The following is a 144,179-nucleotide window of genomic DNA, read 5'->3' as shown; positions in this document are numbered from 1 at the left end:
TGTACTGTGATTTCAGGAGCTCTGAAAAAAAAAAAGACCCATAGCCTTAAAATTTTATAAAATCCTGTTTCATAACTAAATGAAGTAAAAATTATAAAATACTAAATAGTGAACAATGTATAGATAAAAAAATTAAGGACAATGCCTACCCTAATTTGAAATAAAGGACAAATGGCCAACATCAGAGTCTTTCCTTTGAGCTAAAAGAAGCAGGCAAGCAGCAGGACCCTAAGGGCTAAAAGGGGGTGGTGAGCAGAGGTGGACAGACACAGAGAAGGGGGGCAGAGTCTGTAACAATTTTGCCAACCCTATAGCACTTACCTCTCTGAAAAGGCACTGTTCCACATTGTAGTCTGGTTATTGGCTGAAGAGGGGTGTTCTCTGTTTTACCCAGTCCCACTAGATCTTCACTGATCTCTGCTGGGGAGATGTGGCTTATTCCTCATCCAAACTTGTGACCATAAGACATAACTGGTCCTATGCGGCCATTAGGGTTGAGGTTGAGAAACAGAGCACACAAATGGACAAAGGCCAGGCTATAGAGAAAAAGAGTTCTGACCCACCACCCTGACCAAACCACCTGGGAAACCCCCAATAAACAATCACCACCCCAGGAAGACAGCCTGCTCTTAGTCAGACTTGAAGGAGGTCAGACTGCTATCTCTAACAACAATCCAGGAAGCCAAAAAACGATTCCTAAAGAATCAGCCCCAAATGGCCAGGGCTTGATTAAAAATTGACAGATTCTCTAATTTTGTCTCTGCTCCCAACTCGGGACCAACCAGAGAAAGCCGAACACGTGCCCTTAGCCAATCACATAGGATTCCTGCCTTCTGATTAGTCTGTCTACAGCTTCCCCATGCTCACAGCTTCCAATCACCGCCTGCCTGAAGCCTTCCCTTTCTTCCCACTATTAAACCTCCCCATTCGTCTACTTGTCTTCCAGGCTCTGCAAAAAAGCAAGTGGAGGTGGCTGGCTTCCTGTGACAGCAAACTCTGATAAACAGCCTTTGCTTGTTCTCCTTTGGGCGGTCTTCACCCATTTCCACAAGAAACTGCACCCACCACCCATGCTTCTGAATATTTGCTCCACATCTTAAAAGATGCTTCCTTTATCAGCTTCTCTGCCTTCATGCCAGGCCCCTGCCAGTCCTCTAGCCCCAGATTTCTGGATCCCCTATGGGTCACCTCATTCCATGGGAAGAGACAGGAGCAATGAGTCAAAATTATTTATCTACCTTTCTTCCACTGCCTTCTTCTGAGCATGACTCTTGCACTGTTTTGGAGGTGCCAAAGCTAAGGCAGAGGGAAACAGAGAAAGCCCCCTTTCCTTTTGGGAGTCACTTTACTCAGACAAATTTTTTTTGTTTGTTTGTTTTTTAGATTTTATTTATTTGACTCAGACTAATGTTTTTAAATCTGCCCCCCTCCCACCTGGTTAGGTGAGAAGAGTAAAGGGTGGATGAATATTCTGGTTCCTGACTTCCTTGCTTTCCTTTTGTCTCCTGCTTCCTCCTCAAACCCTTCTGGGCTACAGGGGTTGGGTTGTAGGCTCCTTTCCTCTCAGTAAGTTTTACTGTCATTCTACCCTAGGGGGAGTCCTTCATAACCCCATATTGTCTACACTAGGAATCAAAGTCCCATTGAGTCCTGTAGACTTGGTTCTCCATATTTGTGAGGAAGACATTTAGAAAATCTTATCTCCTCCAACACATTTTGGTTTTCAAGCCTATCTTTTTACTTCAAAATGCCATTTTGAGTGTTAGAGGCTGAATATTTACTTTCTTTCCCTTAACTTTCTTTGCATTCTTCTTCTTCTTCTTCTTTTTTTTTTTTAAAGATTTTATTTATTTATTTGACAGACACAGATCACAGGTAGGCAGAGACGCAGGCAGAGAGAGAGGAGGAAGCAGGCTCCCCGCTGAGCAGAGAGCCGGACATGGGGCTCGATCCCAGGACCCTGGGATCATGACCTGAGCTGAAGGCAGAGGCTTTAACCCACTGAGCCACCCAGGCGCCCCTCTTTGCATTCTTCTATAACCTTCCTAGTGCTCTCATATAAATACCACATCCACATACACCAGGTATGACTCTATCAGCTGGTAAATATTAAAATGCTTCCACAATGGTAGCCGACTAACTGCTGCCTTAACCCCCTGAAATGTGCTCCACACAGGCCTTTCCCTCAGGAGGAGGGGCAAAGGTAGGAGAGGGCACAGCAGGTGCCACCAGGGCTCTTCTTTCTGAATGCCTCCTCTGGATTGTTATGATTGGCTGATGCCATCTGTTGTGACTGGTTGATGCCTGGAGTGTTGTGATTGGCTGATGGCTGGTCTATTGTGATTGGCTGCTGCCTGATCTGTTCTGTTTGGCTGGTACATGCACTACTACTTTAGTGAATGAAATTTCATCCCTACCCTATTTTCCTATCTCACGCTGACTAGAAGGGAAGGTAAGACACTCAGGACTGTAAACGGGAAAGCAACTGAATATTTTTAAAAGATTTATTTATTTATTTATTAGAGAGGGAGAGGGAAAGAGGAAGGAGGGGCAGAGGGAGAGGGAGGGAGAGAAGCAGACGCCCCATGGAGCGAGAAACCGGCAAAGGTTAGATCCCACGTCCCTGAGATCATGACCTGAGCCAAAATCAAGAGTCGGAGGCTCAACCCACTGAGCCACCCAGGCGCCTCACAAATGAGTATTTTTAAAACAACTATCTGCTCTGCAAACCGATCTCCATTTCAAGCTCCAAATCAAACTTCCCTTGAGGCGATGTGAGCAGGGAGTGTGCCTTACTCTGCACTGCAGTTTAAGACCTACCTTCTCTCTTGGCCACTGACCAGTAGGATAACTTTGTCCCAGTTATTTACCTGCCTGAACTCGAGGGTTCTGATCTGTAGAGCAGAGCTAATGACCTGTACAGAGAGTGGTGTGAGGAGTGAACTAGCTAACGTATAAAATACTTGGCATAGATACAGAGAGGGTAGCTATTATGGGCATTTTCTAAATACTAATTTCTTCCAAATTTTTGAATTTTAACAGAATTCTATAAAGCTCTGATGTAGGCCACATGAGAATAACATCAGCTTTATGCATCTGGGTTTACCAGAAAGAGATACACTGAGTACCTGTGGTATTAAAATTTCATGGGGTCAGGGTAATGATCAGGACAAAAAAAGTCTAAAAAGGACCTTACAGGTGAAGGGGTGCTGGTGAAAGGCTGAGGAAGCAGTCAGCTCCTAGAATCTGAGTCCATCAGCAGGCTAGATCCCCAGGTCAGATAAGACGACAGCTGGCATCCAGAAGGTCTGTGCAGGCCAAGTCAAAGAAGTAGGCTGGTTAGGACATGCTCTTATCGTCACTGGCCACTGGACGTCCATGTACTGGGGCAGGGAACAGATTCCTGTTGTTTTATTTCCCTTGCTCCAAACTCCACATCTTAGGATCTCCCTTCCTACCAAGACTCACTGAATGGTGGATTCCTCACAGGTGTTTAGATGGCGGGCAGGTAAATGTGACAGTGCCCACGCACGGGGGCTGTCAACACTCTGCTTTCCATCTGTGCTTGAGTCTGGGCATGGTATGAGCTTTTTAACATATGCTCTTTGGTTCGGGTTCCCATCTGCCCTAGCGCACTGTTACTCTGGCTATTGTTTACCCATTTTTACAGTTTTAGGCAAGTATATTTTTATTCATTAACTAATTTTTTTTTTTTTTGAGAGAGAGTGTGCACTGGGAGGGAGAGGGGCAGAAGGAGAAGGAGAGAGAGAATCTTAAGCATGTTCCACACCCAAAAGGAAGCCCAATGTGGAGATCCATCTCCAGATCCTGAAATCTTGACCTGCGCTGAAATCAAGAGTCAGACGCATAATGAACGGAGTCAGCCAGGTGACCCTGGGCAAGTGTATTTTTAATCTTCTAATCTTCGACTCATCTTCCTTAGACAAATGGAGGTGCCATCTGTCTTGCATGTTTTCCCATGCTCTCCGGGGGGATGGGTCCTAGCATACTAAGAGTTTCTAACATCTGACCAGTCTGTAGAATTTGCTTGACTCTTCTTTCTTACTCAATTTTCTCATTATTCTCGGGGCCTCTCTTCATCAGCTGTGCCCAGTTCCCCTAGATGGGAAGACTGATTTTTTTTTTCACTCAGATTTGGATGGGGTAGGGAACTGGGGGCAGGGAAGGCAGAGGTCAGCTGGATGGCTCTGGAAAAGCTCTCATAGCCACCACTATCAGGATTGCCTGGCATGCTTCTTGGAGAGACTACTTTGTCTTGTCTTCCATAATTAGTGCAGTCATATATTTTGTACAAGGCTTCACTGTTTAGAATGTCACATGCATTTTCTGATTTGACAGTAAAGACACTCTGATGAGACCCTTATTATGATATCTATTTTCTAACAGGTTATGCATATCAGGAAATATATACCATCAGGATATTGACAAGGAGACAGGACAAATACAATCTTGTTGCATGTAGACTGCACATAGAGGCTAATCAGGAGTCTCTGATTTCAGCGTCTCAGATAACTGGGTATCTCTGTGCTTCATAAGTTGAATGTTCTGTGGCTACAGAGCTACTCTAGATATATCCCCCCTCTATTCTTGGCTAACTGACTTTAACACAGTATTACTTATATTCATTAAGGTCTTGAAACAGAAGTGCCTCTGTCCACCCAGGCAGACCAATCTATCCTCTTTGAACTACCACTGAGCTGTATATGGCCTCACTCCTGGCTTACTCAGTCTGTGTCTGGTGCTGGGCTAAGCAGCCTTATGTGGAAGATATCACTGACCCTTCACAACAACCCTCTGACATAGGTACTATTATCCCAACTATAGAGATGAGGAAACTGAGGCTGTAAATAACTTAAGATCACACAGCTAAGAAAGAAGTGGCAGAGCTGGAATGCAAATCTCCGTCTGTCTGACTCCTGCCTCTGAGTTCATCTTTGTGTCACGCTGGCTCTTTGTTTATAAGTTGAATTCTCCCAACGGCCTCTAAGTTCTTGAGAACAAGGGCCATGACTTCCATATTTTGCACCTAAGAACAGTGTCTGGAACATATTAGGTCCTCAATAAATACCCGCCGAATGGCTGTGTGGATAAATGGATGCACATGTTCTGGAGCAATCCCGAAAACTTAATTTTCAGGTATCCAGTGAATGTCATTGCTAGACATGCCCAATGGGCTCAACAATACATTGGCTCAGAACTGTGAACCTTCCTCTCATTTCCTGAGAAGAGGCTATTTTATTCAGCTTGGGTGTGGCTGTTTCCCTGTCAATGTCTTGTGCTTTTTTCCTGTTGAAGAAGGGCAAATGAACTAGCAACCTATATCATGAGGACTTTATGAAAAAAATTAGAGGATCATAAGAAAAAAAAGTTCTAAATGAATTACAGGGATTTAAAATGTGTATCACATATGGGTTGATTTGTAGAAAAGAAGCTTTTCGTTTTTTTTTTCTTGCAAGGCATTATAATCATAGTAATCACAGATATTTGAAATGATGAATGAATAACTAAAAACCAGAATGAATATAATTTTTCCCCAAAGATTTCATTTTTATTTATTTATTTACTTGGAGATTTTATTTATTTATTTGTCAGAGAGAGAGAGAGCAGAAGCAGGGGGAGAGGCAGGCAGAGGGAGAAGTAGGCTCCCAGCAGAGCAAGGAGCCCAATGTGGGACTCCATCCCAGGACCCTGGGATCATGACCTGAGCATAAGGCAGGCCCTTAACCGACTAAGCTACCTAGTTGTCCCTTTATTTTTATTTTTTTGAGAGAGAGAGAGAGAGAGAAAGCAGGAGAAGGGGAAGAAGCTGACAGGGAGAGAGACGATCTAAAGTAGACCACGCTGAGTATGGGGCCCCATGTGGGTGGGGCTTGATCTTATGACCCTGAGATCATGACCTGAGCCAAATCAAGAGTCAGACTCTAAACTTACTGAACCACCTAGGCACCCTGAGTATCTCATGTTTTGTATTTTTTAAAACTTGTCTTCATTTCAGTTTGTCTTTTAAAATAAGGTGGTTTCAGTTGTTTTAGTTTTGCTCGAATGAGCCAACTTCAGAGAAAAATAAAGGGTTTTCTCTTTTTAATGGTTCACCTATTTGAAACTCCTGTCTCATGGTGCCATCAACTCCCAGAACCTATAAGGGCTGTCACTATTTAATTATCTGAATGATCAGTTGGATTTTTGTCTTCAAGTGTTGCACCTTCTTGAAGGAAAAAAAAAAAAAAGATAAGAAGAGGTCCATAAGATACAGAAATGAAAGATAAATCCTGAATGAATTTATGATACAATTCCATCTCAGGCAAATCATGGAAAAACTCAGTCTTTAGCTACTGTATGGACTTTCTTCCACTGTTGTCTCCGTGAAATTATCTTCTCTGTTTCCAGAGAAGGTGACTACTTTGCAAATAGGGTTTTGGGAGAATTATTTCCAGCCAACTTTCAGGCTAACAAAGGCAATGGAAAGGCCCAGACTTAAAAACATCAGCGGCATAGCTTGGAGCCAGATTTATGGGGATCTTCTCAGCCTCCCTCACCCTCCTAGTGAGAGGTTAAACATTCTGATCACACCCGCAGAGATTCTGGTTTAGGTTTACGCATGTGTGATCTGGGAATCAAGTTTTTAAAAGCCTCCAGGTGATTGCAATACAGAGCCAAGATCAAGAGTCATATAAAAGAATGATATTCATGATCATCCAGAATGATTGCTGATGAAGAAACACTGAAGTGAGTTGTCACTGACTTAGCTACAGAGGAGCAACCTATGGAATGAGAACCAAGTGAAACCTCTGTCCCAACCCACTAGTTGGTGGTTTTCTAGATCCTGCTGCTTAAAGCGTGGATTGGACCGGCAGGATCACCGTCACCTGGGAGTTTGCTAGAAATGCACGATCTCAGCCCCCACCCCAGACCTACTGAGCCAGTCTGTGTTTCAACCAAATCCCCAAATGATTCATCTGCACAGAGAGGCTTGAGAAGCCTGACTTAGGTAGCCACAGGGTGGAGCAGAATAACTACAGCTGGGAAATACCTTCTTGAGGCCTCAGAAAGAGGCCAAGTTCTGCTTTTGCTTCTAACTCTTTTAGCTGGCATTGCCTCATGACTGTTGATTCTCAGAGCTTAGAAATTCTCCTGACCACAGGGACGTCCCCTGAATGGTGCTTTTCCTGACACTTATCTTACTTTCCTGAGAAAGGGGGTTACAGACATGTTTGGTAGTGGTGGTGTTTGGTGTGATCAGGCTTACGCTTATCATGCTTTATGTCTAACTATATGTTATACAGTTATATAACTATTTATATAACTATTCTCTACCCACTGACACTGTAACTAGGCAATCTGAGAACAAATAGGGAAGAATATATGTGGACAATGCACCCTCTCAAGAGGCAGTACACAATGGAAATGGATGGTATTTATGAATCACACTCCTGGAGGAAGTGGCTAATGGTAGAACAGGGAGGGGTAATGATAAAGCTGGGAACTCTGTCACTTGTCAGCCCTGCAACTTTCTGAGCCTCCGTTTTCCCATCTACAAACTGGAGGTAATACAATATGGCCATCCTCAAAGGACTGTTTTGAGAATCCAAGGGGGAAAATATATTTGAAAAATTCTGTAAACTGAAAGAGCCTCACATGAATCAGAAGTTGTTCGGCTGTTGTCAAAAACCCAAACTGTTTGGAAGACATCAGTTAGGGAGGACAATTCTGTCCTCCTGAAATGGGGCCTGCGGCCTCCTCAGATTTTTGAACTTGGATCTGACCCACTGTGAAAATTCCCATGTCCTTAAAAAATATGACCACAACAAAAACAGACACATAGACCAATGGAACAGAATAGAGAGCCCAGATATGGATCCTCAACTCTATGGTCAAATAATCTTCGACAAAGCAGGAAAAAAGACAGTCTCTTCAATAAATGCTATTGGGAACACTGGACAACTATTTACAGAAGAATGAAACTCGACCATTTGCTTACAGCATATACAAAGATAAACTCTAAATGGATGAAAGACCTCAATGTGAGATAGGAATCCATCAAAATCCTAGAGGAGAACATAGACAGTAACCTCTTTGACATCTGCCACAGCAACTTCTTTCAAGACAGGTCTCCAAAGGCAAGGGAAACAGAAGTGAAAATTAACTTTTAGGACTTCATCAAGATAAAAAACTTCTGCACAGCAAAAGAAACAGTCAACAAAATAAAGAGGCAACCCACAGAATGGGAGAAGGTGTTTCCAAATGACGGCTGGTAACCAAGATCTATAAAGAACTTCTCAAACTCAACACCCAAAAAAACAAATAATCAAGTCAAAAAATGGACAGAAAACATGAACAGACACTTCTTCAAGGATGACATATAAATAGCTAACCGATAAATGAAAAAATGTTCATCATCATTAGCCATCAGGGAAATGCAAATCAAAACCACATTGATTTATTAAAAAAAATTATAAAAAAAAACCCCACATTGAGCTACCACCTTACACCAGTTAGAATGGGAGAAGTTGACAAGGTAAAAAACGACAAATGTTATAGAGGATGTGGAGAAGGGGGAACCCTTTTACACTGTTGGTGGGAATGCAAGTTGGTGCAGCCACTTCGGAAAACAGCATGGAGGTTCTTCGAAAAATTAAAAATAGAGCTACCCTAGGACCCAGCAATTGCAGTGCTGGGTATTTACCCCAAAGATACAGACGTAGTGAGAAGAAGGGCCACATATACTGCAATGTTCATAGCAGTAATGTCCACAATAGCCAAACTGTGGAAGGAGTTGAGATGCCTTTCAACAGACAGATAGGTAAAGAAGATGTGGTCCATATATACCATGGAATATTACTCAGCCATCAGAAAGGATGAATACCCAGCTTTTGCATCAACATGGATGGGACTGGAGGAGATTATGCTAAGTGAAATAAGTCAAGCAGAGAAAGTCAATGGTTTCACTTATTTGGGGAACATAAGGAATAGCATGGAGGACATTAGGAGAAGAAAGGAAAAATGAAGGGGGGGGCTTGGGGGGTGGAGATGAACCTTGAGAGACTATAGACTCTGGGAATCAAACTGAGGGTTTTAGAGGGGAGGGAGGTGGGGGGATGGGTGAGCCTGGTGATGGTATTAAGGAAGGCATGGATTGCATGGAGCACTGGGTGTTGTAACCAAACAATGATTCATGGAACAGTATATTATCTTTAAACCTAATATTAACATGCATTTCTCTCCCTCCTTTTTTTTTCCTTTGCTGTACACTTTTAGGAATGTATGTCTGGGGTCAAGGGGATTAAACATTTTTAAGATTTTTAATATATATTGTAAAATTTCCAATGAGAAGGGGCTAGAAAGTGTTTTTTTTACCACGATGAGAAATATTTTCATCCCATGAAAAACAGTGTATTGCACTTGTGTGTGAAAGGCAAAAGTGAGACTTTTAAATGATAATTTTCATTGCATTTCTTTGATTATTAAGTTTACATTTTTCATATGTAAATTGTATGTATTTTTCTGTTGTCAATTCTTACCTTTAAGTATTTTTTGATTAAAATATTTTGACATATACATAATTTTATTTGGCTTACCAGAGCTCTGTTCCCAAAAGGTGAAAATTTTAAGCCAAGAGGAGTAGGAAGCATGACCCCTCCTACTCTGACAGAGACTTGAACTGCTTATAAAATTAGTCACTTGCTCTGCTCCTTATAGAGGTGACACCCAAGAATAAAACCAATATTCTCACACATGATAATATTCCTCATTTTAACACCGACTGATAACTCTAACTTGTTCCATTTTAAAAATTAGATGAATTCTAATTAATAAAAAAATCTAATCCAGACCCTCAACTAATTGATAAATGGTAGAGGATGTGTGTGGATCTACATGATACAATCCAACATTCTATAATTTTAACATGCATTTACTCATGTAATGTCTTCATTCTGGTGTAGAATTTGCTAATAACAGTATTATAAAAATAAGTATATGGGATTATCTTAATATTAGCAATAAAAATCTATTATTGTTATATGTGTAGAGTTGATATAGTTTGTAAAATTTATACACCTAATATTTATCAAGATGTTTATATTGATAACACATTTCTTATCCGTTTGCATTATGTCATCTAAAGCCAAAAGTTGCTAATGCCAAAAGAAGGGAATGGTAAATATTTCAAGCTTGCTCTATCTTTTTATAGTGATCTTTACGGAAAACCATTCTCACACTTCTTGGGGCTCAGCAGCGAGGAGGTAGCAGAAGCAGAGTGCAGAGAAGGGATCAGGTGTGAAGTTTTTCCCGGAAGGTACTGGCATGAACAGCCAGAGGGGTCACAATGGGTCATCACTCAAACTGGCACTGAGAACCATTGAGACATTTCAAGGCTTCGTTCCAGAATGTTGTTTCCTCCTAAATATTCCTCCTATGATTCAAAGAAGTGTGATATCCTTCATCCATGTGGGCTTTCCATGGATTACTAACAGCAAGATGGCCCACGATATAATCAATCAAGCTTCTCCATCAGAATCGACTCCATATTACAACAGTCATCATAATAAATGACAATAATTCGTGAATTGTAATAAAAGAAATTGGTACTTTCAAAGAAGTTATAAAACTTGTAAAAAGTTTTAGAAATAATATATGCCTACACTGCATTTAATTTTACATCAATATTGATTCTAAGACACACCATCAATTCAAAAGGGGAGTAGGGCAGGAGAGAAAAAAACTCTCAATTACATGTAGAAATTGATTAAAGGCAAAATTGATTAAAAGCAATATTGATTAAGGCAAACTGATTTATTAGATGCTAAAATGTTAAAAAAAATGTATGTCTTAAAATTGAGTACCAAGTAGGCTTTAACTGTGATGAATCATTGCTTAACTTACATCTGGTTTTCTTTACCAAGATTTAGTGGAAATCTCACCCTGAGTCGTTTTAGAAGGGCCAAGATCTTTTGGGAGCTCTGTGGCCCTTTGACTTTAGTACGATGGGGCTTCAGAGCCGTTTTGAAATAAAAGCCTCGGATCCTCAGTTCCAACTGGGTTGCTACCTACGACTTGAGCCCCATTGTATGCGACACTGTGAGATGGAGGCAGGGGCTCTCTTCAGGGGCTGTCATTGTTCTGTCCTCATTTAAAAAAATTAAGAGCTAATATTTACTGAGCACTTATCATATGACCCACACAAGCGTCCTTCTATCTAATCCTCCCAGTAAACCAATGAGTTAGGACTTCTTATATCTGAATAAATGAAGCTCAGAGAGGTTAATTAAATCACTGGAATATGTTCTACAAGGTCACAGGCAAAAGCATATAAATCAGCTCTTTCTTCTCCAGGTATCTTGGTAGTCTCGGTGATGTTCCTGTGTTCCTTGGTTCTCTGCTGATACTGCCAGTTTCTGAAGGCAATCAAGACTCATTCCACTTCTCAATACTAGGCAACCAATGCCTGTCTTCTCATAACATTAGGTACTCCAAAGTCATGTTAATTAAAATTAATCCAGAAATTCCAGTTTCCATAATGATAATGAGTCTTATTTCATAATTAAACTGAGGATGTTATTGGGACAATTCACTCTTCCCAGGTAGAAAAAAAGCTACTCTTTTAAAACACTGACTTCCACACATTTGGTCTCATTTCCCCCAGGATATGGTACATCTATCTGTTGGAGGGCCCTGGATCGAGCCTATCTTCTGGGAAGGGAAGATGCATTGCCTTAGATTTCTAGAGATTGATTTTTTCCCCCTTACCTCCTAGGTCAGTTGACAAGGAAACAGCTAGATCAATTATAGTTTAACACCAAATTACCCTCATTATATTAAGAGAATAAAGTTACGTGAGTTCGTGTCGATGAAAGAGCGGATGTATTGTGAGTAAACGCTTGTGGACATTGTCTGGCCCCAGTGCCAGGAGGAAGGAGTGGATCACGTATCCACCGGACCCACATGAATGCGGAAAGAAGTCGTCCTCACAGGAGCATGATAAATCAGCACCAAACCATAAGGGTGAGCGCTGGACTTGGCTTCTCACCTGTAAGTAATAGCGCTGTGGTGATGAAGGCTGAGGACAGAATTTAACAATAGAAGGCTTTGTTATCAGCTATTTTCATAACGATCTGGATTTCTGCCTTTAAGGCAATATGATCATGTTAGAGTGATTTTTCACTCATGATCATTTTTTGTTTGCTGCTTATTTTACTTAAGTGAATAAATTAACCTTGGTAAATTACTTAAGGAAACTCTGTTTCCTTAGGAAATTACTCGAAACCCCATTTCCTCTAAAAAGCAAATCCAGAGATTCAGATTTTATATCAAAATTTATAAACATAAGGGACTGACTTATTATCTACACTTTGAGCTGAGTCTAATATTGCCAAGGTATGAGATTATGTATGGCTAGTTAGGATAAAGTAACTCAGCACCATAGAACACGTGGCATTCACAGACTTTGGAACACGGGGCAGCACAAAGGGACATATTTTTCTCTTTGTTGTTGTTTTGATAGTATTCAATTAACTGAACAGTTCTATAAATAGAGGAAAGTGGCAGCAGTTTAGGACACACAATAGGGATGAACATAGGAATAGGAACCATAAGGGATAGGTGCCCATTAGGGACACATTCGCTGTCCTGTGTGTCTTTCACCAAATATTCATGAAAGTCTGGGATCCCAAGTACACATCTAACAGTCATCGTCATATGGTTCAGGGACAACGAGGAGATGTCCTGGAGAAATAATTGTCTGCAAAAAATTCCCAACACCTAAGTATAAATTAAATATAATCCTGACTAAGCATTCCCTGTCATTAATCATTGCACAACGTCACACCCATGACCTCTGGGCTGCATTAAACTCCAGGAGACATTCCTGGCTCTGTTCTAAAGGCCTTGCCCCTGGGCCAGGAGTCTGTGGGAAAGCAGCAGCTTCTGCCCAGAGGACAGGGGCAGGCCTGGTGTTCACCCCTCAACCCCTTCAAGCCCCAGGAAGTGAGAAGTTGACCCGTGCTCCGGATCCAAAGATGCCAAAGTCCCTGAACTAGTTCGTTATGTGTTCTCCTTGCTCTCCCTTTACAAGGAGCCCACAGACACTTCAGAGAGATTTCTCTCTGACAGTGAGACTCCAGCATGCTATATGAACCAGAATCGGAAGAATCCCCAAATAATATTCCACCCACGGTTTCAGTTTGCAAAGTGTTTGCAGACCACTCTCGGGGACATTCAAGAATCTATCATCATTACACATTGTGACAAGGTCATAACATTAACATCTGGGACAAAATGGTGCTAACGTCCCAGCCCAGGAGTATCTGAGCTCAAGTGCCCTGAGTGATTTCATGTTCTCTTTTCTTTGTCACCTGCTGAAGGAAACAGTTAATGAAAAACAAAATAAAACTAAAAGTTATTCCCCAGTCAGAGGTGTTGACTTGGGTTCCTACTTGTCCATGCTTCTGGCTCTGGGTTATCACGTAATAACACAGTCTACTGACAGAAAATCGAATCAGTCGTGACTCGAACTCAAGACCTGATTTTCGGTTCTTGTCTAAACTCAGGCTCTGGCTGTGTTGTCCTGACCCAGGGTGCGCAGTATTCCTTTTGTGTGCTCTGTTCTCTTAGGCTGGCTTTGATGTTTGGCTGCCGCTCCACCTGACAGGGAGCTAGGCCAGGTTTTCACTGGGTTCCTCTCCACAGCTGGTTTAGGAGAAGCACAAGTTCATCACATGTAGTTCAGGACGCTTGGTCCAGGTTTAAAACCATTACCCTGTGTGCTCCTGCAGATGCTGCTGGAGACTGCCTTATTGTCCCCTCACCCCCTGACCAATGAGGGCTGGCAATTGACTAGGAAAGTGGTCGGGGGTCCCAGGACCAAGGACTGGACTGGATTGTCCTCAGCAAAGGGCATGGGTTCTCAGAAACTCAGGAGTGAGCAAAGCAGGGAAACTTTACAAATATGCTAAGCCCCAAGTAGCTGAGACTCAGAAGGGGCATCCCCAGCAAGACGGGCCAGAGACGGTCCTGGAGCAATGTTACAGAGCCGGTAGGTAAGACCAGACAACGGCAAGAGCCAGTTTTAGGAGTAAAATTGGAAATGCATGTGAAGTGTTGCAGGAAAACTTCTTGCCTATTAGTACTTACTAAATGGTAGCAGTGAGGTAAATGGTTAAAGGATTAAGAGTTCTAGAGTGTTCCTTGACCTGCATCCCTGTGATCTGATGAAAACCTTATTGATTTTTCCTGCCTGTTTTCCATGTTAGGACATGAGTATCGCCATTACTAACAGACGTTTTAGGGTCAGATTGCCTGGATTTGAATTTCAGCCAAATTTCATTTGCCAGCTGCCTTGCCTTGGGCCTGAGTCTCCCTTTCCTGGGGTAATAGAACCCACCTTATCAGGTTGTTGTGAAGATTCACTGAGACAAATCTTTATCACAAGTCTTTATCACAGTGACAGCCATTATTTTGGATATTTCTTATTGTCTCTTCTATTCTTGGATTCACCCTGGCAATCTTTCCTCTTTTATATTAGTGAAATGATGTATGGGGAATATTTGGCATACTTCTACATAAATGTCAGCAGCCACAACACTGATGATGATGACGACGGTTAACTATAGAAGTGGCGTGCCTTACACACTGTTAGGAGAAAGCAGAGATTGGAAACCAGGTCTCTGAAATTCCAGACTAAAGAAGGTTCCTCTCAAACATGGTATCAAAATACCATCTACTTTTGCTCCACAAAGGTAATTTCTCTTCATATTAATTTTAGATACTACCTAAAAGCCATTCTCAAGGGAACCTTTGTGCACTTTTGGTAGGATTGCAAATTGGTAAAGCTACTACAGAAAACACCGTGGAAGTTCTTCAAAATGAAAAATAAGACTACCATAGATCTAGGAATTCCACTTGCGGGAATGTATCTGAAGGAAACAAAATCACCATGTCCAAGAGCTATCTATCTACACCCCCGTGTTCATGGCAGCATTATTTACAAGAGCCAAGACATGGAAACAGCCTAAATATCCATGGACAGATGAATGGATAAAGAATATATATATTATATATTTTATGTATATATGCACATTATTTCTATATAATATATATAATGGAATATTATTCAACCATGCAAAAGAAGGAAATGCTGCTATTTGTTAACAACACAGATCAAGCCTGAAGGCATTATGCTAAGGGAAATAAGCCAGACAGTTGAAAAAAGACAAATACTGTATTATCTCTCTCACATGTGGAATCTAAAGCAAACAAACTCTTAGAAAAAAGAGATCAGATTTGTGACTATCAGAGGCAGGGCATGGTGCATGGAGGGATTGGATGAAGGTGGTCAGAAGGTACCAGTTGTAAGATAAATAGGGACTGTGGATATATGTACAACATGATCACTATAGTTAACAGACATATAGCATACATAAAGTTGTAGGGAGAGTAAATCCTAAGGGTCCTAAATAGAAGGAAAACAATATTTTTCTTTTTTAAGGGGGTGTGATATCTATTTGAGATAACGGATGTTAATTAAATTTATTATAATCTTTCCACTGTGTATGTAAGTCAAACCATTATGCTATACCCCTTAAACTTATATGGTGTGTATGTCAATTACAGCTTAATAAAACGGGGGGTGGGGCGGTGATAGGGGAAAGAAGCAATTCTGAAAGGCTTTTGCTTGACCTCTGAAGCCCCAAAAGACCACAGTGAGAACCCTCAAGAGACACTTTTGACTCCATTTCAGGAATATTCCCTCACATATGTATAAAATATAATGTAATGTATCATATTATATCATATCATATCACATAATATCATATCATAATGTAATCATATAATATATCTGGTATTTCCTTAAATGTATATATAATAATATATTATTATAATAATATAAATTCATATAAACTATATATTTTCACATAATTTATAATTAATATAAACATAATTTATACTATTATAAACATATAATAATATATATTAAATATATAATAATACACTGTTATATATAATAATATATAACTATGATTATTGTATTTATCAATGTATAGGGTGGGGAGCCATGGAGCTAGAGAAAAGGATAAGCACTAACTCTTTGATGGCCCACATTTTGGATTTTTTCTCTGAGTTTAAACACAGCTGGTATGATTGCACTTGAAGATCTGGGTAAGTGTAGGATTTAGAATTCTACATATTTTAATACCTCATCAGGTAAGAAATTATTTAGATTCCCAAATTTCTAGACTCCTTGCTAATATCAAGGAGGCCTCCAAACGTTTAGGCTGTCAGATAGAGCTGGGCATATTTACCGTCAAGAGCAGATTCAACAAGTTCCAAGTTAACAAAAGCCTAATGGTTAAGGTAACACTGACAGAGAAACCTAGAAAAAATAACCATAGAATTTGTTGTAAAAAAAAAAAAAAGAAAGAAAGAAAGAAAGAAAGAAAAAAGGACAACTTTTGAGAGTGAAAAGGGAAATTTTAGTAAATATGCTTGTGATATAGCATTTGAAAATCATCAGCATAATTCACCATCAAAGAGAAACCATATGGTCATCTCAATAAATGCAGGAGAGGCATTTGACATAATTTAGCATCTATGTATGATTAAAACTCTCATGAGGGACGCCGGGGTGGCTCAGTGGATTGGGCCTCTGCCTTCAGGTCATGATCTCAGGTTCCTGGGATTGAGCCCCGCCTGGGGCTCTCTGCTCAGCAGGGAGCCTGCTTCCCCTCTCTCTCTGCCTGCTCTCTGCCTATTTGTGATCTCCCTCTCTCTCTGTCAAATAAATAAATAAAACCTTAAAACAAAACAAAAAACAACAAAAAAACCTCTCACAAGTCAAGAATAGAAAGGAAACTTCCTCCATCTTTTAAAGGATATAATTAAGTATACCAATGACATCATTCTTAATGATGAAATATTGAGTATTTTCTAAGATCAAAAACAAGACAAGAGGTCTGCTATCAGTATTTTTATTGTTTTGTGTTAGAGATCCTAACTAACACAATGAAGGAAGAAAAGATATAAAAGTTTGGGGCGCCTGGGTGGCTCAGTGGGTTAAAGCCTCTGCCTTCGGCTCAGGTCGTGATCCCAGGGTCCTGGGATTGAGTCCCGCATCGGGCTCTCTGCTTGGCAGGGAGCCTGCTTCCTCCTCTCTCACTGCCTGCCTCTCTGCCTAGTTGTGATTTCTCTCTGTCAAATAAATAAAATAAATTAAAAAAAAAAGAAAGAAAAGAAATAAAAGGAATAAAAATTGGGGGTTCCTGGTGGCTCAGTCAGTTAAGCATTTGACTCTTGATTTCAGCACAGGTCACGATCTCAGGGTTGTAAGATAAGCCCTGAGTTGGGCTCTGTACTCAGAGTGGAGTTGGCTTTTTCCCTTTCCCTCTGCTCCTCCTCTGTCTCCCTCTGTCTCTAATAAATAAATAAAATATTTTTAAAAAGGCATAACATTGGAAAACAAAAATAAAATAATTATGGATAACATAATTATGTATGTATAAAATTCTAAGGAATCGATAAAACAACTACTTAGTGAATTTAGTCAGTGCGATGGTTATTATTAAGTCAATTGGACTGAACCAAGGGCTGCCCATACATTGGGTTAAAGGTTATTCAGGGTGTATCTGTGAGGATGTTTCTAGATGAGATTAACATTTGAATTGGCAGTCTGTCCTAAAGCAGACTACCCTCCACAATATGGGTAAACCTCATGCAATCCCTTGAAGTCCTGAATAGAACAAGAAGGTAGAGTAAGACTCTCTCAGAGGTATGACATCCTTTCTTGCCTGCCTTTGGACTTGGATTCAGACTGAGACTTACACCACTGACTCTCCTGATTTTTAGACTTCCAGACTCATATGGAAACTATGTCTCCAGTTTTCCCATTGGAGGTCCTAGGATTTTTCTGCCTCTATAACCACATAAACCAATTCCTTATAATAAATCTCTCTCTCTATACCCCTGGTTCTTTTTTTTTTGGAAAGCCCAGACTAATATAGTTAAGATTGAGGAATACAGATGAATATAAAAAAATTGTTTGTATTTCTAAGTAACGATAGCAACAACTAGAAAATAACATAAAACAATTCCATTTATAATAACACCAAAACAACAATAAAAAATACATAGGAATAAAAAAATACATAGGAATAAATTTAACACAAGATACATTGCTATATTGAAAATTATAAAATGCTGCTTAAAAAATTAGATAAGACCTAATAAAGGAAGAAATAATCAGATGATGGTTTGGAATATTGTTGGGATGTCAATTCTTCCCAAGTTGATCTAAGACTGATCTCAAGTTCAAAGTTCCAGAGAGATTTTTTTTTTTTGGTAGAATTGATGTTTTTTTTTTTTTTTAAGATTGTTTATTTATTTATTTGACAGACAAAGATCACAAGTAGGCAGAGAAGCAGGCAGAGAGAGAGGAGGAAGCAGGCTCCCCGCTGAGCAGAGAGCCAGATTCAGAGCTTGATCCCAGGACCCTGACCTGAGCCGAACGCAGAGGCTTTAACCCACTGAGCCACCCAGGCACCCCTGATAAGTTTATTTTTAAATGCATGTGGGGATGAAAAGGACCTAAAAGAGCCAAAACTATTGTGAACATAAAGGACAAATTAGAAGATTCATACTATCTGACTTCAGTACTTACTATAACACTTGTTTTATATAAATAGTGGTTTTATACAGTAATCAAAAGAATAATATATTGGCATAAGGATAGATAAACAAATGAGAGGGACAGAATACAAATGCAGAAGTATACTCACATTTTTTGGATGAATTGATTTTTTTAAAACTGTGATTAAATATATATAACATCAAATTTACCATTTTAACTGTTTTTAAGTGCACAATTATACAGCATTAAGTACATTCACATTGTGCAACCATATCCACCATTCATCTCTAGAACTTTCTCATTTTTCAGACTGAAACCCTGGATCCATTAAACACTAATTCCCCATTACATACCTGTTACATCTTATATAAAAATTAGCACAATATAAATCACAGATTTAAATGCAGAACATAGAACTGTAAGTTGTTGTTTTTGTTTGTTTGTTTGTTTTGTTTTTTAAGGAAGACAGAAGAAAATCATCAGAACCTAGGGTACTTAAAAGTTCTTAGACGTGACACCAAATGCAAGATCCATACCAGAAAAAAATGATAAACTGCTATTCATCAATATTAAAACGGTTAGCATGGTGAAAGATACCATTAAGAGGGTGCAAATAAAAGCTACAAGCCAGGAGAAAAATGTTTTCAAATCAAGAAGGATAGAAAAGTGTCAAATAAGCCCATGAAAAGACGTTTAAGATCACTAGCCACCAGGTGTATCTGGTCACTCTCCACATCTATTAGAACAGGTAAAATAAAAATAGTGACAGTATCAAACGGCGGAGATGTGAAGACACGGAATTTCTCCCACACTGCTAGTGGGGATGTTGAATGGGTGCAGTCACTTTGGAAATCAATTTGACTGTTTCTTTAAAAATTAAACATACCATTTACCATTCAACCCAGCAATCACACTCTGGTTATTTTTCCAGGCTCCATGGACACATCTGTCCACACAAAAATCAGCACAGGGATGTAGATAGTGGCTTTATCTTTATGGTCAACACCTAGAAACAACCCAAGGTCCTTCTGTAGGTTAAACTGTGGTACATCGGTAGCATGGAATATTGCTGAGGGTGACCTACTGTTGTGCATAACAACTTGGATGGATTTCAAGGACGTCATGCGGAGTGAAAAAATCCAATTTCAAAAGGTCATATACTGTGTGATCTGATTTATACAGTGTTTCAACATGAAAAATGTATCAGCCTGGTGAACAAATGGCCAAGGGTTAGGAATGGGGGCAGCGATGGGTGTGACTGTAAAAGGTAGCGTTGGGGGAGGATCTCTGCAGTGTTGCAGTCATTCTCTATCTGGAATGCGATGGTGGCCAGGGCAATCTACGCTTGTGATCAAGCGACATAAAACTCCACATGCTCACTGTGGCAATGTCTGTGTCCTGTTTTGATATCACATGATGGCTATACAGGATGGGAGAAATGGGGCAGGGGAGCTCTCTGTATTGTCTTTGCAACTTCTTGTGAGTTTCTACCTCAAAAAACAAACAAACAAACAAACAAACAAACAAACGAACAAACCACCAAACCACTCTGCTTCTGGAAAGACAATAAGAAAATAAAAATTCAAGTCACAGACTGGAAGATAATATGTTCAGTACATTAATATCTCATAAGGAACGAAACAAGAAAATGTAACAGAACCAGAAGAGACCCCAAATTGCTAAGGAAATGATGAAAAAGAAAAACAAAACTCGGGGCATCATGTTACCTGATTTCAAGCTTTATTACAAAGCTATGGTCATCAAGACAGCATGGTACTGGCACAAAAACAGACACATAAACCAGTTAAGTAGAGAGCCCAGATATGGACCCATAGTTCTATGGTCAACTAATCTTCGACAAAGCAGGAAAAAATATACAGTAGAAAAAAGACAGTCTCTTCCATAAATGGTGCTGGGAAAATTGGACAGCTATGTGTAGAAGAATGAAACTCGACCATTCCCTTACACCATACACAAAGATAAACTCGAAATGGGTAAAGACCTCAACGTGAGGCAGGAATCCATCAGAATCATAGAGGAGAACATAGGCAGTAACCTCTTCGATATCAGCCACAACAATTTCTTTCAAGATATGTCTCCAAAGGCAAAGGAAACAAAAGCGAAAATGAATTTTGGGGACTTCATCAAGATCAAAAGCTTCTGCACAGCAAAGGAAACAGTCAACAAATCAAAGAGGCAACCCATGGAATGGGAGAAGATATTCGCAAATGATAGTACAGATAAAAGGCTGATATCCAGGATCTATAAAGAACTTCTCAAACTCAACACACACAAAACAGATCATCATGTCAAAAAATGGGCAGAAGACATGAACAGACACTTATCTAAAGAAGACATACAAACGGCTAACAGATACATGAAAAAAGGTTCATTATCACTGGCCATCAGGGAGATTCAAATCAAAACCACATTAAGATACCACCTTACACCAGTTAGAATGGCCAAAATTAGCAAGACAGGAAACAACGTGTGTTGAAGAGGATGTGGAGAAAGGGGAACCCTCTTACACTGTTGGTGAGAATGCAAGTTGGTGCAGCCACTTTGGAAAACATCGTGGAGATTCCTTAAGAAATTAAAAATAGAGCTACCTGGGGCACCTGGGTGGCTCAGTGGGTTGAGCCTTCGGCTCAGGTCATGATCTCAGGGTCCTGGGATCGAGCCCCGTGTCGGGCTCTCTGCTCAGCAGGGAGCCTGCTTCCCCCTGTCTCTCTGCCTACTTATGATCTCTCTCTCTCTCTCTCTGTAGCAAATGAATGAAATCTTAAAAAAAAAAAATAGAGCTACCCTACGACCCTGCAATTGCACTACTGGGTATTTACCCCAAAGATACAGATGTAGTGAAAAGAAGGGCCATCTGTACCCCAATGTTCATAGCAGCAATGGCCATGGTCGCCAAACTGTGGAAAGAGCCAAGATGCCATTCAACAGATGAATGAATAAAGAAGGTATGGTCCATATACACAATGGAGTATTATGCCTCCATCAGAAAGGATGAATACCCAACTTCTGTATCAGCATGGATGGGACTGGAGAAAATTATGCTGAGTGAAATAAGTCAAGCAGAGAGAGTCAATTATCATTTGGTTTCACTTACTTGTGGAGCATAAGGAATAACATGGAGGACATTGGGAGAAGGAGAGGAGAAGTGAGTTGGGGAAAATCAGAGGAGGAGACAAACCATGAGAGACTATGGACTCTGAGAAACAAACTGAGGGTTTTGGAGGGGAAAGGATGGGAGCTGGATGAGCCTGGCGGTTGCTAGTAAGGAGGGCATGTATTGCATGGAGCATTGGGTGTGGTTCATGAACAATGAATCTTGGTACACTGAAAAAAATAAAAATAAAAAAAAGAGTATGTAACAGACTTCTAATAATAATAATAAAGACAAACAATTCAATTAAAAATGGGTAAAAGCTTAAATACATGTTGTTTATATTTATTTTTTAAAGATTTATTTATTTATTTGGGGGGAGGGAAGAGAGAGAGGAAGAGAGAGTTGTAAGTGGACTCCTCACTGAGTGCAGAGCCTGATTCGGGGCTCGATCTCAGTACCCTGAGCTTGTGACCTGAGCTGAAACCGAGTCAGACACTCAACCAACTATACCACCTAGATGCCCCAAATACATATTTGTTTAAAGAAGATGGGTAAATGGTTAGCAAGCACATCATTAGTTATTAGGAAAATGCAAGTTAAAGCTATAATGAGATGCTGCTTCTCATACACGAGGATGACGGAATTTAAAAACCGAGCATGCCAAATACTGGCCAAGATGTGGTTCAAGTGTAACTCGTATATTGCTGGTAAGTGTACAAAATGAGCCAGGAAAAAGGTTTGACAGCTTTGAAAAAAACATTAAGCCTACATTTGCCCTGTGATCCACTCTTAGGTATATCCCCCAGAAATAAAAGACATGCCTTCAAAAAGACTGTACGGGAATGTTTACATCAGCTTTGCACATAATTTCCCCAAGCTGGAAACAACACACATGTCCATCCACAATGAAGTATACTCAGTAGTAAAAAAGAACAAACACCAACAATACGGCTAAATCTCAAAAACATTATGTTGGGTGAAATAAGCCAAACACAGAAGAGTACAAGCTGTATGATTCCCTTTCCACAAAGCTCGTTTTTATTCTAAGATATGGAAAAAGTAATCTGTGCTGATAGAGATCAGAGCAGCCGTTGCTTGTGTACGTGTGTGGGGGAAGGTTCAGCTGGACCAAAGCATGAGGGAAATTTCTGGGATCATAGTAATGTTCTGTATCCTGACTGGGTTGTGCTTACACAGATGGATACATTTGTCAAAACCTACGGACTTGGAACATACGAGTTGTATTTTTACCGCATGCAAATTTTAACTTAAAAAAGATATGGGATCAACGCCTAGACCTGGGTAGTCCCAGAGAAACTGAGATGTATGGTCCGTCACGAAGTCTGGAGGCTTCCAGAAGAGACTGGCAAAGTGACAAGAGAGTCTCCATTTTCTAGGAGAAGGAAGGAAAAAATGAGCTGGTCATTGAGCAGAAACGAGCCTCCTTCCCAGATCCGCAGGGATCAAAGAGGGACAGTAATCGAAAGACCATTCTGAAGCAGGACATGCTCATGATGCAGACCTGCACTGACTTTTGGGTCTGCCCTGGATGCTATTTTCTTGGCTGTCATTGCAAAAAGCAGAGGTCTGTGATTGCTGGACCCTCTGAGAGTGGGAAAGAGCACTGGGAGGACAGTTTTTCTTTGCAGTATTGGCACCGGGGCTGATTTTCTGGATCAGAGGCTTTATTTAGAGAAGGAGCTCATCTATAATCTGAAGCATCTTGTACGCTACCCTTTTCTCTCCTGGGAGTCTGCCTTTAAGGACTCTATTTGCAAAGTTAGATCTCTGCCCTGAGAATTTTTTTGAAAAAGAGCTTCTGAATCCATGACTTCTTTGACCCACCTTCCCCCCTTGATTACCTAATCTCTAAGGCTGCATTTCACCTCTGTCGTCAATTAGAAGATCCTTGGAGCTGAGCTGAGAGAATGGAGTCTCCCAACAGCCTCAAACCTGTTCACATGTGCAAAGGGTGGGAACTCCCAATTGTAAGTCCTCATTCCAGCTTCCATCCCTATGAAGAAGGACTGGAACTGGGAAGTTACCCATGTTTGAACACTGCATGGAAGGAAAAAGACAAAAGCAGTAAGCTCCACTGCATCAGAACTTGATCCCTTCTAAGAAGTCTTCCTTGTTTTTTATACTTTTAATAATCCAAAGAGGCGCTCCCTCCTGATTTCCTTGTCAAGGCAAAAAAACACCCTCCGAGCGACTCAAGCTGGAAACCTGGGAGCTCTAAGGACCTGTCACTCCTCCTTGCCTCCCTGCAGAGTGATGGCTTCTAGGTCGTGCAGATCAGATACTACCTCTCCTGGGCTCTGAGCCCCACCCTCTCCCAGCAACGGGGACCTTGTTCAGATGTTGATTCTCAACCCCTGCAGGTGACCTGGCTTCCTGCCTCTAGTCCCACCTCTGGGCAGCATAGCCCTTGTATTCATGTGCAGTCACTTTATGTAACCTACTGCTCAGCTCAGTGCGCCCTCACTCAAAAATCTTTAGCAGTTTACGTTCAAGTACAAACTCTTGATTCAGAATCTGCTTTCCAGCTTCTTCGCTGATTCATCTCCCATGTGCTCAGTGGCCTGACTACTGTCATGCTTTTCAACTCGGGGCCTTTCTTAATAATACTCCTCCTTTTGGGGGTACCTTTATTATCTATTCACTTTATCCTTCAATACTCCTTCTTCTAAGAAGTAGCCTCCAGGGGCGCCTGGGTGCTCAGCTGGTTAAGTGTCTGACTCTTGGTTTTGGCTGATTTTGGCTCACGCCATGAGCTCATGCATAATGATCTCATCGGTTGTGAGATGGAGCCCCGCCTCAGGCTCCACGCTCAGTGAGGCTTGTGCTCGAAGATTCTCTCCCTCTGCCCTTCCTCCCACCCTGTGTTTTCTCTCTCTCTCTAAACAAATAAATAAGACTTAAAAAAAAAAAAAGAAGTAGCCTCCAACTGGATGTATTCTCTTTCTCCCCTAAGCTGCCTCAGCATGGTAAAACAAAACAAAACAAACAAAAACCAAAAAAAAAAAAAAAAGAACAAAACAACAACAAAATTCTTGCAGTTCTGACCTCTGTCTTATGTTACAGTGAAACACTATTTGCCCTATTCCCATCGTTAGGTTCTGAACTCCCGGAAGGACAAAGCCACATTTTACTTATCTTTGTAATAAGCCTTTCTATATATTATCTATAACTTAGCACATAGTGGTTATTAAATTAATATTTGTTGACTTGAACTCAATTCTCATTTTTTTAAAAGATTTATTTGAGAGAGAGAAAGAGAGCATGGGAGGGGAAAGGGCAGAAGGAGAGAAAGAGAGAATCCTCAAACTGACTTCCCGATGAGTGCGGATCCCGATGTGGGGCTCTTATCCCAGGACTCTGAGATCATGACCTGAGCCAAAATCAAGAGTTGGCCTCCCAACCCATTGAGCCATGCAGGCATCCCTCAATTCCCACTATTTAAAAACTATTCATGCTATTTGAGGTTAGAATTTGCTACTACAGTTTGGCCCAAACCGAGATTTTAAAAAGTGTTGACTGTCATCTTTCAAAAAGTTGAGCTCTCTCTTTGGCTTGCATGCCACATTTAAAATAAGGAGAAAGGCCAGGAGGCAAGACTGGTGTTCTTTAACACTCCTTGAACCACTGCACGCTTGTCATGGCCTCAGCTGAAGAGATACCATATTTCCTTAGAGAACAGCACATGGAAACTAAGAGAACTGTGGACCTTGGGAATTGTCAGGGAAGCAGAATGAGGAATGCCCCGAGAGGTCTGAAGGCTGCTGCCCAGGAGCACGAGGGAAGAAGGTTCTGTAAGATGGCTCTGGAGTTGGGTCTGAAATCTGTGCTCTCATGACCGCACTCAGCCATTTTGCAGTCATGACCATTGTTTTTTCTATGAACTTTTTATAAAATATTATTCTTGTTCTGTGTTAACATTTGGTAAGTTGTTCTTGCCAATGTCAGTCTGTCTAGGCTTTATTGAGGGAACCAAGGAAAGGACATTTTTATCTAAGCTTGTACTGGGGTTTAAAGGAAAAAGAGGGTTTTATAATAGTAAGAGTAATTGAAATTCTTAAGGGAAAGATAAACTTATAGCAGGAGGGGTAGGGCATGTGAGGCTGGTTTTCCACCTCTCTCTTTTACTTGGAGATCTCCTTCTGGAATTCTCTGATGCAACCATGAAGTGTTTCATTAATGTTTTAAAGAAGAGAGCCAGTCCCCGTCCAAGATGCTCAATAAATATCCAGTGATTGATTGCTGATAAATGCCCCTGACTATTCCAAATGGATTAGCTCTGCTTGAAGTGACAGCCATATGGAACTTCCATCCAAGATGACTACTGGTCCTTCTGCAGCCCAGAAATGCCCTGAAATCACATTAGTTCTTTTTGTTTTGATGAACCATGGGCTTCCAACATCTTTGAAGCTCAAGCCCTGGCCTCTTTGATGAAACATTAGACGCTCTGTCATGACAGGTCTCTAAATCTGAGGAGAAAGCCTGCATTACTTTTCATGTGTCCACAGGCCTCCAAGGACACATCCTTAGGCTATCCACAATTTTCATCCAGTTTTCCTTCTCGGCTGGCTTCCTCTCCTTTCATTGTGAAGAACAGCATCTGAGGGAGAAGAGCATTCAAGCAAAAATGTTCACTGGGGACGCCAAAGACCCTGGAACTTGATTTTGTCCTCGTCAGGGAACTCGGTCTCAGGAGAGAGAAGGAAGAGAAGAACTTGGGCCTGAGAAGCCACCTCTCCTCTCTCTTTTTGGACAGTGCTTAGCTTTTTTGGCTTCAGGAGTCAGGTCTGGTTTCTAACGGGGACAGTGGTACTGGGGCAACTTGTTTTTAACACAAGGGTATCTTGCTTCCTTGGGAAGAAGTGAGGAGACATCACCTTCCACTGGGTTTGTAGTCCCTGATTTCAGATTTAATGAACTTTTTGAACTAAACAGAATTTTAGTTTATTTATTAAATTTATTTTATAAACTTTAAAAAAAAGAAGATTTTGTTTATTTGAGAGAGTGAGAGAGAGCACACAAGTGTGTAGTAGTGGGGGAGGGGCAGAGGAAGCCCGAGAGAGACAATCCCCAGCAGACTCTACACCAAGTGTGGAGCCCAACTCAGGGCTTGATCCCACACCCTGAGATCATGACCCGAGCTGAAACCAAGAGTTGGACGCTTAACCGACTGAGCCACCCAGACGCCCCTATTTGGTCAACATTTTTAAAAATAAAACTTGAAATCCTGTCATGCGGAGATAGATCCTATATATGCATATCAGGTAAATCTGTCTCCATATTTTCCCCAAGCAAATATTACACACATTTTGGAAAAGTAGATTTACATGAATTGCTCTGCCATTTCTTTTTGCAACATTACCTTGCGTAGTTCTTCTCTGTCAGTAAGTTTAGGTACACCCAAACATCTGTAACAACTTCATGTATTTGACCTTAGGGATGTTTTATACCACGTATGTGTCATTGTTTCAGTATTGGATATGAACAAAGTTGCAGTCATTAATGATAATTATTTTGCCTAATTTTATGTTTCAATTAGAACTCAAATTTCCTTAGGTGCAATATGTATTAATAGTTATTATTCATATCAACTGTTACTAGTTATTACATTAAAGAAAAATTTAAACTGAAACAACAACACTGTTTATAATAATATAAATATGTTAAATGTTATAATTAATATTCATATTTGGGGCAAAAAGATCCGGCTTTGACCTAAAACATTTCTGTATTACATATTGCTTAGAGAAAACTTGCCACACATGAATTTAGGCAGAGTTGGACTCTAACGCTTACTCTAGGGTCGGAGCAATTCCCACACATCTGCACAATTAATACCTCTCACTCTTGCTTTCCTGTTTTTATTTCTGAGCCCATGGAATCTTTGGAGTGCAACCTTGAGACAAATGTGGACATCAAGCTGAATAGGGTTGCCCTTTCTCCAGTTTCCACAAGCGTTTTACTCCCTCTCTGTGTTTTGTGATGTTTAATTGGAAATCTGAGGTGTTCCAGAAAAGCATCCCATCATGTACGCAGCGTCTTCCCACAAGTCTCGCTGCCAACACTTCCCAAGGCTCATTTGCCAGATAGACAACCTTCCCCACTGTATGTTGACCCTGTCGTGGCCCAGCTCTCACAATTTCTCCAGCAGGGGAGCAACTCCATGGTCAGTCTGTCCCAGGAGCCCCAGGATTACAGTGGACAAAAATACCACCAACCTAGAAATACATATACCCATTTGGGTTGATTTGAATGGAATTGGCTACATCTTGATACACCATTCGAATAGACTTATTCCCTTTACACAGAGTTACAGACTTCTGGAGCAAGACACAGCTGCAAAGGTGGTCAGCTCCCTCATCTTGCAGTGCGAGAAACTGGAGCCTAAATGGCCAATATTTGCCGCCACATTTGGCACCTTTGGGCCAGAACCTTGCCCAGAATTTCAGGTTCTTGGCTTCTGATCTCACTGCTTCACACTGCTAGGGAAAAAAAAAAGATCAGGAACTCCTCTTCCATTAGAGAGAGAGCAGGATGACTCCTCTATCCACTGCCCCAATTTGTCTGGGTCAGAAGAACCCGGGGACTAGAAATGCAAAGGGAAGAGAGACTTCAGATTTTTTTTTAAAAGGCAGAAATGAGAGGAGATGAGTTTTTAAATATCAGAGAGAAGAGTGAACTCTTAGTGTTCAAACCAAGACATCTAACATCATTGCTGTGACTTTTCTTCCAACTGTCTCATAAATCTGCCTAAAGCTTTTGTGACCATAAGAACGACCTCAGTTTGGGGGACTCTGGCCTAGGATCCAAGATTTTGAAGATTTGTTCCAGGAGTTGCCCTTTGACTTTGTTTAATCCTTGGGAATTCCCTTAACCTTCCTGTGACCTGATCCTCTCTGCAAAGGCAGATAATATTACTTGCCATAGTACAATGCCTTTTAAAAAAAAAATCTATGAGATTCCCAGGCAGGAGCTATGTTTTTGTCTAGAGGGAAAAATGATAGTTTGCCCTTTCAGCAACATCTAGATGATTATCTGAGATCAACCATGTAATTAAGTTTATTTTTGCATGTGTTTAGTACTTTTCAGTTGAACAAAATGTAATTTACCCCAAGAATGTTTTACCTTTAGCCTCATTTTATCTTAAGACATTATAGATCGTGTCTTACAGGAAAAACTGCCCTTGGAGAAGGATATTTGAAATTATAGACAAAGTTAGCCGTCCCCTTTGCATACAGTTCTGACATGTTCTTGGAATATCTCCTCTGTGTGCGTATGACAGAAGGTACAACACGTCTTTCTGGCTACTGCTATGTAGTCGCTTGAGCAAGTCTAGGAAACATTAGCTTATTTACAAGTCAGTGTGTCACTGCTGATGCCTTCAGTTTCTACACCTCAATTCTGGTCATGCCAGCGAGTGTTTTGCTTGAATTTCTAACTGCCTTCTGGGTCCCCTCTGAGTATTCCACAGCCAACAGCGTCTCAAAATGTCCTGAGTCGGGCTCAGTATTCTCTTCCCCTTCCCTCATAAGAGGTGGCCCTCTGCCCCAGTTGTTCATCCAAGCTTGATATTCATTCTAGAACATTTCCTTTCTCTCATTTGGCATTTTCCATCAGTCAGAAAGTCTGATTAATGTATCTGAAGCCTTTCTCTTCTTCTTATGCTCAGGCCCTAATCACCTCCCATTGGAACCACTGTTAATTACTGGTCCAACAAATATTTGGTAAGAACATACTGTAGGCCAGGCACTGTTCTAGGAACCAGGGATACAATCAACAAATAAAATGTACAAAGATCCCTGGCCCTGACAAGTTTACATGTTAGCGGAGGGAGGGAGAAGGCTAACAATAAGAACACAATAAATGGGTAAATTACATAGCCAGTAAAAAAAATAGTAATTCCAATGGAAAAAGGTACAGACAGAGTGTCGGGAGGGGGGGAATGGGGGGAGGCTGTCATTTGCCATTTTGAACAGGGTGATTGGAGTAAGAATCTTTGAGAACGTAACATTTGAGCAAAGACATGAAGGGGGCAAACCATGCAGTTACCGGGGGAGAAACATCCCAGCACAAGGGGAAAGAGCCTAACCTGGGAGAGTGGCTGGGGAGTTCAAGAGGGAGCCAGAGGTCAGCACAACCGGGGTTGAGGAAGGGAGGGGAGGCGGTCAGAAATTAGGTCAGAGTTCATGACACTCACTTCAGCTTTCTCAGACCGGAATCAGTAGTCATCACTAGGATTTGAGCAGAGGAATGATGTCATCAGATCCATATTTTAGAAGGATCATTATGGCTGCCCCACTGAGAGCAGACTTAGGGAAATCAGGAGAGAGAAGGAGACCAGGCAGGAAGCTGCGGCCATTATGCAGGTGAGAGATGCTGGTGGCCGGGACAGGTTGTAGCAGTGGGGGTGGTGAGAAGGAAAGGCAGATCCTGGAAATATTCTGAAAGTCAAGCCAGTGGAATTTCTGGAAGGACTACAAGGACTGCTCGGTTGTGATGAGAGGGGGAGTGGGGTCAGGAATAAGGAGAAAGTCAACCTGAGTGTTGGACCTGCTCCTAGTTCTCCGTGCCCGGAACCCCTCCTCGAAATCCATCCTCCTGCCAGAGCAAGCTTCCCAAACTGCAAACCTGACCCTGTCCCTCCTCCCTGAAAACCTTTAGCAGCTCTCTGGACCTACATCACCTTCATTTATTATAGGAAGCCTTTTGTGATATGGCCCTGTCTTTATTCTCCAACTTCATTTCCTATGGCCCTACCTTAGAGCAATTCCAAACCGCCCACAGGAACCTGAACGCAACTTGTTAAATCGTGATTCTGAGTCTTAGGGTGTTTCATGTTGTCTTACTCTCCTCCTAAAACCTCCTTCCCCACTGATCTGCCTGATTGGTGGGAATTCAATTTTCAGTCATACCTCAGGTATCATCTCTTCTAGAAGGCGGGCTGAGTATACCCGTGGTTTCCGTGGACGCCTCCCCATAACGATCATCCCATCGTGCTGAGCCATCTGTGTCTTGTAACTGAACATAAGCTACTCTCTTCCCCTCCGCCAATATTTAGCACATTACCAGGCACAGAAAGTCGTACTGGTCCCAGAAGCCTTTGCTGCTCTGATGGCAAAGCTCAGAGACTGGGTTTGCCTAAATCTAAATTAAGCCCAATTTCTCCCCAGTCCCTCTGTCTCCACTAGAAACCAAGAGGTCAGATGAAGTGAGGACGTCATGTAGCTAATGACTCCTGCCTCCACTCAGGTCCTGTCTACATCACCTCAGCCTACCTGGGCTCCAAGCACCCTGGATATTCCATAGTGAGTCACACACATTTTATAGTATCCGCTCCCGAATGCAAAACAAAAACAAAAACAAAAAAACCAAACCACAAAAGGCATTTTCTCTCAGCGGTCCTGGAGACCGGCCTATGCCAGGAGAAGGCAGTGGTGATCCCAGTCCAAGGCGGGCAGCAAAGGGACACCCCATCATGGCGGACGTAGGTCCAGGTTGCCTTTGTGGACAAAGCCTAGGCGAGGCAGATGGGGCCATTTTGTAAGCTTTCTATTCAAAGAAAATCAGGAACAGGATAAAAAGAGGTTTTGGACACATGCTAAATGGAACAGAGCAGATGTAGGAAGCATCAAGCTGGGCCTTTTGGGAGGGGAAAAATGAAATGAGAACCCAAACAAGGCATCCCCCCACAGTGAAATAAAGACGCCCATGCAGCATTACCCTGTCTGCCCGGCTCTCACAGCAGGGGTTCCGGGATTCCAGCCAGGTGCACAAGGCCACGGCCTGGGCAGCTGAACGGTGCCAAGACCATTTGCCGGAAGACAATGGTGCCTCAGCCCGTTACCCAGACAGTCCAGCCAATGTGCCTGGGAGAGCAGAGCCCTAGAGCGGCTACATCAGTAGCAGCCTGGCAACTCCACGTAATTCGGAGGGACGGACGGGCAGGGGGAGGGGGAGGGGAGGTGTTGGCAAGGGCAGTGGGTTTGGGGCTTTAAAGAATCTCAAATGCCCCGTGACTCTCAAAGTCTTTGCTAAATTACCCTTTATTAGCTTTGTTAAGCCTCAGCGGCCTGGAATTGTCTCCTCGAAACTCAGCCATCTGTTCCCCTCCTGTCTATAATTCTGACCACACGCACAAAAAAAAAAGTTTAATTTTGGCAAAGGAGACTGCTTCCCTTTAAAAAAAAAAAAAAAAGGATGGGAACTGGAGAGGGGGAAATGAATGATGAGGACTGGTAGTTTCAGACGAGGTGACAGGAAAAGGTGGGTATTTCTGAAACAGAACCCCACAACGTGCTGTTAAGTTCTTGGTGACTTGAGTCAGGAAAATTAGCACCTTAGTCAGAACACTGTGGAACAATAAATAAACATGTATTAAGCCACATTAAAATGTAAGGGGCTGAGCTAGACACTGTGAAGGAGGATGGGGGAAGAGTTCCTGCAGTCAAAAAAGACAGGAGGGAAAATTTAAATCACAACTTAAGGGAAAACTCAGCTCAGGAAATGTTGGGAGACAGACGGATGGTACAGGCTAGAAGTTCCATAGTCCTTGGGGAGAGGGTTCAAGTGCTGTGAGCTGAAACGTTTCAGCGAAGGGAAAAGGAATTTAAGGAGGTGGAAAATTCCAACAGAATTATCAAGTTTATCTTCCTTCCTAAACAGACATCCTTTCCACAGTGTATAACTTCTTCTCAAATCTTTTCCATAGCAAGTATCCATTACCTCACAAATTGAGCCCTTGTATTTATTTATTTTTCTCCTCAACAGAGACCTGAGATCTGGCTTTCTTTAACTTCCTTTGTCTTTGTTTTCCTTTCCAGACCAAAGAAAATTTCACCCAACCCCTCTTCAGACCTGAAGACAACCACCAACAGCTCTGGGATCCTCTCCTCTGCAGACCAACCGTTCATCCCTCTTCCCCACACCGCCCACTGGCCATTCTAGTCAGGGAACGGTCCAAGCCAAAGGCGGGGCCCAGCCCTGAGTCTGGCATCCTGGGTGTATTCCAGTCAACCATCCCGTAAATTTACATTGTCATTCTCTGAACATGATTCACGATTGATAACAGCCCAATGTTGCCTTGGGTTTCAGCCACCACATGGCATTGTAAGTAAGTAGCAAATGTGTGATCAGCCAAAAAACCCTTTTGTCTTTTCCACCTAAATTTGCTGCTAAGCCAGGAGTCCCCCTTTCAGCTGGATGCCAAGGATGGATGACTGGGTGATTCTGATGAGGGGAGAAGATCAGGTAAAGGCTGTTTGCGGAACACTGAATTACTTGCTCCCTGCTATCAAAATGGACTTTGACGCTGTAGTAATTGAAACGGACTCATACCAGCACGAATACAGCCAAACAGAACAGAAAAAGAGAACCATGGAAATTAAGTATTGGTTAAAGATTTCCTTTCAAATAAGTGAGGTAGGTATGGACTTTTCAATATGTGGTATTAGAAAACCATTTTTCTGAAACGATTCAATGCATTCCTATCTGTCATTATATATCCAAACTACTTTCCGATATTAATACCAAGATATTATAGTATATAAATATAAATACCAGTATATAAATATACAGTATATAAATATAAATACAGTAATATTATGTATATATGTGTGTGTGTGTGAAAAAAGATAGCTTTTTAATTATGGGGGAAATAAAATTCTATACATAACTTTGTGTTGTCTCTTACTGTCTCATTATAACCTTGCATCTGGGAGAAAAACCTGAGGAAGACACTGGAAGACACACAACGTAACAATAATTGAACGTGTCTAGTCGTAGGTAATAAACACCAAATTTGAGTTAACATTCAACTCTCCAGCCTGGACCTACTGTGGGCTGCTGGAGCCTGGCCTGAACGGGTCTCCTCTGGTCTTCCTGCCTGCAGATGGGCTTCCCACCGGCCGCGTGCACCAGCTTGCCAGCTAGGACCTGAGCAGGAAGAGGGTAAGGGTTACTGGAAAGTTCTTGCTCAAGTGGTGCTGCTCTTACAGGGCTCAGCCTCTGCACCTACAGATCCTTCAAACTGACTCTCTCATGAGCCATTTTGCCCTCTGGCCACGGAGAACACATTTCACGCTCTCAAAACAACCCTATCGGAGCGACTCTCACTCATCTCTTTCAGATGGGACTCACAGCAATAAATTACTCTCTCCAACAAACCCTCCTTACATGTTTCTTCTGATGTCCCTCTTGACCTTTTCATACCTCTGATCTGTGGGAATAGCTCTTGGGTGAGAAGCTCAAGACTTGTATAACCAGTTCTCAGAAATTTCCTTTAAAAAACAGATGGTTCTTCGTCTCACAACTAATTTTGGTATTGAATACTTTCCTCAGAGCCTTGCCTAAGTATTTCAAATTAACGTGTTTCTATACTAGTTGATCTAATGTAACTTTTTGTCTCAAACTGATGGCTCCGATTCTATGACTCACTGGAGACCCCACTGGGAAAACTGGTTTATTAATCTTAATGAGAAAGTATGAAAAATCACAGGGCCAGCCAGGATTTTGGAAAGAATCATCTGTTTAGCTTGTTTTCGGTGACTGGCCTCCAAAATGGCCCCGAGTGACCCCTTCGTCCTGGTATGCACACCTTATGTATTGTGCTACTGTATCCACGCCTTGTCAGGGTCAGTCTGAGTGACCAACAATATAGAGCATGATGGAATGTTACATCCTAGATTAGGTCATAAGATACTTTGGCTTCTGTCTTTCTTGTTTTCTTCCTCATGTAGACATTCCCTCTGGGGGAAGCCATGTTGTAAGCAGCCCCACAGGGCCCCACATAGGAAGGGAACTGAAGACTTCTGGCCAACAGCTGTGGGCATGAACTTGGAAGTGGATCCTCCAGCCCCTGTTAAGCCTTCGAAGACTGCAGCTTTAGCATATTGCTTGACTAAAACTTACTAAGACGTCCCAACCAGAACCACCCAGCTCAGAATCTTGACCTTCAAACACTATGAAATACAATGTTTATTGTTTTACACTGCTGATTTAAAAAAAAAAAACAAAAACATCTCCTTTTACCCCTCCTGAGATGTTAAGCTGCTAGGTTTTAGAGTAATTTGTTAGGCAACAAATATTTAGATATTTAGATAATTAAATACTGTCTAAACAGTTGGACTAACAGTTTTTTACACTTGCAAAACATTTTCACACAGATATTACATCTACCAACACAACTAAATTCTTCTTTGTATTCTAAGTCAATCATAAAAATAAAATGCAACTTGGAGAATTCGTTTTGTCAAAATATTTATATTGGGATTTTGTTTTTAAAACAAGCAGGCTAATTAGGTATAACTAAAATATTATTTAATCCATAAAGTTTAATTTTCAAATGTTCAGAAATATTTGTATTGTATAAAAATATGTATCTATAAAGTCGGAGCTTAGATTCAGACAGAACTAAGAGAGGTTGTCTGAATTATCAGGCTTGTTCTGGACAACTCGGCACACGAACAGCCGCACACCCATCACAGTGTTTCTTTTTTTTTTTTTTTTAAGATTTTATTTATTCATTTGACAGAGAGAGAGATCACAAATAGGCAGAGAGGCAGGCAGAGAGAGAGGAGGAAGCAGGCTCCTTGCGGAGCAGAGAGCCCGATGTGGGGCTCGATCCCAGGACCCTGAGATCATGACCTGAGCTGAAGGCCGAAGGCAGCGGCTTAATCCACTGAGCCACCCAGGCGCCCCCATCACAGTGTTTCTTGTTTAACAATCTCTAGAAAAGGAAAGGGGACAGGGTGAGGAGTTGTTATGGGGAAAACAAGCAACATTTTGCCATCTTTCTGGTAGTAAAATCCTTCATAAGTAACTAAATTGTTTCATGTTCAAAATGCTCTTTGCTCTTCTTATTTTCATTATGTTCTGCAGGTAAGTGAGGTGAACAACCATTTAACATCTGGAGAAGCGAGGCAGGGACTAGAGGAAGGGCCTTTCAGGAGATGGTGTAGTGAATATGGGAAGGGAGAAAGTTGACTCACCTAGGTCTCACCCCATGGACAATGGGTTGGTTTTGTTCTGGGCACAGGGGCCTGAGAACTCGATAATGTATTTGACTCTCCACAGTTATAAACAAGTTTCATATTTTATCAATACTAAAGCAGATGGAAATACCAGCCTTAAAAAATGTGTGAGGGGGTGGGACCTGAATTTAGAATGCATTATTTCATCAGTAGCGAAGAGAAAAATACTCGGTATTACATAGGAAACCTAATGTGGCTCCTTAGACCAAAAACTGTTCCAGAAGCAATCCCTGGGTTAGGTAGAAGGACATATACAAAAGCTCCCTTGCCACTTTCTAATTCTGAGACTGCTCATTCTGTTCCTTCTACCTAGAACACTCTTCCATACCCCTGCTAGCTTATGTGCTCGCCTGGTCTCTCTATGAACATCCTTCCTCCAGGACGTGTCCCCCGCTGTCTAGACTGGGCTATCGGCTCCTCCCAGGTGTTCTGTCGTGTGGACTTTTCCATAGTCAGGGAAATTATTATGCTAAATTAGACACTGATTATTTTTCTTTTTGTGGAACTCTATTACTAGGTCAGGGACCAAGTCTACATTGCTCATTACTGCACAGCAGGGGCCTAAGCCTGTGCCTGGCACATAGTGGGTCTTCAGTAAATATTTGTTCAAAAGTAACTAGTTTCCAGGAAATACCATCAGGGCAAGTGAGCCCCCATATGTGGTGTGTGAAATCACCTTGTTGCCTCCATATAAACTATCTGGCAAGCTGTTCCAGAATTCATGGAACAGAAAGGCCGATGACCGAATTATAATGCTAAACTATGTGGTACAGGGAATCAATTTAAAATGCAGTGAGAAGCAAGGGGAAAGAGGAGAGTTGGATAGTTAGGATAAAGCGTAGGAGTGGACCATAAAGAGTTGGAGAATTAGGATAAAGCGTAGGAGTGGACCACACTACCTGAAACCTGGGTCACACAACAGATGAAGGTTCTCTTTTTCTCCCTCCCTCCCTCACACCCTTCCTCCCTCCTTCCCTCCTCCTTTCCCCCTGTCCATTCGCCACCTCCTCCTTTTCTGCCATAGCAGCTTTCCCTGCTGACCAGAGGTGAGGTTTGAGGCAAAGGGACGCCCAGGTAGACAGTATGTGGGACCACCTCACACTGGCTATATCCGGCAGTTGCTGGACGAGGACTCCTGACCGCCGCTGGAACTCGGCATGATCTCCTGAGCAGTCATGGCTTTTGCCTGAGTATTCTGGGTGGCAGGTAGACAGATGGAGCCAGAAGGGGTGTCTCCGATGACTGGGCACTTCAAGGCCTCATGAGTTTTGACTGCCTGCTGGGCCTCCTGTACATCCAGAGGTTCGTGAGTACCAGTGCCCCTTGGGCCTTCCATCCCTTACCATCCAAGTGCAGCACACACGTGCTCACCTCTATCCGTGCCCACCTATCTCGCAGAAATTTATTCTCTCACATTTCTGAAGGCCAGAAGTCTGAAATCCAGGTCTCAGCAGGGTTGGTTCCTTTTGTCGTCTCCGGTCCGTGCCTGCCTCCCGGCTTCTGGTGGTTGCTGGCAATCCTGGGTGATCCTTGGCTTGTAGGCACATTAATCTCTGCCTCTGTCTTCACGAGGCCTTCTTATCTGGACACCAGCCATTGGATTTCGGGCCCATCCTAATCTAGAGTGACCTTACTGTGACTCATTGTATCTGCAAATACCCTATTTCCAAAAAGGTCCCATTCACAGGTACCCGGGTGAACGTGAATTTTGGGGGTGGGCCCCTTTCAGTGTAGTGTAATACCTAACAGATCTTATGGGTTTCATCCATCCTATTTGTATGCTTACCTTGCACAGCAGAATGGAATGTACTCGAATACTGTAAAAAATACACCTTCTACCTGGAAGCAAATCTGCTATACGTGGTGGTTCTGCTTCCTTCACTTGAAGGTGTCTCTTGGCTGCTGACAGCAAAGGAAACGAGCTCAGGGCTCTCTCTTCGTCTCCGAGAGCAGTTCCCACAGCAGGTGTGGATGTGGGGCTGCGGGCTCACTGACACGAGGGTAAGCCTGCGCTCTCCCCAGGGGGCTGCCTCCGGTGCGGGGGGGGGGGGCGGCTGTGCCTGCAGATCTCACTGCAGTGAGGGGCACGGGCCTGCTGTTGGGGAGCCCAGCTGCGGTTCTGCTTCCCAGAGCTCACCGCATCTCTACGACAGGCCAGGGCCCTCAGTGCCGAGCTGCTCCTGGTCAGGATCTGAGCGGGGGCTCTAGATCTCTCGAGGGAAGCAGAGCAAATTTTCTCTATGTGGTGTCTTGCCTTCGGAAAATAAATACTGCCCAGCATTTGTCAGAGTCTACTAAAATTAGAAGAGAGAAAAGGGCTTATTTCTCAGTGTCTAAAAGTGGGGCTATTTATATACACAGAAGATATGAAATTACATGTGATAATCATGATTTGTAGAAGCCTGTCGTAGGACAGCACTCCTTCCTATGACCCCACCGTGCAAGGTACATACCTCCCGAGTAGCATTTCTTGTGTTCACCGCAGAGACTATGAACTCTGTGGGGTTGGGTAGAATTTTTACTTCTCTTTACTTGGCACATTGCCTGGTATTATTTGCAGACTGTCAGGAAATGTTTGTTGAATAACTGACCAGTTGAATTACTTGGTGAGTCTTTCATACTTATAAATGAAGCTATCTGATCATCCACATGATTTAACCAAGTGAGGGACTTCTGTTCTCATTTAGGTTCAGTAACGTTAAGCGTTCGTTTTTGTGCTCTCGCATCTAGTGATGGATGAAGTCTTGCTTCACTGATTTTCTACATTTTCTACATAACCTCTGGGTGACCCTAAATGAGACCTCACCTATCTGGTACTTTATCTGGTCAAAATTCCTTGCATGGTTATCATTCCTAGCTCTCTTGACTCACAGGTGGCTTAATTGATAGAGTGGGGATTTAATCCCTGAACTCAAACTCTCCAGATTCCTAATCATTTGACTTTGCTGGGCCTGACTTCCTTCCAGGTCCCAGGTCCAAGCTTCTGTAACCATTCCTTGCCCTCAGCAGCCCATGGGAGAGTTTCACAGACTCCCTGCCAGATACAGGGGTCTTCAGCTCTGGGGAGGGCCTATGTACATTGGTGGACGTGCTGTCACTTGAGGCTCAGCAGAGGAGAGCTGGAAGCTAACAGAGCCTCTGCTGAGATCTCAACGTATGGCCGCAGAGTCTTCTCATCTGGATGCAGCGCCCACTCTTTCAGCCATGTTGAGAGATCATTATGGGGAGAAATGCAAAACCCATTAAATTCCCATAGAGCTGCCAGAGTGTAATTTGAAGCCAGGCCCAGCGTATCAGTGAGAGGGGAATACCTAATGGCAGAAAGTCAAAGGAAAGGCAGGCCAACGACGGCATCATCTCCTGAGGATGAAATGTAGGCCATCGGCTTCAAAAACCCTGCAGGCTGCCTGAGTGCAGGGGCAGATGGGGTCAGCTTCTTCCTTGGGTGAAATTTCTACCTGGTCAAAATGAGACCCGCTGGGAAGAGAATTTGCACTTTTGGTCAGGGGTGTCCCTACGGTCACCGCCGTAGGTACCGCCAGAGGTAAGGAGAGGGCACGCTATAGGCAGCACAGCTCAGTCGTCCGGGTCCAGTTCATCCTGAGCGTTCCCCAGGCCCACATGTTTGATGTGCCTTCTCTCGCTCAGTGCCTCCAGTGATGCCAAGATCATCAGAATTTTTCTGATGAAGAAACCGAGACTTCCAGAAGATCTTAAGATCGTACAGCTCCTAAGCAGCAGAGTGGAGATGGAAAGCCACCCCGAGAACCAGGCAGGGGGCTGCAGGAGATGGTTCGTCCCCGCTCCAGCGGACATGGCCTCAGCGCCAGTGACTGACTGGCTTTACGTCCATAACTTCTGAAGCGACTCTTCAACCTTACTTCTGGTTCTTCCAACGGGGAGACTGGCATCCTCACATCTTGTTTTTGCCCCCACACAAATATTTATTATTGAATCTGTGCAAGTATATGTTCAAAGAGCTAAAGGCATGACACTCATAAAAATATAGAATCAACACGTGCCAAAAATGCGCTCGACTGAGAGAGCTAGCACGAAAGCAAAGTTGGTTCCAAAAGCATTTGGAAGAACTAGATATTTTTAGGCATTTGGGAGGAAAAAAGGAACGAAAATTCATGGAGTAGGTATAAAACTAGTTAATGCCCCATGGAACCATAAAATCATGACCCCGATGTCATCTTCTAGACCTATCTGTAAGGTAGATATTTACTAGGATCTATTTCCATATATCATGGAACCTACAGTAGTGGCCGATTCTGATCAAACAGTTAAGGGCAAAACCAAATGCAAATAAATTTCGTTCGATCGGTGGATGCCCAAAGTTTGGTGAACATTAGAATCATTTGGGGGAGATTTTGTAAATCTTGATGCCCAAGGTCATACCTGCATCATTTCACCTTACTGTGAACAATTACCACAAACACAATGGCTTAAGGCAACATGACTTTATTCTTTTACAATTCTGGAAGTCAGAAGCCTCCCGTGGGTTTCCAGGGCGGTGCTCCTTCTGGAGGCTCCAGGCAGAGTCTACTCTCTGCCCGCTCCAGGTTCTAGAGACCATTAGTCCTGCTTGTCTTGTGGCTCCTTCCTCCGCCTTCAAAGCCCAGAGCGGAGAATCTCCTTCCTCCTCTCACCGCTGCTTCTGTTTGCTCCAGTCTGATCCTCCTGCCTCCCTTTGTCAGGGCATTGTGAGGACACTGAGCTCACCTGGATAGTCCAGGATCCTCTCCCCAACTCAGATCCCTCACTTAATCACACCTACAAAATCTCTTCTATCACGTAGAGTGACACATTCACAGGATCTGAGGATTGGATGGTGGGTGTCTTTGGGTGCAGACATTATTCAGTTCATCACATCACCCCCTATCATTAAAGCCGGGTGCCTGGGAGTAGGAGCGAGGCATCTGTAGTTTTGAAGACCGACAGATATCTCCAATGTGAAACCAAGTTTAAAAACCACTGCCCTAAATAAGTATATAATCCTTCGGGTGACCCTGTTAAAACAATGCTCTGATATGACATCGAGAGGACATGGTCTCGGTGTTGCTTTATTTCCAAGTTTGCAGTCATTTTTCTTAGCAAACGAACAAACATATCAAATAATTCTCAAATTAAAAAGCCCCACTTTGGTTAACATCTGCAGTCGTTTTTTTTATTTGTTGGACCTCGGACTAGATGCTCCTCCCACCGACAGTGTAAGCTTGGCAAGCTGCTGTTGCCTTTCACCCTTCTGCAAAATGGAGCAAATGTAACTCATTTCTGTCAATGGTGGTGACAGCGGAGGAAGGTGTAAGCTAAGTGATTGAAATGCCATCTGTAAATCCGACGGCACACATGCCCGTGGTCGGCTGCTGGAGGACGAGCTGGTGTCAGGTTTCCACAGCCAAGAATCACGCTCGGTAGACCACAAAAGGCTGAGGCTTGTAAATGCTGTTCAAATAACTAAAATGAAAATAACACACATGCTCCCACACCCACCTTCTATCCTTCAATTACGTCTAATGGCTGAAAGCAAACAGAGGGGAGCTGTGAAAGCAGTTAGTGGCCGCACATACCTGGGAACCTTGGTGTAGCTCCAAAAACAGAGAATGTCTTGCAGTAAACCTATCATCGGTATGAGTTTACTGCATTTCACCCAGTGCTGATCTCGGAGCCTCAGGGTAAACTTTTCACAAGAACGAGAAACTGGTGCTGATTTTCAACACAAACACCAAAGTTCATTACAGTAGCTCTTGTCTTTTAATTGAAACAGGAGGATATTACTGAGGTTTGCAGCACGCTGCGGGACATACCCAGAGGCCCTGAAAGGTTTGAAGAATGCCCCTCGGGCTTGCAGAATGGGAAGATAAGACTCTTGAGGCCTGCCACAGAGGCATTTTGGAAAAAAGGAATTCTAAAATAAGATTCCTAGATTAGATACAAAACTGGTTAATGGCCTGCATGCAGACAATGAAATCATGACCTTGAGATCATCTCTGCCAAATAGAAATCTGTGAAATACCATGGGACATTCCCACTTCGTATAACATTCCCAGGTGACATCCCCATTTTGGACTCTGTTCTGTTGATGTGGGCAGATCCTGCTCTCTTTCGCTATGACTCAACCTGGCTGGCAAACTTCACCAGTCCCCTGCCATGAGACCAGACAGATAATCACCACTTGAATGAGCCATGGATCAGGTTTCCTAGGGCAGGCACTGGTTTTTAGATCTCCTTCAGACAGTAGAAGCGATTTTTCAAATGAAATCATAGGCCAATAAATCTGTGACAAAATGGAGAAGCTGTTACGTTAACAGTTGTTACCACTGTGCTTCTCAGAAAAGGACACACAGTGATCCCAATTATCCGCCCATTGCATATTTTTCAATCCACCTACATGCTAAAATACGTGTGTACCTAGAAAATCAATACTTGTAGTACTTTTGCCGTCATTCAGAGCCATCTGCAGAGCAGTGAAAAAAAATTAAGTTATTGGAGGTATGTGTTCCCAGCCGAGGCTGATCAAGGCAATGCTCTGCCTTTTTCTTTGGGCTCTCAAATGGTCAACAAATTGTCCCTTTAGGTGTCTATTTAGTGACACACTTTTTTTTTTTGGTGCTTTTCTTGGTGATTTTGCTTTACAGTAACCCCAAGCATAGTGCCAGAGTGCTATGTATTGTCCTTAGCCCAAGAAGGCTGTGGTATGTCTCGCAGAGAAAGTGTGGGGGTTACATACATTTCATTCAGGCTCCGGTTAGGGTGCCTGGGTTCATTAGTTCATGAATGAATTAGTTCATGGCCATGGGTTCATTAGTTCATGAATCACTAATGAATCGACGGAATCTCTGAAAGAATGTGTCTTTAAAGAAAACTGCATGTAAAACAAAGTTACGTACTGACTGGTTGAAGAAATGTGACCAGAGGCTTGTAAGAACCGGACCCGTACTTATCCATGGAGGAGCGGCTCAGCATTCATTCCCTAATGCAGAGCGCCCGGGGCTGTTACAGAACATAACCAGCCCCTGCGGACAGCAAGAATCAACTGTCTTTGGAAGAGTATCTGGATGACAGCTTCAGTTAGGCAGGGATGCTCCAGGGGCCGAGGTAGACATGTGCTCTTTCAGGATGGAGTAGATGAAGGAAGGAAGAGAGGAACGGAGAAGAGCCATCAGTAGGGACACTCTGCAGCTCTGTTTCAGTGAAAGGCCAAGAGAGCAGAGCCCAGCTACTGGGAGCCTGAAATGAGGTTAGGAGCACGTACTGTAGACTTCTCAGGTGTCTTGCCATGTTGGGTGTGCTGTGACTCTCTCCTTGTGACACCCAGCTCTTTCTTAAAGTCTTCTGTGCCTGCGTGTCCTTCTCATGTCTCGGGTTTTTGGGTCTCGTTTTACTCTTTTCCCCCAAAGAAATCAGGCAGTTTCCTGTCTTTGGCAAAGTGAGGCAGAACCTTGTAAGGACGCAGGATGTCGCTCAGCAGAGAGGACCGTGACATTGGAAGACATCTTGGGGAGGATGCTGCAAAAGTGAAGTCTTGGGGATTGAGTTGGCAATTTTAGCTGACTTGCAAACGGCGGGGAGAGCCCGAGGGACCCCCGGGACACTCCTGGAGCTGCTCCGTTAGGGGCAAGCCAGGATGCAGAGCCTTGTCCAAATGCACTCGCCCCTGGCAACCAGATTAACTCGGCAGCACAGAGCATGCCAAGGCGGGACCCGAAATCGAACAAACAAGCACAGTTCTTCCTTGGATGTGTGCCTGGTACATTCCCTGACTATGCCCCTAGGAAGCATCACCCGGGATTGAGCGTAACCTGTCTGCTCTTAGTCCGCTTTTCACCGGGATCACAGGATTATGCCCAGAGCATGGCCTGGGGCTGGAAAGGCTCGGCGCTCCCTATGGATAAACGCAGCTGTGTTTGATAGTGGCGGAGCCCAAACCCTCACTTGTCTTCATGCTTCCCTGTGGAATTCGCCTCGTAATCAGGCTCGCCACTGACCTGGCTTCTTTCCTGGAGGATGGAGCTTTTAATCAAATGAAACCAGCCTCTTGAACATTTCGGCAAACTTGAGCAGGCAGTGATTTCCCCTGACTCCACGCACGTGCCAGAAATGCTCTTGCCACTTAAACCCTCGCATTTCTCGGCAGTGGGCTGAGGGGAGGAAGCGTGGATGAACAGAACTTGCCCCAGTAGACGGAGGGTCCTCTGGCCCCTCCAGAGTTGGGAGGCAGGGGCAGGGGGAGAGAAACAGGAAGGGGTGGCTGCTGGCTGTGGTTCCTACTTGTCCAAAGCTAAGGATTTGCTGAGCAGACCTGAGTCTTTCCTCCTGGCTCACCTGGTCTCTCTGCTTCTCCTCTGGGCTCTGGGATCCAATGACTCAGCACCTTCTTGCTCTGTTTGCTGAGCCCAGAGTGCATGCCTGCTGTTTATGCCCACATCCTAAGCATCATCTCGTTCTTTCCCTTACCAATTCTGTCAAGGCCAAGACCTAGTTTCCCCTGTTGGGCTTCTGGGTAGACAAATCAAGAGATTATAAAGCTCCGTGACAAGGAAGACTTGCTACGCCTAAATGTGTTGGATGTAGGCAGGAACAGAAAAGAGGATTATTATTCCAAATGTGGTGGGAAGATGCCAGGGTCTGCGGGAAAGGCTTCTACGGATTTTTAGGGAAGTGTAGCATCTGTGTCTTTTGATAATAGGAACTGTACAGACAGTATAGTCCACGATTAGGTCAGTTCTGTAAGACAGCCATTAGGCCGCCTGTTCCACTCAGAGGGCTGTGTAATTCAGGCAGAATCATCTGACCCGTAGACCTGAATAAACACGGACTGGAAGTGACCCAGAGTCTTAAGATAGATACGTAGTCTAGTTAAAAGGTTTTACAGTAAAATGTAGATGTCTCTCTCATGTCTCTTCCTTTCCACCCCAGCCCCATCCGATGGGGTGCCTGTGTGGGCGTGGAAGGAGGGCCTCCTACGGCCCGGGTGGCCCGGTGACAGGTGAAATCACCTCCTCATCTGGAGGGAAACAGTGGGCTGGGAGCCCAGGCTCAGTGCGGCTACAGGCAGGGAGCCCATCACCTTGCGGCTGAGGAGACTCGGTTTTCATGGATGTCAGATTCTACCTGGTTGAGTGGGTACTGGACAAGGTAGATGAAAGCACCCATGGGATTCTTTACTGTTTTCTGTCAAACACACTTTGGTTTTCATCAAAGCCTCTTATCTAACAAAGACTCATTAAGCACAAACTATGGCCAAGCACTGTATGGTCCAGAGTGGCATGTCTTCCACGGATCAGGCTCGCTCACTTGCTCGGCTGCCTGTGTGTGGACAGCGGCAGGTTCGTTGAGCAGTGTGGTGGTCTTCGGTATCTTGGTCTGAGGCAAAGGGATGTCTTCTGGGACTTGGTCAGGACACCCAGAACTATTCCCTGACAGGGAAAAGTAACTTCTTCTCTGCCCACGTCTGTCAGGGAGGCAGACCTCCCTTCGATGTTAGGTCACTTTTCATCACCGTTGCTTGACCTAATGCAATTTCTAGTCTCCCTGCTGCCCATTTCCAAAGCAGCCGATGAAGCACTGTTAGATTGTTCTTCCTTAAATATGGCTGGGATCATCATCCTTTTCCTGCTCCAAAAGCTCCAAATAGTTCCCACTGCCTACAGAGAGCACTAAGCACTAAGCACACTGCTTAGCCTGTCACTAGAATTCCCCACAATATGGCCAGAGCCTACTGTTTTTCCAAACGCATCTCCTCCTTTTCTCCTAAATGCACCTTCCTTGTCAGTCGGTTTTCCGTAGGATGCCTCACACACCCTTCTCCCTGTGCCTTGGCTTATAAATGGTTCCTCCAGTCCTGGGATGCCTCCCACACTCCCCTCTCTCCATAAAAATCCTCCTCACTCTTCAAGAATCTGTTCTTTCTCCAAGTAATTCTTAAATCATTCAGCCCAGAGTGACATCTTTCATTGTTTTGAACTTACTGAGTCAATTATATGCATTCATTTGGTGTTCCTGGTTCTTTCCAAACTTCTCCCACCAATAGGAGACTGGTGAGTGGGTGCTGGCAACTGCAGGTAGGGCCATGGCAATGGAATATTCTCTGAACCACCCCCCCCCTTTCCCCTTTGTAAAGGGCAGGCACGGTCTGGAGTAGGAAGCAGAGGAGGGATAGAAATGTTCTCAAGTAAAAGAATACCTAGCATTTACTGTAAGATAGGGTTTCCTAAATGGGCAAGGCTGTGATATTTAGCAATGGAATTCTTCTGTTTTCTGTCAACTACACATTGTTTTTGTTTGTTTGTTTTTTGTTTTTGTTTTTTTTTTTTTTTAAAGCTGTAAAGCTGGTGCCATGTCTTTGTCTCAGCCCCCTTGGGAACATGCGTCTGCCCTGTGTTCCGGTCATGAACCTTGCTGAACATTACATGCATATTTACACAGGTGCCCCAGCACGGTCTCATCTTTACGGCACGGCCAGTCAAGATCTGGACACCGTGTTGTGGAACATGAGCCAAACTGGCTCCTCGCTCCAGACTCAGGCCCACGGCCTTGACTTCATCAATGCATTAGCTAACATAAATGAGCAAGGCAGTCACAGAGCACTGCGGAACTGATGCAGCATAAAGCCTTTATGGGTTGTGAAGGGAGATTCTGTCCTTCCTAGCACCACAGCATGAGAAAGCTTTTTGAACTGACTTCAGAAAATCTGTAAGAGTCCTTTGATTATAAGTGTTTGGATGCCTGCTGTCTGATCCTTCATTAACTCTTGATATGACTGGGAAAAGCACTTTGTTCTTGGTGACGGTTTCCTCATCATTAAATTAAAGGTTATTATTTTTTTTTTTTTAATTTAAGTCTTTTGGGTCTCCTCAAGCTCTAGAATCCTATGTACCTGAATCAACTTTGTGTCCAAGTCTGAACTAAATGACTCCTTAAGACATCTTCCAACACTGTGACCCATGAGACTTGTCGTAATTGTTCCTGCAGAAAGAACATGAATTTGTGGAAATCATTTTTCATTTTTCTGTGCTTAAAGCTTTATGCTTGCTTGGCTATTTAATCTGCAATTGCATGTAATAGTTTTTCAAAACTGCTGGCTCTCTTGATATCAGTCAAGATTCTTGACTGTAAGCAACAGAAATCAAGTCTGCTTAACTTAATATGAAAAAGAATCCATCGGAAGATTCTTCGAGATTTCATAGATTCGGCTCTATGAACTGAGGACCAGGATGACAAAAAGGGCATGTAATGGAGAAGGTGACTCCGTTTTCCATGTTTGACCACTGCCAGCTTTTAGGTCCCCACCCTGCTTCCCTACATCTGGGCAACCCAGTTAAGAAGACCCGTGGATGTTCCATGTTTCTGTTGGCAGCCAAGAATCTCAATTAGTGCAACCTCAGCCTCTGGCCCAGTGCAGAGCCCCAACCCAGCTCCACCCCCTTCCCACCTCAAAGCCCCAAGCTCTAGGAGTAAGCTTTCCCTTCCCCGGAATCCCAGCTTATTGTGAATACTACATACATTGTGTTCATATTCACTGATGCGTGTACTGGGTCATCTCTTTTGACATACAAAGAAATTCCGGGGTGGGAGATTATGCTCACCTCCCATAGATTGATTGACACGGGGGAGCTGGACAAATGGACCAGAATCCAGGATAAGCCCCAGGACTCCAGCTGAGCACAGGTGGCTGCCTCTGCCAACTCTTGATGCTCCACAGACTCCAGGAATAAGTTACAAACTGACCATGAGTCTTGGTGTCATGTCCCTAAGATTCAAAACTCTGGGGGAGAGAATTATATTGTCTGAGCCTAGGCACATGCCATTGGCTGCCTGGAACAGGAGGGACTCTTTTCCTTCCTAGTTACGGGCAAACAGATTTCAAGCTTCTGAGCAGGAGACATGGTAAAATGAAATGGAATAACTTCCCAATTCAAAACTCAAAGATGGAAATTCTTTGGTTTTGAGACTGAACAGGTCTTTATAAATAAATTTGAAAAACTTGCAGCATTCATGTATTTACAAACCAATTTTTAAAACATTGAGATAAAATTCATATAACATAAAATTCACCATTTGAACTATTTTAAAGCATGTAACTCAGTGTGTGTGTGTGTGTGTGTTTTAGTACATTCACAATGTTGTGCAACTGTTGGCATCATCTAATCCCAGAATATTTTTTTCACTTGGAAAAGAAATCCTTTGCTCATGAAGCAGTCACTCCCCGTTCCCCCCTCCTTCCATCCCTCGCATCCTCCCAACATGAGGCAACCACTCATCTGTTTTCTGTCTGCAGGTTTGCCTATTCTGGGCAACTGGCAATTGAAACCTTCGTATCAACGGGATCATGTAGTATGTGACTTTTTGTGTCTGGCTTCTCTCACCTTGCACAAAATTTTCCAAAGTTCAACCCTCCTGCAGCTTGCACCAGTATTTCATTCCTTTTTATGGCTGAATAATATCCCATCGTATGAATATGTCACACCTTGTTGATTCATTCATCAGTTAACCAGCATTTGGGTGGTTTCCACTTTTTGGCTATTATAAATAGTGTTGCTATGACTATTTCTGTACAAGTTGTTATGTGAACATAGGTCTTCAGTCCTCTTGAGTAGATATACTTAGGAGGGGGTATTTCTGTGTTTTATGGTCACTTCATGTTTAATTTTTTGAGGAGCTACCAAAGTTATCCGAAGTGACTGCATCATTTTATTTTCTGCCAACATTAGTGTGAGGTTTCTGATTTCTCCACATCCTCACCACTACCTGTTACTGTCCATGGTTTGATTATAGTCGTCATAGTGGGTAAAATGGTACCTCATTGTGGCTTTGATTTGCGTTTCCTTCATGGCCCAATGCTGTTGAGCATCTTGTCATGTGCTTTTTGGCCATTTGTACATCTTCTTTGGAGAAATGACTATTCAAGTCCTTTGCCCATTTTTAAATTGTTGTCTTTTTATTGCTGAGTGGTAGTAATTCTTTAAATAGTCTTATAAATATCCTTTTCAGACAAATGACTTGCAAATATAGTCTCCCTTTCTGTAGACTGTCTTTTCACATTCTCGATATCCTCTGAAGCATAACAGTTTTTAATTTTGACGAAGCACAATGTATCTATTGTTTCTTTTGCCATTTTTGCTCTCAGTGTATTATCTAATTGTAGGATCTCGATCATGAACTCCTATGTTCTCAGAATACAGACACTAACACGTTCTAAGAGGCTAACCTACCTGATCTTGGTAACCTACCTAACCTACTTGATCTAGGATGCAAATAAAGAGGTGATTGCCTTGTTCCTGTTCCACATCATCTAATATATTTTGAATAACTTTAAGTTGTTGAAGAAAACATTATATATTAGAGCACTTTATCAAAAGAAACTTCCTTTGTGAAATAAAACATAAACTTCTGTTTTGGAAAATTTCATCCACAATCATGACTCAAACAAAATTATTTTCATTTCTTTGTGTTTCCTTATAATCTTTGGCCACAAGTATACATATTTTTATAAATTATAATCATCTCATGTGTATTTTCCTTCTGTTTTTTAGACTTGGTGTTATGAGAGGCACCTAGGTGGCTCAGTCAGTTGAGTGTCTACGTTTGAACACTTTCCATGCTTAACACCTTTAGTTTTCTTATATGCCTTATTAAAAACAGAGTATTAAAAATGTTTTCCTATTAAACTAATATTTGTTGAATGTAGGAAAGCATGAAAAAGAGAAGTCATCCATAACCCCACCGGTCAGACAGAACCAAGTTAAATATCTCAGGAAACTGGAGTCTCCTTCCATCTATACTTTGAATCCTTTTTTTCCCCTACAGCATGATTGGCCCATATCTTTTTTTTTTTTTAAAAGATTTTATTTATTTCTTTGACAGACAGAGATCACTAGTAGGCAGAGAGGCAGGCAGAGAGAGAGAGAGAGAGGAGGAAGCAGGTTCCCTGCCGAGCAGAGAGCCCGATGTGGGGCTCGATCCCAGGATCTTGGGATCATGACCTGAGCCGAAGGCAGAGGCTTTAACCCACTGAGCCACCCAGGTGCCTGTGCCCATATCTTAAATAAGGTATGTTAATTTCACAGTGGTTTTTTTAAATTTAGCTCCAAAATTACTATGACAAAATGAGAGTAGGGTGGGTACCCAAATATGAATGTCTAGCAAGGACTGGGCCAGAGTTCGCAGTGCCACCCACAGCATCTGAGTCAAGCTGTACAAGTCTCAGAGTGTGACAGCGGATTGTCCTGACTGGGAAAGCCCAAACTGCTGACAGCCTTGATAATGACATGCTTCCATGTGTCTCATGTCTGTATTCTGAGCCCCTGAGGATAAACTGAGATAGCACCATCTGTAGCTTAGCAGAATGTCCAGTTTTTCTGTCAATGGTTTACATTTTTTTTTAACATTGACTTATTTTTCACCAGTTGCAAGTAGGTTAACGAGTGACTTAACATTTGGAGTTTGCCATTAAGTGTCTTTCATTTGATGACTAAATATTTCTGTAGATAACGGTTGCAGTGAAGTCAAAAGATGATTAATACTTTAAAGGTTTAATCAGTGTTGATAGCAATTTGACATATAGTTGACGCCTACGGTTGTGTTAAATTTTATAAACCTATCCCAGTCTTCATTTCATGATTGTTCAATCTAACTACACCCCCCCCCCCCCCAAATAATTTACAAGGGCCAGAGTTGCCTTGACATTTGAGGAACATCTCTCATGAACATTCCTCTATCTCCTGGTGGTAGTGTTCCTCTCTCAGTGGCCATGGTATAAATTCAAGGTCTAAAGTCATATTCTATGAAGTATTTCTCTAGGTTTTGGGGAAAGCCTCACTCTTTCTGGACATCCATGTATTTCAGGGTTTTCTTTCACAGTTATACTCATGCTCCTTTTTCCATTTATTCCCAGCATTTTGGCTCCAGTTGGAGACGGAATTCACGTTGGAGTCAGCATTTCTCACCTCTGGAGGTAAATGAGGTAGGTATTCCTAATATCCTTTACAACCACTGAGCTGGTATTTCTTAGGCAATGCCCTGAGAGGCTGCATAGAGATTTCAAGTTGCTTATGTAGCTCCCCAGTTGTCTAAAGCTTTGAGATAGTCAAAGATCCTTAACAAGTACCATGTGCTCAAAACTCCCACCATCTTCTGCAGCTCATAGGGGTCATTTTTAATTGGTGTCTTTACCAGCTATATTTCTATTTTGCAAACCCTGAAGTAGTTTGGGCTGATTCCATATCACCACTTAACATTTCCAGTGGTAGAGGAGTTCACAGGTTTACCATTACCAGCTTGGGCAAGGCTCCAGCTGCTGCCCACTAATGCTTAGTTTAGATAACCTTTGAAGTCCCATCATCCCTGGGAAGCTATGAATCAGTGCTGACTTCTAGTAATACTGTGGAAACTGCATGCCAATAATCTTTAGATACTATCTCAACCTTCACGATGCTGACTCATAAATTTAATAATTGTTTTAATTTATAAGAGCAAAAAACGTACACTGAAAAGATAATCATGTCGACCTAGGAAAGCCTAGCTTAGCCATCTCCAAGACCCAGCTTCCTCATCAGAAATCAGAGACACCACTAAACTCTTCCCACGTTTGTTGGGAACATCAAATGAGACAAAGCACGGAAGGCTCTTGGGGTAGTGTTGGTTTCCCCTTTCCCCTCCCTCTAGCTGCAGGAGTGTTTGTTTTAGAAGGAGAATTTGGTCACCAAAAGATTTCATTCACTTCTTCTTTGCCTAGCTGGAGCCAACTTTGCTATACTCCTCCAAGAGTTGGCATCCCCCCATTTCCCATCTCACCCAGAGCTACAAGAAGAGTGCAGATACTTTTTTACTTAGGGTACATTCTGACTGTGTGGCAGGGGGCCAGCCAAACTGTCATACAATGAAAGGAACAAGCCAAATTATTCTCAGTTGAGTTCAGAGCAAATATGGTTGCAGTGGGAGTCTGCAAATAGAGACAGGAAATGGTAATGTAATGGAAAACATATTTGCATAAATCCTTGTGATTTCCCGAATCTCTATGTGAGTGGAGAAAACACATGTATTCTGTTGAGAAGATCCCTGGTGCTATCTAGAGCCCCTTTCCCCCTTCCTCTGCTCTTGAACAAAACTAAAAAATTTCATTATGCCTTTGTCTCCAAAGGCCTGTGGAGACAACTGGGAAGAGACACTGGTGCTTTTAGTTACATGCAGGAAGGAGCCTGGATTAGCTTGGAAACTCCAACGGTGCCAACTGTGTAGGCAAGGCCTTGGAAGGCCTCTGGGCCTTCTGAGAGAAGGAATGAAACTGCCAGTGCTTTTGCTTGGCATAGGGTTTCCTTTCTGCGTTTTGGCAAGGACTACTAAGGCCCTTTAGCCTTTGGCTTCATAGGGGCAACTGAGGCCTTAACTGCTTCTCATTTCCCACAAATCCAACCTGCCTGACTTGGTGAAGGAGCCCCACACCAGCAGGCCCTTGACCTTAAAATCACCACGCTCACTCTGCTTTCACGCAACTGATGATCTTCTCCAGGGATCGGCGAACTACGGCCCCTGGGTCCAATATCACCCGCCACCTGGTTTGGAAACCAAACTCTGTTGGAACACTGCCACACCCAACTGTACAGGGCTGCTTTTCTCTAACAGGAGCAGAGTTGAGTACTCTAGGGCTACAAAGCCTGAAGTAATTAGGATCTGGCCCTTTATTTTTATTTTTCTAAAGATTTGAGAGAGAGAGAGAGGAAGAGCACGAGAGAGGGAACACAAGCAGGGGGAGCAGGAGAGGAAGAAGCAGGTTTCCTGCCGGGGAGGAAGCCCGATGCAGGACTCAGTCCCAGGACCCCAGGATCATGACTTGAGCCGAAGGCAGAGGCTTAACGACTGAGCCACTCAGGTGTCCCACAATCTGGCCCTTTAAAAAAATGTGCCAACCCATGCTCTGCTCACACCAACCTGCCCGCCTTTCCCTTTAGAGACGGAGCTTTCCAGACTCTGCCCCTTGCTAGGTCTCTTTCGGAAAGGTTTCCCCAAGTCTGTCCACTTGGGGAAGAGTGGGAGAGAGGAAGTCTCTCTCTTCCTTTTTTTCAGGCTCCCTGCAGGCGTTAGTTGCCCCAGGAAGGTCTCTGGGAAACTCAGGTTGAGCTAATCCCTCTCAAGGGATAAGGACTGCGAATGATTAGCTCCTTGTTCTTGGGGCTGTGTGCGGCCTGATGGCGGCCAGGCACTCGGTCATGTCTGCTGGATTCGTGCAGCTGCTGTGCACTGCTACATCACGCTGCCCGCAAGAGCACGAGAGCAGCTGCCAAGGGGGCAGGGACAGTCTGCTGAGAATCTTGACGGCAAATGCACGGGGGCTTCGCTACCGCATAACCTGCTGTGAGGCAAAACCAACATTCAGGCCTGCCTCGCTCGCACGCAAGGGAACTGAGTCAGCTGCCTCTCATAAGCCACATTCTGATCCTCGTTCTAATTGTCACGACCTCTCAACAAGAACCTCATGGGCTCCATGACAGCTCCAGGGCCGACTGACAGAAGTGTGCCATGTTCCGCCTGCCCGACACCAAAGGCAATTCTTCTCTCTTGGGCTTCTCCAGAATAGCTCTGATTCTGAGATCCTATGAGAGGCGGTCTGCCCTAACCTCTGTCTTCAGATTCCCGCAAAGGGGCCTTCTATTTTGGGTTGTATTGCTAGGAATACGGCTACTGAGGAAAACTGATTTCATCAGGTAAATGTCTAGGTAAGGATTTCTCAGTGTAAACGACGAGCATTTGTATATAAACATACACAAGCACAATTTCCCAGTTAGAAAACTTGCCCTTAGCCGAGTTGTACTTCCCACCACACTGTACAATTGCAAAGATTAGTTTCAGCTTTGTTTCAAAAGCTAGTTAAGAGTCTAGAAAAGGACAATAAAAAGGACAAAAATTCCTGGGTTAATATAGAAAATGATCTTGGAAGAAGTTAGATATAGTGATTCACTTTGTGATTAAATCGTGATCCAATCCTGATTATACCTTGGAATTCTTGCATTATGACTAATTCAAAATCTGCTTTTGGAGGAGCTGTATTATTTGATATGAACTAAGGTCTTGTCTTAGCAAGAAGGTGAATGCTTTCACTCCAGGTTAAAATGACTCCAGCAGGCAAGGCTTGGTTTCTCTGGTGCTGCTAATTGCCAACTATGCAGGCATTAAATGTCTGTAACGTGGCCTAACCCTGCCCTTTTGTTCCCTTCTGCTTGCTCGTTTTCTTTCTTTCTTTCCTTTTTTTTTTTGCCATTTCAGATACAGTGAGTGCTAAAACTAGAAGAAAATGTATATTTTGTCGAATCCAATGCTATCATGTCACAGATGAAGGAAACAAGATAGAGAGGTAAGGTGACTTATTGGAGGTGCCCAGTATATTTCAGGGTTCAGACTTGGACCCAAATGCCTTGCCTCCTAAAATGGTATCCTGTTTATGTCATTATGGTCCTGCCAAAAGGTGGATAGGAGAGCTCACGAACATGAAAATGACATCAATCAGAAGAACTGGTCTGAAGCAATAGGAAAATATGTGATTGCCTAGGAGATAAATTAATTCCTTGACAGTACCTCCTGATGACCTCAAAGATGAAAGAGAGTTGGAAAAAATGTGGATTTCAATTATCCATGAAGACTAGTGTATAGTGGGTTAGTGTAAATGTGTCCCTTAACATTTGCTAGTGCTGAGTAAGCAGCCACCATCTCTGAAATGAAAGGCATTCCATAAAAAAGCATGACCACTGATAATTAAGATAATAGGACATTTTTATGTACTGACTTTAAGTTCAAGGGCTTCTGAACCATTTCAAGAAATGAAAGAAGCCAGCCTAATTTGCCCTATTGTATTTCTTAATACAGCAGAGGATCAGAAGAATCCACTGACTTTCATCACTGCTCATGCTTTTCTTAAGTAGTACAATGATTTTAAAAATTGTTAACGATAAACATTCTTATTAGAATTTCACAAAAAGAAGCACTCTTAACAGGATTCTCCTCCAACATCTTGCAACTCTGCAAAATCATGTCATTTTCTAAAAACTCTGATCGTCTATACCCTGGTTCTTAATATATCATATTTGAACTTGACTAGTCATTGTCATTGGTGGATAATCCATTGAACCCAGCATGACAGGAGGTAATGGGGACACACTAGCAGGGATACATATGGCTTGGGGGTTGAATTTTTATCCATTGTTGAATAACCTTTGGCTTATTCAACCAGCAAAACGCTATATATTTCATTGACAGTGGTCCTTTTTTCTTCTTGCAATGCTGTGGTGCATTTTCAGTGTAATTTATAACAAAGAAATGTGCAGATAATGGCTCACACAAACTTCATAATAGTTAAATCATGGCAATAAAACTTGACCAACTGAAAGGTCAGAAGTTCGTCTTGACTATTACAACAAAAGGTGCTTTTGGCCCAGAATAAAGTTCCCTTAATTAATATTCCCTTGGGTTTCAGCATACTTAACATTTCAGAGTGTACCTGAGCATGGGGCAAAATCTCTTTTTCATCTGTTCTCTTCATTCCTAATTATTAGAGAGTTCTAATACTTTGTTTCAAAGTCACATAAGTTATTGGTCATTGATTGGTTGCAAGGGCCATGACCTACAGACAGTCCTACACAAAATATTTACACTAATTTCTAGTTTGGTATTTTATGATTCGTGTGATTTTGAATAGGTCATTTTACCCACCTGAATCTCTTAATCAAAAAGTGAGAGGGTTAGGTTAGGTTATCTCTAAATTTCCAACTAGTTGTCACAATCTCAAAGAGTATTCACTAATGTGCTTTATGTTTCTATTATAATTCTAAAATATGGGTAAATTATTAAGAGGATTTGTGTGTGTGTGTGTGTGTGTGTGTGTGTAGAGGGGAGATGAGGGGGAATAAAATTCATTGCAGAAATATAAAGCAAAATGAATGATACAATCCATGTTGGAGATCTGAAGTTGGGAAAGAATAACATAGAATTTTCTGTGTGGGTCAGTGATTGAAGAGATATTTGGAGATGTCTGAGAAAGGCTTAAAGCTTTAGGTGGCTGTCCTTAGCTAAAGTCCCGTCCCAGACTCCATTTTCTTTTTTCCCCTTTTCTGTTTTTCTCCCAAGTTTGGAAAGATGAAAGGGTGTGAGAGGAAGTAAAGGGGTGGTAACAAGTTGGGGGCCAGAGAGGTCACAGTGAAGCATGGTGGGAGGTCACCCTCCCCCCCCCCCACCCCCAAGGTGTATGCAACACAGAAAGGCAAATACCACAGTGGAAAGGTCCTGGCCCTCTGAGCTATTTCAGGACATTGGCAGTGGACCCATAAGAAGGGTGGTCTGGTTTCCACAAATTCCACACAACAGACAATCTTGTATAAATATTCCATGTGGTTCCTGTCTGTATAAGAGTCACAGTGTTGATGACAGAATTGAGTGTTTCCCCCAATATAGGCAGGTGAGGAAGAGAGAGTTTTAAGATTCTTTGTCCTTTATCACACAGAAGCCTCACCTAATCCCTCTCGCATGCCCCCCTCCAACATCCAAACCAGCTGAAAAAACATATCCTCTCTTCTATACAACCTACCCAAACAACACAAAACATGGCCAAGACCGTGGCCAAGAAGAGACTATCCCAGGACCCTCTTTGTCCCCACTTGGGAATCCAACACAATCTCACAGCAAGATGTGAGGTATCTTTCCCCTTCTAGGTCCCACTGACTTCCACTGGGATTCCTGGTTAACATGCTCATTTTAATAAATGTCATTAAACAAACAATCTAAACTAGACCCATGTATTTTTACCTACAGCCAGTACGAAATGCAGGATGACGCCTGCCTCTGATTTATCTCAAAAAAAGAAAACCAGGAAAATTTGGTTAAATTTGTGGCAGAATGATTTTGATTGGACAGGAAAAAGAACTTCCTGTATGAAAGAGTAATTAGAAACTGAAATAGCTCACTGAAGCCCTGTCAGTCCTTTTTCTTTCCCTGGAGATGATTAAGCAAAGACTCATCCACCCACTTCTTTGCCTGGAAACAAGTCATTCTGCCGGAATCTACGGGTTAGCACCCATGTTTCTGGGCCCACAGCTCTCCCCACAGTGGGAGCTGTGCTTGACCATTGTGCAGAAACACAGAACCACACACTGGGGGTTGTCTTTCATTAAAAAAAGGAGGGAATAAAAGAGTGGGATATGAGAGATACTTTTTTTTCCCTCTGGAGTCTTGCTTAGCTTAGAAAGACTCTTAGAGTCTTGCTGAGCAACACCATATTTATTTGTATTAACTGATCAGTTGACAAAATAATCTGCAGGAGATAAGGCATGGGAAACAAAAGCAACACAGAATATGAAATGGTTCCTCCCTACCTTCAAGAATTTTGTAAAACGAAACCAATAGTAAAAAGCAGTATATGTGTGGAGCAAAGGATTAGATCTAAACTGAAGGAAAGGGCTTTACAGATGGAGGGGGGAGGAAAGGAGGGAGGTGGTGAGGAGGAAACATTCCGTCACACCTCTTAGGGCATCCTTCAGGAGGACCATACCATAGACATGGTACCTCACCCCACCCCCAACATCTTTGCTTGCTTTTGGCTCTGGTGGGAGGGAAATGCTTAGTTTTTCATACAGGAAAAATACAGCTAAGTTGTTTGCATCTTTAGATCCAAAATATATGGGCAACTTTTTGTCTCTGTCCCTCTGTCTCTCTTTCTCCAAATCAGAAAAATTGGAGCTGACAGTTTTATGAATTTCCTGGGCTCCTTAAGGGCCATGCGCTAACAAGAATTCCAGTGAAGCTGATGGTCAGAGTAGTAACAGTTGGTAGATGAGCTTCAACGAATCAGAACACTTTGGGAAGGGCATTGTCAGTCAGGATGGAAGCCAGTCATGAGCACACTTGGTTGTGAATAAACCTTGAACTTTTGATCCTGGGTCTTCACTGTGATGAGAATGCAACTGGTCCTGCTTTTCTCAAATACCTAGGTCTGCACTGCATATGTTATTGAACTGAACACTGATTCCCCCCATCAGAGATGTATGCCAATCAGAAATTTGGTTGTGAATTTCCATTACCTTGATGCCCTCTCCCATTGTCATGGGTTTCCAGGCTTCAGGAAAGTTGACTTAGGAGGTTTTTTAATAAGGCCTTCCATTTTATTTACCACACACAAAAAAAATAATCTGACTCCATCTGAGCCCATTTGACAAACGCCCCCCAAGGGTGTGTATAAATGAACTCACTTATATTCATACAGGATGTTCTGGCCATTTGGTATATTCAGATTCTCCCTTGCAAAGAGGGCCTCATCCCTTTGCACTACCTCTTCTTAGTGTAAGGCCCCCGAGTGAACTGCACAGAAGTGTAGAACTTGTTTGCCAAACATTTCCATGGTGCCAGACAGGCTGCGTGAACATGGAGTGTAGTGGTCCGTTTTGTTCTGCAGTGATTTTCTCTGTCTGGACCTGGCTGGCTGCCGGAAGGAGAGTCCAAGAAGGTCGCTTGTCTTTTTTATAACTACAACCAATGGGGAACGTTTGAGACAGCCCTTGTCATTTGGTTGCCTTGAACAGTGAACATCACACCATTGACTGATGGTCTTTGTCTTTGTGTCTCTCTTTCTGTAGGATAATTTCTAAGTGCAGGCTTAGCAGTAACCATAATGCATCTCTTCTCTTTATCAGTACACTTGCCAGAAGAGAAAGGCAATTTGTGCCTTCCACATCACAGACATAAACAACCTACAACTGATTTCATTTATGATCTGGGTTAAGTGGAAAGTCTTACGATATTGTTGATTTAATAACTTTGCTGTGCTTTGCAAACTCAGTCAACCACAGCTAATTCCTACCCAAGAGAACAGTTTCCCTAAAGTACCCGTTGATATGCATACACTATATACATAATTTGACTCTGTTCAATTGAATATAATATATGCATACATTCATTTGTGCCAATCTAATCTCCATGTGGCTTTTAAAGTCTGACCTTGCCATTCACTCTTTGTGTTAAATTATAGTCATACTTATTCTTTTGGGTATTGGAGCTAAGGACTGTGACTTTTCTATTATGAGGCTGCAAGAAGGAGGTATTTGATAATAGAAAACAGAATCATACCCTTAAAGTTCACTGTGATAACAAAATCCAAAACAATACCCTAAAAGGTCAAAGCAATTTCTATTTTGCAGACTTAAAATAACAACTATTTAAACTTTACAAACGTTAGCTAACAGACAAAGGCAGCCCTAAAACAACATAAAAGAAGTTATGTAAAATTTCCATTACATTTTACAGATTGTCTTTAACTTTAAATGGAGTTAAAGGGTACACTTCTTTAGTATTAGATACCTACTAACAAGACGCCATTGTACTTACAAAAATGTGTACTGTGATTTGTTTATAAAAGCATTGATGAGAACTTTAAAGTGTATTGGATGATTCCTGGTTTTAGAAGCTTCATGTCCTCTAGGAAGTGTCCTTTCTTGTATCTCACTAGGACTTTTCACAAGGGGTCACAAAGAATATTGTAACAATATCTGTTGACAAATATGGCCCGTGTCTAATATTCCATTGAGAAGGTAAACTAGTTACTTTTCCAAAGGTACTTGGAATGGCAGAGCTAGAAGGAGTGAGATTTTTCACTATACAGTTTAAGAGCCTGGATGGGCTGACTTATTTCCAAACAGATTTGTTTCTATTGTTATGATGACTTTAGTACTGTTTTTCACAAAAAAAATTTTTTTTAAAACAACAAAACCAAAGAGCTTCATTTCTATTTTGTGTCATCCACTCCATTCTATTGCCATGCCTTTTCCTGACAAATGCTCTGCATGATGTGAAGAGAAGGACTAAGAAGCTTCTATTTTTTTCCGTGTGTGTGTGTGTGTGTGTGTGTGTGTGTGTGTAGGGTGGCCTCATTTGTCCCCAACACTTCATTCTGTGTTCTTCCAAATCTGCTACTGAACTTGTAGAGCTAGAACAGATTTTACAAAGAAGAGGCTACCTTACAGTCAAAACTTATGATCTTTATATCATTCATGAAAAATATTGCCAGACTTCAAGTAAGACTATGGTTATTTGGTCATGGTGGACAATAGCAACCTTTAACTGCAAACACACGTGTGAAGATATGAGTCTAGATCATGAGGAGGAACAGTGAAGACCGGCAGTTTCCCTTACTTCCCACCACTTCTTATGGCTCAGTTTGTGCAGGAAGACTGGCTGGGATGTTGAAGAGGATTTTTGAGTGGAGTAATTGGCCTTCCTAAACGTTCCAGAATTTTCTTAAAATTTACATAAACTGTTATTCCAGCAGTAGAATAGGAGTGCACATGACACTTCACAATATAATGGAGAGAAAGTACTATGCCACTTTTTGGTTCAAATTTTGTAAAAAAAATTACCATAATGATCTACAGGTTATAGTATGAATTTATACAACTTTGCTAGTAAATAGGTATAAATGTTCATGCATTAAATAAAACATATTTTAGTAAAGAATAAGGTTGACTTAGAGCAGTCCATTGTGAGATAATGAGAATCTGAACTGAGGACAAAGCAGGAGATAATGACGGGATGTTGTAAAGGAATCTCCTGGACTTGGCAACGGAGAGGCCTTTGCAGGGAAGAAGGAAGAAGGAGGGAAGACTATAAAGTGAGTACTGAGTTTTAAAGTCCATGTGACTTCAAGAAAACCCCAGAGTTCATGTAGTTTTGTGAGGAAAATCTATGAGTATGGTTTAGACGTATTGAATTTGGCATAATGGGATGAAGGGAAAACCCTGATAGGTGGGGAGAATTGCACACCAAAACTGGCACCAGATATTTATTAGATATGAAGGACTGATAGGTCATTTCTTGATGGAACTGAACTCTGAGGACATCAGGGCATGGAGTACACCTACATCAAACCCTCAGTGGAGGACAGACACCACATGGCACCTGCTCCATACCCACAGACACAGACACACACAGACACACAGACAGACAGACAGACAGACACACACACACACAGTTTTGTTCCAAATTCTAAAGAGCTATTATATTCACTATGCTTGGTTCTGCCTATCTCTATTCATGACAGCATGGGACAGTACTTGATGACATTCCTGGCAATTTAAGAATTCCTGATGGCTTCCATGAGGCCATTAGAAGTCATCCCACTGCCCCCTGTAACCTCCAGTTCCTTCCACCTTCTAGAAAGTCTTTGAAGCTTCCTCTGCCTGGTTTATTTTTAGGTTCCCGTACTGGTATCCACTGATGCCTGAACTTGACTAAATTCCATTTTCAAAGGCCCTGCATTGTAGACATTGACCTGTTCATAGCGGGGAGTCATGCGGCTGTCTGCTCCAGGCCAGCCCCTCTGAATTCAGCACTGAGACGGAAGGCCTGGGGAAGGGTCTCTGGGGGAAGGGGTGGCACTTGCCGCCCTTGATGGGGATGACAAATCTGTACTGGTAGCACTTAGAGTGATCTGTAATTAGTCTGACATATGCAAGAATGTCCTCCCCTGACCAGACTGTGTCTGTGAAATCATAGAGCTCTAAGGTCAAAGAGAGCTCAGGAAGCACATTCTAGCTGGTACAGCATTGTAAGGCAGAAGGCAGTGCCAGGCGTCTGTGACCAGCAGATCTGAGGTGGAAAAGGGCTTCAGAATAGCTCTGGGAACCCTTAAAGCCCACAAAGAAGCTTCTTCTTCTTTTTAAAAAAAAAATCTAGTCAAATTGCAAAGATTTCTAAACAATGCGTCTTCTTTTGTAACATCTCAATAGTCACATGAATATATCAGATATGATATCCTCCAGGCTGGAGGACATTTGCCTCATTATTTTTTTAAAAAATGCCATGTAGGCTGAATATTTCCTCTTCTTTGCTATTATCAGCACATGGGAATTTAAACTTTCTCCCTGTCCCTCATTTAACAAATGATAATGTGTATCAGGAGTAAAAGAGATGAATAAGTACAGAGTCTCAAAGAATAGTTTTAAGGACTCTTACTGTGTTTATCAACAAAGAGAGACTGTTTCTTTATACCTTGATGTGGGCAGTACATTTCCATTGGGGTCCAAAGAAACAGGGAGTTTTTTAAAATATAAAATACAACTGGAGGTATTCCTCTTCCCTTCCCTTTCCTTCCATTCTTGAATGATTTTGTCCCAAAGCCATTAAGTTATGTGTCAATGCAGAGGGACAAGAGGAGCAAGTAGCTCAGAATGCCGTGTCAAAGCTCAACTAGAGAAAAAGGTCACCCGATACTGAGATGGAGACGAATCAGGGTGAGGAGGGCAGTCAGGTGGGGATGGACGGCCCGGCATCAGAAGTTAAAGCACAAGAAGGGGGAGAAGGGTGTCCCCAAGGGCAAAGAGAACCTGGAATAGTGTGTCAGGGCCCAAGGATGGAGAGGAAGCCACCAGCAGTTATGGGAGAGGATTTGGTAGCAGTGATGGAAATCATGTACATACAGGGAGGTTGATCATATATATACATATTAAGAATAATGGAAGTCCATTTTCTCACTGCTGGAGAAGGGCAATACAAATATAGAAAGAAAAACAAAATGAACCTTGGGGTATTGTATTTGAATGAGAGTGATCAAGATGAGCTTACAGTTTTCAACATATAAGACAGATGTAGAAATAAACATAGAGGGAATTGTATGTGTATATATGTATGCTTCCTAGTTCTGTCCACCAGGATGACCTGAGAACATGATACCCCAATGGCAACAAGCACCCCTAGTACCCAAAACTTGGCTTCTATTTTTCACTAAATAAGCAAGAGCTGATCCCAAGACCAAGAGAGGACAAATAAAAATTTAGTCTGAAATACCTTGTGCCAGAAAGCAAGGAAATGTTCAAACAGTAACTGCACATTAGAAGGACACAGAAGCCAGCTTGAATTGGCTCCCACAGGCCACATCAGAGATTATTTGAACATTAAAATAAATAGTGATATAACAGGTTATAACAAATTGAATAAAGAAACAATGAGCTCCTGCTGATATAAATAAATAAATGAATACTTTGAGAATCTAAAGAGGAACAGAATATTTACATAGTTTCAAAGTACTTCCCTCTCCCAACACTAAGTACAAAGGGGAGGAGAGTTACTTTCCTGTGGAGAACCTGGAAGATCCAACAGAATAAATGTCATTAGGAGCAGGACAAATTGAAAGTGTGTCCTACCTGATAGGATGAAACGAGATTACTTCTGTAATATTCCTGCCAAAGATGCATCACAGGAATCTCATCATGAGGAAATCTCACACAAACTAAAACTGAAGGAGAGTCCACCAAATAATGGCATGTAATCCAAGTGTCAAGGTCATGAAAATCAAGGAGAGACTGTAGGAAACAAAGAAGTAGGGCAACTAAAGGGCTGGTGTGATTCGGAATTACAGTTAATTGCTTATATATCCTTCTCTTCAGCCAGACCAGAGCTCTTGGTAGCAAGTACCATCTCATTCAGATTTACTTATCGCTTATTCAATAAATACTTTGCACTAACTAGAGCTCAATAAAAGTTCAGTGAACAGAATATGAGTGAAATCACCACCACCACCATCACCAACAAAAAAGAAATTAGGATAAAAAGATGCTTAAAATTAAGGAACCAATTAAACTAAGGCGCAGGCCTGAGGAGTTGGAGGTGGGGTGCATTTGCTGGCCGGGACAATTCACCTCAGGGAAGTCTTCCAGAGGACCTGGGCCCTAGGTCTGTGCAACCCCCTCCATCTCTTAGTCTTGTGTAAGTTTGTAGGGAGTCTTGCGGCAGTGTTTCTTCAGGTACCAACTTCTTTCCTTAGGGCGGAAGTTTAACACATTTAAACACTGTGTTTTTCTCCATTGTCTAACAGAACAATTGAGCCAAGTCTAATCCTAACAGAATGAATGTGCCATATGGGGCAACCTTGACATAAACAAGCACGACCTACAAAGTATAATTTGTGAAACAGGTGATTTCCATGTCGCTCTGACTTTCAGGCTCCAGGAAGAATGACCCCAGATTACCCACTGATGCCTGAGACACCTTTGACAAGACCAATGGCCATTTTGTTCTACAGTTAAAATGCATCTCCCGGTGGGGGCATATATTCATAGAGTGAAATTCACACTAAAATAACTTCAAGGGAGAATCCATGCTATTGTCTACAAAAGAATGCTGGGCTTGATAGAGCTGTGGGTTTTATTTATTTATTTATTTAAGATTTTATTTATTTACTTGTCAGAGAGAGAGAGCGTGCGCACAAGCAGGGGGAGCAGCAGGCAGAGGGAGAAAGAGGCTCTCTGCTGAGCAAGGAACCGATATGGGACTTGATCCCAGGACCCTGGGATCATGACCTGAGGAGAAGGAAGATGCTTAACTGATGGAGCCACCCAAAGTTGGAAGAGTTTTAAAAACGATGGAAGACCACGTTTTCCTCATAGACAGTTCAACATACCATACTTTAGAACATCAGAATCTTTTAAAACAACCACCCTAACCATGCAACAATTGGAGAATGGCTAGTATTATGGATTTTATGGGGGAATAGAGAATGAATTTTATATATATATATATATATATATGTATATACATATATATATTTTTTTAAAGATTTTATTTATTTGACAGAGACACAATGAGAGAGGGAACATGAGCAGGGGGAGTGGGAGAGGGAGGAACAGGTTTTCCGCCGAGCAGGGAGCCCGATGTGGGGCTGGATCCCAGGACCCCTGGGATCATGACCTGAGCCAAAGGCAGATGCTTAATGACGGAGCCACCCATGGACCTGGATAATAATATATTTTGAGGCCAAGCCCCCAGGGTGGAGATATGAGCAGAAGGGAGCTGTTGAGCAAGCTGCCTGGGACAGGACCGGGAGGGGAACAGGAGCAACTATCTAATGGAAAGCCCCGCCCAGATCCAGGGAGCTGCGGAAGGAAGGGCCCAGCAATGCAAAAGACCCTCTTTAGAGCTTCCAGGCCAGTAAGAGAAGCTTCAGGCTTCTGACAGTTAAGTGGGAACTCTAGCTCCCTTCACTTCCCTCTCGTTCCAATCCCAAAGGAGTCACACAGGGAATGAGCTTACGACCAGGGGAAAGAGGGTGAGGTTTTGCTTTGAAATAAAGATTGAAGTGTTAAATAATATATTGTGCTAGACACTCTAATGTCTGAATCGTGCTTAAATTGGTTCTTTCTTTTCTCTTCCTTCCTTCCTCTTTTTTTTTTTTTTTTTTTCCCTCTTAGGAGTGACCAGAAGAGGCAAAGAGCTGCCCATGTGTGCCTACAGAGTCAGGATAGGGACCCACAATAAATAGAAGATGTGAAGTAAAACATAATGAAGCTGTTTTTGTAATCACACTTCATGAATCCTACTTGTTCAATTATGGATTGACCGTTAAAAAACAGAAGCAGGCAAGAGGCAAGAACCCTGGCACACTGGTGTTAATAATACATGTTTGAATAATGAATGAATCAATGATTTATGCTTCTTGACTCATTGAAACTCATTGAAAAATTCATTACTGGGGAAGGAAAATAAACTACAGACTCCAAGGATGAGCTATGAATGCATGAGAAAACTGGTTTATGATTCAGAGAAGTTTGAGTGGATTTTAAACTCTTTCCAGTAATTTTATACCCATGGGTCCTCTACTGGGTGAGTAATCGCAAAGGAATATAATTTTTGAAGGAAAAAAAAAGAATGCCCAGGGAATTTTTGATGTTAAGCATCCTACTTTTGCAAGGCCAGGACTAGGGAGAGCAAGACAAAGGTGCGGGGAGTAAACTTTAAAGAGGTTTCATTCTCAAGGTGACCTTGCACTTGCACAACCCTGAGTGACAGAGAATCAGAGTCCCTAACAAGGAGGCCGACTCTGGGGGGGGGGGGGGCTCAGGGGTCATGGAGACAGGACGAAGAGAGGCTAACCCAAGGTCATGAGAAGCAGAATCCGTAAAAACCAAAGGTCTGAAAGAAATCAAAACAACGAAGTGAAATGAAGGTTGAGGCAAAGTGTAGAAGGTTCGGCCAGAGGAACCTAATCTGCTGTCACTTGGAAGGGGTGAGCAAGCGTGTGGGGAATGCGAGACAAGCCAGAAAGAGTAGGGCCCTGTGGAAACACAAGGAAGGGAGAAAGAGAAGAGCAAAGAGGGCTCTGCTTTGGCCCAGGGTCATGCCCTGAGCAGCACTGAGACACCAGGCACTTCTCTTTCTGGAGGGGGTGACATTGCCCAGCAGCTAAGACATGCAGCAATGGGACAAAAGAAAGCAAACAGACTCACTCAGGCCTTTATTTTCTCATCTGTAGCCTGCAAATATCTTCCTTACACGGCTGTTAGAACGACAAAGGGTTATTGTTTCCAGCTTCTCCTTTTTCTGAGGATCCCATCCTGTGGGACAATGTGGGTCAGGAGAATGTTTCTGTCCTTCTAATATTTTCATCTATTATAGTTGCAGGAGGTCGCAGATCTCAGACATAGGAATGAGCTATGTGGGTGGGCGTGCATGTGTGTGTGGGGGTGTGAACGTGTGCACACGTGCGCACACACTCAGCCATTTTAAACTCACCTTCTGATGCTAGTGTCTCTGTGTCTCCAGAACGTGCTCTCTTCCCTGTCTCTCTCCCCTCAAAAAAACTGTGGGGAGCTTCAGCACAGGAACTCCCTCTGCTCCCAGCACCTACCACGAAGCAGGATACAAAGAAAATGCTTATTAAACCCCCATAGAATAAGTGAACAGAAGAAACCTAGTGTCTAGAAAGACCCATTTGAAAGCCTAAGAGTCAAAACCTGAGGATTTCCCTTGAAGCACACATTTTGGTGCTTTCAGAAGTCATTGTTCTTTTTTCTTCTTCTTTTTTTTTTAATTTGGAAACTGTCATCTCATTTTCCTAAGTAGGTTTAGAACTCAAAAGCCAGGTCACTGACTTTGAAATGTTACTGTATTGTCCAAGGCCTGTTGTATGGACCTGTGAGAATCACGTGTGGTGGAGTGAGCCGGGCTTCAGACCCTGACTCCTAGACCATCATTTATTAACTATGGGACACAGGACACCTCACTCATTCCAGCTGCTCCTCTATCTGGTCTTCTCTGAAATGGGAATAATATTTGCCTCATCAGGTGACTGAGGCAAAATGGAGGTCTAAGGCTTTTTGTTGTTTTTTTTTTTAATTTACTTAGTCATACTATTCATTGTGTCACTAATACATAAATTCTGTGAGGACAGAAAATGTGGTAATTGGACAAGAGGAGGTTTCTCAGGACCAAGCCTGATGGGAATTCTGCTTCTATCCTGAGTTCATGTTTCCAGCCTGCACACAGCTGACTGGCTCACATAGGATTTGAGGCACTGAGGGAGGAGAAACAGCCTTGAGAGACAGTGAGAGCTCGTCTAGTTCTTCCAGAACAGGGGTTCTCAAGGTATAGTCCATAGACCCCCTTGTGGTACCAAAGACCATTTCATGGGTTCACAACATTGAATCTATTTTAATAATACTGCTCAGGCCCTATTTGCCTTTTTACCGTATTAACATTTGTCCTGATAGGGCAAAAGCAATGGTGGGCAAAATATAAATCCAGACAGCTGAACAAACTGTACTCGTTTCCTTGACAGCCATACCATACATTCACAACAAAAATTTTAAAAATGAAATAAATCAGCATTCCAGTATCACTGAAGAATGCCCTTTCTAATAATGCCATAAAAATAATTAATTTTAGAGTTCTTGACTCTGAAGTAGATATATTTTTAACATTCTGTGTGTGACAGTAGCAAGTACCCAGAAGGCAGTGCTGTGGTACCCTGAGGATGGTGGTGGTCGTGCCGAGGGAAAGCACCCGCCTGACGGAGTTGTGAGCAGAACTGGCTGCTTTTTTGGTAGAACACCCCATTTTTGCTTGGGAAAAAAAATGACTGAGAGGCGAACTATGTTTATTCAGACTTGGGTATCTGGTAGACATGTTCTCAAAAAGAGAAGAAGTGAAACCGTCCCTTCAAGAAAAACTGATAGTGTTTGTTGCCAGTGATAAAATTTGACCTTTCTGATGAAAACGGAATTTTGGAAAACTTGTATCTGCCACCTTGAGCTTAACAGCATCCAATTCTTAACACATTTTCTGAAGAGAGCAGAGCTGATATCAGTAATTGTGACCTTCAGGTAGTGAGTAATAAAATGAGCTACTACTAGGAATGCTACTACCCCTGGCATAAATCAGTAAACGAAAATTTTCAAATGACCAAAGCATTACAAAATCATGCATAAGTAAGAGAGCCATACAGAGTGTAGGAAAGACTTTGAAAAAGGATTAAAAAAAAGATTTTATTTATTTATTTGAGAGAGAGAGAGCCCATGCATGAGAAGGGATGGGGGCAGAGGGAGAGGGAGAAGCAACTCCCTGCGGAGCTCCAGGAGCCTGAGATCATGACCTGAACTGAAGGCAGACACTTAACCCACGGAGCCACCCAGGTGCCCATAAAAAGAGATTTAAAATAAATGGAAAAGAGATTAAAAAGAGATTTTAATGCAACAGAGTATGGAAACTTCAGCTACATATAGTTTTTGAGTCTACACTGCAACATTCTTCAAAGAATAGGACACAAATTACCCGAAAAGATTATTTAAATACTCCTCCCTTTTTAAACTACAGATCTGTGTGAAGTCGGATTTTCTTCACACGCGTCAACCTCAACAACTTACCACAGCAGATTGAATGCAGAAGCAGATATGAGAATCCAGCTGTCCTCCCTTAAACCGAACATTAAAAAGGCCTGCAAAAATGCATGATGCTATTCTTTTATGGTTTTTTTTTGCTTAGAAAATATACTCATTTTTCATAAAATGTTAATATGTAATGGATTATTTTAACTGCATATTTTTTAAATTCTCAGTTTTAATTTCTAACATGACAAATATGGATATATATATCCCACGTAAACAAAATGATTTTTGGGTTCTCAATTTTTAAGAATGTATAAGGGTACTGAGAACATAATGTTCACAAACTGCTGTTCCAGAAGATGGGGTAATATAGTGGGGAAGAAAGAGCGTGATCTTTGGAACATATGGCTGTTTCTTTCTTTCTTTTTTTTTTCTCTCTCTAAGATTTTATTTATTTAGAGAGACCGCCCGCATGAGCTCGGGGAGGGGCAGAAGGAAAGGGAGAGGAAGAGAATCTCAAGCGGACTCCACGCTGAGTGTGTAGCCCGACTCAGGGCTTGATCTCAGGGCCCTGAGATCATGACCTGAGCCGAATTCAAGAATCAGATGCTCAACCAAGTGAGCCACCCAGGTGCCCCATATATTGTTGTTTTTCAATTCTGGATTTTCTACTTAATAGCTGTTGATTTTAGGCTAGATGTTGAATTTTCCTAACCCTTAGTTTTATCATGTGTTAAAATGGGCATAATTATACTTACTTTCCATTTTTTTGAGAGAAAGATTTATGTAAAAATGCTTGAGAAGAAACCTAAAATTTACAGAGACTGATTTCCTCTTTTTTCTTCTTTAGACCTAAAGGTCAACATTCCTTTGATCTCAAGATCAAAGTCACTCCGTGAACCCTTACTGCATATTGCAACAGACCTGGACCTTTAAGAATAGTTGACTACTCCACTAAGAGTGAGCCAAAGGCAAAGAAAACAAAAAGCTTCACGGAGGAGCCCAAACGGTGTAAGCACCTGCTCCCGGGAGCACTCACTGATGGTCTCTGAAGTCAGTTTAGTAAATCGGCCCCTACCAGTCTTACCAGCCTCAGCCTGCCTTCTGATTGGGATGACTTACTGCCCTCGAATCTCTGTCCCATTTTGATCTGGTCCCTGGCTTGTCCCCACTTGCCTTTTGGAAATGTGATCACTCCCTCCTGCGCCAGCTTTGCCCACACGCCCCACACTATGCCCGACCCATCAGTAGTGAACATTCCATCCCTGCTGGAACTAGGGCTAGCCTTCTCTGAACAGCACCCTCTGCTGAAAGCCATCCAGGTTGAGAGCTCTCTCTCTTCCTGTCTTTTGTTTCAAATTGTATTTTAGTGCTGAGAAAGCACTGAATCTTTGCAGCTGTTCATTCATAGGAACAAAAGCAAAAGCCTTCCAGGGAAGGCTTCAGCCTCCATTCAGAAAATCCAACAAGATCCCATTAATGATGGGATCATGTGCGTAATTGTGAGTGTATCTTGCAGAAAGCTTGATAATTTGTGAAGATGTTTTGAATGCTCTTTGATTCCTGGGGAATAGGATTATTTTAATTTTCATAGTCCAGAGAAATGCTCAGATGAATTAACTTTTAAACTTTGGGTCAGTGTTTCCTGGAAATTGCTTTCCATAGCTGTAAAGCTAATCCGGATTCCAGACATTTTACATCTGATCAAATGAAGTGAATGGCTGCCTTGGGAATATTTTAATGTGTCTGCTTATTCACCATAGAAGTAAATGAGCTTTTGATCTGTAAAATGCGGAGGGCATGAGCACAGGAAGGGAAGTAGTGACAGAGGAGAATGGGAAGTTGTGGAAGAGGGAGGGAGAGAAAAGTCCAGAAGGATGTCTATTTAACAAGAACAAGGAATATAGTTAAGAATGTATTGGGCTTTTTAAAACTCACTCTGTGGGTAAAGTTTTGGCTAGCCCATATTCACTACTATGTGAGTAGCTCTTAGTAAGACAAATACACATGACCATGGTAGCCTGTGATGTGACAAGTTCCAGGGCAAAGTTGTCTAAAAGGGTGTCTCTGAGAAGCAAATTCTCTAGTCACAGGCTCTTACCATGGCCAGCCATCAACCTCCATGATCATTTGACTTCTCAGGCTTTGGCTGTCTCATCTATGAAACTGAAGTAAAGTTTAATCTCCCCCCTGCAGTCACCACGGACAGTCATGCTCATCAAAAATCAGCAGTTTCCACTTGGGGAGTAAGAGCTTCCAGCGTGATGGTTCAAAAAACTTTGTCGTTCAGTCGCAGCACAAGAAACTGTCAGGGCCAGACAGGACGCCAAGCCCCATCCCTGCCTCCTGAGTGCCTTTCTCTGCCTCCTGCACTGGCTGGTAGCTTAAGTTAGTAGCTGTCAAATTTCGGAGAATTTCTGCACTTTAAAAAGAAAGTATATATTCTTTACTCTTGGCAGCTAAAGAATCACCCCCACATTTCCTCTTAACTTGAGCTGTCTCTGGAAACTGCCTCCCAAGACTGCCCCAGTTAATGGATGACATTTTAATCCAACCCTTTCGCCATGTCAGAAACCTGGGCATCATTCTGGACTCACCAAACTCTCTTATTTCCCAGCACCTGACATTGCGCCTGTTCTTTCTCTCTCTTTCTTCATACATACACACTGCTTATGTTCTGTCTTCCTCAAGGCTTTTTGCCAAACCTTACTGACTTCCTCCCCCACTTTGTTCCATGTTTCCACTCTTTCTGTCCTAACTGCAAAACAAAACTGTATCTTTTTTTTTTTTTTTTTTTAAAGATTTTTTATTTACTTATTTGACAGAGAGAGATCACAAGTAGGCAGAGAGGCAGGCAGAGAGAGAGGGAAGCAGGCTTGCTGCTGAGCAGAGAGCCCGATGCGGGACTAGATCCCAGGACCCTGAGATCATGACCTGAGCCGAAGGCAGCGGCTTTAACCACTGAGCCACCCAGGCGCCCCCAAAACTGTATCTTTATATCCGATCCCATGTTTCTCTGAATGTGTTGTTCTTTTCCCAAAGTCACCTATCTCCTGAGTCACGGTTCTGGCTTCAGGAGCGGTCTCTAAACATGTCTGAGCCGCAGAGAACAGACATGTCCACTTTTGAGCAAAACTAAGTCTCAGAAACATGGTGTCCCATGGATATGATTCTTAAAAATTCTTCATTAGCTCTTAGAATTTTGCTAATTCCATGAGTTTTTCCTTAATGTCCACCTAAGAAAATGTTTAATTCCCAATTTAAAAGAAGACCTTCATTTTAAATATCTGTTCATTGAATAAATGCTCCAAGTTTTCTATGGCAAATATGCTGATTCTACCCCTTTGATCAGGACTGACTTAAGTTTCACAGAGAACCCTAATTAAGGAGGAACCTTTCCTTGGGGGAGGAGAAGGCACATCTGACCATCTAACGCTAGCAGTGAAAACCACAATGGATCATCTTTTGCGTATTTTCCCAGGATATTTCTATCCTTCCAGTCCTTATAAGAAACTGGCTTATCTCAGGGTGCAGGCAGCTCAGTTGGTTAAGTGATCCCAGGGTCCTGGGATCGAGCCCCACGTCTGGCTCCCTACTCAGTGGGGAGACTGCTCCTCACTTTCTCTGCCACTCCCTACCTGCTTGTGATCTCTCGCTCTCCCTCTCTCTCAGTCAAAAACATAAGTAAAATCTTAAAAAGAAAAAGAAAAGAAATTGGCTTATCTCAGGTTCTCTGTCTGTAAAGCTCATGGTCAGGTACCTTTGACAATCCGTGGATAAACCTCAGGAATTCTAAAAACCCACTCTTGTTGGCTTCTCCCTTGTTGTTTCCAGATGTAGCTAATACATCAGCTTGCCCTTAATTGAAAATGGAGTAAGTTCCTTAAATAGCACATCGATTCCACATACTAGTTAAGAAATATGGAAATAGGAAAAGAGAACCATGATGGTGACTTCAAATAACTTGGATTAAAAAGCTGGTTCTGATATTTACTTGCTGTGTGACTTTGGGCAAATGCTTAATTTCTGTGTCTTCGTTTTTCTGGATGTACAGTGGCATAAGAATATCTTTCTTACAGAAGAAGTAAGCATGTACTAGTACACAATAAATCATGTCTCTTATTGTTAATGTTAGTATCTATTTATTTGACAGACAGCGATCACAAGTAGGCAGAGAGGCAGGCAGAGAGAGAGGAGGAAGCAGGCTCCCTGCTGAGCAGAGAGCCCGACGTGGGGCTCGATCCCAGGACCCTGGGATCACGACCCAAGCCGAAAGCAGAGGCTTTAACCCACTGAGCCACCCAGGCGCCCCTTAATGTTAGTATCAATAGTAATAACAGTAATAATAGCAACAACACCTGGAAGTAGCTAATATAGCTGTATATTAGCAATTCCAAATCTGCCTTAGGTTAGAATTAAATCTACACCAAAATCAAGAGCTTCTGCTAAGGCAGCAGCATCACTCTCTCCATATAGTACAAAGTCCAAGGAAAATGTAGCTTCTCTTGCCTTTATCACTGGAGGCTCTTCAGCAAAACTGCTCACCCACTCCTTCCCAGATGTGATCAAGCATTCCAGATGGCAGGGTTTGCAAATAATGTGCCCATTTTCAATCAGGATTAGGTTCCTGAGAGCTATAATGCAGGGCACAGTCAATCAAACATCTACGTTTTATTCCTGGCTAAGCTTTTGTCCCTGAACTTTGCCAGTTTTCCTAAACTGCTGAGTTGGGCTGGATGTGATGAAACCTCTAGGTCCTTTTCTTCCCTCCCCTGTGGTCTAAGTCCAAACTCTAGGAGGAAACTTGTTTCCTCAACTGGAAATGAAGTTTGGTAAGAGTCTGTGGTTAGAAAGTTTCTTTCCCTTCTCCATTTTGATAACTATAAATGTATTCTTTTTTTTTTTTTTTTTTTTTTTTTTGCAGTTTTCAGGGTATGCTGGAGTACTCTGTAAATTAAAGGAGTCATAAACAGCATTTATTGGGGAAAAAAAAACTGTTGCAAAGAAAAAAAAAAAAAAGAATCCAGACATGGACCTTACACCCACCCTTCACAAAAGTTAACCTGAAATAGGTTACAGATCAAAATGTAGAAAATGAAATGATTAAACTCCTAGAAGATGATACAGGAGAAAACCTAGAGGACCTCGGGTTTGGCAATGAATTTTTAGATATGACACTCAAGGCACAATTTATAAAAGAAATAATTGGTAAACTCAATTATTAACCAATAGACTCAAACTTTATTAAAAACCTGCTCTGTAAAAGACAATGTCAGGAGAATAAGACAAGGACTGGGAAGGAAAAACCTGCAAAAGACACATCTGTTTTTCTGCTATTCAAAATATATGAAGGAACACTTTAAATTCAATGATAAAAAACCTGATTAAAAAATGGACCAAAGATTTTAATGGACACCTCACCAAAGAAGATATGCAGATGGCAGATAAGCATATGAAAAGCTACTCTACATCATATGTCATCAAGGAAATGCAAATTAAAGCAACAGTGATGGATTGTTAGAATGGCCAAAACCTAAAACACTGTCACAGGAGCACTGACAATATCAAGTGATGGTGAGGAGCAACAGGAACTCTCTTTCACTGCTGGCGGCCATGCAAGATGGTACAACCATACTAGAAGACATTTTGACAATTTCTTACAAAATTGGTTTTGTTGTTGTTGTTGTTTTGTTTTGTTTTAAGAGAGTGAGAGAGAGGGGCATGGGGAGAGGTGGGGAGAGGCAGAGGGGGAGAAAATCTTAAGCAGATTCCATGCTCAGTGTGGAGCCTGACACTGGGCTTCATCTCATAACCCTCATATCAGGATGTGAGCCAAAACCAAGAGTTAGACCCTTAACCAGCTGAGCCACCCAGGTGCCCCCCAAACTAAACATACTCTTACCATATAATTCAGCAATGACACTCTTTGGTTTTTCTCAAAGGAGTTGAAAATATATGTTCACCCAAAAACCTGCACATGCATGTTTGTAACAACTGTATTCATAACTCCTTAAACTTGGAAGCAACCAAATTGTCCTTCAGTGGGTGAATGGATACACTGTGGTACAACCAGACAATGGCATATTATTCAGCACTAAAAAAGAAATAAGCTATCAGGTCATGAGAAAACATGGAGAAATCTTAAATGTGTATTACTAAGTTAAAGAAGCCAATTTGAAAAGGCAACACTGTGTGTGATCCCCACTATATAATATTAAAAGGCAATAAAAGATCAGTGGTTGTCAAGGATTGATGGGGGGAGCAGGGGGTGAGAGATGAATAGGCAGAGCATAGAGGATTTTTAGGGCAGTGCAAATATTCTGTATGGTATCGTAATGATGGATACATATCATCATACATTTGCCCAACCCACAGAATACACGATACCAAGAGTAAACCGTAATATAAACTATAGAATTTAGGTGATTATGAGGTGTTAATGTAGGTTCATCAATTGTAACAAATGTACCACTCTGACCAAAATGTTCACAATCAGAGGGGCTGTGGAAGTGCCAGGCTGAGGCTATAAGGGAAATATCTGCATCTTCCTCTCAATGTTGCTATGAATCTTAAACTGCTCTTTAAAAAAAATAGTCTTAATATAAAAATTTAGGTTAGGGGCGCCTGGGTGGCTCAGCGGGTTAAAGCCTCTGCCTTCAGCTCAGGTCATGATCCCAGGGTCCTGGAATCAAGCCCCGCATCGGGCTCTCTGCTTGGCTGGGAGCCTGCTTCCTCCTCTCTCTCTCTCTGCCTGCCTCTCTGCCTACTTGTAATCTCTATCTGTCAAATAAATAAATCTTTAAAAAAAAATTTAGGTTAATAAGGAATAAATAAATAAAATAGCTCCACAGACTTATTTTTCCACTATAGGAAAGCTAAATATTTGTTGTTAAGCTTTTTCAAATATTTCAGCATAAGAAATAGTAAACATGCCTTGAAATCTTACAGATTTGAGCACTACCAATTCATGTTTTCCTACTAAAAAGGCACAAAGGCAGCTGAGTTGGAAAGTCCTTCTTCTTTTCCAAGTTTAGCTTCTGGATCTCACAGAATTGGGGGAGGGAGAAATGCTTGAATCATGCAATGAAAATGAAATATGTCCAGTTATTCTAGAATAGTCTAAAAAAGTATACATTAACCTTCAATGACAGTGTTATTCAGTTGTAGTTTTCCATAGTAGGATATTTTGGTTTTGTTTTGTTGGGAGGGAAGACTTGACATTTTATTCACTCAAGAGAAAAAAAAAAAAGAAGAGGAACACTATTATATTTATCTATCAATCTGAATAAAAACCAGGTCACTATACATAAATCATAGTTATGAGAACAGAAATAAGTATTTGGCATCTTAAAAGTCCAACTTCAAAAATCTCCTGAAATGCTCAGAAAGTTCAGCACAAGCAAGGTACTGACATCAGGAGTCTGTTATGTTAAGCCCTGAGAATTGGCAAATGTTTAATTAGTTACTGAAGAGCCTCAAATTTCTTCCTAACCTGTAACACAAACAAAAGTGAGGACTAGTTCAAGGAAAACAGAGATTTTGATTATTATCACATTACATATCCTTGGGTAAATTAACATATTTAATTTCATGTTCTTTACATGAGTAGAAACAAAAACTCCTTTGATTAGGAAATGGAATGGCTTTTGACGGGATATAGAGGAACATATGCTAGGGGCATATTGACTTATCATCGGTCTTCCCTGGTCTTAAAATTTGATCACTAATCATTTTGCCTATAAGATGAGCCCACTATCCTTTGTACTTTCCACTAAAGCAAAATGGAGGACTGAGATTTTTTGCTCTTCCCTCTTCTTCATTCTTTGCCTATTCCCCTCCCCTTGACACAATGGCTTAGTCCTTTCTTGATAATTAGATCTCAGAATATTTTTCTTAAGGAATTTTAAGGCATACCTTGTACCCATGTTAGGGAGATACTTATGTATCATCCCCCACCCCACTGCCACCATTTTGAGCTGGCTAGACACAGGCTCTGAACCTCTACCTTAGTAAGAATTGTTAGAAAAAATTCAGAAAAGATTATCTGAACTTGAAAATTGATAAAAGAATAATGAGTAGAACCTGGGGTTTTGTTTCTTTATTTTTCCAATGCAATGATAGGCTTCACTTTCTATTTACTGATCTAATTTATATCTTTATAGGGACAGAGTTCAAGCTGTAAATTTTTGTCTAGTAGAGATGTAAATAATTTCTTTCTGGTGGAATAGATAACCCCAAAGTTTACATTTTAAGCTGAACTGGACATTAACCAGCTTTATATCTAATACAACAATGTAGTAAATTGCCTGTGTGTATGCAAATTTCCAAATGCCCTTTGGACCATTTTAACATCTTACTGGTTCCCTCACTAGTTAATAAGTTGAATAAAATCTTTTGCACATCCTCATTTTGTAGTTGTATCAGAATCATATTTTTTAGCCCTTTGAAAACTATACTTTGACAGGATGATTATGAATAACCTGATTGGCTTTGTCCATAGCTGGAGTAGCTGCCATAGTTCTGTCCATATGAGGAATCAGTAGTTTGTCCCTAGCCAGAATAGCTTTGTGGTGCTTGTCCATACGCTTGCTTCCCTTGATTTCCATAGGAAGAATAACTTTGCTGCTCACCCCCAGACTGACTGTAAGTTCCAGAATCCGACATGACTAACGGCCGCAGCTCAGAGCCCCCAGAGCCCGCCGACAACAAGGAATACGAGAGCCAGGTGGCGCGGCGGCTGAAGCTGTACTGAACGCGGCGTGGCAGCGACAGGATGATTATCATCTCCAAACAAAAGTTGGGCAACTTTTTTTACCTTATTTTTTCCCCTCTCAAAATTTAACACTGATTTTCGATGACCATTCAAAGGCATTCAAAATGTTCTACAAATATGCCACCAGTTAACATTTTGTTTCTTACATGTTAGTATGTCACATTCAGGCTGGCATCTAGGCAAGAGTAGCTAGGTAGTCTACTAGTAACTAATGTTTTCTCCTAAATTAAATTACCCGTCAAATACACATATAGGAGGATAATAATATTTGATATTATGATCATTGCAAATAATATGGTACAGTGATCAAGAGCATAGGTTCCACAGTCCAGACCAACTCTACCATTTTTTAGCCATAGGACCCTAAATGAAAATTACTTAACTTCTCTGGACCTCATTTACCTCATCAATAAAATGCAGCCAGTAATAGTATCATCTATAATAACCAGGATCATGGCAAATCACAGGGGAGGCCATCATGTAAAATGCCAAGAACAGTGCTTAGCATGTAATAAGCACTCAATAAATGTTAGCTATTATTATTATTATGCCGGCTAGTAGAGTTGTCTTGAAGCTAGCTTCTAGTTACTAGAAATTATTTTGACTTACAATGTGGGTAGCTCTGTGGGAGAACTCGGTCACCACCCAGAAAGAAGACGTTTATTGTTCACATTGCCTGGAGAAAAAGCCTCCGCGGTCACAGACTTTGGCCAGAAACAGGCCTCCTGTCTGTTTCATGGGTTGGCTTTGAATCATTGCCAAGACTTTCAGGAAAACGGAAAACAGATTTGTAGCATTTATGAAGCTAAGGCCTTATCTGAGTTCCCAGGGCTGGTTTGTCGCATGGAAATGAGCTGGTTCCATTGCTTTATTCCCCTGGATTTAGCCTCCAACGATCTGGTTCAGTGCATTGCTGTCTCCACATGTTAAAACTTGGTGAGGATTCTCTGGTGTCTTTGTTTTCTCTGTAACTTGGGATGACATACTTGTTTTTGTCAGCCTTTCCAAGCACTGCATTGTCATCCCATCTTAATGCAAAGAAGAGTGAACTTCACAAAATATTTTGGAAGTTAAACTTTGAAAATCATTTGGCAGGTAAATGGGTAGTTTTTCTGGGTTTTGTTGTTGCTGTTGTTTCATTGTTTTTTGTTTGTTTTTTAGGCTTGTTTTTTGTTTTGTTTGCTTTGGTAGCCAGTTAAGCTTTAAGACGGGGAAAAAAAAAATTGGAAAAGCTCTACATTTATTGGGATTGTGGGATTCAGGAGTGAGAATAAAAAGCAACCTCCCCAAAAAAGTATTTCTGTGATTCACACCATGACCAGAAAAGAAATCTCACTGTGTCTCAATGTTTAATGCTTTTTAAATTGACGTTCATCACTCTTCCCATCATGGCTTCCCCAGCAATATCTCTAAGGAAGGAATAAGACACTTTGAGCTTTTCCTCAGGAACATATATGGATTGTAAATATGAGATAATCAGACGGTAGAAAACACAAGAATAAGGCACCCTCTCCCCCAGGACACCTTGGTGGCTCAGTCAGTTAAGTGTCCAACTTCTTGATTTTGGTTCAGGTCATGATCTCAAGGTCCTAGGATCAAGCCCCGAGACAGGATCTACATTCAGTGGGAAGTTGGCTTGAGGATGCTCTCTCTCTCTCTGTCTCTCTCCCTCTGTCCCTCCCCTTGCTCTGTCTCTCTCAAATTACAACTTAAAAAAAAAAAAAAAAAGAATAAGGCAACACCCACCCCACCTCATATCATAAGTATCACTTGAGGAAGAAACAAGTTCACCAAGTAAGTTGACAGTCCCCTGTATGAAAGTCTGATTTCTCCTGTGATGACAACATCCCCAGCATGATGAGCACCCCCACAGGCTCAGTAGAGCGAAGCCGAAGTATTTAGCTTATTACTGTTGCAAACTTGGGTTCTGTAGCTACTGTACTTACAGACTCTACCCTTGGTTTCCAGTCACCCCCACACAATATCAGTAGCTTCTTTTGGGGGACAGAATGATCAACACACTTTCTATCTGAACTATATTAGAAAGGCTTTGTAATTCTTTTTAACCTATTTTCACTTCAAAGCAATATCTAAAGTTAGCTGGTTCTTTTTTTTTTTTTTAATTTTATTATTTTTTTGACAGAGAGAGTGAGAGAGCACAAGCAGGCAGAGCAGCAGGAGAGGGAGAAGCAAGCTCCCCAGTGAGCACGGAGCCTGATGTGGTGCTCGATCCCAGGAGCCTGATGTGGTGCTCGATCCCAGGACCCTGGGATCATGACCTGAGCCGAAGGCAGACACTTAATGAATTGAGCCACCCAGGGGCCCCTAAAGTTACCTGGTTCTTATCAGACCTGAAATAATTCATTTCAACAACATTTATTTCATACCCAAATAATCACAGACTTTTAAAATTGTTATGCCTTAGTCATCAAGATGATTTTTTAAATCAATCTCACCTTGGGAGCTAAACTCACAATTTTATTAATCTATCCCAGCTGAAATACATGACAATCTGATCAAAAAGGAGAAGCCTCTTGGTTTGTGACACGAAGGACACACTTGTATAACTAAAATTCACAGCAATTTCTCTGAAAACAGTCTAGAATGGAAGTCAACAAAACCAGGGCTGGGGTAGTGGATCAACTTCCAAACTGTGAAATAATTTTTTTTTTTAAAGAGTGATAAAATATTTTGAAATATTAACTGGTTTTCGTTCCCTTGGCATTTCTTTCTTCCTCTTGGCCCGTCTCTGTCCAGTCAGCTTGGCATGTCTGCACATGTTGCCTTGGGGCAGGTGTGACAGAGCAGAGAGCAGAGCAAAGAGGAGTCCATTCAGGGCTTTTGAATCACAGAAGCCAAGGCCTTCGGGGAGCCAGAGAGGACAGATGTGCCCAAGCCATGAACTTGGAAGAATCTTTGTTGATGGAGCTCCTCAGCCCGGAAACTTGGCAAGCGTCCCTGAAGAAAGGTGGGGCAAAGGCAATGGGAGCTCAGGTGCTGGTGGCATCGACACCCCTTGTTCCTGCCTCTGAGAAATGGGGCCTCCCACAGGTGGGGGGTGAGGGGTAAAGGTGAAAACCCCAGATAGCTTTGGGGGGAGACTGAGGATTAGACAAGATCTGTGCCCGCATCCGGATAGAATCACACCAAGGAGGCAAGACCAAGAGAACAGGGTGTACCTGGGCCTGAGGGTCTAGAGCATCTCATCAAGTTCCCAGCTTGGAGGCAGAGCAGACCTGAAGGGCCTGGCAGGGTACTGTGTGGATGGGCATGACCAAGCCCAGAGGAGATGAGAGATGATGCTAAAGACCTGTCACAGCATGACCCACCATCACCCTTGCCCTGACTCTATGCAGTTGCCATGGAACCCATGCCCAGTTCTGGGAAATGGACAGACCCTGAATTGATGAGGATTTTTTGTTGGGTACCTCAGCAGACTGAAATCATTAAAAAGTCAAATAGAATTCTAGAAAATAAATATATTTCATAACACAGAGACTAGATGGAACTCTTGAATTGGCCCTATCATATATTTTTTTAAGATTTTATTTATTTATTTGACAGAGAGAGAGATCACAAGTAGACAGAGAGAGTGAGAGGGAAGCAGGCTCCCTGCCGAGCAGAGAGCCTGATACGGGACTCTATCCCAGGACCCTGAGATCATGACCTGAGCCGAAGGCAGCGGCTTAAACCACTGAGCCATCCAGGTGCCCCGGCCCCATCATATTTTTGACCTTTCTTTTTGTATACCCCCTTCCCTGGTCGTGCCCCCTTCCTGTCCTCATAGTCTCTTCTCCTCCTACTTAAGCTGATGTCAGAAAAGGAATTGATAGATCCTTATGCCAAGATGTAAGTGGATGATAAAATTAAAAGTATTACCTCATTCAGAGATATTCACACTTTGGCAAGGATTCAAAATTTAGGTCACAAGAGAAAATCCATAGTTGTGGAATGCCAGGTTTCCATTAGATAATGCCGTGATGGTTCCCTGGGAAGACCTGCCTCTTCCCAGGGTTCCGTGATCTGCCTGAAGCTTGCCTCCCATGTAATGGAGAACTCGCATGTCTAATATCAGTTAAACTCTTCTTAGAGATCAAGAGCAGTGTTTCTCAAACTTTCTCTTCATTTTTCTCTCCCCTAAGGAAACTTCTTAGATATTTATTTCCGAATTTTCCTCCCTCATGAATTTTAATACCACGGCAACATTGTTAATGTACTATCTGAATACCTGTGCTTTACATAGAAAAAGGCTAAGAATTTTCTGTTCTACCAAACCAATTTTTGCCTAATTGGGGGACATACCGGTTTCATTAAAAATTCATGTTGAGTCAATGAAAGATGGGTCCATAGAAGTGTAAGAAATGAGAAAGTCCTGTTTTCCCAACTCCTAAGCTCCCACTGCGCCCACCTCCACCCCCATCCCCCAGCTCTGAATGACTCAGGCTACTCATAAGGTTGGAGATCTTTCTCATGCTATGGGTGCTCACTGCCTCAGAAAGTGCAATGACTATTCTGGGAAGTTTAGGAGGAGCTGTGTTTTATTCTTTAAATATATTAAAAATTAATTGATGTTCAAGGCCAGGCCAATGGAATTTGAAGCTCCTGAATCATCCCAACGTGTTCCCATAAACAACCAACCCAAATTGCTTAAAAATGGTATCCTCTGGCCTTGTTGAACCCTTCTGACCACTGCCTTTTGTTGCAGCAGCTTCATGGGGTGCTTTGTTTGATGGGTGCTCACAATGAACTGTTGTATACATACACTGTAATTATAAGAAACATAATAATAGCCCACATTTAAATTGCTCGCTTTCATCTTCGTGAATCCCAAGGCATTGCACACATTATATCATTAATAATAAAATAGATAGATATGTTAATTAAAGCATTCCTCCTTTTAAATGTATACCCGACATCATAGGCTACAGAAGTCTATTACCATGCAAAAATGGGAGCATGCTAGTCAGCACTTGCAGAAAGTTGAGCTTTCTCATAGTCAATGATCCAACCTGCTTTTGACAGACGACAGTTTCATCTGTTTCCCCCTGGTGGAAGTGAGTTCATTCATTTGTTTGTTCATTCGTTCATTCACCCATTCAGCAAACATCTGCCACAGGTCTGCTTCTGTCCTGGACCAACAGCTATGGAAGGTGCTGGCTTTCCTTGGCAAGGACAGAGACGGCAAGTAAGGGATGATCTGGAGGCAAAGAAGCCTCAGGGCGTGGAAAATGTGAAGTTTCTTTCCTGGCATTCACTTCTGGGTGTGACAGTAACTTTAAACACACAGCCACACACGCCTGAAGCGCAAAGCTCATAGGTTTCCTTCAAATGAAACCGAGGCCACAGCATGCCCTCATCCTGCTTGACACCCCACAGAAACTTGCATTCCTCACATGGAAACACGCATCCGTCTGCTCCGACTCATGGCAGTCATGTCAGTGGCTGCTTTTGTTTTTGTTTTTGTTTTGGAGAGATTTAAGTTGTGCCGAAAGAGGAAGGGTGGCCTGACTTACCTAGTAGAACTTTGTCGAGCTCTACCCCAGCCTTTCCAGTGATGTGTCCTGGCTTGTTTCCTTCACGCCAGCTGGTCTTATTCAGCCGACACCAGGCATGTTCACAAGTCCCAGGCAAGTCTTCCAAGGAGCTAGCTGGTGTTCTGTCTGCAGGCAGGGTATGGCGGCAGGTACAGGCCAGGCATGGCCGCCTCCGTAGCAGGATGGGAGCTGGAAGGTTTCTAGCAGCATGGATGTGTCTCCCACCACCAACCCGCAGATGCCAGAGGTCCACCATGAAGGGCTCCTTTGAGGTCCAAAGACTCAGAGGGCTAGCGAGGATCAGTGTAATGGAGAGAGGACAGCAAGTGAGCAAAAGCAAATGCTGCTGACTCTTCTGCTGCAGGCAAACTCGGCCAGTCTCACTAATGCCTGGGGAGATCCTCCCAGCAGCTACCGTTTCTGTAGTGCCTAGTGAGAGGCTCACCTGGATGGGCCCCGTAGAAGAGGGCAGGCTGCAGCAGCACGTGCTGGCTTAGCTTCATTTCCTCCCCTACATCTGCAGATCACAAGAAACAGAGAGAACGAATACCAATGTCCCGTCCTTGAGGACCATTTTGCCCTGGTGGAAGCGTGGCTCTAATACCCTAGTGGTACTGACTTTTGCTGAGACAGGGGAATTTCACTCCTCTGAGCCCCAGAAAATCCTTTAAACAGAGAAGATAATATATTGCCTCTCTTAAACAAGTCCTGGACAAGTGAGGGTCTTTCTCCTTTTCAAATCTTAGGTTGTGTAGTTCCCAGAATCATGCTTATCTACATCTCTTATCCAAGTCCTAGGGACGCTGATGGCAGGCCGCCTTCACAGGCATTTGACACATGCAGTCACACAGGTCCTGTACTCAGAAGGGCCACCTACTTGGTTTAATATTCTGCTGTCATCATCTTGAAATTCTTAATAATTTCTGACCAAAAGAACACAAATTTTTATTTGTTCTGGGCCTTGCAAAATCTGTAAGCAATCCTGCCTGACAACATGCAGCTTGGATAGATAGCCCTTCCGAACTGGGAAGCCTCTTCTGAGCCCCCCTGCTGTTCGCAGGGTTGTGTGTGTGTGTGTGTGTGTGTGTGTGTGTGAGTATGTTGGTGGGAGAGTGATGGCCTGCATTTGCACTGGCCACCAGAGAACGTGGCATTTGCGGAGTCCCCACGGGTAGTTGGCTTTCTGAGAAGGCCAAAAGTTAAAGAGCAAGTTCAACAATGTGGTTGAAGATATGGCGGGGTTTCTGGGACTCTGGGAGACATATGGAAGGATCTGGAGGGTTGGGTCTGGGTGGAGTTTGGTTCAGAATGGGGAAACAGTATGGGGATGAGATGAGCTGATGATCACAGGGATGCCATACTTGAACTTAGAGCAGTGATTTCATTAAACAGGAATGAGAAGCGAGGCGTCCTTGAGGAGATGGATGGGCAATCAGTGTTACTGCTGTGGCCCAGACACGTCACCAAGTGGTATGGAGACCACAGAGCCTCTGCTCCTTCAGGCAGTGGCAGAGTTGGAGCACAGAGCTTACAGTCCTGCGTAGAGGCTGATCTCAGACTGTGGATGTAAGCCTGTGTGAACTTATTTAGGGGAATCTGGATGCCTATTTCTAATGTCAGGAAACCATGGAAAGAATGGTATTCTGGGATTAGCTGGGTTTGTAGTGTGATGTTTTATTTATGTCACTTGATAACCTCTGCCCCAGTCTCCCATATAAACTAGAGACTCATGGCAATGCCTTGGATGAGAGCTATAGTCTCCACTCTGGGTGGACACGGCGGCTGTCTATTTTGTGTTCTTCTACACTGATGTTGGCAGGAAAGTGATCCCATCATGCATCTTTTTAAAATGACCTTTCTGTAGTGAGGGCTGTGTGGTGAAGATTGTACAGTGTGGCCTTACAGAGTAATAACAACTTCTACTTAGTGCTTGAGATCGCGAAGAGAACAGGGCGTATTTTAATCTTCACTTCCAAGTAGATGAAAATGCTTCCTCCTTCGCTACTTTTCTTTCTCTTTCTTTTATTCCTTCCAATGGCCAAATGTCTTCTGATGAGGTCTGGTGGCCTGGGTAAGAGAATCATTCATACATCCCTTATTTTATATCTCGATCATACAATTTAATCTCCTGGGACTGTGCATTGGGTAATATGGAGACTGTGAATTCTCTTGTCTTCTTATTAAACCATAAAAGATGGAGAAGAGGGGAATAAACATCAATACAATACCCACTTGTATTGTTTAGAAAAATAACAATGGAATGGTTTCCACTTACATTTGACGTATCTATTATATACCAGGCACCAGAATTACAATGATAAGCCAGACAAACCTGCCCTCCAAGGGTTTACAGTACACTAGGGTAAACAGGGAGTTAGACTGCGTTATGACTGCCCCTTATGGTGGGAAGCATTGGTGGCTCTGAGAACACCTGGGGAGGCCCCTTGGCCCCGTGTTTGGGTGCAAGCCAGTAACAGCTAAACTGAGCTCTCAAGGTTGCATAGAAGTTAACCAAGTTAGGTTGGAAAGAAGAGAATGTTCTAGGGAAAGGAACAGTGTGGGAAAAGGCCTGGGAAAGACCACCAACACAGGGGTCTGGGGTGCAGGATTCGTCCTGAATGGCTGGACACTGGGGCAGAGTGAGGGTGCTGGAGAGCAGGGAAGCTGGAGGGAGGGAAGAAGCTGCTGCACAGCTGAGATGGGTGCACGAGACGTGACTGTCCTGAGGGTGGGAAGCCACTGAGGCGTATGATGTGGTCAGATGACAAACAAGAGGAATAAGGATGAGAAACGCACCACCAGGCAGACCATTTGACAGCTGCTCCAGTGATCTAGGTTCGTGGCCTTCAAAATTTTAGTCATGGTCCCCTGTGTAAAAGTTTTCGAGCATGAGCCCCAAAAGATGAATATCCATTTCCTTATACATAAAATAGGCTAGTGTACCCTGTAAACATACAAATAAGTGATATTATGTATACTTTAAATACATTATACATATATAAACATACTATTTTGAAGATAATTAATATATATCTATATTTTAGATTTTATTTATCTGACAGGGAGAGAGAGAGACAGAGAGCAAGCACAAGTGGGAGGAGGCAGAGGGAGAGGGAGAAGCAGACTCCCCGCTGAGCAGGGATCCTGATGCAGGGCTCCATCCCAGCACTCTGGGATCATGACCTGAAATGAAGACAGATACTTAACCAACTGAGCCACCCAGGCAGCCCAATAAATATTATTTTTAAAAATGGAATGAAATATATAAAAATAGAATTCTAATTTTTCCCTCTTCCCCCGTAGTGCATTCTCTAGTACACCCCCAGTGTCCCTGTGCCCACTCAGAAGAGCCCTGGCTGAGGCCAGTCTGAGCCTGAGATTCTGATTCTCAGGCTGCTGCAATGCACACCCAGGCCTGGGAGCCTTGGGCCTAGTCCACAGTTTCAAAGCATTTGAATTCTAGTCACAACAGATTCTAAAGCAAATGTTTCCATTGCTTGGGAACAATCAACTTAGGCTTGAACATTTAGAAGGATGAAAACTGCACCATCTCTTACCAAAGAGGGGAAAAATGCATTTCACAAAATTTCCCCTTTTTCTTCCTTTTTAAAAATATAACAATTTTATGTTACTCATTCAAAGTATTTTGGCAGAGGACCATGGGACTTGCTCATGGGCTTAGCTGAATTTTGACTTTTTTTTTTTAATATTTTATTTATTTGACAGAGAGAAATCACAACTAGGCAGAGAGAGAGGAGGAAGCAGGCTCCATGCGGAGCAGACAGCCCGATGCAGGGCTCGATCCCAGGACGTTGGGATCATGACCTGAGCCGAAGGCAAAGGCTTTAATCCACTGAGCCACCCAGGTGCCCTGAATTTTGAATTTCTAACATCTCTTGCTAATTTGGACCTCTTGGCCTACTTGATTCGTGGTCAAAGAAGGCCTGTGTTCATCCGACTTCAGTCTTCCAATTATGAAGGTGGCAGCAGACGGTGCTCTGAGCCCCACACCCCCACACCATGGCAGCCAGCACTGTGACATGGCCTCTGTGAAGGGTCTAGCAATATCAAGAGGGATCCATGTGCAAAGAAACCAAGTTGATACACAGATACTGCTGCTGCCATTGACCCCAGGACACCTCCAAGAAGTCAGCAAATACACGGGAAGCTCTTCAACTGCCCCTGGGTGTGCAGAGTTGCTATCTCCCTGATGATCTCCTTCCTTCTTTGTCGCAGTGGCCTCTCCCTGCTCCCACCACATCTGCTCACGCACTTAGACGCCGAGACTAAAGTCAGCTCCACAGCCGCTCTGCTGGGCAGGAGATCCAGCTGACAAAAAGTTCAGCATGAATTTTGCTCTTTTGGGGGAAGTTATTTGAAGATTTTTTTTTCTTCCCCAACCCAATTCCCAAGGTAATAGATGTATATTTTTAAGTAAATATAACTAGGGATTCTGTGAGGGCACATTCCCAAGCCTAAACATTGGCTGGGTCAGGGGCAGGGGACAGAAGGAGGAGAGTGAGAGGAGCAGTTACATATTTCAGGAATTTTATCATTTTCAAAAACTATAAAATTATATACAAGTCATCAACTTTCAGGTCTTATAGATCCGGATTTTTACATAGCCATGTGGAAATGTCTCCACATTTGGTGTGCACACACTGGAAACTGTAGGAAGGCACAAGGTGGTCTCACACATGGTATGGGGCCCCTGAAGTCATCATCTCTAGAGAGCAACAGGAGATTGAACTGTACAGAATCTCAGCAAACAAAACCGAGGGAATCAAAGAATGAGAAGGTTCTAAAACCTAGTCATAAAATAATAATTTATCTTGAAAATAAAATAGTGGTTTCTCTGGATGAATATTGCACTGTTTTCATTTACTTCAGTCTGGCATATTTCTATTGTATTTATTCAGAAAAATATATTTCAAAAATGCTTACCCCAGACCATATACTCCCTCTTTTTTACTATTTGGTTTTTTTTTTGTTTTTTTTTTTTTTTTTTAAATGAGAGGGGTGCCTGGGTGGCTCAGTTGTTAAAAGTCTGCCTTCGGCTCAGGTCATGATCCCAGGGTACGTTAGGCTCCCTGCTCAGCAGGGAGTCAGCTTCCCCTTCTCCCACTCGCTTGAGAGAGCTTGTTTGCTTTCACTGTGTCTCTCTTTGTCAAATAAATAAAATCTAAAAATAAATAAATAAACAATAGAAGATACTAGAAATCAAAGTTTTTCTATCAACCGATCTATCTATCTATCTGGGCCAGAGAGATAAAGGAGAAATCGAAGGGGCTCCTCATCACTAGGGGAGATCAGAGGGGGGTGGAGTTGAAGGAGAGGATTTGGTCCAGCAGGAGGTTCCACAGGGAGCATTTAGATAAGTCTGAGCAAGACTGATACACTGGTGGGGAATATTGGGCACAGAATGAATTTATTTAACAGGGACTGAGAAGTCACCTCAGACTCATTTTAAGGGAAGAAAAGATCAGACACTCGTGGTTAGTCCACTGCACTCTCTCCCCAATTCATTCATTCGACAAAGATTTCTCCAGCACCTGCAGATGTCAGGTACTCCTCTTGGGGCTGGGGATACAAAAGACAAAATAAAGTCCCTGCCTCGTGGAGCTCAGGCCCTAGGGGGTCAAGACAGACAACAGAGAGGTAAATAGGCAGAATGTCAGAGATGGGTAAGGGTTAAGAGGAAGGAGGAAGTCGGTGGGAGGGAACGAAAGGGAGGCTGAAAGGAAGAAGGCAGCATCCTCCTCAAGATGGAGCCCAGCCTGGCTTCTCTGTCCAGGGACGCAAGACACAGGGTATACGGGAGAGCTGGAAGGACTCACAGCTCCCGAGGCAAAGGCCCCTGATTGAGGCAGAAGGCTATAGTCTGACACCACCCCACGGAGGTGCTAGACACCCTCTTCTTGCTTCTCCCTTAAATGAGACCACAGTGGAAGGGAGAGGCTAAGGGAGATCCCAAGAAGCTATAGGTTATGGCATTTCAAACTGAAAGAAAGTATTTTCTATTAGCAGGGCTAAATCTGAATGCACAAGGCATTTCACTTGTTTGTCTGCTTATTTATTCATTAAGTATAAATACTTACTCAACAGCTGCCATGTGCCAGTTTAAGAATTGAATCCCTTTCTAAATGAACTAAGCACGGACACAACAATTTTATATTTACAATCTGATTGCCATTAGAGCAAATGTTAAAGAAATACAAGCTCCTCAGCACAATTTCTTACCCTTAGCAACAATTCTTAACCTGCTAAAAAGAATTATTTAATCCAATCGTGGTCACACTCAGACCCAAGGTAAAACTGGCTTACTATCTTTGACTTCTCTTCAGCTCAAAACTCTTCCTTGGGAGGAGTCTAGATTTTGGCATTTTGGTCAGAGAACTTTGCTTTCAAGGACAACATCATCATCAGGGAACTTGTTAGGAATGCAGACTCTCAGGCCTGCCCCAGAGCTGTGGAATCGGGGTACACATTTTCACAAGATCCTGGTGTGACTCCTGTACACGTTACAGCTTAAGAAGCACCGCTGTGGACCATGGCAGGTCCTTTTCTAACAGGAGAGCCTGTCTTTGAATCTTGCACAGAAGACCATGTTGTCCTTCTGAACTTCCAGCTAAGAGACCACACCAACTTCATTACCTGCAGACCCAAGCTCTGGTAGAGTCCATCTCTCTGCTCTGTCCAGTGGCTCAGAGGTCTTCACAGCAAGCCCTGCCTCTCTGTGAGTATCATCACATTCCTGCTGCCTCTCAATTCCCCACACCCAGCAAGCAGCAGCTGACCTCCATGCCCAGATGGTCATGGTGGCCCTGTTGTCACAATGGAGTGAACTCCTTATGTCATAGGGTCCCACCTCCTGCCTGTTCCTTCCCATTAGATTCAAATCCCCAGAAGCTCATTTATTCCATGCACCTCTCCCCTTGCCTGGTTGGGGGCTCCTTGGCATGCCCATTTGGACTTCTCTTTCTGCCTGCCTCCCTGAGTTGCTGCCGAATGAAAGCCTACAGCCTTTGGCCCCCTCACAGATGCATCCATGGCAGAAAAACTGGCAGGAGCGAGGCTGTCAGGCTGACCTGACTGTTACTGCAGATCCCTTCCGGAAATTTGCTAATCTCATGATCTCAGATCCTTGCCAGGCAGCTCCCGGCCAGCTCCCTCCTCCAAGTGCCTAGCCTTGCCACCCAAGGCTATCTTACGCTTTGCACTAAAAGTCCCTTGCATGGGCAAACTAACAAAGCACTTAAGACGCATAATACAGACCTTGGATCACACACAGTATCTGGCATATGCCAACTCCCTTTGCCTGGTCAGCTGAGATCATTTTTTTCCTCTCAGGTGTTCCACCTCACTATTTTTGCAGATTAATTATCTTTTTGTGCACTGAAATTGCTTTGCTACCTAACAACCTGATTAGGCTTCTAAAAATTGTTCATATGCTTAAAGGGGGAGAGTAAAAAAGAAACTGAGCTCTCCAATCCAAAAGCTGAGGTTTTTTTTTTTTTAAAAAAAAGTCTTAAGGAAATACATCCCCTCTGCCACTCAATATTATAAGGGACTTAAACAGATACAAAATTGTTTCCTCAGTGTCTCTGATAGGATCCCAGCTGAGTTACAGGATATAGCTTGAGTAGTGAACCCTTCACGCTGACAGTGATTCTACTGGGCACACCTCCACGAGAAAAGATAATCATGGGTCTTCCAGACTGGTTATCTCAACATTGCTATGTCCTTAGATGGTATAAACTCAGCATGGTAGCTAGTCCTTCACCTGAGGAAGCCATGAAGCTTTGCAGCCTTGGAGGTGAAGTTCTGACACATGGAGTTTAAACTAATAAGCAGTGAATGACAAGAGTGTCTTGGGCCTGCCTGTTGGCTGTTTCTGTGCAAATGTAAATATTAATTCTATAATACATTTTTCAGATCATGTTACTTGTGAACCATGGCAACATCTGTGTGGTACACTTGGAACCCAGACAACTTTCAATGAAGATGACCATCCATGGTCTCTAGTCACCCAGACAGAGTCTGGTGCCCTGACGATAGGGTGATCACTATCCCAAAGCACACAGCTGGGAAGCATTTTTATCTATGGCCCAAATTTTCCCAAATTCCAACTGAGGGCAATTTCTGACAGGCCACTGCAACTTAACCCTTTTCAGTGCTTCCTCTCTGCCCAGCTTTCTCATAGTGTGCGATTGTTCTGCTTGTCTTCCTTCTTCCTCTCCCCACGACTGTTAATTATGCCCAGTTATGGGAAGCTCTTGGAGGAACAAACTTGTTTCTGCCTTTGAAGGCCAGAACACACAGAGAGATGATGACCAGGCATGTGCTTGGAAGGCGGCCAGTGGTAATGCTGCCGGCCAAGGGGCAGGACACATTCCTATTAGCGAGCTCTGAGGCTACACACAAGTTGGGGCCCACTGCAGTCACCATCACTTGGCCCAACATTTTTGAGTCATGAGGCCATTTCCCTGTCCTGCCATTCTAGCTCAGTAGATACTTCCAGCACAAACATATTGTATAAAACTAAGAGCAGTCTTGGAATTTCCTCTGTCATATGTTAGAGGTGTGTGCAGCTATCTGGTTGCATAGTCTGGAAGTTTTGCCACCCACTCACACAGTGAAAATTCTAAAAAAAAGGGGGGGGGCTTATCCATTTTAACTTCAAATAAATAGAGTTCCAATAGCCTTAAAATCCTGGAAGCGTTTCTGTTGCATTTGTATATATTTAACAATAAAGTGGCATTTGGGATTTCTCAAATTTGAAAATTATATACACTTATTTCAAAGAAAATACAACTCTTAGGAATCCCACAGAATACTTGGACTTTGGTTTAATAAATGCTGACGTGAGAAACTAGTCTATTTCAAGAAAATATCTTTTAGTTGCAATTGTTGCTGGAAAAGAGGGTCTAATTTTTGTTCACATTATGTAAATTTTCAAACAGACACAAAGCACAGAGATACAGGAGGTATAAGGAGCCCAGGTGTATCCACCACCCAGATTCAACAGCCATCAATTCATGGCCAGGCTTGTTTCTTCCTTTCCTTTCCTTATTTATTTATTTATTTTTTAAATTTTATTTATTTATTAGATATACAGAGATCACAAGTAGGCCGAGAGGCAGGCAGAGAGAGAGGGGGAAGCAGGCTCCAAGCTGAGCAGGGAGCCCGATGCAGGGCTCGATCCCAGGACCCTGAGATCATGACCTGAGCTGAAGGCAGAGGCTTTAACCCATTGAGCCACCCAGGCACCTCTCCTTTCCTTTTTTAAAGATTTATCTATTTGAGAGAGAAAGAGCATGATCACATGGAGGGGAGAGGCAGAGGGAGAGAGAATCTTAAGCAACTCTGTGCTGAATATCAGTGAGCACAGAGCCTGACTCAGGGCTCGATCTTACAACCCTGAGATCAGGACCTGACCCGAAACTGAGAGTCAGATGCTCAACTGACTGTGCCACCAAGACACCCCTGGTGAGTCTTGTTTCTACTCTTCATTTATCTCATAATGTATTATTTTGAAGCCAACCCCAGACATATCATTTGTAAATACTTCAACATGCATTTCTAAAAGATAAAGACTATTTTTCACCAAAAGCTAAATTACAATTCCATCATTAGATTTAATTTCTCAATGCAATTATATATCTAGTCTGTGTTCAAATTTTCTAGAATGTCTTACGAATGTTTTATTGTAATTGGTCTATTCAAATCGGGATCCAACTTTTTAATCTGTTTAACAATTAAGTTAGCAAGTGTTTAAGACTGTCGATAACTTAAAAAAAAATTAGTTTGGAGATTTTTCCCTAACCCCTGGACCCATGACATCAGTGAACCGAGGTCTGAGAAAGAAACACAAGTGTGGAGGTTACGTGCGGGCTTAGGAAATGAACTAGTCTGGGTTTGAACCCTGATGCCACCGTCCCCCGTTAGGTAACTTCTAGCAACTCAGAAGTGATGAGCCTCTTTTGCAAAATGAGATAAAGATAGTTCTCCACTCTCACGTAGAGTCACCAGATGAAACACAGGATGCCCAGCCAAATTACAATTTCAGAACACTAAATTTTTGGTATGAGAATACCCCACGCAAAAATCCAAATTTAATGGCATCGCGTGTTTTTATTCGCTATGTCTTGTAATGCCACTTTCACGGATCTTTCGAGGATTCCGTGCGATAACACGTGTAAAGGGCTCGCTGTGGGGCCTGACACACTGTGACTGATAACAGATACCAGTAGGTCCTCGAGTCAGTCCTGAGAGAGAAAGGAGGGGGGGCATCCAGGCCTCCTGTGGGACTCCCATCTGCTCTCTGCTTTTTTCGAGCACCCTTCCCCAGGTGGGAGATAATGATCTTCAACAAGCTACAAGTTTGAGCTACAGCCAGTCGTTCCCTCCCGCAGGTTTCCAGGCCTAGCTGAAGAATTGTATAGTGTTTGGGCACTGAGATGTTGCAGATAACAAAGACATTTCTGGCTTCTTAAAAACTAGCACTCTGGCAGCTCCAGGCCCGCGCTCCCACCTGGCACCAATCAGGGGAGCTGAGTAGCAGCTGCTCCCTTTCTTTGGGCATGCGCCTGCCAGTGTGCCATCTGGCCCATTCACAAACCAGTGTCACCTGCCTGGACCCTGGGGGGGGGGGGGGGACTTGAGTTTGCAACCCCAGTGCCTCCCGTCCAGCCCTCTCCCTGTGCTGACGCTTTGGCCTCAGAAAATGCTGAGCCTGAAGCGGGGCAGGAGGCTGGAGAGAAGGCTTAGCGGCGAGGAAAGCAGAATGGATGAGCCAAAGACAACATCTTTACTGGCTCCAATTCAAGAATCTGTGAATTGAGTTAAGACCACAATGCAGGAAAAAGGGAGGGGTAAGTACAAAAAAAAAATGAACACAAACAAAAACCAGGAAGGGCAGTGTGGGTGTGAGACCGGCAGAAGGAGCTCAGGAAGAGTGGGAAGCAGGTAAGAAACAGGAGGAACTGAAAACTTGGACGAACAAGGGTTGGTTAGTGGGGAAGCAAAGGGAAAGGGCAGACACATAGTGACTATGATAGTGATGACTAGTGAGTATTACAAGCTTTCTCCCCAGTGCATTACAGTCTCCATAAAGTATAACTGCCAGCCCATTTAGGAGCTGCCGAGGAATTCTTATCCAAATGCAGACAGACTGTGGCTCCTCGTCTTCTGGCTCCAGGTGACACCTCTCTCGCTGATGGGCAGGCCAGTGCCAGAATGGGGGTTGGGACATGAAGGCAAGCAAATGGGACCAAGGCCAAGAGGACAGAGGTGTTTGTTGCCTCTGCAACTAGGTGTGTCCTTCCACTCTTTGTACCTGACACCTGTTTGGGGGATGCTTGTGATGGAGAGGCCCAGACGTGGCCTTGACCACCTTGAACAGAGTTCCGCAGAGTAAGTGAGTTCCTCAGCCCTCCTCCCACCTCTGCTCGTCACTGATCGGCAGAACTAGTTGAAGGATGAAGGACTCACGAGGGAGTAGAGTAGAGAATCATTTTATCCCTGAAAGCAGCTTCTGAAACATCTCTTTTCCCCAAAATTGGCCTGCAACTGTTGAAAAGCAGAGAATCTGAGAATGGGGAATGGGTCATAAAAGACCTGTCCTTGAGAAAAGGAAAAGAGAAGGGACCCCAGGAGCAGGGGCGGTGAGGGGAGTGGCTTTGCTTTCCAGGGGAGAAAGCAATTTGAATTGTTTTCAATTCAAAATTGAATTTTGAATTGAATTGAAAATTGAAGTGGAGAAGATGTACTTCAGGAGAACTTGCCGGAAGAACCTGTCCCAGCAGTCTTATTCAGAGCCCCAGCAAGCAGGCCCCCTAGTCCTCAAATTATGTGGGCTGAGACCATCCCTCTGGGTGAGGAGGTGTCTTCCTCATCTCTTGGCAGCCAGTTTTAGAAGCAGCACAGAAGTTAAAGGGGGAGCTGATGGGCCTTCCTCTTCTTGTACAGGAACTTGGATGATCTCTGTTTACTCAGTTCTCAGTACATGTCTTCCTGGAAATTTTACAGATTTTTCCATTTGGGTCTTGCATATTTCTTATTATTTCTTATTCTTAGGATATTCCTAAGCATTTCAGTTTTTTGTTTCTATTGAATATATGAGTCCTTCAGTGGAACTTCCAATTGGTTATTACCAGTGAATATAATGTTCGCTCCATATTTGTGTGTATCTTGAATCTGTGTGTCTTGTTGAGCTTTCTTATTAGTTGCAGGAGTCAATTAGTAGATATTTTATTTAGAATTTGTTGGCACCTTTGTTCATATGTGACATTTGCATATCATCTTCTCATGCTGTCTTTGCCTGTTTTTGCCATCAGAGTCATGCCAAAATCATGAAATGAATTAAGAGGGCTCTTATACTTTTCTAAGCTCTGGAATAATTAATACATTATTGGTGGTATATGTTTGTGTTTGGTAGAATGTACTTGTCAAAATTCCAAACGCAGTGGCATTTATAAGGTATATATATCTTTGCTCCTTTTACGGTGAATGTGCATGTATCTGTGTGTTTTCATGTCAGGTTCTAGAAGCACAACTTTTGACTGATTTTTTTTTTTATCTTCCAGGAAAATCATCTCTTTCACCTGTATTTTTTTTTAAATTTAAAACAAAGTCTCCCCAAAGCGTTCTTTTATAATCCATTTCTTGAGTTCTGTTCTTTCTTGACCCTTGTGTTTTTACCCTGTTCTTGGTCATACTTGCCAAGGATTTGTCTATGCTGTAAAGCAGTAAGTTTTTTGTTTTGCTCATCAATCCTGCTACTTTTTCATATTTCATAATATTTTGCTTAATCACTTAACTTTTTCCCTTTTATTTCTTAGGGTTTGCTTTGTTATCTTTTTTGTCCTTGAATTACGAACTTAGTTTATTTCAGTCTTTTCTATCGCACTAGGTGTTTTTCCTACCCACCCCTACTCAGGATTTCTGTTTTGAGTGGGACAGACACACTCCTCATTCAAAGTGGTCACAGTGGAGAGTTAGTCCCAGGAGTGTTGAGCTCAGAATGGACACACCATGCACTGCAGGTGACCACGGTTTTGCAGCCACACTGGGGGAAGTCTACCTGAGAGTGATGGCAATCCGGATGAAACAGAGATTGATGATATTTGTCCAGCACCTAGACCTTCCTCAGTTCGATGTCTACCCCTGGATTCTTTAATTACATAAGCAAATAGGTTTTTCCATTTGCTTAAGCCAGTTTGAGCTGGGTTTCAGACGCTCACAACTGAAGGAATCTTGCCTTGTCTTCCACCAAGGCCACTGGGGTCTTTATGTTTTCCTCTGAGCGTCGCCTGTATGCTGCAGGTTCGGATGTGTTTTTCTTACTGCAGTTCATTTCTAAATAGCCAGTAATTTCTATTTTGGTTTTTTCTTTAACTTGAAAGGTTTTAGAGCTTTTAAAATTCCAGTTGGATTGTTCTGGGACTTTTTTGTTTGTTTGTTTCTGTTTCTTTGATGTTGATTTTATTGCATTACAGTCAATGAGTGTGGTCTATCTTTTGCTTGATTAGAAATTTCAAAATTTGTTAAGATTTTCTTTTTGTTAATACATAAATGGTTTGGGGAATGTTCTGTGTTCTGTGTGTTTACAAAGTCTGTGTATATGTTTTATATTCACACACATAATGTTTGTGTGAGTATAAATATTTTGTAATAAGTAATATATGCATACTAGATTAAGTTTATTAATTGTGTCATTTGAATCCTATGCATCTGTGACTGTTCATCCAATTTAGTGGGAAAAAATTTTAAATCTCCCTTTAGGGTTGTGAATTTTATTTTTTTGTACTTGTACCAGTTCTTGCTTTATGCAGCTCAGGCAATTTGCTGGTTCCATTAGGATTCATGTTATAATTTCCCAGATAATTGCACCTTTTCAGACTCTGAAATATATCCTCTTTGTTTCCTTCAATGCTTTTTTCTTTTTGCTTTGAATTCTATTTTGTCTGATATAATGTTGTCACACTTGAGGTTTTTTTGTTACCATCTGTTTTGTAAATCTTTTTCGAAGATTTTTTTTCCCAAAGATTTCTTTCTGTGTCATGTTTGTATCTCTTATAAAGCAGCATGTCGTTGAATTATCTTGTTTTGTTTTTTTGCCTAGTCTGACAGGATTTAGCAGGTGAATGTTATCCACTTACTTTATGATAATTGCGGACATAGTTAATTTCTGAGAGTAGGAAAAAAAAATCTAACCAACTGGTATTATAGTTCCATTCCAGGAAATAGTCCCATACCATTTTTCAGGTTATTTTCTTCCCTTTCTTTGTTCTATTCTCTTCCTTGGGATAGATGTTAGTTTTGTTTTTTTTTTTTAAGATTTTATTTATTTATTTGACAGAGGGTGAGAGAGAGAGGGGAGAGAGGCAAGCAGAGGGAGAGGAGGAAGCAGGCTCCCCACTGAGCAGAGAGCCCAATGCGGGGCTCAATCCCAGGACCCTGAGATCATGACTTGAGCCCAAGACAGAGGCTTAACCCACTGAGCCATGCAGGCGCCCCAGTGTTACAGAATTTTAAACGTTCACTAGTACTTTTAATTTTATTTTTCCATTTTCTCTCTTTTTGTTTTTTGGAACTGTCTTCTCAATTTCTTAGCTTCATTCTCCAGCAGGTTGTTTTTAGGCTTTGTCTCTGTTATCATTAGCCCATCTACTGAAATTATTATTTTAATCATCATGGTTCTCATTTTCAGTTTCTCTGAGGATTATTCACATAACCTGATTTTGTTTTAGGGCTGTATGATCTCCTTAGCCCCATGAAGATATCATAATAACATTGTTTTTTAAGCGCTTTCATCTCTTTCCTCTATCAACTGTTTTATTTTAGTTCTTTCGCTTTTAAGTTTTGGTGTCTCCTTCAGAGTGTTTAATTTACCTAATGTTTTAGGTAATTCCCATGTGAGTTCACATTTCTAGTGAGACTCTCTCTTGCCTATTTTTGAGTAGGATGCCTTTTTGACAAGACTTCTCTAGCAAAGTGGGAGAGAAGCAGAGTGTGCTCTCAAGGTGCTATACAGATCAAGAGTTGGTATTCTGGGGCGCCTGGGTGGCTCAGTGGGTTAAGCCTCTGCCTTCAGCTCAGGTCATGATCTCAGGGTCCTGGGATCGAGTGCCGCATCGGGCTCTCTGCTTAGCGGGAAGCCTGCTTCCCCTCTCTCTCTGCCTGTCTCTCAGCCTACTTGTGTTCTCTCTCTGTCAAATAAATAAATAAAATCTTAAAAAAAAAAAAAAAAAGAGTTGGTATTCTGGGCCTGGCCATTCCATGTTCCCCCTGCCGGTGAACTGTTTCTCTGAGCCAAAGCACCCACATTCACTACTCCTTTAATGGACTGATGGAAAGCAGCCCCACCAACCATTCTGTGGTACCCCAACTTCTCATTCTGTTGTTTCCTGCACCCCTGGCAGCGGTAACACCCCAGAGCCACATAAGCCATGAACAATATAGACCTCTTCTCCCTGAACTTGGGCTGCATTTATTTTATTATAAATATCAAAATTTTAATTTGCCGTGTCAGAAGCATTCACAACCTTCTATTTATTCCTAGAATTATCTAACAGAATCAAGTGCCCTCATAACGAAAGCTTCAGAAAATCTCAAATTTTTATTGCATACATTAAAATATTTGTACCCTGTTTTTGCTCAAGACAGTCCCCTTAAAAGGTAAGGAAACATTTCCAATTTAAAATGAGATGTTTCTCAGAATTATAGTGCACATTTCAATGTGTTCCACAGGGTTTATAATTAATAGTCAGAGCAGCACCTGCTCGAAATCTTAATTGCTTTCTTCCCCATGAAAACTGATGCTGGAGGTGTGGGTGAATTGATTTGTACTACATAATACGGCGGCAGACTCAGTTTTGGCACAGTCACACAATAGAGAAAAGTGAACACCTTATCGAAATTTTTTCCCAAGAAAAAGCTTAATTATCATGGTTTCAGGTATTCTAGGCAAGTATCTGTAATGAACATGATGGTGGTAGTCCTGTTACTTATCATTTGATGTCACACATATCTGAAGATCCAAAGAAACCAAAGATAATCCATAGAAACATTCTAGAATCTAATAACTCCATTTAGCATTAACTGTCTTTTACGTTCAACCTTGTTGTCCCTTTCCTTTAAGTGTGTACTCTTGGTGAAGGAGTCTGAGGTTCCAGGTCGACCTGTTCTCATCGTGGCCGGACCTGGGGATCCACTGCTCACCTGCCCTTGACCTTGGCTTTCGCCTCTCACAGAGAGCCCGCTGAGTTGGGCATGGCCAACATCCAGCTGCTCCACAAGGGAAGCTGGTTCCTGCACTAAGGCTCTAGGAATAAAAGTTCTTTCATTAAACGAATGTGGAAATGCCACTTCAGCAAATCAAATTGTTTTTCTGAAGCTACTTCTATTGTTTTTCCTATTCAACAAGTAATCTGTGTTTACTTCCAGGAAAAAGATATGAAAAACAAGAGAAGCAAAGGAAGAAACTTTCCTGCACAGCTTGATCAGCTGCATTTTAAATGTCCTGAGAGGGTCAGAAAACCTTAAAAATCGTACAATGAATCTTTTTGCAACACGGAGGTTTGAGTCGGTAGCTTGACTTTTCCTGCAGTGAACGTACTTTACGAGAGGATTTAGGGGTGTTGCCAGATGTAGCCTCACCCTTTCAAGCAGTGGGCAGTTCTGGAGTGCTCTGCTCTCAGGCCACGCCACCTCGCTGCACTCTGCGCTGCACTCTGTGTCAGAGCTACGCCTTCCCGGGGCCTGCCTGCAGACAGTTTTGCTTCAGTTTCACGTGGTGGGGCAGGAGGTTTGCGTCCCATGACTGACTCACCACTCACCGGGACTAGGGAAGCTCTAATGACTCAGAGCGGGCCTCGAGATGCCACTGAAAGGCCAAACGGAGCTTTTCTTTTTTTTTTCTTTTTTTTTTTTTTAAAGATTTTATTTATTTGACAGAGAAATCACAAGAGAGGCAGGCAGAGAGAGAGGAAGGGAAGCAGGCTCTCCGCTGAGCAGAGAGCCCGATGCGGGACTCGATCCCAGGATCCTGAGATCATGACCTGAGCCGAAGGCAGCGGCTTAACCCACTGAGCCACCCAGGCGCCCCAAACGGAGCTTTTCTGCTCTCGCAGTAATACCCCCAACACTCTCCCCAAGAGACATTTTAAAAACACAGAGGACTTTTGGAAGGGACGCCATCACTCTTCCCACTGGTCCCACGGGTGGTGGTGGGAGGGAAGGGGGCCATGGGGCAGGACCAGTACCTCTACTGGAGAAGCTGCAAGGCTCCCTTGGACCATGGATTTCGTGAAATGCTTCGGCTGAGTAACCAGATTCAAATATGTACCGAAGAGCTTGCTGTAAAACTTACAAGTCCATAGGCCATTTTACATCTTCGGCCTTACTCTAACTGTTGTTCTGACATTCTCCATCTGAAGTAGAACAAGGAGGCCCATTATTAGCATGCCCTAAAGGAGCGCTCATCATAAAAGGAAGCCAGGCTTATTAATTCAGTCACAGGCTTGCGGATTCCCAGCTCAGCTTCTTGTGTTAATGAAACATGCACAGCGGTTGACAGTAGCTGTTGAAATTAGCTGTCATATTTACGGTTTACCAGAGCCCTCGCTTTGGAGATTTCCAACAAAGTGACAGGGATTTCCCAGCAGTCTAGGACTTTATTTCTCTGGGTTTATCTGAGATGTCACTAAGTGTAAGATGGGAGTAAAAAAACGTGTATTTTTACAAAGAACATTTATTTGATGCTCCAAAAATGTCTCTTCTTGCGTAGAAAAGTAGTTATTCATTGCATTGTCTTCTTGTTATTCAGAAGTATAACATTTCAACACATACGGATTAGAGCAAATGAACGGTTCTCAAACACAGGTCACCCTCACAAGTCATGCAGCACGATCACAGTACACATGCAGGCACGTGTGTCACGAATACATACGTATTTTAGGTAATCATTTTAGGTTTGCACAGAGATACAGTTTAGAAGCCATTTTCCTTGTTTTGTGTGTAGTTACAAAATATATATGGAGGGGAATAAGTTATCTGCCTTTATAATTCCCATCATATTTTTGAAAATATCAGCTGCGGGGCACCTGGGTGGCTCAGTGGGTTAAGCCTCTGCCTTCGGCTCAGGTCATGATCCCAGGGTCCTGGGATCGAGCCCCGCATCGGGCTCTGTGCTCGGTAGGGAGCCTGCTTCCCCCTCTCTCTCTGCCTGCTGCTCTGCCTGCTTGTGCTCTATCTCTCTCTGTCCAACAAATAAATAAAATTAAAAAAAGAAAATATCAGCTGCGGAGTAGTGATTATTGGAAGTAATTTTATAAAACATTAGAAACCCTGTGGCCATTTGAATTCACCTATGGTGAGTTTGTAAGGGCTTAATCAATTATCTATTAGGAGCCTACTAGGCGTTGTGTTAATAGCACAAGACACAATCTCTGGGTCTTGAGATCAGGTTTCAGCGGAGGGGCCGGGAGGGCAGTCAACAGCCCCGTGGATAATAGACAGTTGAGCCAAACACAATGGGGCCACAAAGGTGAGAGTGGCCTGGTCTATGTGGAGGTGAAAGAGGGGGTTAATTCTCCTGCTGTGTCCATGGTGGAGTCTCCCATTTAGTCTCACAGAGCCACATTCTGGCCCACCATCGTAGGGGTGACGCACAGATGGAACCTATTTCATGGCATCCCCAGCAGTGAAGTGAGTGAAGTGGGTTCTGACTCCTACCTTCTCTTCAAGGAATTGTGTGTCTCCCTAAAAATTGCCAGGTGTGATGGACTCGTGTTCACTTATTCCATACCAAAAGGTGCAGCTACAGTTTACAGTATTTCTTACAGAGCTAAGCTCTGTGCCTTGTTATCATTCTGGGATTTGAATGGAAGGAATGGTCTATTTCTGGTTAGAAATTAAAGGTTATTTTCCTTCCTTGGGTGGGTAGAAAAAAAAAAAAAAAAGATAGCAGTGATTTCTATCTGCCGGTTAGGATTTCTCGGCAATTTATGTGTTGCTCAGCAATTTGTGGTCCAATGTATTCTAGAGTGGTGGTTCTCAATCAGGGTTATTCTGTCTCTTAAAGGATACTTAGTAATGTCTGGAGACATTTTTGGTTGTCATTGGATGTGGGGGGGGGTGGTTGGAGAGGGTGCTTCTGGAGTTAAAGAGGTCAGAGAGGCTGATAAAAACCCCACAGTGCACAGCACAGGCCCCCTCCCTAAAGAGTTATCCAGCCCCAAATGTCAATAGTGTCAAGCTTGAGGAACTCTGGGTTGAAGGATAACATGACCTTTTTCAAGCAGTCACTGGAGGGAAAAGTTGAAACAGTGGTCTGAGTGTAAGGGGTTAATATTTTTCTACAAGCTGGTGTCTTGGTTGAGAAAGCTTAAGGGCACATCCACTTCTAGACACCTACAGCAAAGTCTTCAGTTTGCTGAACTGTCTGCAATGGGAATCACTGAGTTGCTGCTCTGTGGGCAATTGCTCTCCCCTTCCACCTGCCCACCACCTACACCCTCTTCTCTCCCAGTGCAGCATGCCTTCTACTCGCCCTGTCTGCATTTTTGCCATCCCGAGTTATTTATCAGTTCTTACATGCTGTTTTATTTCACCAAGAAATACCACCCACAGGATATTCAACCCTACAGTTTGCAATCTAATTTCAGACAGCTGAATATTTTTCTAAATTAAAGAATTTTGATGGCAGGAGCTGATAACAACTGCGCACATTTTTTCCCCCTTGCATTTACAAAGGGACGTGCATTTCAAAAGGCTGCCTCTTCTTTCCAGGATACCATTAGGGGAAAAATAAAACAATTTAACCTTTGAAGTCTTTTTATTTAACAAAAAAGGGTGGGGGGAGTGAGAGAAAAAAGTTTTTAAAGGGAACTTCCCTCAAAGGAAATATTCTAGACAGATGACTTGATTTAAGGCTCTTACATGCACTTAGCTTTTTAACAGTCTGAATAACTCAGCAAATCTGAAACAAAGAAGGTTCTAAAAAAGCAACTCATGGCTAAGACTGTGGGTAATGAAATTTCCTTTGAACAATATGATCACTGTGTGTGAGTATTTCAGATGATGACCAGAACATATACACAAAAATCTTTGTTCTGTTAGTACTGTTCTAATCTTAGAACCAGATTAGCCCACTGTGGAATTTTGCTTCCCATGGAGATAGCCCCTCCTTCCACAGGAGTGGGCAGAAAACAGTACTCCAAACAATTGCGGATATCCTAAGGCAGAAGTGGCGAAGATATGGCACGTGCATCACAGAACTGCTGGTCCCCATTCACCCCTTCCTTCCTCATGACCAACACTGTTGAATACCTAATGCCTCTTTCTCACTGAGCCCAAACAAGGTCCTGGAGTCCTCACATGGCATTCCTTTCTATCTATGACACCTAAAGGGGATCTCACTGTAGAACAGATCTTCTGGTCAGAGGTTTTAAGGTGTCCCTTTCACCTACACCACACAGTCCAACATCCTGCTGTTTGTGAAATGCAACAAGAAAACACACTACTCCCACACAACAAAGGTACCTATAAATCCTCAATTAATTATCACATGATCTTCTCGGTTTTAATAACTATGTAGGTCAATTGCAAAAACAGCTCTGTTAGCTCCCTGTATCCACACTTCCTGCTATGTGACTTTGCAGCTACTCATATCAACAGATGAAGAAGCCATTTTGCTCCTTGAGTCTGACTTGGTCTGGTGACTTGGTTTGGCCAATAGAATGCAGTGGAAGGGACAATGTGATAGTTGCTAACTGGAGACTCAAAGGACTTTGAACTGTTCTGCTCTGTCTCTAGTTCCCCTACCTGCACCAAGACCTTGTGAGAACATACTCCATTGGCCTGCTGGAGATTGAGACAATGGAACAGAACACAGTCAGGGTGGTGGGCCAAGCCAAAGCCCCAGATTGGGGAGAGCATCCAACCAAGATCATCCAAACCGCCTAGAATGCCACAGATGGCCACAGATGCATAAGTGAGCTCTGCTGAGCCTCCTCACATCAGATCCAGAGTAGTGAGCAAAACAAAGTGTTTATTACATTGTACAACCGAGGTTTTGGAGTGGTTTATGACTAGTAATAGCTAACTGATAGAACAGCAAATCACAGTCCAGTTTCCACCTCTCCCATAAAGCCTTCTTAACCACTTCAGCCAGTATCACTCCTCACTTTCCTGTGCACCACTAAGCATTTACTGAGCCACTGGTTCCCAAACTTTGTTCCAGAAAAATTCCATGTACATCTTAGTCATGTACCTTTAATATCTGTTAGTTGAGAAATGAATCATCACAATCACCTAAATTTAGTAACTTTTAAATGAATATTTTCATAATCATATATTTTGCATATATTTAAAAAGGCTATACATATATAACTGAGACATTATTCATTCAGTCAAGGGGCAATGATTGGTACAGCAAAAGATTCAAAACCCCCTTATGAATCCTGGACTACAAGGCTGGAAATCTTTGGTCCATGCTTTTTGCATTTAATCACGTCTAAGGACGCGACTTAAATGTTCTCTCAGATATCCATGGCATTATTAATGTTCTGAGAGGAGGTACTATGTCTGGTCCTCCCCTTGTCATGCTTAGTGCCCCTCCTACCACCACTAACAACCATGCTGTGATACAATTACAGCAGTGTGGGCAGGACTGGAGCCAACTATAAAGGTCTTGTGTTTTCTGTAGGAAAGCAGACTCTGGAGTCAGGATACCTAAGTTCAAAGACTGGCTCTCCCACTCACTAGGTCTGTGATCCTAAGCAAGTCAATTAACCCCTCTGGACCTCAATTTCTCTGTCTGTAAAATGGACATATTTTACAGATATATTAATAGTACCTACCCTTGTAAGGTTGTTAGGAGGGCTAAATATATTCATACATGTAAAACATTCAGATTGCTCTGTGGCAATTACTAACTTATGTTAACTTGCTAATATTGACTTATTAATATAACATAAATATCAATTTACAGTATTATTAATAATGAGGTCCTTAGAAAGAGTACCTGGCACAGTGCTTATTAAATGTTAGATATTATTGTTACTAATATTGTTACTGCTATTGTTGTTATTATTATTACTAGACTTTCCATATCCTTGAACAGTGTTGATTTGTTAAAAGAGGAGTTTGTTAGTATCATTGAATATATGATTCATGATATAAATAAGTTTGGCTCCTTGATTAGGCTAATTTTGAGGGCAATTTGGGCTAATTTTGGTACTAGATTTCATGATGTCAGATGAGAGTTCTGAGAAAACAGCCTGTTCCCTTTCTGTTCAAAGGAATATACATGACAGGTTCTTGCCGAATGTCTTCCTGTTAATCATCTTCTTCTGATTCATGGAGGTGCTTAAGCTTAGCTTCTATACCATGAGCCCCTTCACATCAGAAGAAAGGCCAGGAAAAACTGGGAGACCTAACTCTTATTACTTTTCCTTCCACAGCATTTACTTCTATAAAATATACTCATTCTTTCTATTTATTTTTAAATGTCCTCTATGTTACCATAATGTAATTACTCCAGCTATGGGGAAGCTAATTGTACCCATAGTTTGAATGATTATATCTAAAAATCTTCTTGGCATGTCCAAATACTTTTCAATGTAATCAAGGATGTCCGGACAAACTATCACTTAGTTGTACCTCTATGAGCCCCTTCACCTTTCTCGGTGTGTCCACGCTTGTTCCTGTACCCATGGCTGTTGATCTGCAGGGACCTGCTGCACCATTTAAAGAAGGAACACAGGTCCTATAAGAGAAGAGGTTCTGCCTTTCAGAGTGCTTTTTGGGATTATTTGTGACAAGAGTTTTCACATTTGGAACATCTGGGACAGGTGTCTATGTAGGCAGCCACACACAGGTATTACATTTGGGGGATGCTCAGAAGACTTGTTTGGTTTATTAGAAATGGGCTCTGCAAAAGGAAAGCTTAAAACAGTTAAAAGCTAAATGATTCTGGAAATGTTAATGTGTAAATTCTTATTGTCCTTTATTCTTCTTTCCATGACCATTTGAGTCTTTTCTTCATCAGGAATTCCACAGCAATGAGAGAAGTGCCCAGACCCCTCATTTATCCATTCCGTAAGTGTTTAATGAGCTACTACTATGGTCACTGAAGAAGACAGAGTATAACCCTCTTCTCTCATGGAGTTGATATTTTCCTGGGCAAAATGGAGTGCAGATAAATAAATAACTAAGAAAAAGAACCCATGGTGCATATGCTGAGAATTTTTGTAAAGGGGACCTGATAAAGAATACCAGAAGGGTTACATCAAATTTGCTGGTCAAGAGGGATTTCCCAGAGGAGACAGCATCTAAGCTGAGATCTAAAAAAAAGCAGCCAGCCATCAAACTCTAATAAGAAGAACATTCCAGGCAGAAAGACCAGGCAGTACAAAGGCCCTACGGCAGAGTAAGCATGGTGGTGTTTGTACACCAAAATGATGGCTGCTTTGAAGGCATATGGTGGGCAAACGGGACTGAGTCTCAAGGTAAGAGAGAGAGAAAGAGACAGAGAGAGAGGCAGATGTGAATTCAAGGCAGACTTTGAAATCCAGGGTAGGAGGCTTGACTTTTATGTCAAGTGTGTTAGGAAAGTATTAGGAGAGTTGACAGCAGGGAAGTGACATGACCTGGCTCAAGATTTGAAAAGAACACTCTGTTGCTCTAGGACGATAATTATGAGGCAGGAGTTAAGGCAGATAGACCAGTTTGGGAGCCCCTGTGAAGTCCTGTCCAGAGAAGGTGGAGATTTAGGCCAGGATTGCTAGCCTGGATGGGGGTAGGGGACTGGCAAGGAAAGAACAACTTTTGGGTTTAGAACTTGAACAGCAGGGTGGATGGAGATGCTGTTTTCAGAAATGGGGAAGACTGAAAGAAAACCAGGCTTTTTTGGCATTTGTGTAGGCTGAGAGGGTGGGAGTGGGAATCATCTGTGTGCTCTAAGTGGTTAATGCCAAGTAACTAAACACAGTCCTGTTATAAACGTGGGTGGCAGCTTCTTTCATTGACATTATATTTAGATATGTAAAGAAAACAATCACCTTTGCAACTGCCTTTTTGAACGTGACCAAGACGAAAATTACTTCTTAAATAAGTTAGTGGAACCAAACATTTGATTGGGTTTTCTTTTCTTTGTACATCTTTATGTACAACAAGGCCCTAAATGAATGTTTTCCCATGATAGCCATGATGATAATTTACACGTAAGCTGACCTTTATCTTCCAGACCACATCAAAATAACTGTGTAATTACTGGTTTAATGGCCGTCTCCATCACTAGAATGTATGAGGGGCCTTGTCTGTCTTGTTCAGTGCTTGGTACATCACGGGTGGTCAATGTGTATGTTAAAGTAAACAAAGGAATAAAAACTTACGGTTTAGGGCGCCTGGGTGGCTCAGTGGGTTAAAGCCGCTGCCTTCGGCTCAGGTCATGATCCCGGGGTGCTGGGATCGAGCCCCGCATCGGGCTCTCTGCTTAGCTGGGAGCCTGCTTCCTCCTCTCTCTCTGCCTTCCTCTCTGCCTACTTGTAATCTCTATCTGTCAAATAAATAAACCTTTAAAAAAAAAAAAAAGCTTACGGTTTAGAGAAACTTTGGAAAGTTATTCCAGCTTTGACTATTTAAAAAAAAGTTGTTGTTTTTTTAATATGGTAGGTCAGAGAATTATACTTCTTGGAATATAAAATAGATGTCTATGAAATAGATTTATTCCTCCTGTTAAGTACAACTGAAATAAACATAAAAGGACTCTGATGGTAGAGAAAGGAAGGCAGAGAAGCCAGAGACCTAAGGACCTGAAGAATACCACAGCATCTTCTGGGTTTTCTTTTGGTCTCACATATCCCAGACTAGGAGCTGAAAAAGCCAGACAAGTCTTCTTCACCCAATGGGTGAAGACAAAAGAAATCCCCAGCAAAAGCCTGTTTTCTTTAACCAAAGAACAAAAGAAGGGATAACCCTGCAAGTCAGAAAACTTGTATACAATAACCTCTGTACTCCAGACACCTCAGAAAAAAACACAGCAGCATCATCCCCATCCATGCCAACGCAGCCCAGCGGGGAGACTGGACTTCCACCCACACAGGCTATCACAAGGTGGAGACGGTGTAAGAAAAAGTCAAACAGAGAACCAATAATGAGGTTCTCTTGTTGCAACATGGGAGACTGGCCCTTCTTTCTCACCTGCAGGAATGAGGTATCCATCCTCTATTGTCTGGGGTGGTGTCAGGGGAAGCCTAGTGAGGATCAGGACTTCCTAGATCTACAAGCAGTAATGAGGTTTGCCCTCCCTCAGTGTCAGTGAAGATCCACAGTCCCAACCAGTACCAAAGATTCACCCACCACTACCTCCTCAGACGTAACAGAGAAGGTGGGAAAACTGGACTTCCACCTACACCTCTCAGTAAAGATGCTCCTCTTCCCTACTGGAGTGAATGGTGTCAGAAAAAAAAAAAAAAAAAACTGCTAAAGCACAGAATTCAAATAAGACTTAGGGTTATGTAACAAAATGCAAAAATATTCAGCTTTCAATAGCAAGTCATTCATCAGTATGATCAATAGAAAATCATATAACCAGGAAGATCCTAAAAAGAAAGAAGAAGGAAAAATCAGTAGATGCCAACACTGAAGTGACAGAGATCTTAGGATTATTTGACAAAAATTTTATCGCAGCCATCAGAAAAATGTTTCAAAAAGAAATTAAGAACACGCTTGAAGCAAATGGAAATATAGGAAGCCTTGGTGAAGAAATAGCAACTGTCAGAATGACATAGAAAATATAAAGGAGGACCAAATGGAAGTTTCAGAACTGAAAATATGATAACTGAAATTAAAAGCTCACCAGCAGCACAGAGAGGGTAGAGGGATATAGGCAGAGAACTGGAAGAGAGAACAATAGAAATCACTCTCTCTGAATGAGAGAGAGATCATAAGCTAAATTTAAGTTAACAGTTTCAGGAACCTGTGGGCTTTAACAAAAGACCTGACATTCATGTCATTATCGTCTGGAAAGGAAAGAAGAAAGAGGACGGGGCTGAAAATGTACTTGAAGAAATGATGGCAGGAAACTCTCCACATTTGGCAGGAGATATAAATCTATAGACTGAAGAACCTGAGTGCAACTCAAATACAATAAACCCAAAATAAATGTATGCAATGACACATCATGATTAAACTTCTGAAAACTAAATAAGTAGAAAAAACCTTGAAAACAGCAAGAGAGAAATGACACCTTATCCACAGAAAAACAATTAGAATGACAGTATAGTTCTCATCCTCTGTCACACAGACCCAGAAATGGCCCAAAGTATCTCAATCCCTGAAAGAAAAGAACTGCCAATCTAGAATCCTAAATCCAGCAAATATATCCTTGAGGAATGAAGAGGAAATGAATACTTCTCAGATAAATGAAAACTAATAGAACTTGTTGTGAGCAGCCTACCCTAAAAAAATGGCTAAAAGAAGTTCCCAAAACAGATAAAACATAATAAAAGAAGAAACTTTAGGAACTTGGCTCAAAGAGGAAATCACCTGGGAAATTGCAAAATACACTGAATAAAAATGAAAGTACAACATATTAGAACTTGGGGGATACAGTTAAAGCAGCACAGGAAGGGAAATGTATAGCACAAATGTATATACACAAATGTATACACACATCAGAAAAGAGAAAAAGTCTCAGACCAATGATCTCATCTCAAGAATCTAGAAAGAGAGGAGCAAAATGGACCCAAAGCAAGCAGAAAAATGAAATGAAGTGTGTAAATCAGTGAAATAAAAACAAAACGAAACAAAACATAAAAGCCCAGATAAAATCAGTAAAAACAAAGATATGGTTCTTTGAAAAGATCAATAAAATTGGCAAACCTCTAGCAAGTCTGACAATGAAGATATAAGAGAAAACACAAGTTACCAGTATCAGGAATGAAGCAGGGGATATCACTATAGACTTTGCAGATATCGAAAATACAGTAAGGGAACACCACAGACAACTGTACACACACAAATGTAAGAACTTAGAGGAAACAACCAGATTCTTACAAAACCCCACAAACTATGACAATTAACCATTATAAAACATGTAATTTGAACATCCCTATAACTATCATGTTAATTGAATTTTTTTAAAAAGCTTTTATTTATTTATTTGAGAGAGGGCGAGAGAATGTGAAAGCATGAGTGGAGTGGGGTGGGGGAGGGGCAGAGGGAGCGGGAGAAGCAGACTCCCATGAGCAGAGAGCCTGAAGTGCAGTTAGATCTCAGGACCCTGAGATCATGACCTGAGCCGAAGGCAGATGCTTAACTGCGACACGCAGGTGCCCCAGTAAATTGAATTTTTAAAAAAACTTCTGAAAAAAAAAAAATTTCAAGGCTCTGAAAACTTTACTTGGAAAAAACTTCAAATGTTTAAAGAATTAACATCAATTCTACAATCTCTTCCTGGAAAGAGATGAGGAATGAATATGTCCCAGTTCGTTGTATTAAGTTAATATTACCCTGATACTAAAAGCAAAGACAGCACAATCAGAAAAAAAAACAAACTATAGACTGATATCCCTCTTTTATTTATTTATTTTTTTTAAAGATTTTATTTATTTATTTGACAGAGAGAGATCACAAGTAGGCAGAGAGGCAGGAAGAGAGAGTGAGAGGGAAGCAGGCTCCCTTCAGAGCAGAGAGCCGGACATGGGACTCGATCCCAGGACCCTGAGATCATGACCTGAGCCGAAGGCAGCGGCTTAAACCACTGAGCCACCCAGGCGCCCTCCCTCTTTTATTTTTAAGATTTTTTTTTAATTTGAGAGAGAGAGGATGAGAGAGAGAGGCCATGAGAAGGGGGATAGTCAGAGGGAGAAGCAGACTCCCTGCTGAGCAGGAAGCCCAGTGCAGGAGTTCAGGATCATGACCTGAGTCTAAAGCAGTCGCATAACCAACTGAGCCACCCAGGCGCCTCGCCAATATCCCTCTTAACTGAAGATACAGAACTAAACAAACATCAAGAAGTAAAATTCAGCAATACATAAGAAGAAATATGCACTATGATCAAGTGGGATTTATTCCAAGGATGCAAGGCTGGTTCAATATTTGAAAATCAACCAATATGACATACCATATTAATAGGTTAAAGAAGAAAAATTATATTAATCAATGTAAAAAAGCATTTCACATAATTCAATATCCATTTATGATTTTAAAGACTCAGAAAAATAACAATAGAACTTTTCCAACTTGATAAAGATTATCTACAAAAAGGCTATAGCTAACATATTTAATGGTGAAAGATGAATGTTTTCCTCCTAAGATCAGAAACAAGGCAAAGATATCTGCTCCCCACTCTAGTTCAATATAGGGCTAAAGAAATAAAAGTATTCCTTTTTGCAGATAACATGATTGTCTTTGTAGAAAATCCCAAAGAATTTCCAAAGTCTCCTAGAATAAATGAGCTCAGTAAAGACACAGATACAAAATAAACATACACAAATTAATTATATTTCCATATACTAGCAATAAATACATGGACCCTGAAAATAGAAATACAGTAACATTTGCATTCTCCCAAGAAAGAATTAAATGCCAGTGTATATCTAACAAAACATATCTGACTGGTATTCTGAACAGTACACCACACTGGTAACAGAAATCAAAGATAAATAAATATAGAGATATACTATATTTATGGATGGGAAGTCTCAGCAAATTGATTTGCTTCAAATGGATCAAAATCTTGGCCAGATTTTCTTGGTAGATATAAACAAAATTATTCCAGAACTTATATGAAAAGACAAAGGAACCAGAATAGCTAAAACACTTTTGAAAAAGAAAAACAAGGTGGGAAGAAACAATCCACCACTTCAAGACTTAGTATATAGCTATAGTGATCAAGTCTGTAAGGTACTGACAGAGAAACAGATATAAGATCAAAACAATGGATTAAATGCTATGGGCGGAACCGAATCCTTCCCAAAATTCACATGTTAAATTTCTGTATTAGTCAGGGTTCTTCAAAGAAAGAAAAACAAGAGGCTGCAAATATATATATTTATTTTAGGAATTGGTTCACATGATTATAGAAGCTGAGAAATCCCACAATCTGCTGTCTGCAAGCTAGAGAATTAAAGCCAATGGCATAATTCAGTGTGAGTTCAAAGGCCTGAGTGTGTAGAATTTATATAGATGTATATACATATATACACACATATATAAATACAAATATTATCTCTCTATAGACACACACACACACACACACACACACACAGAAATTATAAGCAATGGACTCACATGATTATGAAATTTGAGAAGCCTCAAGATGTTCATTTAGCAACCTGGGTGCCCATGAGAGCTGAGGGTGTATTCTAAGTTCTAAGGCCTAAGAACCAGGAAGTCCATCAGTGTATTTCTAGTCCAAATGCCCGCAGACCCAAGAACTAGGAGAAGTCAAAGAACTGATGTCTTGGTTGTGGACAGTCAAGCAGGAAGCGTTCCCCTCCTAGGAGGAGAGTCAGCCTTTTTGTTCTATTCAGCCTTTCAACTGATTGGATAGAACCTGTCCATATGAGGAAGAGCAATCTTCTTTAGTCTACCCATCCCAAAATTAATTTCAAACACTTGCAGACCCACCATCCAGAGTAATGCTTGACCACATGTCGGGGCCCAGTAGCCTGGTCACATTGACACAGAAAATTAACCATCTGGAAACCCTCATCCCAGTAGCTCAGAATGTACTGTATTTGGTGACCCTTAAAGAGGTAATTAAGTTAAAATGAGATCATTAGGGTGGGTCTTAATTCAATATAACTAGTGTCCTCATAAGAAAAGGAAATTTGGGCACAAACACTTCCATAGGGAAGACTATGTGAAGACACATGTCAAGGAGAGAAGCCTCAGAAGAAACCAACCCTGCTGACATCTTGATCTCAGACTTCTTGCCTCCAGGACTGTGAAACAATAGATTTCTGTTGTGGGGCTCTCAAAGTCTGTGATCCTTTGTTGTGGCAGTCCAATCAAATGAATACCACAGAGTATCCAGAAATAGACATACATAATTAAGTCCAACTGATACTTGGTACAGAGGTGCAAAAGCAATTCACACAGTGCTAAAGCAATTGGACATCTAGAGGCAAAACGTAAGCCTCAATGAACGCAGATCATGAACTCACATGTTAAGACATAAAAGCATAAATCTCTTAGGGAAAAAAAATCATTGGTTTCTAAGGCTAAATAAGAGATTTTTAGACTTGACACCAAAACACAATTCCTACAAAGAAAAATTGATAAACTGGACCTCATCAAAATTAAAAACTTAGTTCTGTGAGAGGCCCTGGTAAGCCGATGTAAAGATAAGCCACAGCCTGGGAGAAAATATGTGCAAGGACTAGTGTCTAGACTGTATAAAATACTCTAAAAACTCATCATAAAAACAATAGCAAATCTAATTCCCCAGTTATAAAATGGGGAAGACATGAACAGATATTTCACCGAAGAGAATATACAGACAGTTGATAACCAAATGAAAAGATATAAAACAGCAGTAGCCAATCGAGAAATGCAAATTATAAGCACAATGAGCTATCACTTCACCTCTATCATAATGGTTAAGATTAAAAAAAAAATGGTCACAACATCAAATACTGGCAAAGCAGTGAAGAAACTCGATCACTCAGATGTTGCTGATGGGAGTGGAAGACGGTCTGGCTACCCTGCAAAACAGTCTGGTAGTTTCTTAAAAAGCTCACTGTGCAGTTACCATAGATGACCCAGTAATTACAGTCCCAAAGAAATAAAGATTAATGTTCACATAAAGGACCATCCATGAATTAAAAAAAAAAAGATTTTATTTATTTATTTGACAGACAGAGATCACAAGAAGGCAGAGAGGCAGGCAGAGAGAGGGGGGAAGCAGGCCCCCTGCCAAGCAGAAAGCCCGATGCGGAGCTCAATCTCAGGACCCTAAGACCATGACCTGAGCCGAAGGCAGAGGCTTTAACCCACTGAGCCACCCAGGCGCCCCCAACCTCCATGGATGTTTTTGTTAATAATAAACTGTCCTTCGACAGGTGAATGTCCCTCAACGGGTGATTGGCTAAACACACCATGGTACATCCATATTGTACTGTACTATGGAACTTGGTTCTATGGAAAAGGATTAAAATCTTGATACACACAACAACCTGGGTGAATCTTCAGAGAATAATGCTGAGTAAAAAGTAACCAAAAGGTTACTTACTGTATGATTCCACTTACATAATTCTTGAAGGAGCAATATTATAAAAAGTGAAAAACAGATTAGTGGGTACCAGGGATCAACAGGTGATGGGTAGGAGGAAAGTGGGGATGGCCACGAAGGAGTCTTATAAGTATGAAAGTGTTCTGTATCTTGACTGTATCACCATCAATATCTGGGTTGTGACATTGTACCACAGTTGCAAGATGTTATCACCGCAGGAAACTGAGTAAAGGATATATGGGATTTCTCTGTATTACTTATTACAATTTCCCATGAATCTACAACTAGTCCAAAATAATAAGTTTAATTTAAAAATGGGTTATAAATATATTTAAAATAACAACACACAGGATTGAAGTATAGAACCTGAGGGCTAGAAGGGCCTTTGGTGATTTGCTTCCAATGCAAAATACCTTATACCGGACAAAATTCATTTTATCGTTTTGATTTAAATTAATAATTTCACTTATAAATATGTTAGGGTATGTGATTATATGAAGAAACTTTTTTAAAAACAAGATTTACTTTTTTGGGATAGAGGGGGAAGAGGGAGAGGGAGAGAGAGAATCTCAAACAGACGCCAACACAGGGCTTGATATCATGACCCTGAGATCATGACCTGAGTGGAAACCAAGAGTCAGACGCTTAATCAACTGAGCCAGCCAGGCGCCCCTATACAAAGAAACTTTATTCAGATGCTATTTAGTCTAGGCTTAATTTATTAATGACTTGCAAAATATGTTCATCATAGAACATCTTGTCCCTAAAAGAATGGGTTAAAATAATCCTCTGTGGCTATGAAGGAACCAACAGTATGAACTGAGGTCGAGCTGCATTTAACAAAGAAGTGCTCCAGCCCCTTCTTTCATGAAGCCTTCTTACATTTCATGAGAAATTTACCTTGGAAAGAATCCTAGTTTATGTCTTTGGGAATGCGGACATATACCCTTCTAGTTTCTAGCTCAAGGACTGACACATGGTAGATCTTTAATAAATCTTTGTTGATTTGGCACTGACATTTCTTGCTTTACCTACTGTGCTCATCTATTGCTTTTTTTCAGGTGCAGAAATTTGCAGCTGATCACTGAAGTGGAGAGATGAAGGACAAGAAGGACTTATCAAACAAACATCAGGGACAAATTCCTTAGTACCAAATCAAGAGACACCTTACTACTCCTTCCTGTATTCCCTTGCCTATTGGTGAAAATACAACAAATCTACCAGGCATAAAATGACAGGGTTTTATTTTTAAAGGCCTGGGAGTCTTACAGATATTTTTCTAACATAACGTGTTAGATTCTGCTGCCAGGCACTGTCCTCCTCTGATGCAATGGATGGCTTTGATGGCAATGATTTAACCATCTCATAGAATTTTCTCTGTTCACATTTCTCCTGAATTCTGTTACTAGTGGAGGAAATCAGAGGCAACAGAATCAGAATGCCAGAAGCTGAAAGGGAAATTTAGAGGGCACGTCATGACCTTCCTCACTCTGTGAGGAGGGAGATCACTGGCATGTAGAGCTCTCTGGTACTGTAACAGCAACAGAATGCAGATTTCCACATTCCAAACCTCTGTTTCCCTCACTGACATGTACCCCCTCAACATGCAATGTCTAATTGCAGGAGAATAAGGATTGAACTATATTTTCATCTTTGCTTATATGACAAATACCAGATTCTAAGTCCCTGAAGGGTAAAAATTGTGCTCTTTTTATACATTTGTGTATATGACCTAGCTTTAGTGCTGTGTGAAGTCTTACAATACACTCAATTTTTGAATTGGCTAATTGGAGCATCTGTCCCTTCTTTCTTAAGGTGAATGTTGCTAATTTTTTTTCAGGCTGAGGACTTGCATGGCATTTGCATTGCTCAGAAGGGAGTGGTTACCCGGAGAGAATTCTGTGTAGGGACTGCCAAGTCTTGTCAGACGAGCCCTGGCCTGTGCTCTCTGCAGCTTTGCCTTCTCACAGGCTGCTAATCCAGGGGCCATTTGATATCTCTGGCATGGTCCTGAAAACCAAGGAGTGGCCCCAAACTGCAGCAGAAAGGCATTCTTCTTCTCGCTGCCTATTTGTCCTTAACAGATTGATTTAGGGTACAACCAACTTGCATGGCTACTAGTAACAAGCAAAATTAATTAATTAATTAATTGAAAAGATACAGTCAGACACAGATCCACATTTTACAAATGTGCTGAGGAAATGATTTAATAATTTGAGTCAGATTTCTACTTGGGCATCCGAAGCCAACGTAGAACCTTTCCGATACTTTGACATCTACTAGCATAATTGCCAATTATCTACTTTATTTGAGTCATTTTAGTTCCCTCAAAGCTATCAGATCATGTAACTTCTCTGAGAATTTAAAACTTACTGTAAAGATGTGCAGAACACGTGAGTTCGAAAGCAGGTCGTCAACTGAATGAAAGTGAGCATGTGAATAGTTCCTGAGGCAAAATCTTATACTGCTTTCTAGGTATCAGGAATGAAAGGATAAGAAACTTTAAGGTTGTCCATAAGTAATTAGTGTTAGATGCTGAAGGACTGGCCATGTCCATGGCTATCAGGGGGCTGACCTTCTTAACCCCTTCTAATTGGGAGCATAAATTGACAGAAATATGGAGTAACAAATTTGAAATGGTAATTTTGCTTATGATTTCCATACGGCAATCCTTGTTAGACAATGTAGCCAAGAGTGCCAGGGAACAAATCCCTTAGCTAGAGAAAAGCACTGCAACCAGGGGCAGGTCATTGCTTGGGAAGTATGGTCCCCCATCACAAAACCCACAGTGCTGCTCTATCTCTGAACCCTGGTCAGTGACCCAACTGTGTGTGCTTTCTCCCCTGGGAAATAGATCAAGGAGGAAAAGACAGGTCAGCATCAATCATTCTGTTGCCTCATGAGCAAGCCAAGGTCAGTGGCCTTCCTTTTATACATGAAAAGCAACCTCTTCCATTTTCTAATCTCTAAACCTACGTTGCTAAAAAGACAAGTGTCTGAAAAAGAGCTCCGTCTAGGCCCACAGTTCAAAGCCCTCAGGTTCAGTTCATGGTCACTGATGATTCCATGGTACTCCTTCACCCATTCATCTTCCAAGCTCCTGGGTGATAGAAGAGTTGGTGTAACAGGAAAAGATGACGTTAGCAGATTGCTACCCAGACAGAATGTCTCACAGAAGCAAGCCTGCCCTTCGCCAAGGCCCTGCAACCATTGAGATGCCTGGAACCTTGAGGCCTGGAACCTTGGACGGGAGCTGGTTTTATAGTTAGGTCCTTTGATGTGGTACCTGTTTCTCAGAAAAATTCACAGTGCATTCCATTTTTTAAGAGGAACACAGCAGAAGACATGGCAAGTCCATGCCCATCCCTTCTTCCCAGAGGTAACATTAAGCTGGTGAATATTTCTGCAGCTCCTCTAGCCTATTACTCCTTGACTTCTGCACAGGACTAAACAAGTGAGAACAAAATCTGAGAATAAGCTGATGCACACACGGATCTTGGCTTCTATGATAAGTCAGAAAGGAGAAAAATCAAGGAGATTTGATGCAAAAGCAGTCATTAATTTTGCGGTGTATTTTTATTGAAGTATAATTTCTCAATGATATAGTATACAAATCACAAGAATATAGCAGATTTTGACAAGTGCATATAATTGGTGACACAATTATTCAGAAGTCACTATTTTTAAGTGCTCATATTTCTAAAAGTACATTAACAGGTTACTCTACTCTCTCCATTATTTTTAAGTAGAGCTGTAATATTTTTTTTTTCTTTTAAAGGCCAGATCAGATCTTGAGAAAGTTGATAAATAGAGAAGGGATGAGAACCCGCTTCCCAGCCCAAAGCGTTTTATGAGTTTGAGCTATGTCTGGACTTGAAGATACCAAAAGTTAAATTATCTTTAACTTTTGGTATCTTAAAGCAACTCATTTGAAAAAAATACTCTAATTTTTAGTTGAGTTTCTAATAATCTTTATTGGACTCACTCCCCTCCTCCACTATTAAGGAAAAAAAAACTGTGGCCTTTTGATAAAAGGTCTAAGGAACTCTGAATGTTGCAAATTTCATGAATGTTTTTTGATGTAAAATTTTTATTCAAGAAGGTACTTAATTTAGTTTAATTTTATTTTAAGATTTTATTTATTTGACACACACACACACACACACACACACACACACACACACACAGAGGGCACAAGCAAGGGGAACAGGAGAGGGAGAAGAAAACTCTCCACTGAACAGGAGCCCAATGTGGCACTCAATCCCAGGACCCTGAGATCATGACCTAAGCCAAAGGCAGACGCTTAACTGACTGAGCCACCCAGGTGCCCTGGTACTGAATTTTAGAGAGTACTTTCAAAATCCTAAAACATCAGACTTATCTGAGGTACTTACTAAAAGTGAAGTCCTTACCCACTCCAGTTAAATTAGATCTCGGAGAATCTGCATTACGCAAAATGTCTCCGAGGCTGGCAGAGCTGGAAGACTCTTTGAGAAACCCAAACTTAAGGGGACCCAGGCAACAGCCCTAATGAATATCCAGTAATGCCTACAACCATGCAAAGTTATTCATTTTTTCCCTTTAATTCTATCAGCATCCTTTTGATGGACAGGCTCTGAAGTCCACAGAGATAAGCTTGCGAGTTTGCAATCTCGCAGCATAGTTGGGAGTCAAACGGGTTTAAAGCTGGACTTTGCCACTTACCAGCTAGGTGACTTGCCCTCTCTGTGACTGGGGTTTTCATCTCTTAAAATGGGAGAGACATTTTTGAATTCTGCTATTAAATTTTTCTGAAGGTTATTAGGATTGGGGAGGAGCAATGACAGTGCCTAGCTCATACTGTGGGGAAGATTAAGTAAGTTAAGACAGGCCACGAGTTTATTTGTAACCCCCAAATCAATACCTGGGTACTTACATGGTCAGTTTCAGACACACACAATGCTGAAGAATGTGTGTTGTGATGAGAATAGTCTCAGCTGACACTGAACAAGAATGACACCCTGCCTTCTTGTTTCAGCTTTCTGACTGTAAACAAGTGTTACTGCTGAAGTCTATTTAGTGCCATGTTTTTACATTTTTGTGTCTTTTGTTAGAGATTCTGCTACTTAAAATGACCCCAAAGCATAGCCCGAAAGTGTTGTGCAGTATTTATAAATGCAAAAGACTCTGATGGGCCGTACAGAGAAAATACATGCGTTAGATAAGCTTCCTTCAGGCATGAGTTTTAGTGCTGTTGGCCACTGAGTTCAATGTTAATGAGTCAACAATCCCTACTAAACAAGGTGTCTTTAAACAGAAACACACATAAAGCAAGTAATGTACTCACTGGATGATGCAAACGTTGTGACCGGAGGCTTGCAGGAACCTCCCTGAGAATCTCCTCTAGGAGCAGTGATTCAGTATTTGTGGATTCAGTACTCACTGTGACTTTAAGAACACAATGACCACAAATAAAGAGAACTGGCTGCCTACCGAGTAAAGCACTTACAGTGCTGCCAGGCACACAGCTACTGCTACAGAAGTGTTCGTTAAGTGAAGAAATCCCTCACTGAGGTTATGGAGTTCAGATGTCACCTTTAAGAGGACTGTAAAACGGATCCAGTAGGAAGGAGACTAGGTGTCTCCACGGCCCTTCTAAGGAAAGTCACGGATCTGGGGAAAGGGAACTATAATGGGCCATGGCAGATTTGGCAGATGGAATTCCCTCAGGTTTTAAGGTCCTTAAGCACTAGGGCTGCTTTAAACAGCAGTCAGAGATGCTGCTAGGAAGGCGGTGGGTTTCAGAGGTCGGCTGTCTGATCATCAGGAATCTGATGCCGAGCATCAGAATCAGCCAGCGGGCTTTAGAAACACCTGCTAGGCAAAGTTCGCCAGGCTCACCTCAGAAGTTCTGACTCAGAGTCTCTACAGGTGGGTCTACACATATGTAGCCTTGAGCAGCTCCCCACCAACAGTCCAACAACAGCACTGGGAGCCACCTGGGTGAGAGGAAGAATTCCTTTGGAGTAGGACAGCCTTGGTTTGAATCCAGCTACACGGCCCTGGGCAGGTGACTGAAATCAGTGAGCCTGGGTTTCAAGTGAAAATGATTACCCCAACCTTGAAGCATCATTGCTGAGAAAACCCAAGTAATGTTTGTAAATTTCAAGATCTGATATCTCAGGTGTTGTAGATATCCAAGCTAATCCAGTGCTTCCTATTAGTTCATCCCTAACTGCTGTTCTCATGTCTCACTTTTTATATGGAACTGACACTCCCCCAGGAAACACAGGGTTATTTGCCAGCAAGGAAGAGAACTGATAGCACCCCTTCCCTCGGGTGGGCTTCACACATCTGGCTTAGAACCAATGGATAAGAGAGCACCTGGGCAGGAACCGTGGACTCAGCCCAGTCTCATTTTCCTTGCAACTTTTGCAACCCAGGGAAGCCTGCCACAGGCTGCATTGTTGATTTGAGTGTGAACTGGAAAGAAAGCATTCCTTCCTTGGGTCTGATGTCAGCTTTCCTTAGGAACTCGATCTGCAGCCCCAGGGGCTTTGCAGATGTAATTGGTGGATTGAGTAAATGCAGACGGGCCAGGTGGGTAGCGTGGGCGCCGGAGCACAGGTGGCCACCGGCCTCAGCTGCATCTGGCACCAGCTTTAGCTTTCCCGGAGTCATCTGCAGGCCCTCCAGGTCCCATCTGTTTGCCACTGTCCAGGATGCAGACCCCCAAGGCCCTGCCTGCACAACAGCTCTGTACTACAGGATGAGCTGTCCTTAGTGAGAAGACCTATGTAGTCTCCTCTGTTTCCTCCCCTTCCACCCATAACATCTTGTCCAAGCCTGTCTCCTCCACTTTCCCTGCCCCCTAACTCCTACCCAATCTCCAAAGTTCAACATTTCTTCACATCACTCCCAGCCTTTGTCATTCATGTTTTTGCTCGATCTTGGCTCAGGGCTCTGTAAGTTTTCTTCCTCCTCTCTAGTGGCAAAGCCATAACTCCCAATAAAAGCAATTTCCCTTTGACTTTGGCAGAGTGAGATAAAGCCCCACGTGGTTTCTCTTACATTCTCCTTGACTAGGTTTTTTTCCTACGAGTGTCTAGGGTTTGTTGAAATTCGGTTCTGTCCAGTAGAAGGTGGGAATTATATGATCATTCATCAAAGTGCTTTAAGTGGAGTGGAATTTTCCTAAACTTTCAAGTATGTTCTGTTGACATCTTTCACCCTGACTGAAGAATGAGGACAGCTATAGAGGAAAGTGGAGGGTTGGAAATTCACAAATGCATACATTATATTACCAGACATTTCCTCAGGGCTGATTCTGTATCAGGCCTGGTGTGAATGAACTAACTCATTTAATCATTTCAACACCCAAGGAGTTAGGAACTGTTAGGTATTTTCTTGATTTTACCGATAAAGATACCGACACACAGAGAGGTTAAGTAATTTGAACAAGAGCCCGAAGCTTGGAAGCTGCAGTGTCAGGATTAGAAACAGAGCAGAATGTCTCCAGAATCAGGACTTGTGACCCCTTCACTAAGCATTTTTCAACCTTAAAGACCACTGAGCCTTAGAGTTCCTAGACGTCCTGGAGGCTGTCGGGGGCGGGAAGTACCAAAGTTTGGGGGGACCTAGTTACCCAGTCTCCACCTGTCTCCCCAGCCCATCTCCCCTGGTGTCTGCTGCAACCACAAGCCTTCTGCTGTCCTCTGTCATATACAGTGGACTTCCATGTAAGTCTTAGCTTGAAAGGGGGACCCGAGGGAAATGTGTAGCTCATCTCTCCAAGTTCCATTAGTCGGGGACAGTTTGGTTGGTGTTGATAACTCCAGCACTTAGCAGGAAATCTGGTATCTGGTGGCCGCCCAACAACTGTTTTTTGCATGAGCAACTGATCTGCCCACCCCTGCCTCCCCTTCCTCCACATCCACTAGGAAATGAGCACAGGAAGGGGAAGAGTATGGCAGAGCAGCAGGATGCAGCAAGTGTGGCCCCAAGAGTGCCTCTTCATGACTCTACCAATCCTCCAGTGAACTCAGCAGGCCTCCAGGGCCTCGCCTGTGAACTCAGGGTGTTGGACTAAACACCTCGAGTTCTAGTAGAATCTTACATTTCTGTGAGTCAGCAGCAAGGACACCAGAACTGGAGCCAGCTGTGCATCAAAGGTGTCAATCACATCTCTTATCTCTAGCAGGGAATCCTCCTTCCTCCAGTGAGTGCACAGGGCACAGTGTTTGATGTCACCTCTCGGGGCTCCCCTGGGGAAAAAGTAACGTTCAACCTCCCAAGGAAAGAAACAATCATGTATATACAGTTATTTTTAAATATAACTGGGTCAAGGATGCTACATGAGAATGGGACCATTAAGAAGGTTCCATCCACAGAGACGATGCTGAAGACAGAATTACACAGGCTGAAAAGTGATGAAGCACCTTCAGGAAGGTCTTGCTGTCACTTCCTCAGAAGCGGGACAAAATGTAGACACTGCCAGGCAAATTACATCCCCCAGACTCGTGTATACACATTAGATGTGAAATATATCAACACTGACCTGTGAGAGTGAGAGGTAGTCCTTGTCAGAGGCATTAAGACAATTTTTAAAATCATTTCTATTATGACAGATTTAAAACAGGATTCTTTCTGCTTTACTTTAAGGTGAGGCACCTATATTGGTTTCCTGCGACTGCTGTAACAAATCAGCCCAAACTGGGTGGCTTAAAATAACAGAAACACACTTCCTCACGGCCCTGGATGCCAGAAGTCCCAAGTAAGTATCACTGAGCTGAAGTCAAGGCAACATCAGGGCTGTGCTCCCGCAGAAGGTTCTAGGGCAGGGCAAGTGGGTTCTTGCCTCCTGTAGCTTCTGGGGGCTGCTGGCATTCCTTGTCTTGTGGTCACAGCTCTCTCAACTCTATCTTCCTGGCCACATCACCTCTTCATCTCCTACGTGTCAAGACTCCTTCTGCCACCCTCTTATAAAGATACTTAAGACTGCATGAACAGCTCACCTGGATAATCCAGGATAATCTCGAGATCCTTCATTTAACCATGTCTTTTGGTATATAAGGTAATATTCATCTGATGTCTTTGGGGGACACTTTTCAGCCGACTACAGCTTCTGAAGATCACTGCAGGACTCAAAAACCGTTCACAGAGGGAAAAAAAAAAGAGTCAAACATCAAACACCATCACCCACTGGAATCATCTGCCTGTATAAACAGAAGTGGATGCTGAAGATGTCAGAGAGGCTCATCAGGATGCTGTTCATTTCCCCCACGACCTCCATGGAGGAAAACAGAGAACTTTTCCCTTTTCTAGGCCATGGGAAGTGCTACCAGGAATAGAGTAGAGTCCAGTGACAGAGTTTTAGCTTGACTCCCTCCCCGAGTGTGCAGCTGCACTGGCCGAGCAGGAGGAGTCAAGAGATAGAGCAGAGGGATTGCAGGAATTGGGAAGTGCTGCTCACGGCCCCTCAGGCCCTGAGCACTGGTTATGTCCCAGGAGGGGCACTGCCATCCAACAGAGGAACCCACGTGCAGAGAAGCCCCAAGATGGAAGGAGAAATTATCGTAAGGACCTGCCCAGAGAAAGAGCACCACCCCTACCATCAGGTTCACAACCCAAAACCTAAACAGAGAGAAGCAAAACCTGTCATCCGCCATGCCCCATGTGTGACCCGCTATCTGATTACATCCGCACCCCTCCAGAAAGACTTCTAGCCCCTTCTCACATTTCCCTTGCCCCAGCTTCAGCCTCAGAGAAACCAGAACCAGTTTCATGTGGCAGGATTAGGAAGGAAAATCCTAATATCAGACCTTGAACCCAAGGCAGGCACAAAATGGGAGGAGAAAAGCTTTAGTTTTGGATTAAGTTTTCAGTTTTGAGGTCTGTGCTGTACTGGCCATTTTCGTTATTGAAATGCTCAATTTTCCAAACTGAGATTCATTTTGGGACTTAGAGAACCCAGAGAGCTCTTTATTACTAACAGGGACAAAGTCACTGGACCTGCCCGAGTTTCCCCCCAGCAATGGGGACATAACCAGCCCACAGAATTACCAAATGGATTTGAACACACCAGGGAGAAAATACAGTGGTTTTCTGCATGCGCCTCACTAAATCTAGCCCAGTCACTGTGATGTTTGGATTGCTTTTTAGACTTTGGTCTCTTTTTATTATATAGGGCAAAGAGCTAGATTCCGCACATGTTCTTAAGCCTCAAGGGAAGGCCACAAAGGACCTGTGAACCAACCAGAGCTGTCCAGGTCTCTCTATTTTCAAATGAACTGCACAAATCACCTTCACAATGTACAGCCTTAAGCCATGAATTGCAAGGATTTCTGGGTCAGTGGGGAGTGCCTGTGTTTCCACAATTAGCTGCACCACTAACCTCACGAACTTAAAGAGCTGCAGTTCATTTGGCTTCCAAATGCCATCCTGTGGGCCCAGTTCGGTTTCCAAACAGCATCTTTTTCCAGTGTGGGAACAAAGTTCCCTGTTTTACTCACTCTTCCAGGGCCTGGGAATCCCTGGGCCTTTCATCACCCTCTGTACCACAAATGTGGTCATCTCGGCATTCATCTGCTCCTAATGTTAAGCAGTCTTAAGAGCTGGAGCAGATAAAGAAGGGCCAGGATGGAATAAAAGCATTTTAGACCAGGCTGCCCTCTTCGGTTTCTCTTCTTTGTGAACTCAGGCAGTGAACTTGAAATTTGAGTCAAGGTGATAAACAGAGTCATGGTTTCCCATAATTTTCGGTGGACCCAAGAGCATCATTCTCCCTAGTGGCAGATGGTGTCCTAAGCATAGGCCAGGACACAATACGAAAACACGTAAATGGCACCAGGTTAGAAATTGGGAGACCTGTGATGTGCTCTTGGGCCACAAACTCACTGTTTGCATGGCATTCTTCATCCTTGCTATGGGCATAGGACAGCCTCATGATCTGTCTAACCAGGTTGAGAAAAGCCAATGGATCAAGGACTTGGAAAGTGCTGATACTGACATTCAGTGGTGTGCAAAGAACTAATTTTCTGTCCTTCTGTCGAAGGTGGTGATGAAGAGCTCTGACTCTTCCGTGAGGATGATGATTGATCACACTTATTTAACTCCACTCCTATCTGTGTCCTCGGTAAAATGAGGGGAAGCCATTAAGTTACCGGGACAAAGAGAATGGACAAAAGACAATCTAACGAATACATGCACACACATATGGGAATGGATATGTGCATGCATATGTAACATTTTTAAAAAGCAGAAGCACGAATGGTAATGCACTTGGCATATTCCAGCAGGTGCATTCTAAGCCGGCAGCAGGGGACGCTGGGAGACAACTCAGTTTGCATACAGAACCTTGCGAAGCCTCAGGAACTGGCAGCACATTTACCCTTGAAAGTGAGGGTGAATGAGAGGCCAAAAAGGGAGTAGTAGGTTAAAAGTCTAATTACAAAGCAGTGAGGTGCACAGTCCCCTTCCCAACGCTGTATGGATTCCCCATGCCTACCCCCACCCCCGGGAGATTGGAGGCTTATTCTCCAGGGTGGACAAAACAGAATCTGCAGACCAGGGAACACGACCAGCTGCAGGTAAGAGTACTTGGTTGAAAACAGGAGGATTAACTGAAATGTTCCCACCCTTCCACCCTACCACAAAAGTGCTGGAATCCAGGGTATCACTCTTCAGAGAGAACACTGGAAGATCCATCTCTGGGGAATACGATCAAGCCTGAGAGGAAAGACCCAAAGACACTGAGCTTGGTTTCCTGTGGAAATGCACAGTGAAGCCAGTTAGCCGGCCCGAGGTACAGTTCCCAGTTTGCTGCCTTCAACACCTAGGAGCAGGCATCCAAGGGCCACAGGACATCTGAGGCAGGTCTCAGATATGAAAAGCAGGTTTCAGGAAAGATAAATAGAAAAAAACACCTCGGAGTAAACAGATACTAGGCAAGGACGTGAGAATTACTGCCCCGCCCCTGTCAAAAATAAACAACAAAGAAATTGATCTTTATCATTCCCAAAGAGATAACAACAGATACTACAACTTAGAAACAAGCAGGGAGTTGTTTAAGAAAGGAAGACGTAACCACGTACTGAGCGACTACACCGCTCAGCCCAAAACTGTATTTACATAATCTACATCACGTAATCTGTTATGATATAATCCAAAACCTGGTGCAACTACATAGAAGCGGGCAGGGAGGGGCGGCAAAATCTCTGCCGTCATCTTCTGTGTGGGAAGATCTGAGCTAATGCTTAAAACTGAAAAAAGCAAAAGTCCCATTATAAACAATCATGGGGAGAGAGAGAGAGAGAGAGAGAGAGAGACACACACACACACACAGGAAAAGAAAAGGTAAAACCACTGAAAGTGATAGCCTTGAGAAGAGGAAATAGTACGGCTGGGGGTGTTGCTGGGGGACAGACAGAGTGATGTTTTCGGTAAAGAGCTCAGAAAACTACTTGATTCTTGAGGCCATGTTTTTGTTTTTGTTTTTTTTTTTTTTTTTTGCTTTTTTTTTTGTTTTTGTTTTTTAATACAAAAACGAAAACCAAATTCCAGAAGAGTTTGGGCTCTGGCATCAGCGTGCCTGGATTAGTCACTGGTCCTCATTCCCGGATGCTACAGGACGCTGGGCAACCTACTTAAGCTCTGTGGGTCTGAGCTGTCCCCTCACATGTCTGGGGGCCTTCACAGTGGTACTGCCTTATGGAATTGTTGGGGGATAAAAGGTGATCCTGTGTGTGAGGCATGTAGCATGAGCACATAGTATGTGTTCAGTAAACACTACCTAGTGTTAGGTGCTGTTGTTTTCCCACCCCCAGGGATCTGATTTCACCGGGCTGCGTGAGGCTTAGATGCAGGAGTTTGAAAAGCTAACCAGGGGATTCTGACACATGAAGGAAAACCAGTGGTCTCCAGCCTAGAGGAAGTGACCGAGGAAAATAACTACTGGTAAAAAAAAAAAAAAAAAAAAAAAAAAAATTTAAAAATTTTAAAAAATAAGTGATTCCTGGATGTTTCATTGTCTGCCCTCCCACTACATCATCCAGATGATAAAGGAATGTAATGCTAGCATCCCAGTGATTCTCATTTTTCAAAACAGTCAAAGCTGACTAAAATGTTGACTATACACAGAAGTTTTCTAAATCAAACCCCACTTGCTCACTGAATGAGGTTTGATTTCAGTCATAAATTTTCAAAGGAAAATGCTGACCCTAAGACATACTAAGACAGGCTTCAGAATGTAGCACAGATTTTAAGGACAAGCAATTTAAGCATAAAAAAATAGTAATAAGCTCTAAGATTTTGGGGGGCTCAACTCTTGGTGTCTTTAGAACACTTAGATTGAACGAGCATCAAAAGCTGGGGGAAGAATCTACTTATCTTTAGAGATGTACAGCTCTGCCTCAAATTTCCAGGTTTAAAACTGGCATCACTCAAACACAACTCCAAGTAGCTTAAGCAGAAGAGGGAATCTGTAGGCTCAGGTAGCTGGGGAGGCCTCCAGGCTAGTCAACAGAATGAAGGGAAGAGCAGAGGGAGCCAGCACCGTATAGGCCAGCATTGGAATTCATGGTGCTCACCATGTTCTGGGGGCCCTGGATGTGTGGGACACAGCAGTGAAAACAACAACACAAAACTGAGAGACAAATGCATGTAGAAATAAGATGAAATCCACCTCAGAGGACAAAGACTTGTTCAAAAGCAGTGAGGAGGCCAGTGAGCTCCCAAGAAGAAGGAGACAGCAGGTTGTAGGGTAAATCACTCTAAGACTTGGGCTTTACTCTGAGTGAGATGAGAATCCTTTGCAGGATTCAGAGGAGTGACAGGAGGTAATTAATGTTTCAAAACTTTGTGCAAGCAAACAACCAGATGACTGCTTTGCTGTATGCAAAACTGAATGTGGAGAAGCCAAGCAACAGCAGGGGGACAGGTAAGAGGCTCCTGTTTCCAGGGGAGACACGACGCTGGTTGGAATTAGGTTGTCGTGGAGGAAAGGATGAGATGTCACCACGTCATCATGGTCTGGTTCTATTTCAAAGGCGGGGATAAAAGGACCTGCTGATGGATTCCACTGAGCTGCAGGGAGAGCGGGACAGGGCTGCCTCCCAGCTAGTAGGACTCTCTCCCTGCCCATGCATCCTCATAAATGCACAAATCCGTCTTTCATCTCTGCCTGTCTTTGGTTTCATTCTAATTCTTCACACGGCAGGTGATAACACAGTGTCCAAGAGCTCCAAATTCATACCCCCCCATTTACAACCATGGGATATCTATACATCAGACCTTAATAAGGTCCTGTTTTGGTCATGGGCCCAACCCTTGGATCAGTCACTGTTGTCAGAAAGATGAATTTCATGACTGTCCAGATCGAGAATACACATGAGTGCTTACACCCCCAGGCCAGTCGGGCATGCTTCTGGGATTGCAAAGTTAGGAGAAGCTTTCCAGGCATGAGGTCTAACCCATGCCCCTCCACCCCCCCACAACAAAAGCCAACTTGTTTCTTCTTTGAGTTTTCTCTTCTTCCCCAGACTCTGAAGGCTCTTCCTTTCCCTGAAACTCAGAACAGCTTCCAACATGGGACACTCATCTCAAAAGGGATATTGTTCTTTCATTATCTAACAGTACGCAATCAAGGTAAAAGTCACAGTACTTTTTTTTTCTTTTTATTTATTTATTTATTTATTTATTTGACAGAGCGAGAGAGAGAGAGAGAGAGATCACAAGTAGAGAGGCAGGCAGAGAGAGAGGGGGATGCAGGCTCCCTGCTGAGTAGAGAACCCAAATGTGGGGCTCGATCCCAGGACCCTGAGATCATGACCTGAGCCGAAGACAGCGGCTTAACCCACTGAGCCACCCAGGTGCCCCAAGTCACAGTACTTTTAAATCTGGCCTCAGGATTCAGCTTAGTCTGTCACTCAAAAACAGGTGGAATAGGGAAGGGGGCAGAGAGAGAATTCCGAATCCCCACCAGCTTAATCGTTCAAGTCTCTCTCAACTCCTTTCACAAAAAGCTGCGTAGAGAAGCATTTCCAGTCAGTTCTCTGAGAGTCCTGATATGTTTTAGGGCAAGATATGCCTGCTTTTTAATTTTTTTTTTTTTAAACTTACCTAGGCCTTTCTGCACTTTGTCAGTTAACAATTCTTGGCCCCAAACCAGCTCTACCAGTAGCATTTGTGAGTTTTGGGAAAACTCTGCTGAAGAATTAAGGAAACAGTACACAGTCTGAAAAGATGTAAATGTTGTGGCAATTTAAGATCTTGAAATGTTTGTTTAAAAAAAATGGCAGGGGGCCCTGTGCGCTGTGGGACTGGCTGCCTGTCACATGAACATTCAGTGACTCTGCGGCCATCGGTCTGATCACTGGTCCCACCAAGGCTGCCCTCTTTATCCTTCCTCCTGGAACACCTGCTCCCACAGTCACTGAGAGAGAACTGATCTCTGTTGACAATTTTCCCTACCCCAAACAACCCTGGGCTGTTTATGGTAAATATTGCACACTAGTGAGGTTTTATTGATCTCTTTTTCCCAGACACCCTCTGTCTCCTCCCACCCCAGCCTCATTTTTGTTCGTCTGCCACCTGGAAGCAGCAAACGCTGCTCCTCTTGCTTTTCTGCATACCAGAGGCAGTGATAATATTTACAGTGGCAGGGAAAGGCCCTTCCTGCTGTCTTCACAGCCCTGGCACTCATCGGTGCTGGGGCCCAGGGAGAGCCAAATGCAGAGCAAGGGCTCCTTCCCTCTGCATGCCCAGTGAGGTGTTCAGCTCTGGCCCAAATGCCAGGTGTGATCCCGTAGAGAAGCCCCTCCCTTGGCCATCTGCGACATGGTAACCAGGGAACTCCCAGAAGTTTCCAAAAATGGAATGGTGTCCCTCTAGGTGTTCAAGGAAAGGTTAGATTTCCTTCTGGAAGAGAGTTATAGAAGAGATGAACACATCTGGTAGAATTTGATGAGTTGCCTCCAAAATAGATTTCACGTACCCCAGAGGGAACAGAGACAATCCATTAGGGTATAGGAAGAAAATATTATAAATTTATTTATTTTTAAATATAATTTTTGTATATATTTTTAAATAAATACACTAGTATAGAAATATAAATATGGCACTTAAAATGAATAAATGTACATGAATTGAGGCTATATGCTCAAATTATTATTATTACTTTGGGTAAATGATCAAAACAGTTTGAAACATTGAATTAGGAGACACTCATGCTCTTTTCTCACGCTGATATTCTGTGGTTCTGTGATTTTATGTCCTAGGAAAATTCAGCCATGATAGACCTGATAAAGGGAGGTAAAAACGGACAATAGGTCTCCAGGTGGTAGCCAGATTCTACTATGGTTTCTGCCACTTGGGACTTTCGGCCCCCTCCCCAGTCCTCTCCTCTACCCCCAGAGAAGAAGGTGAGGGCGGTTACAGGCACAGGCCAGACGATGGGCCTCATTACTGCCCACTCAGCTCTCCCTCCCTCTTGGGGGTATAGCTCCACCAGGAACTGGGACCAGGATGCATGTGACAAAAAGAAATTACGGCTTCTGGTCTTTTCAAGACTGCTGCCAAGGTAGTACCAAATTATCCTAGTTCTGTTTAGGTTTTTGGCCAGACACGGACCACATCATCCCTAGCTTGAAACTCGAAAGGCCTGTCTATCAATCTTCTGGCTCAGTGCTGACCACTTTGTAGTGGGGTTTAAGATATGCTTTTTCTCAACCTTCCACTTGTCTTTATTCCTTTACCATTCAACTTTTCTCATTTGCTTTTTCTTTTATCATTTTCCTTCTTTCCATTATTTAATTTCACCTTCCTCCTCCCTTCGGAGGATCTGAAGCCTGCTCATGGCCAGCTCCCTTCCGGCAGTATAAACCCCACACCATCTGGTAATCCTCACATAAAGATCATGGAGGAAGTCTGAACCTTCACTTCAGTTGCTCCACATTCCCTCGGGAGCCTCTAACCTGTCCTCCCAAACAATTCCAGCCTCGAAAGCTATGATTTACTTAAAACACACACACACACACACACACACACACACACACAACAGAGCTTAAATGTTATCTCTTCCAAGAGCCCTCCCCTGCTCCTTCTACCATGCACACAAGCTAATCAATCTCTTCCTTGTACTTTCTGCACATGCTTTATTTTTTTTTTTAAGATTTTATTTATTTGTTTAACACAGAGCAAGGGAGAGCAAGAGACACACTAGAGAAAGCACAAGCAAGGGGAATGGCAGGCAGGGGAGAAGCAGGCTCCCCGCCGAGCAAGGACCCCGACGCGGGGCTCGATCCCAGGACCCTGGGGCCATGACCCAAGTCAAAGGCAGCCACTAACTACCTGAGCCACCCGGGCACCCCTTTTTATTCAGATATAACTGACATATAACATTATATTAGTTTCAGCTGTACAGACATGATTTGGTATTTGCATGTGTTGCAGAATGACCACCACAATACGTCTAGTTAACATCTGTTACCACACAAAGTTAGAAAATTTTTTCCTTATAATGAGTCTTTTTAAGATCTACTCTCTTAGCACTTTCAAATGCATAATACATATTAGTAACTGTAGTCACCATGCTGTATATTGTATCTCCAGGGCTTAACTGTTTTATAACTGGAAATTTGTACCTTTTGACCCCTTCCTCACACTCTTCTTTGACAGCACCAATGACACTTGGTTGCACCAGTATAGTTATATGTCTGTCTCACTCTGCCGGTTTGTAAACTCATCCAACGCCAAGGCTGATACCCTACACACAGTGTCCAGCATAGTACCTGGTACAAATCAGATGCTGAATAAATGTAGTGAAGGAAGGAAGGCTATCTGAAGACAACTACTCTTGGCCTCCCCATTGATGCCCTAGTATGTGGCCAACTGCAAAAGTCACAATAAGAAAGCTAATATTTATCGTGCGCTCTCATGAGAAGCCAATCAAATATGTAAGTGGTTGAGCAGAGAGACTACCAGACCAATTAATTCTATACTCCATAAACTAAGAAGCAGAGTACTGCTCCCTACGAACTTTTAAAGAGTATGTTCCAGGCTAAATGACAGTATTCTGCTTGTTTAGCTCTAACTGACAGGTTTTTTTCTTGGGTTTGTTTCAGTCTTTTAATCACAGTTTACAAATGATTGTTCCTGGACTGTATGGATTTAATGTTTGCACCTGGAACACTGACATTTTCTTGTTCCTGGAAATTCACTGGAAATTTTCCAGTCACCAAAAGGCTGAATCTAACTGAAACACAACTTTACATGAATATGGTTTTCTTCTTTACTCTTCTCCAACAGGGACTATCATTTTTTTTTTTTTTATAAAAGGATCAGCAAACTGAAAAAAAAAAAAGAATCAAATGCAAGGTACTAATTTTGATTACTAACTTCTCTATCTGGTCCTGCATCTACAGCCAGGACAAACCACGTACTTTCTCTTGCACACTTTTTACATCTAGCGCTTGCTCACGTTCTGTCTTTCCTGCGCACACACACAGACACACACACACACACATGCACACACAACCTGAAGTCATTCAGCTTTAATTTCCAGACCATGAAAACTTTCGCACATGTGAGTGCTCCTCTCCTGGCCTTATAACCAAGTCAGCCCTTACTACACAAAGCTCACTATTAGCAGCTGCTCAGAGACCACCAGAACCTGAAAGAGTAATGCACCCCCCCCGGGGGGGGCTGCTGCCAAAGCATGCCTGTCCCCCAGTCCCCACTCCCAGACTGACACACCCATCCCAGCAATGTGCTGTGAAGAAAAATCCTTTCATAAGGGACGGCAACTCCACACTGTCCTGTAACTTCAAAAATATATGCTTCCCTCTCTGGTCAACGCTACAATCACAATCTCGGGAAATGGAAAATTGGATTGATACTTGATCCGAATTCTAAGATTGTCGGATATCTGAAAACTGAGACCCTGGTGATTCAGAGCCTCTTTGGATCATGGTGAAATGGAGCAAAATTACATTTCCCCCTCTTTTTTGTCCTCTCTCTGATCTGCCCACTCTCCTATTCTCTCTGCTTCTATATAAGGTCATTGTGAGGACAGATGTGATAATGTTTGTGAAATGCCTTGAATTCCTACAAAGGAGGTTTATAAACTCAAAACACTATTGCTTTTTGAGACGTTATTTTTTTTTTGGAATTTCTTTTTTTTTCCCATTTTATTTATTTTTTCAGCGTAACAGTATTCATTCTTTTTGCACAACACCCAGTGCTTCATGCAAAACGTGCCCTCCCCATTACCCACCACCTGTTCCCCCAACCTCCCACCCCTGACCCTTCAAAACCCTCAGGTTGTTTTTCAGAGTCCATAGTTTGAGACGTTATTTTTAGTGCTCTGCAAACACTGTTAACATCTCTTTAGCGATAAAGAATCCTGTGGCTGGATGGTGGTGATGGTCTCTAGCAATGGAAATGTACTTAATCCATTACTCTGTTCACCTCACAATGGTTTGGATGGTCAATTTTATGTTAAGGATATTTTTTACTACAATTTAAAAAAATTATGTAAATGAAGAGTCAACAACAAAAACAGAAAACCTTTATATTACCTGACTGCTTAGAAAGCAGGTTTCCTGGCATCCATCCCCTCAGCGCCCCTGTGTTTTTTCTATTTGTATCTGTCTGCCCTCTGATCTGTTATCAAAACCTCACGGAGGTTGAGAGAGGACTAAAGCGGGAAGGACTGGAGATGGAAGGTCCATCCTCACCCCTTCCTCCACACTACAGATGAGGAATGAGGCTCATTTTTTTTTAATATTTTATTTATTTATTTGACAGAGAGAGAGGTCACAAGTAGGCAGAGAGGCAGGCAGAGAGAGAAGGAGAAACAGGCTCCCCACTGAGCAGAGAGCCCGATGCGGGGCTCGATCCCAGGACCCTGAGATCATGACCCGAGCCGAAGGCAGAGACTTAAACCACTGAGCTACCCAGGTGCCCTGGAATGAGGCTCATTTGGAACAAAATGGTCAACTACCTCTCCAGGTTCCTAATTTCAGGTCCACGTTTGTTTTCTTGGGGGAAAGAGGCACATCATCTGTGTATCACTCGGAGCAATAACCCACACTATTGATAACTAGCACAGTACAAATCTATAACCTCCTTTATCACACCACTCCTGCTGGACCTGGGTGAAGGGGACAGAGACCTGAGCTCCACAGGCTGGGGCACGCTGCCATCGCCCTGGCCTCCTCCAGGAAGCATACCTCCGAGGCTGGTGCTCTAGGGCTGATGTCCAGAGGGGCCATGCACTGGAGTGTGCCTGATTTCTGGCCACCTGTCCCTTGGGTTTTAGGTGACCAGCTTTCAATCCTGTTCCGTCTCAGATAACCAAATACCAGGCTTTGCCAGAAAATGGACATTTTACACCTGGGTTATAAATTGTCATCAAGAGGTTTTCAGAGAGGTGGACATAACCTCCAGCTACCTTGGCTGAGTGGCGCCACTGTAACTCTACCTGGACCTTTGGGAAGAGCTCTGCTTGGAAACAGGTCTGCTGCTCACATAATGTGATCACCAGGCAGGGCAGAGTCCCGGGAGAGGTAGAGCACGGCTGCATCAACAGCAGAGAGACTTTTAAGAAGTACCAGTGCGAAGGGACCTTAGCCATCCGGCCCACCCTCCTCATTTCATAGATAAGGATCTGAGGACCAGGGCAAGTAGAGTGCACTCAGCAACCTGTCCAAGGCGGCCGGCCAGTTGGCTGCCTCTGGGAGTTCCCAGCCTAGCTGCGGGGGGCCAGCCCCCCTCCTCCAGACTCCTCCACCTCGGGGTAAGGGAGGCAGAAAGCCATGCTGGGGAGGCATGGGCTTTGGAGCCAGGCCAGCCACACATAACCCCCCCCCCCCCAATCGTTAAAGTTTGGGCAAGTCCCCCTGCTTGAGCCCCAGTTTCCTCTATAAAATGGGCATCATAGTTCCCATCTTTCAAGAAGTACGTAAGTGTTAAATGACGTGAGTTTAGTGACACCATAGTTTCTGGCAGTAAATGCCCCACAATGTAGCAAGGATTTATTCCATTTACTCCATTACGGTCATCCCCCTACCCCATCCCTGGTGGATCAGGGATATGTCCCAAGACCCCCAGTGGATGCCTGAAACCAGTCATGATTAAAGAAAAAAAAAAAAAAACCCTCTAGATACGATTTTTTTCCATTACATAAACGTCTAGGGAAAAGTTTAATTTATAAACTAGATGAAGTAAGAAATTAACAACTAATAATAAAATTGTACAAGTTTTTGTACTGTACTCACCCTCTTCTTGAGACGCCGAGAGGCGATCCTGTGGAGGCGATGAAAGGAAGCGAGGTGAATGACGTAGGCGTCGTGACGTAGCTTTGACGTCATGACGCTGTAGCGTCAGAAAGAGGAGAATCTGGTTATGGCCCGCGGTTGGCTGTGGGTAACTGAGACCCACCCGGAAAGCGAAAGCCGGAAGCCACGGCCTTCGGTACACGGGCCGCCCCACTTTCTGAGCATCACGGGCCTTATCCAGGGCAGGATTCCAAATGCACTGCGGGTCCAGCTTGCTGGATCGGGGAACCTGACACCCATGAGGGTAATTAGACGATTTCCAAGAAATCGAGGAGAGCAACAACGAATGAAGGCCTCACACCTCCAGGTTGGAAAAAGAGAGGCTATGCCCCATGAGTTGGCTTGAGGGAGCCGGGGAAATTGATGTAGGATGTGCCCTCCAAGCACGTGTCGAGGAAGGTCCACGGAGCTTTATTTCTTGGCTCTGAGTGGGGGTGGGGGAGTGGGGAGCAGTGGGGGGGGGGGGCACAAGAAATGCTGAATGGCCTAGCTGTCTCGGGACGTAATAACATAGGATCCACCCAGGCCAGTGGTCCTCCAACTAGCAGTTCCTGGGAACTTGTTAGATGCCGATTCTCCAGCCCGATCTTGAACCCAGTGAATCAGAAAAGTCTGAGGATAGGCTCTGCAAACTATTTACCAAACCTTCCAGGTGATTCTTAGACACACACACTTTGTGAACCTCTGATCCCAGCCATTTATCCTGATTTCCTGGTTGGTAGCACAGTGACTGTCCATCTGAGCTGCACAAAAGTAGTCTGGTGCCAAGTCTACAGCTCAGAGCAATTAAATCAGAGTATCTGGGATTGGACTCAGGCACCAGCTTTTTAAAGACTCCTCCAGTAATTTCAATGTGCAGCCAAGCTTGAGATCCACTGATTTGGAGCAAGAATTTTGAATGAAGCAGTAAGTCATTCATACCATTTGTGAGAACGTGATAGTGTGTGAGAGTATCAATCAATTCAGAGTGCTAGGAGTCACCCCATTTCCTTTGCTCAGAGGTTTTGTGTTTGTTTTTTCCCACCATGACTTCCTCAACTGTCCACTGCAGGTTTCCTCTCCCCAAGAGAAGTTCTGAGTGCGCTTGATCCTCCTACCCATTCACCCACCAATACTACTATCCAATTGTTAACGTCCCTGAATTCATGGACTGCTGTTAAGAAGTGTTAAAGAAGATCCAGGAGGAGGCTCTATTTATTCTCTTGGAATCCACTGTGAATTTCTAAATTAAAGACAATTGTGTTTCCATCGTGTATGTGCCTCCTCTGTCAGATTTCGTCTATAGTGCTTATTATGTTGATGCATTTTATTCAGCTTTCAGCTCACATCAGCACCAAAGCAAGCTAATAAAACCCTATGTGATTATGTTTTGTTTGGCCTTATGAAACACCCAAGTGTTTCACCTGCTGGAAGACTTAACATTCAAGACAGTTGGTCTTCGCCACAGTTTCCTTACCTGGGGGAGCGTGGGTAGGAAAAGAGAATCAGTTATTTCCCCCAGTATTCTGTGGACTGGACTGCAAGACAGTTGGTGAACAGCCTCAGGGCCAAGATCTTCAGGTTCTAATAAAAATACTATGTTTAAAGATGGGCAAGGGGGGGCACTGAGTCAGCTCAGGTGGTGATCTCTGGGTCCCGGGATCAAACCCCACTTTGTGTTCCCTGTTCAGCAGGAAGCTTGCTTCTCCCTCGTCCCTCACTCCTCTCTCACTCTTTCTCTCTCTCTCAAATAAATAAAATCTTAAAAAAAAAATAAGGATGGGGCAATAGGATAGTATATCTAAGATGCCATCATAAAGGCTAGGCTTACAGTTTTAGCGTCAGATAAATTATTTGGAAGTTTTAGAAATCTTCCAAGAAGCTCAATTTAGAAATGTGTATAGTTTGTAGAGTTAACAGTTTTTAGTCTGCCAGTAAAAATCAAATGTCCCTTCCCAGAGGATTTTCTAGGGTACCAACTTCCCACAAAGTCTTCAGGAGTTCTGAAACCCCCTAACTTCTATTTAAGGAGAAATGGATAGTGAATATACTTGCCCATATTTCTCTGCACATGTTAGAATAACCAATCACCCTGCTCTCTCTGGAATTTTCCCACCTGAGCACTGAAAAGTCCCATGTCCACTGTCCATCTTGAGCAAACTGGGACAGTTGGTCACCCTACACAGTACCTAGAGATGCTTGTTTACCATATATCTCTTTTTAAATCCTCCTCTCTGTCTGACTCAATCACTGCTTCACCTCAAACCATCAGCACTGTGCCTAGAACACACACACACACACATACACACACACACACGCATGCGCTAAACGCTTCCAATTCCTTCTTCACAATGCTACTGCAAATACATTCTTTCCTTTGTCTTGAATTTCTACGTTACATTTTTCCCACTGCCATCACCACCCTATCTCTCCATAGGGGTGATTCCAAAAACATCTTGTTCTTTTTAATCAAACTGCCAGAACACATGTAGGGAGGAAAGGAAAGTGATTCCTGTGTTTCTGAGCTGAAACTAGATGAAAGAGTCTATCATGAAAGTTAAAGAGTGCCTTTCGATTCAATGAGATAAACCTTTATTGCTTATCCCTCAAGTGCCAGATACGGTGCTACACTGTCTTGGCTGTAAGACGAGTCCGCGATATCAAGCTACTACATGAGACAAATGTGTTCCCCTTAGTTCAATAAGACTCACTGACGTCCTCGATGTCCTCGTTCCTTGATTTTCCACTGGAGTGGGCACACACGGCTTTGGTTTTTGCCATCCCTTATCTCGGGCTGCTCGTAGCAATGGACTGAATCCACAGCCATTTTGTTCTTTCTAATCTCGGTGCTGCTCCAGAATTATGATAATAAATCCAATTAATTTCTCATAGCGATTCCAAATTCTGTCCACCCTGAAGCCCTTTCATGCATCCATCATGCAGTGCAGGCCTTTGTCATCTGTCCTGCTGAGATCAGCACCATTTGGTAGACTTTCAGCGAGCGTTCACTTTCCTCTATTAAATTTTCCCAGACTCATCATGGTCATTTTCCCTCACCCTGTGGCTTCATGTAAGGAAACATATTTTCTCCTCTCTGAGGCTCCTCCTTTAGCCTCTATCACTTGTTCTTTAGCTTGCTTCTTCAATCATTACCCATCGGAGGTATTTTTTCCTGCCCTTTTGATTTCTCTTCAACATGCAAATGTGCTTGGATCACAAAGACTCTTAAGAAAATTTAAAAAAAAAAAAAAAAAAAAGAGGGGATCTGATTCCACCCAAACTATGGAATTCCCACACCTCTCCTGCTTTTCACTGACTTCCTCTGTCCACACCCTCCTCCCACCCCCAACCCTCACCTTTCTCATTGATTGCTCAGGTCATTGTCTTAACCCCTTGCAGCCTAGGATTGGCTCCAGCTACACTGGAATCTTCTCTCAGGGCAGACGTATCAACAAACAACTTGTAAAATGGGATGCCTCTTCTAGGCTTTCACCCAGCCCTGCCTCTTGGCCTCATTTGAGAGTGTTGTTAATATTGACCTCTCTCACGTTCTAGATCCTGACTCTCATCCTTCTCTCTCCCTGGGCACATCACTCTTGTTGCCTGTTTCTCTCCCATGCCTCCTGCTTCTTCCCAGCCTCAGTCTTGACCTCATTCGGTGCCATGGGCTGCAGCTCCAGCTCCCTTTTCTTGCTTCCCATCTGCCTCCCCTTCTCTGAACTCTCCCCTTCACTTTCTATGCGTGTTTCCAAACACCTAAAATGCAGTTCCACATGGAAAAATCCCAAGATCCCAAGATCCTCAAACTCAGTATGCCTGAAATTAAGTTCATTACCATCATGTCTAGAGCCTGTCTCCCAGGCTTTTCTGTCTTGGTCCCGGCATCCACTCTGCTAACTCAGACTCCTGCTTTATTCTTTACTTTTGCTATTCCTAACTTCTAGGCATTTGGCAAATAATATCATGTTACTTTTATTGTTGGAATTTCTCATTACAAATGGCAGAATGGCAACTCAGATTAAGCAAGAACAAGGGAATTACCTGAGACCATAGAAAGGAGAGTTTCTATGCCACCAGACTTCTTTCTTCACCTCTCAACTGAGCTTCTATTTGTGTTTGCTCCATTCATTCGGGCTCCTTCATGGGAAGGGGGGCCACGGTCACCAGCAGCTCTGAAGGCACACCCTGTTAACAAGAACAGGGAGAGACTCTTTATATGTGCCAGGCTCCATTGCTAGGCACTTCAGAGTCCTCAAGGCAAGAAGAAAGAGAAAAACTAGTCTCCACTTCAAATTTAGAAAATCCATAGACAAAGTCTAAAGTGGGCCAGAGTAGGTCATGTCCCCACCACTGGAGCGATCACTGGGTCAAGGATCATGAAGCAGAGTAACCTGTCAGATGTGGACACTGCCTACCTGTGAGCTTGGTGATTCACACAGGAAGGGTCCCATGAATGAGAGCAGGTAGAAAACATGCAGGGTTAGATTTGCAGATAAGAAACTGAAAAGCAGAGGGGTGCCTGGGTGGCTCAGTGGGTTAAAGCCTCTGCCTTTAGCTCAGGTCATGATCCCAGGGTCCTGGGATCAAGACCTGCATTGGGCTCTCTGCTCAGCGGGGAGCCTGCTTCCTCCTCTCTCTCTGCCTGCCTCCCTGCCTACTTGTGATCTCTGTCTGTCAAATAAATAAATAAAATCTAAAAAAAAAAAAAGAAAGAAACTGAAAAGCAGAAACTCAACAGTGCTTATGAAGGTCCACAGGGCTTAGCATTACCTTACAAAAATTAAGGGGCAACAAGGAACAGTATCTGAATAGACTCCCCATGCACCAGGAAAGAAAAAACCCACACAGAAGAGAACCAAGACTTTCCTCAGGACACAGTTTTGGGAATACACTAAAACACAAATAAATGGGTCACCAAACCCCAAATTTTATGCCAATGGTTCCTATCATCCACAAGTAGAGAATACCTTTTTAAAATTAAAAAAATTTTCGGGGTCCCTGGGTGGCACAGTAGTTAAGCATCTGCCTTCAGCTCAGGTCATGATCCTAGGGTCCTGGGATCGAGCCCCACATCGGGCTCCCTTCTCAGGGTGCTCCCCTGCTTATATTCCCTTTCTCGCTGTGTCTCTCTCTGTCAAATAAATAAATAAAATCTTTCAAAAATAAAAATTAAAAATTAAAAAACTGTCAAACGTATACATCACAGCGATTATAATGATAAAATGCACAGTGATGTTACAGGATGGCACACCTTTGAACCACATTACTGTTCAGCCCGTAGGTGATAGGCCATCTTCTGCACAGAGTTCAAGGGCCCACGGAAGTCTGCAGTCATGAGCTTTTCTTTCTCATAGAATTTTGGAAGGATTTCTGCCTGGAAAACTTTGGGAGAAGATATTGAAATTGCCCGCTGAACCCATTAAAAAAAACCTCAATAGTGCACCCATGAGATGCCTGTTTTTAAGCAATTTAAATTACCAGTGTCCCTTTTTAAGGTAAATAGTTGGCAATTTTGCCCGCAGGTTAATGACGCGGTCATTATCTGAGACTCCATAATGCCACATACAGAGGCTGGTGTTTATGATCCTGTATGGTGTCCTCTAGTTTTCATCCATTTCTGCATCTATAGTTCCTCTGATTGTTGACGTCTCATTCATCAGAAGATTTGTAAACATAAGGAAGCCTAAATGGAGCACATATAAATATGAATTCCATGATATGTAAATTAAGCCTCATGATATGTAAATGGTATGTAAATGTAAATGTAGGGGAGGTGTTTCTCCCAGGAGTGAACGCTGCCACCTGACAGGTGTGTTCTGAGAGGCTGTTTTCCTCTTCCATGGTCTAAGATTTAAGATGTACCTGGAAACATTCTGTGGGACAGGGGGGTTACCCCACATCATTGTTGTGAAAAGCATTATTCTACGCCATGCTCAGTTGGATTTAAGCATGAATGAAAACAGATGTTCAAGAAGCTTGTTTCCATGCTAAGCTAGTTCACCTGTTATCTTTCCTTTTGCCCTCTAATGGGACCAAAAGAGCTTCCAAAATGGAATGCAGCCTTGTGTGAAGTCAAATTAATCTCTTATTTATAATTTATCACGGAATAATTGTCCTGAGTATTATTAGGCTGCAAAGCTATTCTATTTATGTTGTAAAAATATTTTTAAAGGAAAAGGAAAAGCCATCTGAAGTTTGATGTTAAAAAGAGAAAGCTATACATTGTGCTCTGCATTTGAAATTCCACACACCGTCAATAATCCGGATTTTTCCTATAAAGAAAGACACGCATCCCTTTGCCTGATTTCTCCACTTCAGAGTTCACTTCTACCGTCCCCAGGTCTCCTTGCTCAGTCAAATGTGTATGAAGGCTGAGGTTTTCTAAGAAGTGCCCTGCCCTAGCCACGAACAAAGGGAATGCTTCTAGAATGGGACATCAGCACTAGGGCTCCCTTAGTTCACTTTTTTTCACTCCACATTTTTTTTTTATCAACAGCAGTCAATACCTTTCAGAAACAAAGCCACCTGCCATCAAATACAAGTGAAGCAATGCTGACCCTTTGTGTGCCTGGGTATGTGTGCGTGTGGTGGCCGTTTGTGTGCTGCCGTGTGGGAGGCACTTACATGGCGGACCTCTCTTCGGGCTATTGCAAAATGTTCATGGAGCTGGAATTCACCTCCCTGGAGGGCGTGAAGCTCCAAATGGCCATGTTAGGGAGTGACCACTCAGTCGCCTCTTCATACGAAGGGTCAGACATCCTGCCTGAAGTCACTCATGCGGAGATGTATCTAGCTTAGCCGTGTGACCCCAGGCCTGGGGGATCAGGAGACCCTTGCCTTTCTTAGCTGTCAAAATAAGGGCATGAGACAGTATCCCTGGGAGCCTCAGTTTTCCTCTGGGTGGAAGGAGAAGTTTGGGCTAAATCTGGGGTCTCCACATTGGCTGCATGGTAGACTCACTTGATTTTCTTTTTCTCATAGTGATGCAAGAGTCTGACCGCAGACCAGTCAAATTAAACCTCAGGGGGTAGAAACCGGACTTGGGTATCCCCCCCTACCCCCGCCCTGCTGAAGCTCCCAGGCTCTGTGCAGCTGGGTGCAGGTCTGTGGGGTGAGGGGAGCTCCAGGATCTGTCCAGTGTCAGCACTGCCCGGCTTGCTGCTCATCTCAGCGCTCCCCCAACCCCCACTCCCCAGTGTCTGGTGCTCCCTGAACAGCCCACCCTTCCATGCGCAGAAGTCAGTAGGGCCACAGTTCCAACAGGATTGCTGAAACAGTCAATGCAATTAACCAGAATACGCAAACGAAAGAGTGAGGAGTCTGATGGGGGTCGGGGAGCAGAAGATCTATTGTTTAAAGCGAATCACCATGGCTCCTCAGAAAACAGGCCAGCAGCAAAGCCCCCTCTTGCTTCTCTCAGAAGCTGCACGGGCGAGCTCATTTGCCTGTTCCTACCCAGCTCCGACTTCCGTTTTGCCGCTCAGCTCTGTGCTGCAGAGATAAACTAATTTAATCAAGAGCAAGCGCTGCATTTTGATCTTGCAATCATGTCACATAATTCCATTTCCAGGGCAGCGCCACCCTTCCCTCTGCCCTGTTCTCTTGTCTCTCGGAGCCTCCTACCCTCTCACCCTAGCCCCCAGCCCCTGCCCCTTATTCCTTCTTAACCTATCCATCCCTGAGTCCCACCGTCCCCCCGGACCCGCCCCACTGCCCTGAGCCCCCACACCCCTTGGCCAGGTTTTCCTCTGTACTGTCCCACTTCCCCACTCCTTCCCACTCCCTTCTTTCCAGCCAGTATTGCTGGGCCACCAGTGACTGTGAGGATGTGAAAATCTGAGACACAGGCATGAATAATGAATTGGGAGAGCCAGAAGTCGATCGGAACTGAGAACAGTATTTCAGAGATACAGCCAAATGACTTAGCAAGAGGTGGTAGCAAGTTACCCCAGCCCCCAGAAGCCCCAGACATACTGTTAATTAGGAGAACACAGTTCTGTGTAGGTGAGGCTCTGCAATCATCCGAAAGCAGGTTAAAACTCCATACTCTGCTTTGGGGCTAAAGCTGGGAGTTCTAGAAGGTGCCAAGATGCTTGTCCCACCTACTGCACCGGCCAGCCAGTGCGATGACCGGCTAGATGGCCGGCTTGCTCATTCCAAGATCATCACTGTCCCACTGGGCAGGGCACAGCTGGGCAGGGATGGTTAGAGCAGACAGAACTCTGCATAGTAGCCAGGCTATTCCCAGCCAGGGAGCTTGGGGGGTGGGGGAATCTAGATTGTGAGTTTGCCAGACCGGAAACAGGTTAGACGTTGGAAGCCGAGGAGAGTGGTCTGCTGCTCCTCTTAGTCCTTAGAAGCCAGCCTAAGTCCCTGCTGTCAGCTCAGATGTGCCTGATCCCTTTCAGTCAGAATAGGATTCCCATTTAGCTGGAAACCTCCTTGGGACCTCCTTTTACAAGCACAACTTAGTGGATGAGTCTGCGAGGCCTGTGGTCCAACCTGGAGACATGCTCGAGCTGGTGAACAAGAGGCCTGCAGGGCCATCCCAAGTGGCATTCTTGCTGTCCCTCACATCTCCACCCACCTGTCCCCCAAATGCAGCCAGACATGTCAAATATGATCCTGGCAATCCCACTCTGTTGCCAGAAACTCGTCAGTAGCCTGTCAGCTCCAGAACAGAGGCTAAATTCCTAGTCAGAGCGTTCAAGGCATCTATGACTTGGTCCAAGCTCCCATCTCTAACTCCACCTTTCCAATCGTGACTTGATCTGACAGCTCAGAGAAGCTGCCTGCTTTGTTCTCTGTGTTCTCTCTGCTGTGCCTCTCCTGCATGCCTTTGCACAGGCCGTGTCATCTGCAGAAACTTCTCTCCCACTCATCTCTGTCTGCTAGATGAACACCCA

This window comes from Meles meles, chromosome 2 (assembly GCF_922984935.1).
Source record: "Meles meles chromosome 2, mMelMel3.1 paternal haplotype, whole genome shotgun sequence".
Taxonomy (NCBI): domain Eukaryota; kingdom Metazoa; phylum Chordata; class Mammalia; order Carnivora; family Mustelidae; genus Meles; species Meles meles.
The sequence above is the reverse complement of the archived record's forward strand: the minus strand, read 5'-3'. Positions refer to the sequence as shown.